Source organism: Oncorhynchus mykiss, chromosome 16 (assembly GCF_013265735.2).
Source record: "Oncorhynchus mykiss isolate Arlee chromosome 16, USDA_OmykA_1.1, whole genome shotgun sequence".
Taxonomy (NCBI): Eukaryota; Metazoa; Chordata; class Actinopteri; order Salmoniformes; family Salmonidae; genus Oncorhynchus; species Oncorhynchus mykiss.
In genome coordinates, this window is record NC_048580.1 from 13,268,022 (window position 1) to 13,412,200 (window position 144,179).

The following is a 144,179-nucleotide window of genomic DNA, read 5'->3' on the forward strand; positions in this document are numbered from 1 at the left end:
CCAGGGACTTGACCTGACTGCAGTTTGGCGTTGTAACCGACTTCAGTGGGCAAATGCTCACCTTCGATGGCCACTGGCACTCTGGAGAAGTGTGCTCTTCAGGGATGAATCCCGGTTTCAACTGTACCGGGCAGATGGAGGACAGCATGTATGGCGTGGTGTGGGCGAGCGGTTAGCTGATGTCAATGATGTGAACAGAGTGCCCCATGGTGGAGGTGGGGTTATGGTATGGGCAGGGATAAGCTACAGACAACGAACATAATTGCATTTTATCGATATCGATTTGAATGCACAGAGATTAACGTGACGAGATCCTGAGACCTATTGACGTGCCATTCATCCACCGCCATCGCTTCATGTTTCAGCATGATAATGCACAGCCCCATGTCACAAGGATCTGTACACAATTCCTGAGGCTGAAAATGTCCCAGTTCTTCCATAGCCTGCATACTCACCTGACATGTCACCTATTGAGCATGTTTGGGATGCTCTGGATCGACATGTACAACAGCGTGTTCGAGTTCCCGCCAATATCCAGCAACTTCGCACAGCCATTGGAGAGGAGTGGGACAACATTCCACAGGCCACAATCAACAGCCTGATCAACTCTATGTGAAGGATATGTTTCGTACTGCATGAGGCAAATGGCGGTCACACCAGAGACTGACTGGTTTTCTGATCCACGTCCCAACTTTTTTTTAAAGTATCTGTGACAAACCGATGCATATCTGTATTCCCAGTCATGTGAAATCCATAGATTCGGGCATAATTAACCCACTGATTTCCTTATTTGAACTGTAACTCAGTAAAATTATTGCATGTTGCGTTTATATTTTTGTTCAGTGTATGTAGTATCCATTATTTGTTTTCATTTGATTGTGTGGATCTATTTAGTTGTAGAGGAGGGCCCTAATTGCATGTTGTAGAGTCAGCAAATTGTCAGAGATAGTTTTGATTGGTTCTTATGTACTTTATCATTATTTTGACAGCCATTACTTTTTTTATACTCATTGTCTATTTTATGACACAGCTGCTGGTTCATAGTGACGGACTAGTGGTCTCCTTTGACCCAATAGTGTAGAAGTTGAAGTTTCCCCATTTAAGTTTATTAAATTAGCCCTAAAAGTCCCATTTAGATTTCCTCATACATCATCTATAGAAATATAGTTTTTAAATGTCAGGGATTTCTAGTTTCAAGGATGGCTTTTACTTTCTACCTAAATGTGCTGCAAGTACCTTTTGATGTTGTTGCACGGTTGTACATTGTTAGACTAAAAACACTGGCGTGGTTCAGTCACTTTTGATAGTGAGGGGTTTCTTTTGTGCTATTTGTGTCTCAGTATTTACAAATGCAAACACAGAATTTGTTTCCCTCTCTTTTCCGATGTTATAGTGTGCGGAAAATGAAATCCATCCACAAGCTGCTGTGAAACCGAACTGCCTATTTTAAGATGCCTATTTTAAGATGTTAAGGGTTTGTCGTCTACGGAAAAGTGTTTGAGTCACGGTATATTTATTGTTGAAAATGTATTGTTTTACGTTGGAGTAATATGTCTGGAGTGTTAGCTATGGACAATCATCTTGACAAAGATCTGTTTCATTTTATTTAGCTTATTTCTCTTATTGCCTTACACCCAACCCAGGCCTGCGAACATGGACATAGGAAGTGTTAACACCCTTCTCAGCGTACAAAACAACACTCTGATAAGCATAAATGCCTAAGCAGTGACAGTATTAAAGTGTGTATAGCACTTCCAACTTATTTTTTTATACCAGAAATCCGACAATATTTGTATAGTTATATTGTTTTTGGATATTTCAAATTCCTTGTGCCTCAATAATTGATCTAAGAAAAAAATCACAAAGGAGAGAAATAAATACACATCTGAAATGTAAGGAGAAATGGGAACCCTTTTGTGAAACAACGTGTCGTACACCTTGGTAATTCTAATGTTTCATAATCTGTAATTGCCTGTGATAAATGAACCAATTGCATTTTGAGACTAGCTTTCTTCACTTTATTCCTTCTACATGAAACTAAGAAGTGTGCCACAATATTTAAAACATTTCATTCTATTCAAAATAAGCACTGTACATAATTACACACACACACACACAAAACGTGAATCAACTGATCATAAACAAATTATCTTCATTTCCATGGGAGATGAGCTATGGAAGGGCACTGAAGCTGCCCTACATTCAAAACATATTTCCGCCGTCATCCTGTTGAGCACAGCCTCCATTCAGCGTAATGGCTTGTTGCCCGTCAACCCAAAGGCCGGTTGCGTATAGAAGCACTGGTCTCATTTAGTGCTTCAATTCTGTACATACATTGAACTGCATTGAAATAGAAAACATAAATACATCATCAAATGTGGGTCACTAGAAGTGTACACTATAATGTGCCCTATTTGGTCTTACTCAGTGACCAGCGGTTACTAGTAATAGGTTCTTTTGGAGACTCCGAAGAGCTCTGACACACCCCCATTCACTGGAATCACAGGATCTGTGATCCCCTTCCTCTGTTTGTAGTGTCCAAACTGTCTGATCCGGTAGGAGAAAGTCTGGGCTGACAGGAGGATGTGCCACTCAATGGTAACATTACTCTCTGCTCCATTCTTTACCCAGTTAAACCTATTGTGAGAGGAGACGAGAGAAGAGAGAGAAGAGGAAAGAAAAGACAAGAAATAGAGACAAGAACACTAAAGACATGAGGGCTCAGTGTCACCTTCCATTCACACACACACCCCCGCCTCTACCTCTGATGTTGTCAGGCTGATGTTGACTGAGCTGATCAAAGAGTCTGTGACCTCGTTACTGTCACACAGAGAGACATCAGGCTGTTGGCACAGAAGAGTTCTGATCTTTAGAACACACTCACCATGACCACACCATGGAGGTTAACAGTAGACCAAAACTGACCTCATTGGACAGGGCTAAATCTAACCCTAATTGGGCAAAACAAGCTCTAAAGACCACCCCTTAGCAACCATCTGGCCCAACCTGCCACTGCTTTTCTCAAAAATACTTCTTATGCTTGCAATTAATTAAGACACCCCCCCCCCCCCCCCTCACTTAGATCTCTCACAGACAGTCCTAGCAAAATTCTTGCTTGAGAAATTGCTCTTTGCTTAGAAGCTATTTTTATTTCTTTTTTTTTACCATTTTAATTGAAAACAATCACAGTAAAGTCTGTCATTAATTGTTACCCAGAAATGATTTGATATTGAGATAGAAACAGCTGCATTGGACCTTGAAGCTGTGTGGTGATAATCAGCTATAAAACTGACAATAAGATCAATAAGATGTCCTTGAGAAATAAGGCCTGATGTGAATGACGCCAAATAAGCCAAGTAATCAAACCAAGCAGATAGTTCCAGGCGCTGCTAGCTATTTATTTATTCATTTACAGCAGCCATTAAAAGGATATCACTTCCTACTAAAATGGATCGTGTCTGATATACAGCGCACATGAAATGAGGATGTTGAATAAACAGGAAGTACCCTACCTTGTCTCCCAAGATGCATCTGTGCAAACATTGTCCCAGTTTCCTGTGCAGTATGTGGTCCTCACCTCTGCAATGGCCTCAACACTTCTGGATATATGCAGAGATAGTGGATGCTCCTTTGCAATGCTGGATCTTCGAGAAATAACTGTAATAAGTGATGGTCAGCTATTTTGCGATCAGATCTGGAGCAGCGATCTGATACCACTCAAAATCTCACTTCTTCTCTCGCACCTGGTACTCCTCATAGGTGGTAATGTATTGAGTAAATGCTACACAGGCCAGCGACAACCACCTCTGCATTACTGAACGTTCGCTGAGCCTCCAAGTTCCTTATCAACAAACAAAGGTCATCTGTATAACACATTCAAATGTAATACCAAAAAATGCAAACAGAATATTTGCCTTAATGAGTGGGTGTGTATGTATGTGTGTGTGTGTGTGTGTGTGTGATATTTGATTCTCACGTGCTTGACGGCCTCCCCTGACATGGTGCTGCAAAACACGAGTAAAGTAAACAGAATTCAACCAACAAGTCCTTCAACGCGTCAGCTAAACAAACACTACGGCCTGTCTGTTCCCTTCAAAACAACATTGATTTTCATTGTACTTTCATGTGCGCCTTAACGCGTGACCTGCGAGTCACAACCTATTCCATCTCAAGTCCAAGTCCAACACATCTGTTCCCTAATCACATTTTCCATGACAGCATTGAAAGGAAAATCAAACGAGGGTTTGTTAAGTTCAACCACTCACACACGTTCACACTGTAGTGGAAACTCACGTCATTTCTCCAGGGACAGCCACAATGGCCACAGGTCCTGTGGTGATCATCTGGACGCCCACAATGTTTGGGTGACACGGGAGGGGCCAGGTCAGCTAGGCCAGAGAGAACAGCACGGCCACATCTCCATGGTGACATCATGTTACAGTACACTGACACACAGTCCTAGCTTTGGAAACACAATTCCCCTAGGGTAACACCACAGTTTAAGCCATTGGAAAGTGTTAGGCTGCACTGGGGCTACAATGGAAAAAGGCTGAAAAGAAACCGTGCTCACACCTCTCCAGTGCTGAAGAGAACAGGTTTGGGGGGGTGGCAGACCTGTGTCTCATTGGAGGGAGCTCCAAACAGTGTATCTCTAATGCCTTGCCAAAATGGGTCACCCTCAAAAAGCCCCCGTTTCAGAACAATTCAATACATTGAAGAGGGGTTATCTACATGACAATGATCTAAATATATTACAATGAAAAGCGGAGAAGGGTTGCTAACCTTGAAATTGAGATCTCTTCCGCTTATAGTTTCTGCGGTGAAGCTGTGGCCCCGAGCTGGTTAACAGGTCCTGCTGGGTCAGAATCACAAAATCACAGAATCCCACACCTCCTGACTAGCCTTACCATGCAGTTCCTGTAGGGGGCAGACACAGCAATACAGCAGTCATGAGACAATGGTAGATGTGGATGATGTCTTGATGGAGAAGAGAACAAACATCTGCAAAGGCTGCCACTGGAACAAGACACAGTATCACACATACGGCCCCTGGAACAAGACACAGTGTCACACATACGGCCCCTGGAACAAGACACAGTGTCACACATACGGCCCCTGGAACAAGACACAGTATCACACATACGGCCCCTGGAACAAGACACAGTGTCACACATACAGCCCCTGGAACAAGACACAGTGTCACACATACGGCCCCTGGAACAAGACGCAGTGTCACACATACGACCCCTGGAACAAGACGCAGTGTCACACATACGGCCCCTGGAACAAGACACAGTGTCACACATACGGCCCCTGGAACAAGACACAGTGTCACACATACGGCCCCTGGAACAAGACACAGTATCACACATACAGCCCCTGGAACAAGACACAGTGTCACACATACGGCCCCTGGAACAAGACACAGTATCACACATACGGCCCCTGGAACAAGACACAGTGTCACACATACGGCCCCTGGAACAAGACACAGTATCACACATACGGCCCCTGGAACAAGACACAGTATCACACATACGGCCCCTGGAACAAGACACAGTATCACACATACGGCCCCTGGAACAAGACGCAGTGTCACACGTACGGCCCCTGGAACAAGACACAGTGTCACACATACGGCCCCTGGAACAAGACACAGTGTCACACATACGGCCCCTGGAACAAGACACAGTATCACACATACAGCCCCTGGAACAAGACACAGTGTCACACATACGGCCCCTGGAACAAGACACAGTATCACACATACGGCCCCTGGAACAAGACACAGTGTCACACATACGGCCCCTGGAACAAGACACAGTATCACACATACGGCCCCTGGAACAAGACACAGTATCACACATACGGCCCCTGGAACAAGACACAGTATCACACATACGGCCCCTGGAACAAGACGCAGTGTCACACATACGGCCCCTGGAACAAGACACAGTATCACACATACGGCCACTGGAACAAGACACAGTATCACACATACAGCCCCTGGAACAAGACACAGTATCACACATACGGCCCCTGGAACAAGACACAGTATCACACATACGGCCCCTGGAACAAGACGCAGTGTCACACATACGGCCCCTGGAACAAGACACAGTATCACACATACGGCCACTGGAACAAGACACAGTATCACACATACGGCCCCTGGAACAAGACACAGTGTCACACATACAGCCCCTGGAACAAGACACAGTGTCACACATACGGCCCCTGGAACAAGACACAGTGTCACACATACGGCCCCTGGAACAAGACACAGTGTCACACATACGGCCCCTGGAACAAGACACAGTGTCACACATACGGCCCCTGGAACAAGACACAGTCTCACACATACGGCCCCTGGAACAAGACACAGTATCACACATACGGCCCCTGGAACAAGACGCAGTGTCACACATACGGCCCCTGGAACAAGACACAGTATCACACATACGGCCCCTGGAACAAGACACAGTGTCACACATACGGCCACTGGAACAAGACACAGTGTCACACATACGGCCCCTGGAACAAGACACAGTATCACACATACGGCCCCTGGAACAAGACACAGTGTCACACATACAGCCCCTGGAACAAGACACAGTATCACACATACGGCCACTGGAACAAGACACAGTGTCACACATACAGCCCCTGGAACAAGACACAGTGTCACACATACGGCCACTGGAACAAGACACAGTGTCACACATACAGCCCCTGGAACAAGACACAGTATCACACATACGGCCACTGGAACAAGACACAGTGTCACACATACGGCCCCTGGAACAAGACACAGTGTCACACATACGGCCCCTGGAACAAGACACAGTATCACACATACGGCCCCTGGAACAAGACACAGTGTCACACATACGGCCCCTGGAACAAGACACAGTATCACACATACGGCCCCTGGAACAAGACACAGTATCACACATACGGCCCCTGGAACAAGACACAGTGTCACACATACGGCCCCTGGAACAAGACACAGTGTCACACATACGGCCCCTGGAACAAGACACAGTATCACACATACGGCCCCTGGAACAAGACACAGTGTCACACATACGGCCCCTGGAACAAGACACAGTGTCACACATACGGCCCCTGGAACAAGACACAGTGTCACACATACGGCCCCTGGAACAAGACACAGTGTCACACATACGGCCCCTGGAACAAGACGCAGTGTCACACATACGGCCCCTGGAACAAGACACAGTGTCACACATACGGCCACTGGAACAAGACACAGTGTCACACATACGGCCCCTGGAACAAGACACAGTGTCACACATACGGCCCCTGGAACAAGACACAGTGTCACACATACAGCCCCTGGAACAAGACACAGTATCACACATACGGCCCCTGGAACAAGACGCAGTGTCACACATACGGCCCCTGGAACAAGACACAGTGTCACACATACGGCCCCTGGAACAAGACACAGTGTCACACATACGGCCCCTGGAACAAGACACAGTGTCACACATACGGCCCCTGGAACAAGACACAGTGTCACACATACGGCCCCTGGAACAAGACGCAGTGTCACACATACGGCCCCTGGAACAAGACACAGTGTCACACATACGGCCCCTGGAACAAGACACAGTGTCACACATACGGCCACTGGAACAAGACACAGTGTCAAACATACAGCCCCTGGAACAAGACACAGTATCACACATACGGCCCCTGGAACAAGACGCAGTGTCACACATACGGCCCCTGGAACAAGACACAGTGTCACACATACGGCCCCTGGAACAAGACACAGTGTCACACATACGGCCCCTGGAACAAGACGCAGTGTCACACATACGGCCCCTGGAACAAGACACAGTGTCACACATACGGCCCCTGGAACAAGACACAGTGTCACACATACGGCCCCTGGAACAAGAAGCAGTGTCTGAAAAAGACGTGGACTTTGATAGAGGTGGTTCTTTACATATGGATGCAACTGTCCCGGCGTCCCGGTTAGAGAACGTAAATGACCAGCGTCGTCCGGATTTGGGTTTGGCCGGGGTAGGCCGTCATTGTAAATAAGAATTTGTTCTTAATTTACTTGCCTAGTTAAATAAAGGTTAGATCAAATAAATTACAAATACAATCCACACTTTATTACCACACACCGAACAGACACACACACACACACACACACACCAAACAGACACACACCAAACAGACACACACGCCAAACAGACTCACACACCAAACAGACACACACGCACCAAACAGACACACACGCACAGCAAACAGGAATAGAGAAGGGAACTAGTGGTTGTGGTTTGTAGGTCAGTGATGCACGAACACTAGTGTGAGTTGGGAAGAGTCCAGGGAGGGCTGCAGGGGAAATGGTCTTTTGGAGTGCTGACGGACGATTGCCACTCACCAGGGGGACATCTCCAGGAGGTCTGGTACAGTCTGCTCTGCTCACCCAACATAATATCATAGGAAAACATCATCCTGGTAAGTTTCTCGCAAAAAAGGTCAAATATCACATCATCTGACGTTTTTCTTGATACATTGCAGTCAATGGGAAACAATGAGTGTCACAGGGCTGACGTTTTTGTCGTTTATCTCATGTCTGTCTCTTCTCACACTAACCTCCTCTTTACCCCTCCTCATTCTCTTCTCTCCCCGTTCTTTCACCCTCTCCATCCCGCTATCACTCTACACCTTCTCTCCCTCCTCCTCCCTCTATTCTCTCTCGCTCCTTCTTTCCCTCCCTTGACCTCCTCTCATCTCTCTCCTCTATCTCTCCCTCCTTTACCCTCTCCCTCTCTCTTGTCCCTTCTCTCTTCCCTTCTCATCCCCTCCCTCACTCTCCCCTTCTCTCTCTCCCATTCTCTCTCTCTCTCACTTCTTGCTCAGTCACATCAACCCTGTGACACTCATCTTTTCCCATTGATTGCAATGTATTGAGAAAACATCAGCTACTGTGACACTTGCCCTTTTTTCCAAAACGTGCCAGGATGAAGTTTTCAAACTGATAATGGGCTGTTTACTGTGGTCCTGCTGTGGGACTGACCGTAGGCACTGGTTCCTCTGAAGTCAAAAGAAATATTACACATCAGTTGTTAACACTATCAAAAAAATAAACCAGTTTTTATGAATTAGACTATTATAAATAAACTGAATGAAGATTTTATTCTTGGCCATCATGTGTGAAGGAACGTTACTCATATTCATAAATGAACCCCATGACAAACCCCTGCTATCTCGCACTAAAAAAAACGACAAAGTTACCCACGAGCAAAATGAGACAAACATAGATAAACTCTTACGTGATCTGTCTTCCCAGTGAATAGCCATGACTGAGATGAACCTTGACTGAGATTAACTCCGAGCCATGGCACAACGCTACGCGTAACCATCATGGTGTTAATACTGTTAATAAAAACACTTCCTGGGCATGTGAGAAGTGCTTCATGAATGCAAGTCATTCAGCTTAAACCTTGACTGATGCACACCTGACTGATGCACACAAGCATTTCGCTACACCCACAATAACATCTGCTAAATATGTGTATTTCGTTTGATTTGAAATGATAAGCTGTATTAGTCAATTACAGCAAATAGAAGAAAGAGCTGGTTCTTGAAACACATACACGCTTATTTAAAAAATATATATATATTTAACCTTTCTTTAAGCAGGGAGTCACCATTGAGACCAGGGTCTTTTTGACAAGGGAGCCCCGCTTGAGGTAATTCAAGGAAATAACGATACATTATGCTTTGCATGGACGCAATCAAATGGTAAAGGATCAGTATCAGATGAGTGAATACTTCACCTAGCTCACACTCTGTCTAATATTCAATGACATTTCAAGATAGCAACAGTCAAAAGCAGAATCAATTATATTATAACCTGGATGGTTCGAGCCCTGAATGCTGATTGGCTGACAGCCGTGGTATATCAGACCATATGCCACGGGTCTGACAAAACGTTTATTTGTACTGCTCTAATTACATTGGTAACCAGTTTATAATAGCAATAAGGTACGAGGCTGTGTGGTATATGACCAATATACCACGGCATTGCGTAGTGCCTAAGAACAGTCCTTAGCCGTGGTATATTGGCCCTATACCAGCCCCATTATTTAAACTACTCAACGTATTCCACATATTGTTGTGTTACAGGCTGAAATCAAGAGGTATTGAATATCTCTTTTTTCTCACCCATCTACACACAATGACACATAATGACAGTGAAAACATGTTTAGACATATTAGCAAATGTATTGCATATGGAATACAGGAATATCAAATGTACATAAGTATTTAAACACGTGAGTCAATACTTTGTAGAAGCACCTTTGGCGGCGATTACAGCTTTGAATTGTCTTGGGTATGTCTATCAGCATTGCACATCTGAATTTGGGAATTTCTCCCATTCAGATTTATTTTGTCAAAGCTCTGTTAAGTTATATGGGGAGCAGTGGTGAACAGCAATCTTCAAGTCTTTCCACAGATTTTCAATGGGATTCAAGTCTGGGCTTTGGCTGGGCCACTCAAGGACTTTCACATTCTTGCTCTGAAGCCATTCCAGCGTTGCTTTGGCTGTATGCTTGGGGTCATTGTCCTGTTAGAACTGATATCTTCACCTCAGTCTAAGGTCGTTGGCACTCTGAAGCAGGTTCTCATTAAGGATTTGCCTGTATTTGGCTCCATTCATTGTTTCCTCTATCCTTACCAGTCTCCCAGTCCATTCTGCTGAAAAGCATCCCCATAACATGATGCAGCCACTACCATGCTTCATGGTAGAGATGGTTAGACGGGTGATGAGCTGTGACGGGTTCTCTCCAGACATAGCGTTTTGCATTCAGGCAAAAAAGTTTCATTTTTGTCTCATCAGACCATAGAATATTTTGCCTTATGCTCTGAGTCTTTCACATGCCTTTTTTCAAACTACAGGCGTGCTGTCATGTGCCTTTTTCTCAGGAGTGGCTTCCATCTGGCCATTCTCCCATAAAGCCCAGATTGGTGAAGTGCTTCAAAGACTGTTGTCCTTCAGGCAGTTTCTCCCATCTCAGCCAAGGAACTCTGTAGTTCTGTCTGAGTGGTCATTGGGTTCTTGGTCACCTCCCTGATCAGGGTCATTTTTGCCCGGTTGCTCAGTTTGGTCGGATGGTCAGCTCTAGGCAGAGTCTGGGTAGTTCCATATTTTTTAAATTTCCCAATGATGGAGTCCACTATGCTTTTGGAAACTTTCAACACACAAGAAATTGTTTTATACTCTTCCCCAACTATATGCCTCATCACAATTATATCTCGGAGATCTACAGACAGTTCCTTGTACTTCATGCTATAGTTTCTGCCCTGACATGCAGTGTCAACTGTGGGACCTTATATAGGCAGGTATGATTCTTTCTAAATCATGTCCAAACAATTGAATTGGCCACAGGTGGACACCAATCAAGTTGTATTGACATCAAGGATGTTCAAAGGAAATTGTATGCACCAAATCTCAATTTGGGGTGTGAATACTTACACTACCGGTCAAAAGTTTCAGAACACCAACTCATTCAAGGGTTTTTCTTTATTTTGACTAATTTCTACATTGTTGAAGACTTGTGAGGACGTCAAAACTATGAAATAACCCACATAGAATTATGTAGTAACCAAAGTGTTAAACAAATCAAAATATATTATATTTCAAATAGCCACCCTTTGCCTTGATGACAGCTTTGCACACTCTTGATATTCTCTCAACCAGCTTCACCTGGAATGCTTTTCCAACAGTCTTGAATGAAAATGGCGCCGGAGGAGATGGCCGCCGTTTTACGGTCTCCTAACCAATTGTGTTATTGTGTGGGTTTTTTTTGCGTCATTTGTAAATTATTTTGTACATAATGTTTCTGCAACCGTATCTTACGGAAGAAAAGAGCTTCTGGATATCAGTACAGCGATCACTCACCTCGGATTAGACGAAGATTTCTTCTTCAACAACAACAAGCAAGACTCACAAGATATTCTCCAAACACCCCACAGGGCAGACATCCCAATTATTCGCAAAAGGAAGCGACGCAGAGGACGAAGAGCCAGATGCCTCGTCCGGACACACAGAAGGCAACTAGGAAAGCTCCCGTTACCGTCAATATTACTCGCCAACGTGCAATCATTGGACAATAAACTAGACGAGGTACGATCACGAATATCCTACCAACAGGACATCAAAAACTGTAATATCCTATGCTTCACGGAATCGTGGCTGAATGACGACATGGATATTCAGCTAGAGGGATACACGCTGCACCGGCAGGATGGAACAGGGGGGGGGGGGGTCTGTGCATATTTGTAAACAACAGCTGGTGCACGAAATCCAAGGAAGTCTCTAGATTTTGCTCACCTGAAGTAGAGTATATTGTCATAAACTGCAGGCCACACTACTTGCCTAGAGAGTTCTCAGCTGTACTTTTCGTGGCTGTTTATTTACCACCACAGACAGATGCTGGCCCTTAGACCACACTCAGTCAGCTGTATAAGGAAATAAGCAAACAGGAAACCACTCACCCAGAGGTGGCGCTCCTAGTGGCCAGAGAATTTAATGCAGGGAAAATTAAATCAGTTCTACCACATCTCTATCAACATGTTAAATGTGCAACCAGAGGGAAGAAATTCTAGATCACCTGTACTCCACACACAGAGACGAGTACAAAGCTCTCCCTCGCCCTCCATTTGGTAAATCCGACCACAACTCTATCCTCCTGATTCCTGCTTACAAGCAAAAATTAAAGCAGGAAGCAACAGTGACTCGGTCTATAAAAAAATGGTCAGATGAAGCAGATGCTAAACTACAGGACTGTTTTGCTATCACAGACTGGAACATGTTCCGGGATTCTTCTGATGACATTGAGGAATACATCACATCAGTCACTGGCTTTATCAATAAGTGCATTGAGGACGTCGTCCCCACAGTGACTGTACGTACATACCCCAACCAGAAGCCATGGATTACAGGCACATTCGCACTGAGCTAAAGGGTAGAGCTGCTGCTTTCAAGGTGCATATAAGAAATCCCACTATGCCCTGCAACGAACCATCAAACAGGCAAAGCGTCAATACAGGGCTAAGATTGAATCATACTACACCGGCTCTGACGCTCGACGGATGTGGCAGGGCTTGCAAACTATTACAGACTACAAAGGGAAGCACAGCCGCGAGCTGCCCAGTGACACAAGCCTACCAGACGAGCTAAATCACTTCTATGCTCGCTTCGAGGCAAGCAACACTGAGGCATGCATGAGAGCATCAGCTGTTCCAGACGACTGTGTGATCACACTCTCCGTAGCCGACGTGAGTAAGACCTTTAAACAGGTCAACATACACAAGGCTGCGGGGCCAGACGGATTACCAGGACGTGTGCTGACCAACTGGCAAGTGTCTTCACTGACATTTTCAACATGTCCCTGATTGAGTCTGTAATACCAACATGCTTCAAGCAGACCACCATAGTCTCTGTGCCCAAGAACATGAAGGCAACCTGCCTAAATGACTACAGACCCGTAGCACTCACGTCCGTAGCCATGAAGTGCTTTGAAAGGCTGGTAATGGCTCACATCAACAACATTATCCCAGAAACCCTAGACCCACTCCAATTTGCATACCACCCAAACAGATCCACAGATGATGCAATCTCTATTGCACTCCACACTGCCCTTTCCCACCTGGACAAAAGGAACACCTATGTGAGAATGCTGTTCATTGACTACAGCTCAGCGTTCAACACCATAGTACCCTCAAAGCTCATCACCAAGCTAAGGATTCTGGGATTAAACACCTCCCTTAACGAAACCTACATGTACATACCACCTAAATGGCCCGACCAATCAGTGCTCCCACACATTGGCTGACCGGGCTATCTGCATTGTGTCCCACCACCCGCCAACCCCTCTTTTAACGCTTCTGCTACTCTCTGTTCATCATATATGCATAGTCACTTTAACGAAACCTACATGTACATACTACCTCAATAAGCCTGACTAACAGGTGTCTGTATATAGCCTTGCTACTCTTTTTTCAAATGTCTTTTTACTGTTGTTTTATTTCTTTACTTACCTACACACACACACACACACACACACACCTTTTTTTTCCTCGCACCATTGGTTAGAGCCTGTAAGTAAGCATTTCACTGTTAAATACCTGTTGTATTCGGCGCATGTGACAAATAAACTTTGATTTGATTTGAAGGAGTTCCCACATATGCTGAGCACTTGTTGGCTGCTTTTCCTTCACTCTATAGTCTGACTCATCCCAAACCATCTCAAATTGGTTGAGGTCAGGGGATTGTGGAGGCCAGGTCATCTGATGCAGCACTCCATCACTCTCCTTCTTGGTAAAATAGCCCTTACACAGCCTGGAGCTGTGTTGGGTCATGGTACTGTTGAAAAAACAAATGATAGTCCCACTAAACCAAACCAGATGGGAAGGAGTATAGCTGCAGAATGATGTGGTAGCCATGCTGGTTAAGTGTGCCTTGAATTATAAATTCATCACAGACAGTGTCACCAGCAAAGCACCCGTACACCATCACACCTCCTCCTCCATGCTTTACGGTGGGAAATACACATGTGGAGATAATCCGTTCACCCACACCGCGTCTCACAAAGACATGGCAGTTGGAACCAAAAATAGCAGATTTGGACTCCAGACCAAAGGACAGATTTCCACCGGTCTAATGTCCATTGCTCGTGTTCTTGTCCCAAGCAAGTCTCTTCTTATTGGTGTCCTTTAGTAGTGGTTTCTTTGCAGCAATTCCACCATGAAGGCCTGATTCACAGTCTCCTCTGAACAGTTGATGCTGAGATTTGTCAGTTACTTGAACTGTGAAGCATTTATTTGGGCTGCAATTTCTGAAGCTGGTGACTAACTTATCCTCTGCAGCAGAGGTAACTCTGGGTCTTCCATTCCTGTGGTGGTCCTCATGAGAGCCAGTTAAATCATAGCGCCTGATGGTTTTTGCAACTGCACTTGAAGAAACTTTCGAAGTTCTTAAAAAGTTCCGTATTGACTGCCCTTCATGTCTTAAAGTAATGATGGACTGTCATTTCGCTTTGCTTATTTGAGCTGTTCTTGGTCTTTTTCCAAATAGTCATATCTTCTGTATACCCCCCCCCCCCCCCCTACCTTGTCACAACATAACCGATTGGCTCAAGTGCAGTAAGAAGGAAAGAAATTCCACAAATGAACTTAAGGCCCACCTGTTAATTGAAATTACAACCTCATGAAGCTGGTTGAGAGAACGCCAAGAGTGTGCCAATCTGTCATCAAGGTAAAGGGTGGCTATTTGAAGAATCTGTTTTAAGTTTTTTTGTTCCTACATGATTCCATGTGTTATTTCATCGTTTTGTTGTCTTCACTATTATTCTACATTGTAGAAAAAAGTCTAAATAAAAAACACTTGAATGAGTAGGTGTTCTAAAATGTTTGACCGGTAGTGCATGTAAATTAGATATTTTTGTATTTCATCTTCAAAAAATTTGCAAACATTTCTAAAAACATGTTTTCACTTTGTCATTATGGCGGTATTGTGTGTGTAGGTGGGTGAGAGTTTAATTTAATTAATTTTGAATTCAGGCTGAAACAACAAAATGGGGAATAAGTCAAGGGGTGTGAATACTTTCTGAAGACACGAACTGCAGAGCATAATGGTTGGTGGACATGGAGTTGGAAATGCCATTACCCATACAGGTGAAGGATCTTACATTTCATCACCATGTTGCAGGAGAACTTCCAATGCAGGAAATGAAAAACTTGTAGCGTATGAGGTTTAAAAAAGCTTCAGAAGTTTGGCATTTCCACTGAAATTTCAGACTTGATTTTCCCCTCACGAAAAATGTACTGTATCAACCTCAACAAAAATGTCTAATTATAATCCACATTTCATGTTGCTGCAGGATTATTTTAGACTGACTAGGTTATAGTGTACAGTCCTGGAACAAAGGCAACATGACTTGATCAGATATTGTTTTACAGCCTGTATTAAAAACAAACCAGCAGTACCATAAAATAAACCTCAGTCTTGTCCAAGGGTAGCTGTTAAGTTGCACACCTTTCAGATATCCCTTGGAAGTAATTTTCACTCCAAAGGTCATAGATATACAGTACCAGTCAAAAGTTTGGACACACCTACTCATTGAAGGGTTTTCCTTTATTTTTACATTGTAGAATAAAACAGTGAAGACATCAAAACTATGAAATGAAACATATGGAATCATGTAGTAACCAAAAATTGTTTAAAAAAAAATATATATATATATATATATATATATATTATATATTTTATAGTTTAGATTCTTCAAAGTAGCCACCCTTTGCCTTGAAGACAGCTTTGCACACTTTTGGCATTTTCTCAACCAGCTTTACCTGGAATGTTTTTGCAACAGTCTTGAAGGAGTTCCCACATATGCTGAGCACTTGATGGCTGCTTTTCCTTTGCTCTGCGATCCAACTCATCCCAAACCATCTCAATTGGGTTGAGGTCAGGTGATTGTGGAGGCAGGTCATCTGATGCAGCACTCCATCACTCTCCTTAGTCAAATAGCCCTTACACTGCCTGGAAGTGTGTTGGTCATTGTCCTTTTGAAAAACTACTGATAGTGGGATTAAGTGCAACCCGATGGAATGGCGTAACGCTGCAGAATGCTGTGGTAGGCATGCTGGTTAAGTGTGCATGCTGGTTAAGTGTGCCTGGAATTCTAAATAAATCACTGACAGTATCACCAGCAAAGCAGCAAAGCACCCCCACACCTCCTCCATGCTTCATGGTGGGAACCACACATGCAGAGATCCTTCGTTCACCTACTCTGCGTCTCACAAAGACAGCAGTTGGAACCCCCCAAAAAATCTCAAATTTCGACTCATCAGATCAAAAGGACAGATTTATGTCGGTCTAATGTCCATTGCTCGTGTTTCTAGGTCCAAGCCAGTCTCTTCTTCTCACTGGTGTCCTTAAGTGGTTTCTTTGCAGCAATTAAACCATGAAAGCCTGATTCACACAGTCTCCTCTGAACAGATGATGTTGAGATATGTTGGTTACTTGAACTCTGAAGCATTTATTTTGGCAGCAATCTGAGGTGAAGTGAACTCTGCTGCAGAGCTTATCCTCTGCAGCAGAGGGAACTCTGGGTCTTCCTTTCCTGTGGTGGTCCTCATGAGAGCCAGTTCATCATAGCGCTTGATGGATTTTGCGACTGCACTTGAAACTTTAAAAGTTCTTGAAGTGTTCTGCATCGACTGACCTTCATGTCTTAAAGTAATGGACTTTCGTTTCTCTTTGCTTATTTGAGCTTTTCTTGCCATAATATGAACTTAGCCCTATTTGGTAAAATACCATCTTCTGTATTCCAACCCTACCATGTCACAACACAACTGATTATCTCAAATGCATTAATAAGGGAAGAAATTCCACAATTTAACTTTTAACAAGGCACACCTGTTACTTGAAATGACTACCTCACAAAGCTGGTTGAGAGAACGCCAAGACTGTGCAAAGCTGTCATGACCAAATTGTGTAGAGAAAGATCACTTCTCCAGTACATAAATAAAACAAAAGAATCACAGATTAAGGTGTGCTAAATATTATTTATTTCCTTTTGGATTAATTTCTTCCATGGTTACACCATAATCAGCTCTTCTCATTGGTTGGTTAACACGACACTTCTGAGGTACACATATAAAATTGAGGAGAGGGGCATTTGGGTCAGTCATCATCAGTAAGCTGAGAAAGAAATTGTCAGGACCACTCAATAAAACCTTGCTTTTAACCTCCCTCTCCATCACACTGACCTAACCTTTGGGTCAAAGGACAGCCCAAACAATGCAGCTATTTGGCATAATAGGCAAGAAATGACATGGGAATCCAATATCCCAAGCAAAAACACAAGAAATGATCGATGTAATAAATAAATCAATGGAAAATATGAAATGTTCTTTTTTTTAAGCAAACATGACCGACTTGGAAAGACACTGACATGGTTAAAAGAATGTCATGATTTTTTACATTCAGAAACAGGGAGAAAATGTCATGGAGTCGTAATTGCTCAACTGTCTATGCTGTAAATTGGTGATCAGCATCAGGTTCATTTAAACACCCTCCTATCTGTTCAAGTGTAAATACTGATGTAGCACTTTAAAAACGGTCATTCAAGTCAACATTAATGAGGACACTGATACACTTACTGTACAATCACAACAAGAAAGGCACTGAGGAATATTGTTACTAATTTATTTTCTCCTTTTTGCTATAGTCTCCTAACTGTAAAAATCTAAAGCATTAATTTGAATAATAAACCTGTTATATGCTTAGAAAATAGTTTACACCTTGGCCAAGCTTATTTTAGACAACTACAAAAATGTAAGTCACTACAAAAAAAACGCCTCCTGCTTCACGACAGGTCAGTTCTCAAAGCTATTTTGAACCAAAACTTAGTAAAACATCTGAGCATGATAACACCAAACTTTCGGAACAGCCCAATCGCTGTGACAAACATGTTTATTTAATAACATTTCAGTAACCGGTTACAGAGGGAGATATTAGCCTTTAACTATAGATTTCCTGTTGCGAGTTGAAATAGATCTGGACCCACTTTTGAAATGCTTGCGATCCACCCACTGGAAACCATTACTTTCAGAGTAGCCTCGAGAGGATAGAATGATTGTTTTCCAATGTGAAATGTTTTGGCTGAAACGATGGTTGTCACAGTACTAGTCAGTTGGACTGGAGTGTATGTTACAGGAGAACGTTAAAGGGAGATGGTCGTTAAGAGACCCACCATCATGTCCTCCTGGGGGGGGGGGGGGGGGGGGGTCACTTCCCGCTGTCACGGGCACTGTGTGTCAACACGGCTGTACTTCACTTGACTCCATTGGGCCGGTGGCCATGACAGCGGCATCTGGTAGTTCCGAGGGACGATGCCTGTGACATTCTGTTCCAGGTACTGGAAGATTCGGTACCACCACACCCTTGAGAAAAAGTTGCTCTGCGATGATTCCTTCAGCACCTGTGAAACAAATTAAATGTTCATGAACAACACCATGCCTTAATTGTTGATACACGTTGAACATGTAGGTAATACTAGTCTATTACAGGGTATTTACATTGGTTATTCCACTGGTAAGTGTGACCAAATATAGACTTACTTGCTGGTTGGCCATGGTGTGGTACCACCAGAATAGGCGTGTGGTGATAAAGTAAGCCACCACCACATCTATGGAGTAGTGGTCATGAGCCAAGAGAATGCAGAAGAGGCCTACAGCACATAGCAGCCAGCAGATCAAATGGTACCACCAGAACCGTTTTGGAGAGTCTGCAAGAAACACAGAAAATACCTTTAAGTCAATGTGACCAATCAGATGTATGCCTGTTGTGAGAACATACATCAGCTCCAACAGCTCGTACAGTTTACCACAGACTGTCTCCTCCACTCCAAAAATAAACATATCACAGACATCACAGGTTTCACTAAGAGAGGCTATGCCGTAGTGTTGTGTAGCCTACTTACATTCTTTAATGAAGAGATAGCTGAGTGTCAGCATGACTGTGTGGCCACTGTAAAGGTAGTCCCCACACATGTGGTGCGAGCCAGTGATGGTGAGGCCTCCTCCTGCAATCATCTTCATGACTCGCCGCATTTGGGACTCCCAGTCACCAAACAGCTACAACAGAATAAAAAAATAAAACACCACAAAAGTATGTCAAGTTAGTGTGCTCCAGAAAGGCATAAAAACGTAAAATCAGACTTATTCAACAATTATACAGTAACAACCTGTGTGTCTGCGAAAGGGGATGTGTTAGCCTACTATTAGGAGCTTGAACAGTACTAACCCTGTTCGCCAGTTAGAAGCTGATCATACATGATCAGACTAACTTGGAACAAGGCCTCCAGTCAGAAAACTGGCCCACAGCCAACTGCTTTCAACAGTTGGAAAGCTATCACTAATTTGGTTAATTCAGTTAGATTAAATAGGAAATGTGGAATTGTTAGAAATAGATGAGCCGGCAAATTTGGACTGATAACGAATGGTTTCCTCCAAGGGGATATCCTGGCCTGTGGTGTGCTGAGGGGCTGCAGATCGTGGCCTTGTTCACTAGTTCTCTACTGTATGCCTCCCACTAACTTGAGGGCAGGAACACTCAAGAGGAACTAACGCCACACCCCTGTTTCATGACTGAACAGACCTGCTAAAAGTAGGGAGCATTGAGAAAAGTGGTTGTCACAGTAGGTGAACAAAGTGGTCATACGCAATCAAATAAATGTTCACAGCCATTGAGTCTTAAGACCATATAAAATGTTGGCTACAGATAAATCATCAACTTAATGTGAGGGAATATATCAGCTTTTACTATAGCATGGCTGAGAAACTGCTGATGACATGGGTCTAAATCAAATTGACAAATGCCGTCTACTATCCTTAAAAACATGACCAACAAATAAAAAATAAACCTTCAAAGAGGCAAAAATCATCTGTTGTCGTTTAACGTGAGAACATCTCTAGTTCTTTTCTTTTTACTTCCTTTTAAAACCCTGCCTGCATTGGAAAATTGGGACCATAGGGGGTCAACAGCTGGAAAATAATTTTGGTTCTCATCATCCACATAAAAAAATGCTATTCTCAGAGCCTTCTCACTCAGCACTTTCAACATCGACCTCTGAGGTTCACAGACATGTTAAGACAAACTACTAACTACAGTCATTTCACTTAGTATGCTACAGGTAACTGCCAAAATAATGGAAACACTTGAGTAATTGAGGGATACAAAGTATATTGAAAGCAGGTGCTTCCACACAAGTCTGGTTCCTGAGTTAATAAAGCAATTAACATCCCATGATTAGAGTCATGTATAAACATGCTTGGCAGGTCCTTCTTTTTGATATTATTTTTGCTACCATAGCTATGCCCCCCGTCCACTGGGTACGAGTGGTCACTGAATGGTTTGAAGAGCATGAAAACGATGTAAACCATATGCCATGGCCGTCATCTCAACCCAATTGAACACTTATGGGAGATTCTGGAGAGGGGCTTGAGACAGCATTTTCCACCACCATCAACAAAAAAATAACAAATTATGGAATTTAGTGGACCAATGGTGTTGCACCCATCCAATAGAGTTCCAGACACTAGCAGAATATATGCCAAGGCGCACTGAAGCTGTTCTGGCTCGTGGAGGCCCAACGCCCCATTAAGAAACTATGTTGGCATTTTCTTTATTTTGGCAGTTACCTGTATGTTTTTGCATAATTAAATAATGCAACAAAAAGTCTATATTTCTCAGCCCAGGGAGAAGTGGCAAGTACCTTAGGAGAGCACTTGAAATGCATTCCTGGCACAGGGAGTGTGGTTATGTACATGGTGATACACCTGTATAGGTACAGTGTGCCAACGATGAAGAAGAAACGTCGACCAACGATGGACCTGAGGACGAGAAAGTAGTACATACAGAATCAAGACTTGCTGGAGCGCTTAATCAGCACATGGCAAAACATACTTTAACATGGAGTGGATCCTTCAATACGTTCCGGATGTTAGAATTCAAGTTACAATCATTTGATAACGACTTATCTTGTTCATTTACCTATATTTTAACAGTGTCAACTGTAGAAGCCACAGGCCGACCAGTATCATGCCGTTGATTTCGCATATGGAAAAAGCCCAGTCTACTCGGTCAAAAAAGTCAAAGAACTTGTCTGGCAGGGGCGGAGTAGCCTCTTTGGGAGGCACGCGTTCGTGGACCACAGAGATAATGATGGTGGTGCAGACGAAGCAGACCATGGCGTAGATGCAAGCCACGCCAGTCTTCCCCCACTCTTCAGGGAACGGAGAGCGGTTGATCTCAGGCATGTGGATCTGAACCCGTTCCTTGTGAAACCCATTGATCAGACCGTTACTCTTGGGCTTGTTCCCATTTACCTCATTGATGACGGTCAAGATGGAGTGTCCGTTGGCATGCCCATTTTTATGTGCTTCAATGTGGTGCTCTATTCTGAGAGTCTCCAACTTGTCCAAAAGCTGTCTGCCTCTGTCCGAGGTGACAAGAACCAGAGGGGCCGTCTGGAAGTCCGCCTTGGAGAGCTGCAGGAGGCCCTGGCCATCCAGGTGGAGGAAGGCCTCAGAGTATTCCTGCATTCCCTCATTTGTCAGCCACTGGCGCACGTCCTCCGTTGACCACTGGGCCACTTTCTTCATGTCAGTCCCCGTGCCGTACGAGTGGCAAACGGGGGGAGAAACTTGGGTGGAAGAGTCCAGAAGTGTTAGCGGTTCGGTCTAACAAACCCAGAGTCCTCCTCAGGTCACACTCATCATGTAGAAAGGACATTGGGTGCTGCCGACACCTGGAGTGTCCAGTCAGGCAAATCTAGAGGTTAATCCATCCTACCAAGGTTTGTGATTGAACTTGCTGTGACAATTTTGTCCTAAAATGGGAGAGAAAAAAAATCTTAAAACAATTCAACACACATTTACAAGCATTCACACATTACTTTGACAAACTTTGTGTTACAAAGCCTATTATATAAATGTATGTAATCTATTGAATCGTGTGATGACAAAGCAGATGTATTAATTGTAGAATAAAAAACATGATCTATAAATGGTAAAAAAGTCTAATATTCATAATGTAGAGTGCATTAAAAATCACCCAGTCAACAGATTCTCAGACACACGTTCAAAAGTTTGGGGTTAGAAATGTCCTTGTTTTTGAAAGAAAAGCACATTTTGTCCATTAAAATATCAAATTGATCAGAAATACAGTGCAGACATTGTTAATGTTGTAAATTACTATTGTAGCTGGAAACGGCTGATTTTTTATGGAATATCTACATAGGCGTACAGAGGCCCATTATCAGCAACCATCACTCCTGTGTTCCAATGGCACGTTGTGTTAGCTAATCCAAATGTATCATTTTACAAAGGCTAATTGATCATTAGAAAAACCTTTTGCAATTATGTAATCACAGCTGAAAACTGTTCTGATTAAAGAAGCAATAAAACTGGCATTCTTTAGACTAGTTGAGTATCTGGAGCAGTAGTCCCACTGTTGACATAGGGACTACTGTTTTGCGGGTACTATTTAATGAAGCTGCCAGTTGAGGACTAGTGAGGCATCTGTTTCTCAAACTAGACACTCTAATGTACTTGTCCTCTTGCTCAGTTGTGCACCGGGGCCTCCTACTCTTTCTATTCTCATTAGATCCAGTTTGCGCTGTTCTGTGAAAGGACTAGCACACAGCGTTGTATGAGATTTTCAGTTTCATGGCAATTTCTCACATGGAATAGCCTTCATTTCTCGGAACAAGAACAGACTGACGAGTTTCAGAAGAAAGTTTTGTTTCTGGCCAATTTGAGCCTGTAATCGAACCCACAAATGCTGATTCTCCTAATACTCAACTAGTCTTAAGGACAGTTTTATTGCTTCTTTAAATCAGAACAACAGTTTTCAGATAACATAATTGCAAAGGGGTTTTCCAATGATCAATTATCCTTTTAAAATTATAATCTTGGATTAGCTAACACGCCATTGGAACACAAGAGTGATGATTGCTGATAAATGGGCCTCTGTGTGCCAATGTTGATAATCCTTATCATTATTATTATTTTTTTTTTTTAAATCAGCAACAATGTCTGCACTTTATTTCTGATCAATTGATGTTATTTTAATGAACAAAAAAATGCTTTTCTTTAAGAAACAAGGACATTTCTAAGTGACCCCAAACATTTTAATGGTAGTGTACAAGCGCAAACACGTAAAGTACTCAAGTCAAACTTCTTTAGAGTCATACTTAAGTAGTTTTGGGGGGCATCTGTACTTTACTATTTATATTTTTTATATATTTTACTTCACTACATTCCTGAAGAAAATTATGTACTTTTTATTCCATACATTATTCCCGACATCAAAAAGTACTCATTACATTTGGAATGCTTAGCAGGAGAGGAAAATGGTCCAACTCCTACACATCAAGGGAACATACCAGGTCATTCCCACAGCCTTTGATCTGGCAGACACACTAAACACACGAGTCATTTGTAAATTATGTCTTGAGTGTCGGAGCGTGCCCCTGGCTATCCGTAAAAAAAAAAAAAAAACAGTTCCGTCTAGTTCGCTTAATTTAAGGAATTTCAAACTTTTACTTTTGATACTTAAGTACCCTTAAAACCAAATAATTTGAGACTTTTCCTCAAGTAGTATTTTACTGGGTGACTCAATGGAACATGACTCCAGTAAAAGTAAAGTAGCTTTCCTTTTACTCAAATATGACAATAGGGTACTTTTTCCCCAACACTGTATACATACACACACACACACACATTATATTGCACACACACACACAATATTGCACACACACACACACACACACAATATTGCACACACACACACACACAATATTGCGCACACACAGGACCGCAGAATTTCGACGCAAGCAAGCGCGCTCTCGTTCAGGATACGAGACTGCTAATTTTAGGAAACAAAGCCTCAACTATCCGTTCAAATGCCAGCGAAAAGTGCTTTCAGGTGAGGAATTAGCCCACAGCTCAGTAAAACTGTTATTTCATAAAACACACCGCGTCTACGACTTTGTAAGCATTTTGTTATTGCCGTATCAATACAGTATAATGGAGAAAGCAAATTCCGTGTTGAGAGTCGTATTCGTTTAAAATGTGTAGACTACATTATTGCAGGCTCTGGAATAATTGACAACAAAACGTGTTACCTTGTTGCTGCTGTGTCGCGGAATGAACAAATCCGGTTTGACAATAAGCTACTCCTCATAAGAAATTCACCAACAGGCAAGTTGAGGCAACGTATGTGAAGCGCGGGTATGGGGAAACATCGAACATTCCAACAGTTTGCTCACAGGGTGGGGCACTGTTTACAAATCGGTCTTTGAGGGAGGGGGATGGTTGTTTATATTGGCAAAAAAAGCCATAATTGTGCCACTTCTCCAGAAAATTACATCAGAAAAGTAAAGCCTCGCTTATTTTATGTGGATGGGATGACACCCTGTGATTTTTGGATTTTTGGAGAAAGACTTAACTAGTTAAATACTAGTTAAGAACAAATTCTTATTTTCAATGACGGCCTAGTTAACTGCATGTTCAGGGGCAGATCGATAGATTTGTACCTTATCAGCTCGGGGATTTGAACGTGCAACCTTTCGGTTACAAGTCTAACACTCTAACCACTAGGCTACCCTGCTGCCCCATACATACACACAATAGCTCTGATAAAAACTGACAGTAACAGAAAGTGAGCGCTAAGGTGCCGCCCATAATCAATTAACCCCTCGATCACAACGATAGACCCGATTGTGTTCTGAGCCAAATGTAACAGCATCATCTGGATATGTGTGGAACAAAAGTTCAACATTCACCTTCTGCTACCATTTCTGTCAAGCCTGTACACATACAGTTTGACGTAGACGTTCGATAAGTCAAACATATGCACCACACACTGCTTCAATGCAGCAAGTCAAACGCAGCGTTCCATTGTAAATTAATACAATTCTGGTGTAGAAAACTGTATAAACACTGTCGGTGGTGTGATCGAGGCATGCGTTCTATGGAAAATAGCGCGTCGTGGAACACACCTTCCACAGAGTTGCATTATTTTCGAGAGAACGCATAGAGTTGATTATGGCTATAATTTAACTAATTTGCCCGATATAAAAATGTGTTCATTTGCCGGTGTTGTGCCGAAAAATCAAATACCCCCCTGCCAGAATCACCCCCGCGTTTTTCTTTGCTGCGACTTGCTTGCTAGTTGAAATTTCTGCTCTTCACGCCGTTATCAGTTTAGCCTTCATTTCACTGATCCCAGTTCCGTACAAATGTGCCCAACCGCAGACATTCAAATGAGGCTACAAAGAAAACTAAATGGGACTGTAGCTACTGTGTTGACTTCAAAATCAGGGGTGTGAACTATGTTTCTATTCAAGCGTTGATCGACATGGTAATGGCTCTATAGTATTGGAGAAAAGTTTTAAAAAAACGGACCCTTCGTTACAGCTAGACGTGGCATGTCGTAACGTACAGTACAGCACGCATAAAGCAACTACTTCTGTCTTACAATCTCTCTCCACCAGGTGTAGCACTTCTCTCATCCTTTAAAAACAAGAAATTGACAGTGACGGGGGATACCTAGTCATTTTTTGCGTCATCATTGTATGCGATCATCATTCTCAAAGACACTGTTTACTTTTAAGATCACTTTATTTACCACCCTAAAAACCCGATTCAAATAGGTATGTAATGACACATATAAACTCTGTATAGTGTTTTATTTACATTTTAGAGGCGATAAGGTGATAAGTTGGACAGATTGAGGGAAAAAAAGCAATTTTCCCACACAACATCTCTCCTTCTCACTATCACGCATTAGTTTCGCGTCGCCACCCGCCATTTTTAAAAAGACCAGAAGGGGCTCATTGCCTGCTTGAATTATGCAGAAACTGGCAGTGTTTAGGTCATGTAATTGATTCTGTTGGGAAGGGGAGAAATTGTGCTTTACAATGGTATTGACATTACAGTTGATCTGGAAGTATTACGTTTTTGGGGCGCTAAAAATAAGGGCAATTGTACAGACCAAGGCGATGTACGAGTTTACGTTTACGTTAGCTAGCTAACGTTAACTTAGCTAGGTGAGACGTAGATAACATTAGCTTGGGTTAGGTTGTCACTTGGTTCTCTGTCTATGTGCACCTGTTTTGTGTACCTTATTAGAAATCATAATTATATAGATTTTTTTACATCACAAAAAAAAAAACCTGGGTAAAAAAGTCACATTAAACCATCTGGCTAGCTAGCCTGATTGATATGGAGGACAGTGTTGAAATAGGCTAATGTTATGTGGTGCAGTGAGTTTTTTTCTTGTGAAAATTGTAGGGAAATGAATTACTCAGAGATAAGACATTAGCTCCTAGCTAACCTGTTGATAGGTACACATTCTAATGAACAACAATCACAGGTAGATTATGTAACGTTATAGGCACCACAGATGTTTGCAAACGGAATAATACATAAGACACTAAATACAAATGCATTCATTATGGCCCGGGCGAGAAGGCTCCACAAGGAGCCAACTAGTGACTCGCTATGACTTGGCCTCTAATTTTTGTATGTGTAGTTGGTATCTATGGACTGCTTACAGGCAGGGTATAGAGTTCCTGAGGGAGTTGATAGTGTAGGACTTGGAATATGGTCTTGTAAGTCAAGTATAGGGTTTTACAGGTCATGGATAGGGTCTTGCAAGTCATGATCCAGGCTGCGAATGAGTGCCTCTGAACTCTTACTAGGACTCATTCTAGCATAGTCATGGTTCCCCTTTTTACAAAGCAACATGCAATTTTTTTTTTTTTAAAGAACAGTCTGCAAACTGTGTTTGCATTATGACTGAATCTACAGTGATGTAGATCTCTTTTACTGGATGTTTACACAGCAAACTGTCTTTGGGGTTGGGCTCGTGGAAGCAAGCGGAATTGCCAGATAAAAAAAAAAATGGTACAAATAAATGAATCTGTTTAATTACATAGATATGCTGAGGATAACTCAACAAAAACCCCTTTGTAGTGAATGTGTAATTCCATACCTCAAAATCTGTAGGGAATGAGTCTTCCCTAAGTGTCACATGTGAATGTCTGATTTTTTACATTTTATTTTGAAATGCCTGCTGCATAAGTAGTGACACTGCCATTTCTCATTCCTGGGAATCTAAAACATACTTTTGGTCATGTAGTGTAAGTGGATACCTGCTCATCGAACATCTCATTCCAAAGTCATGGCCATTAATATGGAGTTGGTCCCCCCTTTGTTGCTACAACAGCATCCACCCTTCTGGGAAGGCTTTCCACTAGGATTCCCTTCAGCCACAAGAGCATTAGTGAGGTTGGGCATGGATGTTGGGCAATTAGGCCTGGCTCGCGGTCTGCGTTCCAATTCATCCCAAAGGTGTTCGATGGGGATGAGGACAGGGCACTGTGCATGCCAGTCAAGTTTTTCCACACTGATTGACAAATCATTTCTGTACGGACCTCACTTTGTGCACAGTGACATTGTCATGCTTAAACAGGAAAGGACCTGGCCCAAACTGTTGCCAAACAGTTGGAAGCACAGAAACGTCTAGACTATCATTATATGCTGTAGCGTTAAGATTCCCCGTCACTGGAACTAAGGGGCCTAGCCTGAACCCTGAAAACCAGCCCCAGACCATTATTCCTCCTCCACCAAACTTTACAGTTGGCACTATGCATCCGGGCAGGTAGCGTTATCCTGGCATCCGCCAAACACAGATTTGGCCATCGGACTGCCAGATGATGAAGCGTGATTCATCACTCCAGAGAGTGCGTTTCCCCTGCTCCAGAGTCAAATGGCGGCGAGATTTACACCACTCCAGCCGACGCTTGGCATTGCGCATGGTGATCTTAGGCTTGTGTGCAGCTGCTCGGCCATGGAAATCCATTTCATGAAGCTCCCGACGAACAGTTATTTTGCTGACGTTTCTTCCAGAAGCTGTTTGAAACACAGTAGTGAGTGTTGCACCGAGGACAGACGATTTTCACATCCTACGCACTTCAGCGGTCACGTTCTGTGAGCTTGTGTGGCCTACCATTTCGTGGCTCATAGACGTTTCAACTTCACAATAAAAGCACTTACAGTTGACCGGGGCAGCTCTAGCAGGGCAGAAATTTGACGAACAGACTTGTTGGAAAAGTGGCAGTCTATGACAGTGCCATATTGAAAGTCACTGAACTCTTCAGTAAGGCCATTCTACTGTCAATGTTTGTCTATGGAGATTGCATGGCTGGGTGCTTGATTTTATACACCTGTCAGCAACAGGTTTGGCTGAAAAAGCCAAATCCTCTCATTTGAAGTGGTGTCCACATACTTTTGGTGATGTAGCGTGTATGTTTCATAATAAACATTTAATTTAATTTTAATGTGCCTTCAGTTTTGATTAGGAATGTATGTGTTAAATGAATACAATCTCATTCTAGTTCTGTGATGTTACAACTAATGAACACTAATTCAAAGTTGTATACCTATGGAAGATAAATTCTAATAATTACCTCCACTCCTCCGGTTACTTTGTGGCAGTCAGTAAAGGCACATGCACAGGGAATTTATTCACCCTTTTTATTGCTATCCTCATGAAAAAAAAAAGTATTAATTCATTGCATGCATCTGTCATTACAGTGCAGAAAGTATGCTATAATCAATGCCATTCTTTACCATTAGAGGGCACTCTAATACAACAAGTTCAAACTTGATTTATTAGATTTTTTTTTTTTTTTTTTTAACTCTACGTGACACAGGCGAACTCTAAAATCATAAAATGACAGGCTGTCCGAAAGTATCTACTTGGCTAGGTCGTTGGCTACAGAACAGATAGTGCAGATGACTGAAAAACATTTCCTTTAGAAAGTTATCACGGTGAGTAAAGATTTACAGATTGCATGATTTATTTAACCATGCTGGCTATCTTACCTGCTCAGCTAGCTATGTTTTTAGCATTGAGCTTGCTAAAATCAATGACCCGATCAGCTAGCCATCTAGTCTGCAAACTCTTTTCAAAGTCATCAGCCCATTTTAGTAAAACTTTTATTATACTTTATCAAGCCATTTCCAATTCATGTCGTCCAAGACTCAGACGCCTGGAGGAAGCCTGGTAACCGTGGCAATCTTGCGTCACAATACCAGGTCCGCCATTGCACGTATCCATGAGAATACCAGTTAGACTGACAGGTTTAGAGGTTCCAAGCCCATTCTAGTATTTCTTATTAGAGCCAGATATTTCACAGGATGTATAAATGTGAAGCATCCAGTTGGCGTTTCCACTCACTACCAAACTTGCTTTCAAAAGCAGCTCAAACATAGAACATGTAAGAATGAACTATAGCCATTTAATTCTACCGTGCTGATATACCATGCGTTATTTAAGCAATAAGGCCCGAGTGGGTGTGATATATGGCCAATATACCACAGCTAAGGGCTGTTCTTATGCCCAATGCAATGCCAGGCAATGTTACCACCATAACAGGAAATAAATTGTTTTAAGTGTGAGTAACTCGGGGTAAAGCTTAGTCTAAATACACAGTGAGCTAGAGAGGCTGGTGTTTGCAAGACGAGTTAAAGCTTGCCAAGAGCATGAATCAACAACTGCGAGCTGTTGGTCTCAAATGTTTGTTTTTTTTAAACAAAATTTAGATAGTCATTAAATGCAGAATATAAATTGTGTGCATATTGTCACCTTGACATGCGGTCTGTTAAATTGTACGTGCCACAAACATGACGATTACAGTGCCCTCAAATCAGTGTGAATGACAAGCCACAGAGAGGAGCCGTGGGAAAGAAACCCGAATGCCAAAAAAGGGTCTGACTTGGCTGTGTCCACCACCATTGAGATCAGTAATAACATATAGGCCTACAGCAGGGACAGTAGTTATTGTTCTAAACATAAGGGGTGGCCCAAATGGACTGATTTTAAGCCTTCAACCCTGTAGGCCTCATAGGCCAGTACACGACCATACAACACAGGAGGATATAAAATAATGAAGTTATACCCCTTGTTGAATAGTTATGTGAGGCAAGCTTGATTTAGGATATCTAAGAATGTAATAACTAAATTGCTAGAATTATCAGTCTGAGTTACTGTCCCTATTGAAAATCAAAAAAAAAAACACAAAAAAAAAGTTAACATGATCAAGCAGTTTCACAACATAATTCATGATAATTCAGAATGATCCCACTGGGTGAATCCATGTCATTTCAAACAAAAACATAAATGTGAGGACTTTGAATCAACGTGAAAAAATACTTTTTGCAAATTCAATCAGTTTAACTCAAATCCAATGACATGGTGACATTTTTTGTTGATTTCAATTTAGTTGACATCTCAACCAAATGTAAATCAAAACTAGACATTGAACTGACGTCAGCGCCCAGTGGGATATTTTGAGCACCGATTGCTTCATAGGATGAATCACTTGTTACTGGAAGCCAACGCCTAAAAGTACAAACTAGCCTTAGTACAAAGTTGAAGTAGTAGCCTCTGCAAATTTCAGTTTATTTCCTACTCAGGTCTCTTCAAACCATGTTCAGTGGTTTTATTTTCCTTACATGTGCATTGCCCACACCAGAGGAGGCTGGTGGGGAAGGATTATAGGAGGACGAGCTCATTGTAATGGCTGGAATGAAATGAATGGCACAGAGTCAGACATATGGGCTCCATATGTTTGTGTTTGATACTGTTCCATTCCAGCCATTACAAAGATCCTTCCTCCTATAGCTCCTCCCACCAGCCTCCTCTGGCACACACATTATTCCCAGTGATCTCACATGGAGACAACTAGTTGATGACAGAATCTCAGTTGGGAACCTATCCTTATTAATAAAAACTGTGTGTGTGTGATAAATTTAAACAATTTTAAAAAACACACAGCCTTGCAAAAGTATTCATCCCCCTTGGCGTTTTTCCTATTTTGTTGCATTACAACCTGTAATTTGAATGGATTTTTATTTGGATTTCATGTAATGGACATACAAAATAGTCAAAATTGGTGAAGTGGAAAAAATAGTTTCAATAAATTCAAAAAAAAAGAAGAAAAATAACAGGAAAGGTGGTGCGGGCATATGTATTCACCTCCTTTGCTATGAAGCCCCTAAATTAGATCTGGTGCAACCAATTACCTTCAGAAGTTGCATAATTAGTTAAATAAAGCCCACCTGTGTGCAATATAAGTGTCACATGATCTCAGTACACACACACACACACAGTTCTGAAAGGCCTCAGTCTGCAACAGTACTAAGCAAGGGGCACCACCAAGACCAAGGAGCGCTCCAAGCAGGTCAGGGACAAAGTTGTGGAGAAGTACAGATCAGGGTTGGGTTATAAAAAAAAAAAATCTGAAACTTTGAACATCCCATGGAGCACCATTAAATCCATTATTAAAACATGGAAAGAATATGGCACCACAACAAACCTGCCAAGTGAGGGCTAACCACCTAAACAAAGAGACCAAAGATAACCCTGAAGGAGCTGCAAAGCTCCACAGTGGAGATTGGAGTATCTGTGCATAGGACCACTAAGCCGTACACTACACAGAGCTGGGCTTTACGGAAGAGTGGCCAGAAAAAAAGCAATTTCTTAAACAAAATAAGCAAACACGTTTGGTGTTCGCCGAAAGGCATGTGGGAGACTCCCCAAACCTATGGAAGAAGGTACTCTGGTCAGATGAGACTAAAATTGAGCTTTTTGGCCATCAAGGAAAATGCTATGTCTGGCACAAACCCAACACCTCTCATCACCCCAAGAACACAATCCCCACAGTGAAGCATGATGGTGGCAGCATCGTGCTGTGGGGGTGTTTTTCCATCGGCAGGGACTGGGAAACTGGTCAGAATTGAAGGAATGATGGATGGCGCTAAATACAGGCGCTAAATACATAAATGGCGCTAAATACATAAATTCTTGAAGGCAACCTGTTTCAGTCTTTCAGAGATTTGAGACAGGGACGGAGGTTCACCTTCCAGGAGGACAATTTCTTAGATTTTTTTTCACCTTTATCTAACCAATGATGCTAAGCATACTGCTAAAGCAACACTCGAGTGGTTTAAGGGGAAACATTTAAATGTCTTGGAATGGCCTAGTCAAAGCCTAGACCTCAATCCAATTGAGAATCTGTGGTATGACTTAAAGATTGCTGTACACCAGCGGAACCCATCCAGCTTAAAGGAGCTGGAGCAGTTTTGTCTTGAAGAATGGACAAAAATCCCAGTGGCTAGATGTGCCAAGCTTATAGAGACCACCCCAAGAGACTTGCAGCTGTAATTGCTGCAAAAAAGGTAGCTCTACAATGGATTGACTTTAGGGGGGTGAATAGTTAGGCACACTCAAGTTTTGTTTTTTTGTCTTATTTCTTGCTTGTTTCACAAAAAATATTTTGCATCTTCGAAGTGGTAGGCATGTGTAAATCAAATGATATAAACCCCTAAAAAAAAAAAAAAATTATAAGGCAACAAAATAGGAAAAAATGCCAGGGGGGTGAATCCTTTTGCAAGCCACTGTACCTGTGATATTTAGAGTTTGTGCTGCCTGCCGTGGTCTTCCTTTTCCCAGTCAGAGGCGCTACAATACAACAACAAAAAAGCTCTGAGAAAAAGCTGCCCCAACCAGACAGAAAATGTTAATCACTCAACTCCTCAGAATTTCCCCCTGGCTGCGTTGGGCAGTGACACTAAGCTCAGACCTTCAGTGAGTCCCACCCATCCGTTGCTGAACAGTCATTCGGAAACACTCAGTTGGTGTAAGAATCCCCGGCTGGCCAGCTCACAGCCCAGGCAGCGTATTTCTACTTTCATAAGAATCGTGAAGGCATGTAGGGGAAGCTGTTAAGCTCTGTTAGCGAGTTGCCTGGTTACGCCTTGCATAAATCAGTAACCACATAGAAAGGGATCTTTTAATATGAACTATGCCCCAAAGTCAGGATGTGCTTTCCCAGGGTTAAGTGTAGCGCAAATTCTGTTTGCTCTGCAGTAACTCTATACTGCTTTGTTGAGCTCACTGTTTAATCTGGATGATAAACTCTGTTACCCAGAAGTAAAATTCTTGCGAAAGTTGTTACGTCCCATTTAACGTTAACCTGCAAATCTGTCCGTGAGTTTCTGGATGATAACACAGTGGATATTTTGTGACAATCAAGTGTAAATGAATCAATTAGGAATGATGGCTGATATGGAATTCTAAAAGAATAGGGGACAGGGCGATTTAACCCATTGATACTCTGAACAAAGTCAAACATTTTCTCAAGCCAAAATGAGTTTGTAGTGGTGGTACCTTTAGTTCAATTAGATAAAGGATTCCTACAGCAGTCAAAAGGTATGCCTAGCCATGTGCTTGGCCACAGGAAAGTCACACCCACTTTCAATCAGTCTTCAGATTTCTTATTCCCTGTGGAATTGTTTACAAAAGGGGTTCTCGGTTACAGAAATGAGACGAAGCTAACAAAAAGTATCTTGCATTGAGCACAAGTATACATACTACTCTCATCTGTATTGAATTTCATGTCTACGTACTCACCTATGCTTACAAAGCAGTTGCTTATTGCACATTGTAAGGATGAAATAGGCCTACAATCAGAAGACCCAGAAACAAAGCAGCAATGACACGTAGGCTTTAGGTGTTCAACCCTTCTCTCACGTTCAATGGAAATAGACCTAGCTTACCAGTATGTACATTCAAAGCATTCGCCTCCAGCCACCTAACAGGTGACATTTACTCACTTGGCTCTTCGGCAGTGGTACCAGGGCACCAAAACACTAGCTTTAAAGAATTTGAATATAAGAAACATCCCTTTAAGTGTATGACACAGAAGTAGACGTTCTAAACCAATTAACACTTCAGGACAGATATGCTAATACCTAGAAGAACATTCTTGACAATGTTCTTCTTAAAATAAGACATTGAAGAGGAAAAATTCAGCAGCCATAAAAATCATTTGGTCACTTCCCGAGGTCTACAATGTTATCTGCACCGTCTCTCTGATAAAAGTACAGTACTAACGTTGAGATTGAAGTATGCTGAGAGATAAAAAAGTGGGGAACTTTGTCAGCTTATTCGCCTGTCTCTGCAGTGACCTTTCCAGTTGAACGGCGGAGGACTATTGCATACTTTTCAGACAGTATGGATAACTGCCCATGCACTTCACACAGGCATTTATGTGGGAGCGAGCAACTGAACGTTTGACTTCGGTCCACACTTTTCCCAGTTATGACCCCCGGGGTTTCAGGCCATAAATGAGTCATGACATTACTGCAACCCAAATGGCTGAATTCAAATTTCTCTACATTCCTTCAACAAACCGTGGTGCTGAAGGCACTACTGTGGCACAGACAGAAAGTAAACAACTGCTCCAAGGTAAACGGATTTCCATCCACTTTACAAATACATTTGTTTTGCGGGCCAACAGGACAGCTCCTGGTAGTGCGATTCATAGGGTAAACTGCCAACAGACACAGGGTTTGTGTTTAAGGAATTTGCTCAGTCAATTCCCCCATATTATTTGAACTAACCAGTGCTGCTTTACCAACAAAAGCAGCTAGCCAAGATCAAAACTCAAAGATTGGAGACATTGTGAGAGCCTGAAAAGTGCAGTGCGTGACCTTTGGATTATCTAAAACCGGCAAGCAAGTTTATCAGCGCTCATGTTGTCACAACAATCTTGACACCACAGCAGTGTGTCCTTTGGCCTTTGACTGACCATGAAATTACATTTGCTGAATGCATGAATCTCCATCTCAAACCACTTCCATCTGGTGGTTAGGAAAGTTGAAGTTAAACATAAAATCGAGCTTGTTTGGTTAAATTATACAGTACGCTAACACGTGAAAAGGCCAGGCCAGTTTCAGACAATGGAACGAAGGAATTCAGGAATTTTGTTACTGATGCCATTGCAAGCCATGCACAGCTACAAACAAATCAAAACCTCACCGTCTACAGCCTTACATTCAAAGCATAGTAGACTAACTACCAAACAAAGGCATTGTCCTTCAGCCAGTCTCCTAGTAGCGTAGGCATTATCCAATGAGAAAAACAAATCACAGAACAGCCACAAGTAATGATAAACTCCTTGACCCATGAGTGTAGTTTACTCACCACAACACAGGGATCAATTACCATCATTCATTACCTTACTTTGTCTCAGTGGCCCCGAGGTCCTTCCTAACAAGGTTCGAGGACAGTGAATAATGCCGGAACACAATGGGCACTTACACCAGAGACCGAGACAGACACCACCTCTATTTACAGAGCATCTGTACCAAACCAGGGACATCAAGCTCAACCCTCACTGTCATGCAAGTCTTGTGTTTATCCATCTGTCAAGCCTAAAATAACCAATGGTGGTTCTAAGTGTTGACACAGAAATACATTAGGCCCTAGTTCTACTCTACTTTACAGACACAGTAGATATAATTCACCCATTCAAAGTAGGATTAACCATCCCCAAAAATATATAAATTATGGTTAGGCCTGAGCCTAACAAGCACAGGACAACAGCCTACCTGGCCTAATTCTGTTTCCGTTTTAACAACCTCCAAGGTAAAACACCATGTTGCAAAGCATTTTTCTGTGAATAATCTGATCCATTGTAGCACAACAAAGGTTCATTATTAATCCAAGAGATGGGTTCTATGACAATCTCTGGCATTCTAGTAAATGCTCAGAAGTTCTGTCTCACCATAACCTTCTAGTGATTATCAACAGCAGACTTTGGGCAGGCAACAATTTGAGAATAATGATCCCTTCTCATTGACCTGGGTCCTAGACATTTTTAGTTTCCGGTTATAATGATTCTCTGGATCATTGTGAGAGTTTAGGGCTGACCCCAATCAGTCGACTGGTCGATTGTTTGGTCGTTAGGCTGTTGGTTGACAGACATTGTGTTACTGCTCGACTAAAACACAACTCATCCCAAACCATCTCAATTGGGTTGAAGTCGGGTGATTGTGGAGGCCAGGTAATCTTATGCAGCACTCCATCACTCTCCTTCTTGGTCAAATAGCCCTTACACAGCCTGGAGGTGTGTTGGGTCATTGTCCTGTTGAAAAACAAATGATAGTCCTACTATGCGCAAATCAGATTGGGTGGCGTATCGCTGCGGAATGCTGTGGTAACCATGCATACTCAGTGCAGACGTGTTTTGTTCGTCCTCTCGTGTACTTTTGTATTTTTCGTCTTTTGTATACATTTCAATTTTTATTTTTCAATCTCTTCTCCATTTTAGTTCAATTGTACCTTCCGGTAACCTGCCTCACCCAATGTGATACGGAACCGCTATTATTTTTTTAGACCTTATAGCAAGAACCACCTAGCCATTAGAAGCTAACCAGTTAATTAGCTACAAGCTGTTTAGTCATTGTTAGCCACTGCTAGCGGCCTTTACCTTCTGCACAGATACCAGCCTTTTTTAAATATTATTTTTTTTTAACTTTTTTTGGCCTGGATAATACTCGCCAGCCTACCAGTAACGGACTCTCTCCACTACAACGCCGGATCCCTGCCATAATCCCTGGACCTGATCTTCACAACTAGCTAGCACCCACCGAGTTACCCAGTACCGAAGCTATCCCTGAGGCCCACCTCCCGGCCTACTCAGTTGTTCACCAGGACTCCACCCAAACACGGCTAGAACACACTACTCCACCGGATCCTTGCCGTAAGGTCTGGACCTTGGCACCAGATCACCGCTGCTACCGAGTTGCTAATGCCTCTGCCCTGAAGCTAGCACCAGTTAGCCGTGGCCAGGTGCATCTCCCGGCTAGAAAACTAAATAACTACAATACCTCTTTCAGCATCTGGCTTGGATCCTTAGTCGACACGGCACCCCGCCGCACCACCACGACTGGTCTGCCGACGAATACTCCATCCGCTGTGCCTTCAACCGGCCTCCGTCAGAGCGGGCGCTTCTACTAGCCCCGGGCTACTAACTTTTAAACGCTGTGTCGCCTGCGTGCTAGCGACTACTCCGCAGCTTCCCTGTTCCATTTATTGCTGCCCCCTGGACCCTATGATCACTTGGCTATATAGCTGATGCCTGCTGGATTGTCCATTAATCACAGTAATACATTCTGTTTATTTTTTTTATCTGTCAGCCCCAGCCGCAAACTCAGGCCCTGTGTGTAGTTAACCGACCCTCTCTGCCCATTCATCGCCATTTTACCTGTTGTTTTAGCTGACTAGCTGTTGTCTCACCCGTTGTCGTCTTAGCTAGCTCTCCAAATCAACACCTGTGATTACTTTATGCCTTGCTGTATGTCTCTCTCATGTCAATATGCCTTGTATACTGTTGTTTAGGTTAGTTACCATTGTTTTAGTTTACAATGGAGCCCCTAGTTCCACTCATTATACCTCTGATACCTCCTTTGTCCCACCTCCCACACATACGGTGACCTCACCCATTATAACCAGCTTATCCAGAGATACCTCTCTTATCATCACTCAGTGCCTGGGCTTACCTCCACTGTACCCACACCCCATCATACCCGTCTGCACATTATGCCCTGAATCTATTCTACCACGCCCAGAAATCTGCTCCTTTTATTCTTTGTCCCCAACGCTCTAGGCGACCAGTTTTGATAGCCTTTAGCCGTACCCTCATTCTACTCCTCTGTTCCTCGGGTGATGTGGGGGTAAACCCAGGCCCCGCGTGTACCCAGGCACCCTCATTTGTTGACTTCTGTGATCGAAAAAGCCTTGGTTTCATGCATGTCAACATCAGAAGCCTCCTCCCTAAGTTTGTTTTACTCACTGCTTTAGCACACTCCGCCAACCCTGATGTCCTTGGCGTGTCTGAATCCTGGCTTAGGAAGGCCACCAACAATTCTGAGGTTTCCATACCCAACTACAAAATTTTCCGTCAAGATAGAACTGCCAAAGGGGGAGGAGTTGCAATCTACTGCAGAGATAGACCTGGAAAACCTGCAAAGTTCTATACCCAAACAGTTTGAACTTCTAATTACAAAAATTTACCTCTCCAGAAATAAGTCTCTCACTGATGCCGCCTGCTATCGACCCCCCCTCCACTCCCAGCTGTGCCCTGGACACCATTTGTGTATTGATCACCCTCAATCTAGCTTCAGAGTTTGTTCTGTTAGGTGACCTAAACTGGGATATGCTTAACACCCCGGCAGTCCTACAATCTAAGCTAGATGCCCTCAATCTCACACAAATCATCAAGGAACCCACCAGGCACAACCCTAAATCCATAAACATTGGCACCCTCATAGATATTATCCTGACCAACTTGCCCTCCAAATACACCTCCTCTGTTTTCAATCAGGATCTCAGCCTCATTGACTGACCATTTTGAATCCCACCGTACCTTCTCCGCTGTGCAATCCGGTTTCCGAGCCGGTCACGAGTGCACCTCAGCCACGCTCAAGGTACTAAACGATATTATAACCACCATCGATAAAAGACAGTACTGTGCAGCCGTCTTCATCGACCTGGCCAAGGCCTAGTAAAACTGACTATCCTACTGATCCTCGACGATGTCATCTACAAAATAGCTTCCAATACTCTACTCAGCAGACTGGATGCAGTTTATCACAGTGCCATCAGTTTTGTTACCAAATCACCTTATACCACCCACCACTGGGACCTGTAAGCTCTAGTCGGCTGGCCCTCGCTACATATTCGTCGCCAGACCCAATAGCTCCAGGTCATCTATAAGTCTATGCTAGGTAAAACTCTGCCTTCTCAGTTCACAATAACTCACCCATAGCACACGTTCCAGCAGGTATATCGCACTGATCATCCCCAAAGCCAACACCCCATTTGGTCACCTTACCTTCCAGTTCTCTGCTGCAAGTGACTGGAACGAATTACAAAAATCACTGAAGTTGGAGACTTATTTCCCTTCACCAACTATCTGAGCAGCTAACTGATCGCTGCAGCTGTACATAGTCCATCTGTAAATAGCCCACCTAAATCTACCTACCTCATCCCCATACGGTTTTTATTTCATTTACTTTGCTGCTCTTTTGCACACCAGTATCTCTACTTGCACATCATCATCTGCTCATTTATCACTCCAGTGTTAAGCTGCTAAATTGTAATCATTCGCTCCTATGGCCTATTTATTGCCTACCTCCTCATGCCTTTTGCACACATTGTATATAGACTTTCTTTTTTCTACTGTGTCATTGACCTGTTTGTGTTATCGGCTTGTTTATTGTTTACTCCATGTGTAACTCTGTTGTGGTCTGTGTCACACTGCTTTGCTTTATATTTGCCATGTTGCAGTTAAAAATGAGAACTTGTTCTCAACTAGCCTACCTGGTTAAATAAAGTTGGGGGGGGGGGGGGGGGGGGGAGTGTCACCAGCAAAGCACCCCCCCCACACCAACATCTCCTCCTCCATGCTTCACAGGGTGAACCACACATGCAGAGATCATCTGTTCACCGACTGCGTCTCAAAGACAATGGTTGGAACCAAATAGCTCAAATTTCAGACGAATAGGACAGATTTCCACCAGTCTAATATTCATTGCTCGTGTTTCTTGGCCCAAGCAAGTCTCTTCTTCTTATTGGTGTCCTTTAGTAGTGGTTTCTTTGCAGCAATTTGACCATGAAGATCTGATTCACACAGTCTCCTCTGAACAGTTGATGCAGAGATGTCTGTTACTTGAAATCTGAAGCATTTATTTGAGCTGCAATCTGAGGTGCAGTTAACTCTAATGAACTTATCCTGGGTCTTCCTTTCCTGTGGCGGTCCTCATGAAACTCAGTTTCATCCTAGCATTTGGTTTTTGGGACTGTACTTGAAGAAACGTCTTGTTCTTGAAATGTTCCATATTGATTGACCTTCATGTCTTAATGTAATGGACTGTCTTTTCTCTTTGCTTATTTGAGCTGTTCTTGCCACAATATGGACTTGGTCTTTTACCAAATAGGGCCATCTTCTTTATACCCATCCTACCTACCTTTATGCCAGCAGCATACCACTGCTGGCTTGCTTCTGAAGCGAAGCAGGGTTGGTCCTGGTCAGTCCCTGGATGGGAGACCAGATGTTGCTGGAAGTGGTGTTGGAGGGCCAGTAAGAGGCACTCTTTCCTCTGGTCTAAAAAATATCCCAATGCCCTGTGTAGGGTGCAGTCTTTCGGATGGGACATTAAACAGGTGTCCTGACTCTGGTCATTAAAGATCCCATGGCACTTATCATAAGAGTAGAAGTGTTAACCCCGGTGTCCTGGCTAAATTCCTAATCTGTCCCTCAAACCATCACGGTCACCTAATAATCCCCAGTTTACAATTGGCTCATTCATCCCCCTCCTTTCCCCTGTAACTATTCCCCAGGTCGTTGCTGTAAATGAGAACGTGTTCAGTCAACTTACCTGGTAAAATAACAGATAAATAACTTATCACAACAAAACTGATTGGCTCAAATGCATCAAGGAAGGAAATTTCACAAATTAAACTTTAAAGGCACACCTGTTAATTGAAATGCATTCCAGGTGACTACCTCATGAAGCTGGTTGAGAGAATGCCAAGAGTGTGCAAAGCTGTCAAGGCAAAGGGTGGCTTGTTGAAGAATCTCAAATATATCTTGATTTGTTTAACACTTTTTTGGTTACAACATTATTCCATGTGTTATTTCATAGTTTTGATGTCTTCACTATTATTCTACAATGTAGAAAATATAGTAAAAATAAAATAAAAACCCTTAACTTTTAACTGGTACTGTATACACACACACACACACACACACACACGAACTAATCCATTGTGGAGGCCTAGAACTAAAAGCCAATCTATGCTTGATCTGAAAATGAGGTCGGAGGCGCCATTTGGAGGGTTTGACGCAATTGCGGAGCCTCTAGTGGCATGCTGAGGCAAAATTGAGCTCCGTACCGTATCGCCATGAGCCTCCCAAATGTTGTAACAATGCAGAGAGCTATGTATAGGTCTGCATTGACATGATTGGTTGACGGTAGGTGGGAGCAGTACATCCTGTATAAACACAAACTCACTTCCTTGACAACACTGTACTGCTCCACAAGAAGTATGAATGCCTCGACTTCCGCTGAGACCAAATCACCATAAGTCAGATTGACCATGCACAATTCACTTCTCTCTCCAGAATGTGCTCTCTCTCACCAATTTTTGCACATTCATTGTTTCATAGCTTCATTGTGTGAGTTGTTTGATTGTTAGTGTATATCAATTCCCCATTACATACAGTGCCGTCTGAAAGTATTCAAACCCCTTGACATTTTTCCACTTTGATACATTACAGCCTTATTCTAAAATGAATAAAATAAACAAAAAACCCAAATTTACACACACAATACCCAATAATAACAAAGCGAAAACTGATTTTAGTAATTGTTGCAAATGTATTAAAAATAAAGACAGAAATACCTTATGTAAGTATTCTGGCACTTTGCTATGAGACTGGAAATTGAGATCAGGTGCATCCTGTTTCCGTTGATCATCCTTGAGATTTTTCTACAACTGGATTAGAGTCCACCTGTGGTAAATTAAATTGACTGGACATGATTTGGAAAGGCACACACCTGTCTATATAAAAGGTCCCATAGTTGACAGTGTATGTCAGAGCAAAAACCAAGCCACGAGGTTGAAGGAATTGTCCATAGAGCTCCGAGATAGGATTGCGTCGTGGGGAAGGGTACCAAAAAAAAATTCTGCCGCATTGAAGGTCCAACAACACAGCGGGCTCCATCATTCTTAAATGGAAGAAGTTTGAAACCACCAAGACTCTTCCTAGAGCCGGCTGCCAAGCCAAAATGAGCAATCGGGGGAGAAGGACCTTGGTCAGGGAGGTGACCACAAATCCTAATGTCACTGACAGAGCGCTAGAGTTCCTCTGTGAAGATGTGAGAACCTTCCAGAAGGACAACCATCTCTGCAGCACTCCACCAATCAGGCCTTTATGGTAGAGAGACCAGACGGAAGCCACTCCGTAAAAGGCACATGACAGAGGTTGACAAAGGCACCGAAAGACTCAAGACCATGAGACAAGATTCTCTAGTCCAAGATTAAACTCTTTGACCTGAATGCCAAGCGTCACGTCTGGAGGACACCTGGCACCATCCCTACGGTGAAGCATGGTGGTGGCCGCATCATGCTGTGGGGATGTTTTTCAGCGGCAGGGACTGGGAGACTAGTCAGGGTCGAGGCAAAGATGAACGGAGCAAAGAGGGCTCCCAAGTGGCGCAGCGGTCTAAGGCACTGCATCTCAGTGCTAGAGGTGTCACTTCAGACCCAGGTTCGATCCTGGGTTGCATCACAACCAGCCGTGATCGGAAGTCCCATAGGGTGACGCACAACTGGCCCAGCATCGTCCGGGTTAGGGGAGTGTTTGGCCGGGTTAGGCTGTCATTGTAAAATAAGAATTTGTTCTTAACCGACTTGACTAGTTAATAAAAAAAGAGATCCTTGATGAAAACCTGCTCCAGAGTGCTCAGGACCTCAAACTGGGGCGAAGGTTCACCGTCCAACAGGACAATGACCCTAAGCACACAGCCAAGACACAGGTGTGGCTTCTGGACAAGTCCCTGAATGTCCTTGAGTGGCCCAGCCAGAGCCTGGACTTGAGCCCGATCAAACATATCTGGAGAGATTTAAAAGTAACTGTGCAGCAATGCTCCCCATCCAACCAGACAGAGCTTGAGGATCTGCATAGAAGAATGAGAAACTCCAAATACAGGTGTGCCAAGCATTTAGCATCATACCCAAGAAGACTTGAGGCTGCCAAAGGTGCTTCAAAGTATGGAATACATTTTTACTTATGTAAATGTGATATCATTTTTAACAAATGTTTCAAAAAACCAATTTTTGCTTTGTGTGTAGATTGAAGAGGGGGAAAAATGTACGTTTTAGAATTACATACACTTAGGTTGGAGTCATTAAAACTTGTTTTTCAACTTCTTCACACGTCTTGTTAACAAACTGTAGTTTTGAAAAGTCAGTTAGGACATCTATTTTGTGCATGACAAGTAATTTTTCCAATAATTGTTTACAGACAGATTATTTCACTGTATCACAATTCCAGTGGGTCAGAAGTTTACATACACTAAGTTGACGGTCTTTAAACAGCTTGGAAAATTCCAGAAAATGGTGTCATGCTTTAGAAGCTTCTGATAGGCTAATTGACATCATTTGAGTCAATTGGAGGTGTACCTGTGGATGTATTTCAAGGCCTACCTTCAAACTCAGTGCCTCTTTGCTTGACATCATGGGAAAATCAAAAGTAATTAAATTGTAGACTTCAAGTCTGTTTCATCCTTGCCTGAAGGTACCACGTTCATCTGTACAAACAATAGTATGCAAGTATAAACACCATGGGACCACGCAGCCGTCATACCGCTCAGGAAGGAGACGCATTCGGGCAAAGGACCTTGTGAAGATGCTGGAGGAAACAGGTACAAAAGTATCTATATCCACAGTAAAACAAGTTCTATGTCCACATAACCTGAAAAGCCACTCAGAAAGGAAGAAGCCACTGGCCCAAACCCCCATAAAAAAAGTCAGACTACTGTTTGCAACTGCTCATGGGGACAAAGATCGTACTTTTTGGAGAAACATCCTCTAGTCTGATGAAACAAAAATAGAACTGTTTTGCCATAATGACCATTTATGTTTAGAAGAAAAGGGGGAGGCTTGCAACCCGAAGAACACCATCCCAACCGTGAAGCACGGGGATTGGCAGCATCATGTTTTGGGGGTGCTTTGCTTCAGGTTGGACTGGTGCGCTTCACAAAATAGATGGCATCATTCGGAATGAAAATTATGTGGATATATTGAAGCAACATCAAGACATCAGTCAGAAAGTTAAAGATTGTCCATCTGGAAGACCCATTTGCGACCAATGACCCCAAGCATACTTCTAAAGTTGTGGAAAAATGGCTTAAGGACAAAGTCAAGGTATTGGAGTGTGATGAAAGAAATAAAAGCTGAAATAAATCATCCTCTACTATTATTCTGACATTTCAAATTCTTAAAATAAAGTGGTGATCCTAACTGACCTAAGACAGAATTTTTACTCTGATTAAATGTCAGGAAGTGCGAAACACTAAGTTGAAATGTACTTGGCTAAGATGTATGTAAACTTCTGACTTCAACTTTATATCACCAGTAGTGTATTTACTGTTAATTCTTATAATTTCTAATGTACAATGTTTTAATTTGGTTGTGGTAATTTATTTTCATGCATTCAATATTATTATTCCAGTCTTCCTATTCTCATTGTTTGTAGAGTGCACAACCTACACAACACTTCTGAGAAACAAGTATTGGTTTATTTAATTCAATTTCGAAATTTCGAGTTGTCAATTCTGTCATTGTCTTTTGTTTGGAGTGCTCCTGTCAATGTTAAGGACACACAAATAGAAATAGGCTTATGGGGGGCGCTGGTGAGCAGCAACATGTGAACATGCGTTTGAGACGCTCCGATGCAGGGCGAACAATTTACTATTAATACTTGAACAACCCCCACTGTGTTAATTTTGTAACATTTAATTTGGAATCAAAACCAATTTACTAATCTGTCTTTTTTGCAGAAATGTTTGGCCTTTTATTCATAAAATGTTGAGACAACAGCTGCGGGCCACAAAGGAGCAGGTCTCTGCTGAAGTCTCGGCTCACCTGACACGGACTCTGATCCCCCCCGACTTAGCCATGGTAATGGCGGCTATCATTAAATCTGAACAGACTGTGCTGGCTAAGGTGGAGTCACTATCCACTGACCTAATCGGCACTAATAGCTATTCTCGCCACCGAGGTCAACATAAAGATCAACTCCGTTAGACTTGGCCGAGACATGACACTCGTCTGAATAGCCTGGCAGTTGGCGCAAATATTTACTCCGACAAAGTGGTCACACTGGAAGAGCAAGTCACCCAGCTATCATCCGATGTCGTCAAATTCACTTCCAAGGTTGAGGACTTCGAGAACAGACAGCGCCGGGGGAACGGTCACATTTTTCGTTGTGAGAGGGACTCGAGACCATAGGCGGAATGCAGCCTACCCTGTCCATAGCTAAACTGCTACAGGAAAATCTAGGCCTATCATTGGCGACATAATACCAGCTAGCCATTGTGGGCTCATTCTATGACCCTGCACTAGCCGTGCTAATGCGACCAAGGACCAACTAGTGAATTCATATCTTGATTAGAAACGTGCCTCCACCCTGCTCCTAAAAAAAGACAATTATTCAACATATACCACCTACCTATACCTCATTGTTTTACTATCCTTCAAATATGCATATTGCATGAGATACCTTACATAACTGGAGGTGGTTCCCGCCAGAATTCCTTCCCTAGGTGTAAACTTGATTATGTTGGCCCTGGATAGAGCTCTACTGAGGTTCAGTTTAATGTGGTAGCATTTTGCTCTTGTCTAGGAGAGGTAGATGCAGTCATCCAACTGGGGGAAGGCCAGCATAGGGGTCCAAGGTTTTCTGGGTATTTTGTCATTTCTCTTTTTTTTAATATTTTATTACTCAGACCCTTCAGCACACTGGCCATGTGATCGTACTAACACATTTCTGATTACTATGACTAATTCACATACTCTAGGCTCCACATGCTATCAGCTGGGACGTGAAAGGAATTAACCAGGTGGTCAAGTGTAGCCGAGTGTATGCTCATCTTAAGTCTGGACATTGTTTTTCTCCAAGAGACCCATCTCCGGTCCAGCAACCATGATAAACTTAACAGAGGATGGGTAGACCAACTATTTCACTCCTACTTTGGTGCTAAGGCCAAAGGAACAGCCATCCTCTGGCCTTAGCAGAGGATGGCACACTGTTTGTCTCCTCCCAAAGTCATTTCAGATACTAATGGAAGAACTATTAGTGATGGGGAAATGGTTTAGCAGACAGGTTATTCTGGCTAACCTCTATGGTCCTAATTGGGATGAAGCTTAATTTCTCTGACATCACAACACTTCCTGACCTTAACTCTGATCATTTGATATTGGGCGGAGATTTCAATTGTGTATTGCATCCAAGTCTAGACAGATCCAGACCGAAGCCCAACAATGTCATTTAAAAATCAGGCACAGTAATCAACTCATTTCTAGAATCCTACAATTTCTCTGATCCATGGAGGAGCAGCAATCCCAATGCTAAAAAGTAATCATTTTTTTCCCCCTCCAGTCCACCCCTCATATTCTTTTCTGCCAAAGTCAATGTTCAAACATCTGGACAGCTACATTTCCAACTTCATTTGGAATAAGTCAAATCCACAAATGAGAAAGGTATATCTAGAGAGACCTAAGCCTGCAGGCTTAATATATCTAAATGTGTTTATTGGGTTTCTACATTTGAAAACAAGGATGGCCCATCACGGAGTTAGTCAAGCCTTCCAACTTCTCCGGTCTCGCTCCTGTGCTCCCCAATGCCCATGAACCTTGGCACCCATGTTTTGAACCCCATTGTTAAGAACTCCCTATTCCGAAGTCACTTTAGCCTTTAACAAGCAAGCGGCTTCTCTCCATTAACATCCAATCATCTCTTCTCAGCGTCACAGATTGACACGGCCTTCTAGTTCTGGCATAGGAACGGTCTGGTGTTTTTTTGTGACCTATTCGTTGATAACTCATTTGATACGGAGGTTTGACCATAATATTTCCAATACACACTTTTTTTTAAGATACCTGCAAACTCACAGCTGTTCAAAAATGGTTTCCCTTCCTTTCCACTCGAGCCTACTAAGTGTCCAGTCGAGAGGTGCATAGATCTTAACCCTTATCTGAAGGGCACAATCTCCAGATTATACGACATAATACAGAACATTAAATCCGCCTTCCTTTGCAAATACAAGAAAGACATACCCGATGATATATGGCAAGAAATGTAATGAGCGTATCCACACTAAAGGTCGACCGATTAAATCGGAATGGCTCTCCTGTTCTCCACTCATTACCTGTATTAACTGCACCTGTATAAAAAGACACCTGTCCACACACTCAAACAGACTCCAACCTCTCCACAATGGCCAAGACCAGAGTGCTGTGTAAGGACATCAGGGATAAAATTGTAGACCTGCACAGGGCTGGGATGGGCTACAGGACAATAGGCAAGCAGCTTGGTGAGAAGGCAACAACTGTTGGTGCAATTATTAGAAAATGGAAGAAGCTCAAGGTGATGGTCCATCACCCTCGGTCTGGGGCTCCATGCAAGATCTCACCTCGTGGGGCATCAATGATCATAAGGAAGGTGAGGGATCAGCCCAGAACACGGCAGGGACCACAGTCTCAAAGAAAACCATTTAACACACTACGCCATCATGGATTAAAATCCTGCAGCGCACGCAAGGTCCCCCTGCTGAAGCCAGCGCATGTCCAGGCCCGTCTGAAGTTTGCCAATGACCATCTGGATGATCCAGAGGAGGAATGGGAGAAGGTCATGTGGTCTGATGAGACAAAAATATAGTTTTTTGGTCTAAACTCCACTCGCCGTGTTTGGAGGAAGAAGAAGGATGAGTACAACCCCAAGAATGGCCCAAGGGCCATGTATCGTGAGATCTTGGCCAACAACCTCCTTCCCTCAGTAAGAGCATTGAAGATGGGTCATGGCTGGGTCTTCCAGCATGACAACGACCCGAAACACACAGCCAGGGCAACTAAGGAGTGGCTCCGTAAGAAGCATCTCAAGGTTTTGGAGTGGCCTAGCCAGTCGCCAGACCTGAACCCAATAGAAAATCTTTGGAGGGAGCTGAAAGTCCGTATTGCCCAGCGACAGCCCCGAAACCTGAAGGATCTGGAGAAGGTCTGTATGGAGGAGTGGGCCAAAATCCCTGCTGCAGTGTGTGCAAACCTGGTCAAGAACTACAGGAAACGTATGATCTCTGTAATTGCAAACAAAGGTTTCTGTACCAAATATTACGTTCTGCTTTTCTGATGTATCAAATACTTGTCATGCAATAAAATGCTAATTAATTACTTAAAATCATACAATGTGATTTTCTCAAAAAAAAAATAGATTCCGTCTCTCACAGTTGAAGTGTACCTATGATTTAAAAAAATTTGACCACTACATGCCTTTGTAAGTAGGAAAACCTGCTAAATCGGCAGTGTATCAAATAGTTGTTCTCCCCACTGTACATAAATATTATTTGATGTACAGTGCCTTGCGAAAGTATTCGGCCCCCTTGAACTTTGCGACCTTTTGCCACATTTCAGGCTTCAAACATGAAGATATAACTGTATTTTTTTTGTGAAGAATCAACAACAAGTGGGACACAATCATGAAGTGGAACGACATTTATTGGATATTTCAAACTTTTTTAACATATCAAAAACGGAAAAATTGGGCGTGCAAAATTATTCAGCCCCTTTACTTTCAGTGCAGCAAACTCTCTCCAGAAGTTCAGTGAGGATCTCTGAATGATCCAATGTTGACCTAAATGACTAATGATAAATACAATCCACCTGTGTGTAATCAAGTCTCCGTATAAATGCACCTGCACTGTGATAGTCTCAGAGGTCCGTTAAAAGCGCAGAGAGCATCATGAAGAACAAGGAACACACCAGGCAGGTCCGAGATACTGTTGTGAAGAAGTTTAAAGCCGGATTTGGATACAAAAAGATTTCCCAAGCTTTAAACATCCCAAGGAGCACTGTGCAAGCGATAATATTGAAATGGAAGGAGTATCAGACCACTGCAAATCTACCAAGACCTGGCCGTCCCTCTAAACTTTCAGCTCATACAAGGAGAAGACTGATCAGAGATGCAGCCAAGAGGCCCATGATCACTCTGGATGAACTGCAGAGATCTACAGCTGAGGTGGGAGACTCTGTCCATAGGACAACAATCAGTTGTATATTGCACAAATCTGGCCTTTATGGAAGAGTGGCAAGAAGACAGCCATTTCTTAAAGATATCCATAAAAAGTGTCGTTTAAAGTGTGCCACAAGCCACCTGGGAGACACACCAAACATGTGGAAGAAGGTGCTCTGGTCAGATGAAACCAAAATTGAACTTTTTGGCAACAATGCAAAACGTCATGTTTGGCGTAAAAGCAACACAGCTGAACACACCATCCCCACTGTCAAACATGGTGGTGGCAGCATCATGGTTTGGGCCTGCTTTTCTTCAGCAGGGACAGGGAAGATGGTTAAAATTGATGGGAAGATAGATGGAGCCAAATACAGGACCATTCTGGAAGAAAACCTGATGGAGGCTGCAAAAGACCTGAGACTGGGACGGAGATTTGTCTTCCAACAAGACAATGATCCAAAACATAAAGCAAAATCTACAATGGAATGGTTCAAAAATAAACATATCCAGGTGTTAGAATGGCCAAGTCAAAGTCCAGACCTGAATCCAATCGAGAATCTGTGGAAAGAACTGAAAACTGCTGTTCACAAATGCTCTCCATCCAACCTCACTGAGCTCGAGCTGTTTTTCAAGGAGGAATGGGAAAAAATGTCAGTCTCTCGATGTGCAAAACTGATAGAGACATACCCCAAGCGTCTTACAGCTGTAATCGCAGCAAAAGGTGGCACTACAAAGTATTAACTTAAGGGGGCTGAATAATTTTGCATGCCCAATTTTTCAGTTTTTGATTTGTTAAAGTTTGAAATATCCAATAAATGTCGTTCCACTTCATGATTGTGTCCCACTTGTTCTTGATTCTTCACAAAAAAAATTCAGTTATATCTTTATGTTTGAAGCCTGAAATGTGGCAAAAGGTCGCAAAGTTCAAGGGGGCCGAATACTTTCGCAAGGCACTGTATGCATGTATGTATATGTATATATATATATGTATGTGTATGAGAGAGAGAAAAACACTCAAAAGAACAGATGATTTTCGGTCGACCTCGATTTTCTTTAGGTCGGGACAGCCCTATGTGAGACCAATCATATTGGCATCGTGTCATTGTTCTGCCACATGGATGTCCCACATGGATGTCAACTCAATTTGAAACTGGCCAGAGGGAAAAAGAGGACACTGACATTTTCTCAATTTGCCTATTCTATTACCATTTCCTAAGAACACAATGAAATGCTGCAATCTAGTATCAGGGGTAGACGTAACATAGTAAATGAAAATATGGGACACTCAAATTAGTATGATTTAGTATGTATCAAATTTGTGGATGTCCATCATCCATTTCTTATGATAGGTTACAGATTACTATTTGAATGATATCGTACAAATTGCAAATCCTACAATATGTTAAATTTGCAATACATATAGGTTACAAATTCCAATTTGTTGTGGCTAACATTAGCTAGGTGGCTAACATTAGCTAGGTGGCTAACATTAGCTAGGTGGCTAACATTAGCTAGGTGGCTAACATTAGCTAGGTGGCTAACATTAGCTAGGCATTAGGGGTTAATGTTAGGGTTAGCTAACATGCAAAGTACCTAAAATGTAGTATAAAAGTTTCTAACTAGCCAAAATGCTAAAGTTGTCTGTAATGAGATTCGAACAAACAACCTTTGGGTTGCTAGACATTCACGTTTTTGCCTTAATTAACCTTTTGTCTTATGTAACCATACCAAATGTAACACATTAGTGTCCCAGATTTTTTAGTTTACTGTGATACGTCTAGTCTATGAGACCAGCCTGGAAATTGACACCAAATTTCGTAATACATGGCATGGTATTATTCCATCCAGATGAAATACAAGAGCAGGCCAACAGCCCTATTGTCCAAAATAGCACCTGACCGTGTAGAATAGAATACATGTTCTCTGTTCTGCATGTTTATATGGTAATAGCTAATTAGACATCATTGTAGATCCAATCGCAACCTTTCCCCTGCTGGATCCTTAATTAAGATGGTGCAGAAGCAGCAGCCCAAGAAGACCGGCAGGAACTTCAGAAAGAGTTTGCTCAAGGCCGACAACATGAAGCCGCAGAATGAACTGCTATACTAGTTAAGCCTATACTATTTCAAACTTTGAAGGTGCAAGTCAATCTGCATCCAAGAGCCCAGGGGCACCGGAGCCTGTCCAAGTTTAATTAATCCTAACGGGAGAGAGAGAAAATAATCAGGGATGTGAAGACAGAAGACGGCAGGGCTGAATCTCTAATTTAATTAAAGCTTAAGAGGCAAGTTATTGTTGCAGCTTCTGTCCTGAGTGCTCATTCATATCCTCAGCAACCATGTGATGGTGGAAACTCATGCACGCTGGAAATCTAGGCCCAACTAGCTACATGATCAAAGTTTTGATTGAGAAGAAATTAAATGCTCACACTATATATGCTAATCATTATCTGTTTGGCAACAGTGGTTGGTCTTACTGGAAAAACCAACACCATCTGTCGTCATTGTTTTACCCTACAGCCTTTTGAAATACAATGTTAACATGATCTAGATTATAGGCTATAGGCAGACACTCACTGTTTACATTACAAGTAGGCCTAAATCCTGGGCATGCATAAACATTCCACCCCCTGAATGTCACCGTGTGTTTTTACAAGATTCACATGACAGGATATAGAATTGACACATCATTTACAGTAACAAGAAAAAGTATGTGAACCCTTTGAGTTACCTGGATTTCTGCATGAATTGGTCATTACAATCTTCATCCAAGTCACAACAATAGACAAAAACAGTCTGCTTAAACTAATAACAAACTATACGTGCTCATGTCTTTATTGAACACAGTGTAAAAATTCACAGTGCAAAAAGTATGTGAACCCTTGGCTTTAATAACTAGTTGACCATCTTTTGGCAGCAATAACATCAAGCAAACATTTTCTGTAGTTGGGGGATCAGACCAGCTCAACGGTCAGGAGGAATTTTGGACCATTCCGCTTTACAAAACTGTTCCAGTTCAGCAATATTCTTGGGATGTCTGGTGTGAACCACTCGAGATCATGCCACAGCATCTCAAGTCAGGTTGAGGTCAGGACTCTGACTTGGCCACTCCAGAAGGCGCATTTTCTTCTGTTGAAGCCATTCCGTTGTTGATTTACTTCTGTGTTTTGGGTCGTTGTCCTGTTGTGTCACCCAACTTCTGTTGACCTTCAAACTCGTAGAGAGCCTTACATCTCCTGCAAAATGTCTTGATTGACAGAAAAATGAATTCCCCAGTCTATGATAGCAAGCTGTTCAGGCCCTAGGGCAGCCCCAAACCATGATGCTCCCTCCACCATACTTTACAGTTGGGATGAGGTTGATGTTGGTGTACTGGGCCTTTTTTCCCCTCCACAGTGTTGCGTGTTCCTTCCAAACAACTCAACTTTAATCTGTCCACAGAATACATCCAGGTGCTCTTTTACGAACTTCAGACATGCAGCAATGTTTTTGGGTTTTTTTGGACAGCAGTGGCTTCTTCCATGGTGTTCTCCCTTGAGCACCATTCTTGTTTAGTGTTTTACGTGTTGTAGACTCATCAACAGAGATGTTAACATCTTCCAGAGATTTCTGTAAGTCTTTAGCTGACACTAGGATTCTTTTAACCTCAATGAGCACTCTGCGGGGTGCTCTTGCAGTCATCTTTGCAGGACGGCCACTGCTAGGGAGAGTAGCAACAGTGCTGAAACTACTCCATTTATACACAATTTGTCTTACCATGGACTGACTTTTAGAGATACGTTTAACCCTTTCCAGCTTTATGCATGTCAACAATTCTTAATCTTAGGTCTTCTGAGATCTATCAGGCAATGCTTCTTGTGAATGGCAAACTCAAATTTGGAGTGTTTTTTAATGGGGCAAGGCAGCTCTAACCAACATCTCATGTCATTGATTGGACTCCAGGTTAGCTGACTCCTGACGCCAATTAGCTTTTGGAGAAGTCATTAGCCTAGGGGCTCACATACTTTTTCCCAACCTACTCTGAATGTTTAAACTTTGTACTCTATAGACAAAGAGATACAATAATTTGTGTGTTATTAGCTTAAGCACACTGCGTTTGCCTATTGTTGTGACTTAGATGAAGATTAGATCAAATGTTATGACCAATTCATGCAGAAATCCAGGTAATTCCAAAATGGTTCATACTTTTTCTTGCCACTAAGGTACGTGCTATATGGATCCCTGGGACGTCCCTACCCTGCTGAATGTTTTATTTTTTTAAATGTAAGGGTTAGGTAATGGTTGTAATTAAAGTTAGTATAGGGATGTCTCAAGGGTCCCAAATAGCAGTGGCCCATTATATATGAAATGGTTTTCTGCTGATCTGTCCTTGAACTGTGATGGTATAGGAGGCTACCTTGATTTTGGATAGTAATTCAAATGTTAGCCTTCTTCAAGAGGGTCATTATCATTTTAAACCTCATGCTTCCTGTGTATGTGCTCTGCAAGCAGGTAAGCAATGTGTAGAATCATTGAAAGCAGTGTTTCCTGGCATGGCTAATGTTCGAAGTGTTCAGTTGCTTGTCATGGGCGGCAGGTAGCCAAGTGGTTAAGAGCGTTGAGCCAGTAACCGAAAAGTAGCTGGTTCAAATCCCCAACCGACTAGGTGAAAAATCTGTAGATGTACCCTTGAGCAAGGTACTTAACCTTAATTGCTCCTGTAAGTTGCTCTGGATAAGAGCGTCTGCTGAATGACTCAATTGTAAATGCTTACCACGTGTAGACAAAACATGCTCTAAGTCACCTCTCCTCTGTGCCCTGGTTGAGTTATAAAATTTGAAAAACATTGGCACAGCTGCAGACCCATACAAATCATACAATGGATCTATTCCTCCAAGGACAGTTTATTCCTGACAGGCCTTGAGTGTCTCACTTTTTCCACACACAAAAGCCAAAGCGCTCAACGACCATGTTTAAACAAACTGCAAGGAGACCACACAAGGGGCTATGGCATCTCATTCTGGATGGCTAAAGGAGGCAAAAGTTGCCTTGGAAATTAATACCTCTCCCTGTTTTAAAGCCCAAGTATGCTGCTAAACATCCACTTAGGCTACAATTTAGAATAGTTGATTGCCTGCCTGAGGAACATTTGTGAGATATCTTTCATGTTTGAACAAAAACATTTTAAAAATACAATGCAAGTAATTTATATCTATACACTTATGATGAACTAGATTCAGCAACAGGACATTTTTTTCTTGAGCAGAATAACTTGTAGACTGCAAATTGACCACAGGAAGCCAAACTGATGTAATATTGGACCAAAATATAACTTCAAGCCTTGCTTACATTTGTATACAATCACGTGTCTCTTATGCGTGGGAATACTTGGGAACAGATTGCCAAAATTACAATAAAACTTGGAGCTGAATTCCTGGTGTTTTTAGTCTTATGTCCAACAACAACAAAAAACTTGTTTTGAATTTGTTGTGGATGAAAACGTGGGGGCCAAATAATACCGCCCACCAGTTGGGGAACCGTGCTATACACCTTTATCGTGTAAAGAAAATCTATATCATGTGATATGTTTAACATTTCAGGATTCATTCTTTATAAACAATAAAAGATGTGCAAGATTCCTTCCATAATCCTATATTTCACTGCACTAGTGTCACTTCTCTCTGGAGATGGCTCCGGCTGCACCCCTTTCTGTTGCCTGGGATACGAAGGTAAGGAGTGGTTGATGAAAGGTGTCCTCCACTAAATACACCTTGGTGATTTCTAATGAGCCATGGATAGCCACAGACTCCTGGCATAATGCTAACGGAAAATGCCTCTTCGCTATCAGCCAATAGACCAAACAACTGTATTTACAGTCACGTTGATTGCACTGACTGAATATTAATGTCATTAGCAGAATTAGCTATGTAGTTGGCAAAAATATCGAAAAATCACTGCCACGGGCGCGCCTAGTGAAGACCGATTAATCGAGTCAAATCCCCTACCTTTATGCACTCGCAGCGCCTACTCTCGTTAAACTAGCGATCCAGCAAAAGTTTATGCATGAAAGCTGTTTGGCATCTCATTTCATCCTCACCTTGACCTGAAATGCATCAGGTGTGCAGTCAGAAGCTCCCCGAGACACGAAACCTGTCAAATAGACCCAGAAAAAAATTGTGTGGCGTACGATAGAAGAGTCCTTGCCTCCGATAAATGGAGAAAATGTAAAGGCACCCTATATTCCTACAGCAGTTTCACTAATGCACAGCCCAGTTCTCGTTTTTACTGCGCTACTAATCACGAACAGCGACGTAACTGTAAAATCCTGGAAATGTGCAAATCTCGGTGCATGAGTGAAAATATGTGCCCCATGCTCAGTGCTCTTTATATATTGTATGGCCCTCTGGTGGAGAGAAGCGGTATTTTCCTGATAGAAACCATATGGCGGGGAGCAAAAAAATAATACAAATACATTTGAAATAATGTTCGTTGTTGGACATAAACGACTGTAAAAATCACCAGGTAATCAGTTCAAAGTGATATTAAGTTAGGAAATATATTCTCAAGTATTCCCACGCATAAATAGAGAGACATATGTGAGCGTATCCCATTGTAATCAAGGTTTGAAATGATTCTGTTTTTGCCAAACTATATCCGTTTGGTATTCTTGCGGTTAATTTGCAGTGTACGAATGATGTATAACAATTATGTTCCGAACCCCGAACATTCACCCAAGGAAAAATCTGCCCACTGCTGAATTTAAATTGGGGGCCATAGCGGATAATCTTGCCTGTGGAACAGATGGTGAATTTTTAAATACACCGTTTGGAACATGACAGTGTTTTGATTCTGGAAATGGTCCTTTACAAGCCAGGATGTTGAATACAATTATATTTTAACTTACTCTGCCGATTATCTGTAGTGTTGGTCCTTCAGCTGGTCGAAAGTTGAGAGAAAATATCCACAGGAAAGTATTGTTTACCCGACCTTTAAGAGCGCCAGTACTGAAGTTGAAATTTCTATCACCTGGCACATGCGCAAAATCATGTAAAAACCTTCAAGACATCGTATACTATGAATGGCTCATGTGCAAGAGCAAAACACATATTGATTGCCACACACATAGGCTGTGTTTAGACAGGCTGCACAATTCTGATCTTTTTTCTACAAATTGGTATTTTGACCAATAACATTTTTTAACATCTTTTCTGGGGCTGATCTGATTGGTCAAAAGGCCAATTAATGAAAAACAAAGAGATCAGAATTGGGCTGGCTGTCTAAAAGCAGCCTGTGTGTAGACCTGTGTTTTGAAGTTGGTTTAATAATAATTTCCTGTGTATATTTTCTCTCAAATTTCAACCAGCTGAGGGACCAGCTGAGTAAGAGTAAATATATTTGTATTCTACGTTCCTGACAGACCAGGGACATTTAGGGTTTTTCTAGGTAAATGTATATTACTTTGTCTACATCATTTGAAGACTGGGGGTAATCACCTCAATGACATTCAATCCACTAAGGTATAGAAACCTTTCTGTGTTTACAAACATTTCCTAACCAGGGCGGCGATGCACGCAAGTTGGTGGCAGAACAAGTGGGAGTTCTTATAGAAAGCCAGCAAAAAAAGCCTATAATTACATGTTGTTTGTGATTGTATTTCACAATACTTTTGGATTATAATTGTATTTTAAGGCTCGTATGAATGTCTTACTCAATATGATGTTCGTCATCGCAAATCAACTGCATACCTCAACCAGTAAAATGGCTCTTTGGCTAGCTTTTGCTACAGCCTATATCAACGAGCGTTAGCATTCTAGCTAACAACCGCTGCATCCAAAATAGTTATTTTGCAAAGATCACAACCAAATATAATCTTAGCGACTGTCCAAACAAGAATCCAAACATACGTGTAAGTATATGAGAACCATAAAAAAAAACAGTGATTTTGTTTAGAAGTACTAAAAACAGACTATATTTATGTTGAATGGACGCAGATTGCGATCTTACTGCGGCCAAGAGTCGTGTGCATAGGCAGTGTGTCATGTACTGGAAAAGGGTCTATGTGGTTGAGTTGTACGCCATAAACTCTTAAAGAATGATGTTGAAACCACAGGGCTGTTTTTTGAATATTGTTTTTATTTCCTACATCCCTGAACAACTTTTGTTTAATAATCTTGATTTCTGTCCAATTTCTAAAAAGGTAATTGATCCAGGGTTTTAGCAAATATATTTTTTTATAGCTCAACAGAGACCTGTTGTTTCCAATGGGACAAGATGAATCATCGTGGGCAGAACAAGCAAGGAGGTAGGCAGAGCCAAGCACGAGTCTTCTCCCAATGCCGGCCACTCCAGCTTCCTCTCATCGCCATATTTGGTGGTGGGTACAAACGCCAAGCGGATGCATCAGATGTATACATCTGGTTCAACATTGTGGTTTTAGTGTGGGCCTCGTCGCACACGAAAACGCAGCGATATATTACGGTTGGCCGGCTGGTGGAGCTCCTTTTTTTGTGTTCAAAGTTTGCAGCGAAACAACAACAACAACAAAGCAGGAAGCTATGCAATAGCTTAGCTAACTTAGTTTAGTAGTTAAATAATCAATTGTTCCTACCTCAACTAATTTGACGAAATGACAACTGCGTTATCTAAACAAAGTTTGTTGTTCATTACATTTAGTCTTGCTTTGACCAGGTTTTCATACTGCTCAGTTGCAAATGCTAACGTCAATTCAAACATACCTGCGATTGCAAATCATTTTGGAACGAAAGGCAGATATGAGGAGGTTAACCGTTATCTCATTAATGACATTCTCTCGGTAAACAAAAACAAATCCATTTTAAAACCAGGATGTACCAATAGCACCGCAATTCATGTGACCGCCATTATTCGGCATGGTACACGATATCCGTCGACCAAAAATATAAAAATGATGCAACGGCTTTACGACCTTGTTCTAAACGAGGCAATGAATACTGATAAATGGCTGAAGGATATCAAAACCAAGTGGGAAATGTGGTACACCGACGACATGGATGGCAAGCTTGTGGAGAAGGGGCGAGATGACCATAGGCATCTGGCTGTCAGGTTGGCAACATTGTTTCCATCTCTGATATCCGAGGAAAACCTCAGAGCCCACCGTATCCGTTTCATCACTAGCTCTAAACACAGATGCGTGGACAGCATTGTAGCATTTCAAGAGGGCCTGCTCAACCTTTGGAACGTGACAGGGGAGTTTGTTTGTACAGCAAACCTAGCTAGTTTTGTCGTTTTGCTATTCCTTGAATGATATGCCTGAACCGATCACTCACTCTCACACTGATTACTAGTGTTACAGCTGAGAGGGATTTGTTGGGGGTGAGATCTGAGACGATGTACTATGTTTGGACTTAATGTATTCTCTTTTTGTCTTGTTGCAGAAGTTGGACCCAGCCACAAAATCAACGATGAGTTGATGAGATTCTTTGACCAGTGTCAGAAATTTGTTGAGGACGTAGAGAACAACCAAACTGCCCTGGAAGAGGTCCACCTCTTCAAGGCCTCAGCAGAGATGAAAAGAGTGCAGATGAAAATGGCTGACCAGCTGCAAGTGCCATACGATCGCATCACACCAGGTTGTTTGGTTCCAAATCTTTGCCACTTTGTGTAGTGAAGGGAGTTAATCATGTTACGGCTGAAACTTACTATCCTATTGTGCCAGTTACATATGTTCACTAATCCTCCCTTTTCTTGTCACCAGATCTGGTGGAGGCTGCATTCTTCCTGTGCTCATATGAGTTTGCCATCAAATCTTTGAACTCCGCCTGGTGCAACCTGTTTGATGAACCCGACGCCCAAGTATGTACACAACATCATGGGAGAGCTATTGCCTCTGCCACAAACAATGAAGAACCCAGTTCCGTCATAAAGATCAAATGTTCATTAATGCAATCACCTGTAACTTTTCAGGTGCTGGAGTACAAAAATGACCTAAAACAGTACTGGAAGAGGGGCTATGGTCATGATATCAACCGCAAGTCCAGTTGCAATCTCTTTCATGACCTGTTCAATCGTCTTGATCAGGCTGCTCGTGAGATCAGGTGAGTTGGTTGTAAAGTTAAACCACAGTCCACATTAATTTTATTGTCCACCATAATCACATAACCTGGACACAAGTTCTTATAGTGCCTTAAGAATGTATTGACACCCCTTGACTTTTTCCACATTTTGTTGTTACAAAGTGCGATTCAAATGGATTTCATTGTCAATGGTCTACACAAAGTACTGTCAAAGAGGAAGAAAAATTCTAACGTTTGTAAAAAAAATAAAAATACATGTATATATCTATATCATGGTTACATAACTATTCAACCCCCTGAGTCAATAGATGTTAGTCACCTTTGCCAGTGATTACAGTGGTGTGTATTTCTGGATAAGTCTAAGAACTTTGCTCATCTGGATTGTACAAAATGTGCACATTATAACTTTATAAAATTCTTCAAGCTCTCAAGTTGGTTGTTGATCATTGCAAGACAGTCTTGCCATAGATTTTTAAAGACAATTTTAAGTTAAAACTGTAACTTGGCCACACAGGAACATTCAATGTTGTCTTGGTAAGCAACTCCAGTGTACAGTCGTGGCCAAAAGTTTTGAGAATGACACAAACATTAATTTTCACAAAGTTTGCTGCTTCAGTGTCTTTAGATATTTTTGTCAGATGTTACTATGGAATACTTCAGTATAATTACAAGCATTTCATAAGTGTCAAAGGCTTTTATTGACAATTACATGAAGTTGATGCAGAGTCAATATTTGCAGTGTTGACCCTTCTTTTTCAAGACCATGCAATCTGCCCTGGCATGCTGTCAATTAACTTCTGGGCCACATCCTGACTGATGGAAGTTCATTCTTGCATAATCAATGCTTGGAGTTTGTCAGAATGTGGGTTGTTGTTTGTCCACCCACCTCTTGGGGATTGACCACAAGTTCTCAATGGGATTAAGGTCTGGGGAGTTTCCTGGCCATGGACCCAAAATGTTGATGTTTTGTTCCCTGAGCAACTTATTTATCACTTTTGCTTTATGGCAAGGTGCTCCATCATGCTGGAAAAGACATTGTTCGTCACCAAACTGTTCCTGGATGGTTGGGAGAAGTTGCTCTCGGAGGATGTGTTGGTACCATTCTTTATTCATGGCTGTGTTCTTATGCAAAATTGTGAATGAGCCCACTCCCTTGGCTGAGAAGCAACCCTACACATGAATGGTCCCAGGATGCTTTAAGGTTGGCATGACACAGGACTGATGGTAGCGCTCACCATGTCTTCTCCGGACAAGCTTTTTTCCGGATGCCCCAAACAATCGGAAAGGGGATTCATCAGAGAACATGACTTTACCCCAGTCCTCAGCAGTCCAATCCCTGTACCTTTTGCAGAATATCAGTCTGTCCCTGATGTTTTTCCTGGAGAGAAGTGGCTTATTTGCTGCCCTTCTTGACACCAGGCATCCTCCCAAAAGTCTTCGCCTCACTGCTGCCATTCCTGAGCAAGCTCTGTATTCGTGGTGCCCCGATCCCGCAGCTGAATCAACTTTAGGAGACGATCCTGGAACTTGCTGGACTTTCTTGAGCGCCGTGAAGCCTTCTTCACAACTATTGATCCGCTCTCCTTGAAGTTATTGATGATCCGATAAATAGTTGTTTTAGGTGCAATCTTACTGGCAGCAATATCCTTGCCTGTGAAGCCCTTTTTGTGCAAAGCAATGATGACGGCACATGTTTCCTTGCAGGTAACCATGGTTGACAGAGGAATAACAATGATTCCAAGCACCACCCTCCTTTTGAAGCTTCCAGTGTGTTATTTGAACTCAATCAGCATGACAGAGTGATCTCCAGCCTTGTCCTCGTCAACACTCGCACCTGTGTTAACGAGAGAATCACTGACATGTCAGCTGGTCCTTTTGTGGCAGGGCTGAAATGCAGTGTAAATGTTTTTTAGGGATTCAGTTCATTTGCATGGCAAAGAGAGACTTTGCACTTAATTGCAATTCATCTGATCACTCTTCATAACATTCTGGAGTATATGCAAATTGCCATCATACAAACTGAGGCAGCAGACTTTGAAAATTCATATTTGTGTCATTCTCTCAACTTTTGGCCACGACTGTATATTTGGCCTTGTTTTAGGTTATTGTTCTGCTGAAAGTTGAATTTGTTTTCCTGTTTCTGTTGGAAAGCAGACTGAACCAGGATTACTCTAGGATTTTGCCTGTGCTTAGCTCTATTCCATTTCTTTTTATAAAAAAAAAACTCCTTAGTCCTTGTCGATGACAAGAATACCCATTACATGATGTAGCCACCACCATGCTTTAAAATATGAAGTGGTACTCTGACATTGTGTTGGAATTCCACTTTTACATTATGGGGTATTGTGTGTAGGTCAGTGACACAATCTCAATTTAATCCATTTTAAATTCAGTCCAACACAACGTGGAAAAACTAGAGGTGTGAATACTTTCTGAAGACAGTCCCCTTGCTTGTTATTGAAAAACTATTGGGACCCTTCCTCTCCCATGGATTGTGTTACACCTGTTTTCAATGGGGAATGTCATTGAATAGATTGTTTCTCCCTCTGATGCATTTCACATCACTTCCCTTAGTAATTTTTTATTTAACTAGGCAAGTCAGTTAAGAACAAATTCTTATTTACAATGACGGCCAAACCCAGACAACGCTGGGCCAATTGTGGGCCAATCGAGGCCGGATGTGATTCAGCCTGGATTCAAACCAGGGACTGTAGTGTCACCTCTTGCACTGAGACGCAGTGCCTTAGACCCCTGCGCTACTCGGGAGCCCGTGTGGCTGGTTATCGCCATGATTTTTGAACTGTGGATTGTCAATTGTTTCGTTCAGGTTTGGGCATGTATCTGAGGCTGTGACCATCCAGGTGGGTCATGCCGAGACCCTCCTGCCCCTGTTGGCCCTCATGGGCTTCTTCAGAGACGAGACGGCCCTGACTGCTGACAACTTTGACGTGCAAAATGGCCGCACCTTCCGTACCAGCCGCATTGTGCCTTATGCAGCCAACCTGCTCTTTGTGCTATATGACTGCAGCGAAGGACTCCGGCTACAGTTCCTCCTCAACGAGACACCTCAGAACTTCCCCGACATAATGCACCAGGCTCCACTCTACGATACGGTCAGAGAGACCTACAGAGAGCTGCTGCACGGCTGCAATTTTGAAAAAGAGTGCGAGCTGCCCCGACCCAACTCCTGAGTTGTGAGCTTGGGGCATGTGAACGTAAAGGGCTCTCTCTACAGGGGTTGGAGGATTTCAAATGTCTGTGTCATGCAAGAGAGGGGTTTTGGCCAAAGCAGTTCCTTTAATGGTCTAGCTTTTTTGAAGTAATTCAAGTCAGAGGTTTCACAGATAGCGTTTACAGGTACACACTTTTTTTTAGGTGTTACTTTTTTTCCCCTTTACCTTTTATTTAACTAGGCAAGTCAGTTAAGAACAAATTCTTATTTTCAATGACTGTCTAGGAACTGCCTTGTTCAGGGGCAGAACGACAGATTTTTACCTTGTCAGCTCGGGGATTTGATCTTCCAACCTTTCAGTTACTAGTCCAACGCTCTAACCACTAGGCTACCTGACTTTAGCATATGAGTTATGATTGCTTTCTTTTCTAGGGTCAGAATCCAGGGTCTTCATTGAGCATTGAGCATCCAGGGTCTTCATTGAGCATTCATCTTTTTAGAGGCGTGGGAGCTTTATTTATGTAATTTCACGATTTTGTATTGATTTATATTATATATAATTTTTTGGGGGCAGTATGCATTTTCCAAAAGCAGAAAGAAACACCTTATAAAATGGTATGTCTGCAACTGGATACAGTGAGCTATTCAAGTATTAGGACATTTACATTTTTGTTGTTTTGTCTCTGTTCTCCAGCACTTTGGATTTTAACTCATACAATGATTGAGGTTAAAGTACAGACTGTTAGCTTTAATTTGACATTATTTTCATCCATATCAGGTGAAGTGTTTAGAAATTACAGCACTTTTTTTGGGGGGGGGGGGGGGGGGCTCTGTACACCATTTTGGATTTGAAGTGATTCAATGACTGAGGTTTGTGTGGACTGTCAGATTTTAATTAGGGTATTTTCATCCATATCAGGTGAACCATTTTAGAAATTGTTCATAAACACTTCTACAAATGATAACCTCCCCTGTTTATTGTAATGGTGAGGTTAGCATGTCTTGGGTATGATATTTGTGCTTCTGTCTCACTCATTGTTTTTCAAGATTCATTCAGGACTATCCATTGTCATGGTAGCATCCACATTCATGTGGAAGTGTTTACAAACATATTCTATTCTTATTTACAATAAGTGTCTCCAAAATGTACCCTTCATTTCTATTGGGCACAAAATAATCTGAAACACAACCAAACAGAAAATGCATTCAACAGGTTTATAGAGTCACAAGCTTGATGTAATCATTGCACAAGCAATTTGCTACACTTGCAATAACATCTGCTAACCATGTGTATGTGACCAATACAATTTGATTTGATCATTGCATGCTTGGAATATGAGACCAAATACTAAACCTTTGACTACTTTAATACGCATAAGTGAATTTGTGCTAATACTTTTGGTCTCCTAAAATGGGGGGGACTAAGTTAAAAAAAAATTAAATAAAAATGTAAGTTCTGTAATTTCTAAATGGTTCACCAGATATGGATGAAAAAATACCCTGAAAATTAAAAATGACAGGCTCCACTTTAACCTCAGTCATTGTATCAAAACGTGTCACTAACCAGGTTTCCATCCAACCTTTTTATGCAAGTAAAGTACATGTCGGATAAAACATGTAATGACAGGCCTGATGGAAACAGCATGTTTAGGTAAACTTAACAAATGTCGACCAAACAAAATACCCTAGACAAGGTGGGATATTTTTGTGCCGGTAAAAATTATTTATACGAGAAAAGTCGGTGGAAACCCTTTTATGCGCAAATATTGATATAATAACCATATCGAAGTTAACTTGGGAGTCACGCGACGACGTTGTGTGGTCCTCCCACTAAGACTACGGTAAAGCATGCAGTTAATTAGGCTACAGATGAATACATTATGGACTTCACTGGGTGACGAAAATGCAAGGCGATGAGCTTGATGCGCCTTTCCAATAAATATCGAGGGTCTTATTCTGGTGACATAATCTATTCTCTACTGTTGTTTGACAAATACAACATGTTCTATTTTGTTAATAATAGTACTCTCAACATGTGTGCTATAGTGCGTTCTAGCCAACACCGTGAAGCACGTGCCAATACTGGGTACACTCGCATTGTTTTGGTAAGAACCACCTGTAGAGTTGAAAATGCGACGGTAACCCATTTAACGTATGTTTTTTTTTTTTTTGGTACGTGGCAATTTAACGCAAAAATGTATTTTATGTGCACTACGTCATCACGCACAGCCATTTATCTGTAACAAGTCAATTTGATAAACACATCTGGAGGGAAAAGGCGCTTATTTGTTTTTATGTGGATTTTAGAATATTCTCATAAAAATCTGTCGTCAATTGGATGGAAACCTTGCTACTGTCCCAATACTGTTGAAGCTCACTGTATATGCATTGGGTTGGGTTTCCTTGCTGAAAATGACCCTTCGCTATGTTGTTGTTGTTTTTTTGCTCTATAATATGAGTATTTGTTTGGGCTGATTTTATATTTATACTCATTTTTTGAAACATTTATTCCAAAATTGGCCTTTTTTTGTTTCAAACATTATTGGGACTGCTTTGTGAACAATACGTTTTTAAATTAGGGGTTACTTTACCGGAGTTATTTTACTTGATTATTTTCAACATTGTCATTATGATTTGCGTTGAAATATTTAAGATTAAAGTAAATGCCTTGAGTTTTTCTTTTGTTTTCTTTTGACATATTTTATTCTGCATCAAATACAAATTTAGCAACCAATTTCAAAATCAGTAAATGGTCTAATAACGTTAAAATGTTCCATGACAAACAGTGATTATTTGTATATTAAAATAAATCTTCAAATGCCATTAATGCTTTCTCCGATTTCATGGTTTTGCAGTTCTTTAGCTCAACCCAGTGTAATGTCGTGGCTCTGACGTTCTGTGAAATTGAGTGGGTACGAAAAAGGCAGGGCTATGAATATGCTACGTGTCGGATTAGAAATCTTCATTGGACGTCTCCCGTCAGATTTTATTTCCGATAAATCACACAAACTCGTTTTTTAGAAGGGAATATAGCTTAATCATTACCAACATATAAATTATTAGGTCACCAAACTAAAACGTTTCAGGAGAAGCGGCGATGTCTGGGATTAAAAAACAAAGAACGGTAGGCTATGTCATTATGTTTGACTTTTGATATGTTACGTTACTTATTTCATTCGGATCTGTGCTTGTTGGGTGGGGGGCAGACAGTGTATCAAATTGGATAACTTTTTTCTATCTAAACATGTAGGCTTCGTATGTTGAGCACCGAAAGAGATACATTGGAGCAGAGTCGAAAGTTATTCTATAGCTAGCATTATTTCTAAACTGAAAGTTCTGTTGGAATGTTCTATGTTAAACACAATTACCTTCCTTCCCCCTTTTCACCAGCTGTGTATAGAAAAATATAGCATAGAATCATTCTTACCTGTTTTTAGTTAGTGGTCTACACAAGAAAGTGACCCAGTCAGTTTCAGCCACAAATCAGCGTTGGGGGTTCAGTAGACCTGTGGATTGACTGACCACTTCTCGGGAAATCACTGCAATGCAAAACTGATTCTTGGCTAATAAATTCCTTTTCGAGTTATAACAATAGGTAGATTATACGGCCACATTATATAATATTCCACCGATGTTATATACAGTATTTGCATTTTATTGCCTACAGATATTGTATAATAACATGTAGTTTATTGTATAGAATGTAAAGTCGTACTATATGATAGTGTATGATGTGCTTCCCTATTTCAAATAGCTGAGATGTTATTACGGCTTGTGACATATTTAGTGATGGTATCTAGGCTATACATTTGGATCTGTCTTATGGCCTCTCTAAACAGTGAAACAAGTTGTTCCAGATGGACTGGTTTTAATTAAGTTTATCCATGTCCCTAACAACAAGGGCTCATTGAGGAGTTATGTCTGCTGGAGCGAGGCTACAGTAACAGTGAGCCACTATGAGAGTCACTAATGAATGAAGCTCAGATCTCACGTGTCTGGGCAGGCCTGGGAGAGGCACAGTCTGGCCTTTGAGGGGTTCCAGCTAGCTAGCATTGGGCCTGACTGCCACACTGCAGGACTGTATGAATGAATAGGCCTGTTTGTTTCCCCCTGTCCCTCTGCAGCCCCCACCAACCTGGTCCACCTACACACCACACAGTATGGGAAGCCACAAAGATGCAATTAGGCAGGCTGGACAAGGACTTATTAGAAGAGGCTAGAGTGACATGAGTATACCTTGTTGTATCTAGATAATCTGTACAATTAAAGCTTCCCTGGGTTAGGGTTTATATCTTTCTAATGTCTGTATGTGCCTGATCAGTAGTCAAATCCCTTTTACACAGGGCTCTTCAATGTCAGTCCTGGAGGGCTAAAACACTTCTGGTTTTCATCCTCTCCTTCTAATCAGGGATTGGTTCAGAGCCAGGACACCAGGTGAGTGCAATTAACTACCAGGTACAAACCAAAACCAGAAGTGTTTAGACTCTCCAGGAACGGAATTGAACAGCCCTGCGGTTTTACTTCTAACGATGACCCGATGAGCTGTAAACTGAGAGGAATGGCTTTCAGACAGATTGTTCTGCTTGGCATTCAAACAAATGGGAAAGTATACATGTCTTGCAGAGGACTTAAGGCACTCATTATCAAGCTATCACTACAAATTACAGCACAGTTCAGTGTTTCTCAGCTGACTAAAATACTGTGTTCAGTTGCAAACACCTAAGGCAGCATTTCTTTGTCCTGTGCTAATAGCTCAATTAGGAATGTGCAGATGTGCAATGGTGCAGTCTCTCTGTGGTTTCAGGACCTTCAGAGGGCCACTAATGTCGTGTACCAGGCTCACCATGTGAGCCGGTCCAAACGAGGCCAAGTGGTGGGCACCAGAGAGGGCTTCAGAGGTTGCACGGTCTGGCTCACTGGTAAGCAAATGCCCTCTCTCTTTATCTCTCCAATACTAGACCAGAGTTTCACATAAGCCATGTTGGATAATGGATATATTGTAAACTGTCACTGTGTACTAAAGGTTTGTCAGGTGCCGGAAAGACAACCGTCGGCTTTGCCCTGGAGGAGTACTTGGTGTTCCATGGTATTCCCTGCTACTCCCTGGATGGGGATAACATCAGACAGGGGCTGAACAGGAACCTTGGCTTCACCTCTGTGGACAGGGAGGAGAACATCAGGCGCATCGCTGAGGTGGCCAAGCTGTTTGCAGACGCAGGATTGGTCTGCATCACCAGCTTCATTTCTCCATTCACTAAGGTGAGTGAGTGACAGTTAAAAAGACACTGTTCAAATTCTACTTGATATGAAATAATCAATTGGAAAATTGTCAAAGGAGCATCACTGTCATCCATTGTGATTGATCTGAGCTCTTGCCTGTATAGCTGCTATACTGTGTCTGATTGCATTCACTTCTGTTGGTATTGGGTTTTGAGAACCTCTTTTTGTTATGGAAGTAAAATCAAGATGGCAAACATGTTGATTTTTGCTACCCCAGTCTCTTTCTCTTGTGCATAGGACCGGCAAGAAGCCAAAAAGATCCATGTACAATCTGGGCTGCCGTTCTTTGAGGTGTTCGTCGACGCTCCCCTGGAGGTGTGTGAGAGCAGGGATGTCAAAGGCCTCTACAAGAAGGCCCGTGCTGGAGAGATTAAAGGTACTGATCAGGCTGACTCTGCCCTCCAGCGTTCCAGTTCTCTGTTCCAGTACATTACACACAGCTACATTTACAAGTATAGATCACGTGGCTTCAAAGTCTACTACTTAACATGCTGTTGAACAAGCAAAAAGAGTGGGGTTATATAATGTATATAATGTACAGCCAAAGCACTATATTGACTCCGCACTAAAGTAGTGTAAATGATTGACAAAGTCCTTAACAGGTATCCTGACCCCCTCCCCTTAGGCTTTACGGGCATTGATTCACCTTTTGAGAAGCCTGAGTCACCAGATCTTGTGCTGAAGACTGGAGAGATCTCAGCGACTGAGTGCATCCAGCAGGTGGTCGAGCTGCTTAAGGAACAGGTGAGTCTATCTATGGTCCCTGAGACCTCGCTGGGCCTCGCCTGTCTGTGGTGTATTCCTCATTGTATCTCTACCGTGAGGAAAATGTCCTAGTCATTGGAAATTAACTTGTCATTGTGCTATCACATTGATCCTTTTGTTTTGTAGAATATTGTGCCCACTGGTGTGACAGAGGAAGTGACTGAGCTCTTTGTGCCAGAGAACAAGCTGGACTTGGCACTGAGCGACGCCAAGACACTGCCTACCGTCAGCATCACCAAGGTAACAAATCATTCTTACAGTGCCTTGCGAAAGTATTCGGCCCCCTTGAACTTTGCGACCTTTTGCCACATTTCAGGCTTCAAACATAAAGATATAAAACTGTATTTTTTTGTGAAGAATCAACAACAAGTGGGACACAATCATGAAGTGGAACGACATTTATTGGATATTTCAAACTTTTTTAACAAATCAAAAACTGAAAAATTGGGCGTGCAAAATTATTCAGCCCCCTTAAGTTAATACTTTGTAGCGCCACCTTTTGCTGCGATTACAGCTGTAAGTCGCTTGGGGTATGTCTCTATCAGTTTTGCACATCGAGAGACTGAAATGTTTTCCCATTCCTCCTTGCAAAACAGCTCGAGCTCAGTGAGGTTGGATGGAGAGCATTTGTGAACAGCAGTTTTCAGTTCTTTCCACAGATTCTCGATTGGATTCAGGTCTGGACTTTGACTTGGCCATTCTAACACCTGGATATGTTTATTTTTGAACCATTCCATTGTAGATTTTGCTTTATGTTTTGGATCATTGTCTTGTTGGAAGACAAATCTCCGTCCCAGTCTCAGGTCTTTTGCAGCCTCCATCAGGTTTTCTTCCAGAATGGTCCTGTATTTGGCTCCATCCATCTTCCCATAAATTTTAACCATCTTCCCTGTCCCCGCTGAAGAAAAGCAGGCCCAAACCATGATGCTGCCACCACCATGTTTGACAGTGGGGATGGTGTGATGAGCTGTGTTGCTTTAAGCCAAACATAATGTTTTGCATTGTTGCCAAAAAGTTCAATTTTGGTTTCATCTGACCAGAGCACCTTCTTCCACATGTTTGGTGTGTCTCCCAGGTGGATTGTGGCAAACTTTAAACGACACTTTTTATGGATATCTTTAAGAAATGGCTTTCTTCTTGCCACTCTTCCATAAAGGCCAGATTTGTGCAATATACGACTGATTGTTGTCCTATGGACAGAGTCTCCCACCTCAGCTGTAGATCTCTGCAGTTCATCCAGAGTGATCATGGGCCTCTTGGCTGCATCTCTGATCAGTCTTCTCCTTGTATGAGCTGAAAGTTTAGAGGGACGACCAGGTCTTGGTAGATTTGCAGTGGTCTGATACTCCTTCCATTTCAATATTATCGCTTGCACAGTGCTCCTTGGGATGTTTAAAGCTTGGGAAATCTTTTTGTATCCAAATCCGGCTTTAAACTTCTTCACAACAGTATCTCGGACCTGCCTGGTGTGTTCCTTGTTCTTCATGATGCTCTCTGCGCTTTTAACGGACCTCTGAGACTATCACAGTGCAGGTGCATTTATACAGAGACTTGATTACACACAGGTGGATTGTATTTATCATCATTAGTCATTTAGGTCAACATTGGATCATTCAGAGATCCTCACTGAACTTCTGGAGAGAGTTTGCTGCACTGAAAGTAAAGGGACTGAATAATTTTGCACGCCCAATTTTTCAGTTTTTGATTTGTTAAAAAAGTTTGAAATATCCAATAAATGTCGTTCCACTTCATGATTGTGTCCCACTTGTTGTTGATTCTTCACAAAAAAATACAGTTTTATATTTTATGTTTGAAGCCTGAAATGTGGCAAAAGGTCGCAAAGTTCAAGGGGGCCGAATACTTTCGCAAGGCACTGTATATGCACATTTTGGAGTTTGACACACACAATCTGACCCTTTATGTTGAGTGGTAACACCTGATGGGACCACACCCTACTGACGTTTTGTTCTGTATTTCCTGTAGCTGGACCTCCAGTGGGTGCAGGTGCTGGCGGAGGGCTGGGCCAGCCCCCTCAAGGGCTTCATGAGGGAGAGGGAGTTCCTGCAGGTTCTGCACTTCGACACTCTTCTGGATGGTAATACTGGTATTTTATAACTTCATAGACGACACAGTTTAATGTAGCGTATGCTCATATCAATTGAATGGATTGTTCTTAATAGGGCCCATGTTTGTCTGTAATATCATGTGCTATTGACATGTTATGCACATGTAACAACACCTACCTCACATAAAGTCAATAGCTCTCACAATGAGCCAACAGAGGTCTGTTGACTTTTCTGTCAGTGACATAGAATGACATGTGGTTGGCAGGTGGAAACATCAACCTCTCTGTGCCGATCGTCCTGCCCGTTTCCAAAGAGAGCAAAGAGAAGCTGGACGGCTGCGCAGCGTTTGCCCTTGAGTTCAAAGGTTGCAGAGTGGCAATTCTCCGCAACCCTGAGTTTTATGAACATCGGAAGGAAGAGCGTTGTGCCAGGCAGTGGGGAACCACATGTCCTCAGCATCCTTACATCAAGGTTAGAATTGCCTTTTAGAACTGTCCCTGTTAATATCATGAACTTGCTTGTCAACAACAGAACATACTTCAATGAGAAATCGGAAATGTAAAAATATATATATATATATATATATATATATATATATATATATATATATATATATATATATATATATATATATATATATATATATATATATATATAATCTCACAGATGGTTATGGAGGGTGGTGATTGGCTGGTTGGTGGAGATTTGGAGGTGCTAGAGCAAATCAAATGGAACGATGGTCTGGACCAATACCGCTTCACTCCAAGAGAACTGAAGCAAAAGTTCAAGGAAATGAAAGCAGGTGAATAGCTTATTATATTCTGTTTAATTTGCACTTCCTGTCTGCTGGCTCTCTTAGTGCTGCATTGTGTATGCTAATGTCTACTTAAGGCAAACGCTGAAAAAAACACAGTGATGATGAAGAAGACTTAAGGAACCTCCTTTTTTGCGTTCCCCCAGACGCCGTCTTCGCCTTCCAGCTTCGCAACCCGGTCCACAATGGCCACGCCCTCCTGATGCAAGACACAAAGCGGCGGCTGCTGGAGCGAGGCTACAAGAACCCTGTCCTGCTGCTCCACCCGCTGGGAGGCTGGACCAAAGACGATGACGTGCCTCTGGACTGGCGCATAAAACAGCATGCTGCCGTACTGGAGGAGGGGGTACTGGACCCAGCCAGCACCATCGTGGCCATATTCCCCTCTCCCATGATGTATGCTGGACCCACTGAGGTAGGGCTATGGTTTCCCCCTGGTCTCTACATCTTAGATAGATTTCACTTACACTGTTTGAACTAACTGGATACAAGTGGCGGTTTTATAATGTGATCTTTTTTTATTTATTTTTTTGGACTCAATGTTGTGCTTTGCTCACTTGAACAGGAAGGTGGTGCGGCGGTCCTTCAAGTTTTTTCCTGGAACTTTATCATCAATGTCTGGCATTCTCTGGATTTATGGTGCTTTCAAGACAACTGGGAACTCAGAAAAAACAAGGTTGAATAATAACGTCAGTGATCTTCAGGTCGTAGCTCTAGAAAAAGGCCTGAGTTCCCAACTTGAAATTCCGAGTTGGATGATCGTTCAAAACGTATTTTCCCAGTCAGAGCTCATTGTTTTCCCCCCCAGAGTTCCCAGTTGTCTTGAACTCACTGAAGTCTGAGATTTCCCAGTTCCGAGTTCCAGTTGTTTTGAACGCGGCAGAATTCATGCTGGCTTGACAGCATGGCCAATGTATTCAAACTTTTCTGTTTATCCTTTTAAGCTTGGAAAAGAGTCTCTTAAACGCAGATTTGGACCACACACCCTCTCCGCCAGATAGCAGGCAGGGGAAGCAACATAGTGATTGCTTTGCAACGCTTGCAGTTATCCACAGATTCTTTCCAAACCACTCATGGATAAATTTGCAATTTGCAACTTGTTGTGTAATGTTTTTGTACAATGAGCACCTATATGTTTTATTTCTCTTCATATGACAAGGATTGAAAAGGATTTGTCAACGTGATTCATGATGATGACTTGTCTAGTTTGCTAGCTAAGCTATGGTAGATGTCACGTGATTTGACGGAATTTTATCTGTGATCAAGGACCTTGAGCCTTCTTGGATGGGCACTTCTAATGTAAATCTATGGCAGCACCCAAGGGGGCTTGAACTTTCTATCTCTCCCCGAAGATTTTGCGACAACATAGTGTCCCAATGAATAACAGAACACTGAGCCAATCACTACGCACCTAGAGAAGATTACCAACCCCTGAGCTCTGCAAGGTCTCTGACTTCCTCCCTACAGGCTGTCTCATTGTTGTCAGTGATCAGGCTTACTACCTTTGTGTCGTTGGCAAACGTAATTATGGTGTTGGAGTCGTCCTTGACCAAGCAGTCATGGTCAACAATAAGTACAGGAAGGGACTAAGCACGCACCCCTGAGGGGCCCCGTGTTGAGGATCAGCGTGGCAGATGGGTTGTTGCCTACCCTTACCACCTGGGGGCGGCCCATCAGGAAGTCCAGGATCCAGTTGCAGAGGGAGGTGTTTAGTCCCAGGGTCCTTAGCTTAGTGATGAGGTTGAAAATGTCAGTGACGACACTTGCCAGTTAGTCAGCGCATTCTCGTAGTACACGTCCTGGTAATCCGTCTTGCCCTGCAACCTTGTGAATTTTGACCTGTTTAAAGATCATACTCACGTCGGCTACGAAGAGCGTGATCACACAGTCGTCCGGAACAGCTGATGCTCTCATACATGCTTCAGTGTTTCTTGCCTCAAAACGCACGTAGAAGTAATTTAGCTCGTCTGGTGGCTCATGTCACTGGGCAGCTCGCGACTGGCTTCCCTTTGTAGTCCCTAATAGTTTGCAAGCCCCGCCACATCCGACGAGCATCGGAGCCGGTTTAGTAGGAGTCAAGCTTAGTCCTGTATTGACACTTAGTCCTGTTTGATGGTTTGTCAGAGGGCATAGTGGGATTTTTATTTTAATTTAACCCCCTTTTTCTCCCCAATTTCGTGATTTCGATCTTGTCTGAACGCTGCATCCCACCAACGGGAGAGGGAGAGGCAAAGGTCTAGTCATACATCCTCCGAAACATGACACGCCAAGCCGTGCTTCTTAACATCCGCTCAATTAACGCGGAAGCCAGCTGCACCAATGTGACGGAGGAAACACCATTCAACTGACAACCGAATTCGGCCTGCAGGCGCCCGGCCCACTAGAGCGTGATGAGCCAAGTAAACCCCCCTGATGTGGTATACTCCTCAATGCCATCGGATGCGTCCCAGGAACATATTCCAGTAGTGTTAGCAAAACAGTCCTGTAGCTTAGCATCTGACCACTTCCGTATTGAGCGATTCACTGGTACTTCCTGCTTTAGTTTTTGCTTGTAAGCAGGAATCAGGAGGATAGAATTATGGTCAGATTTGCCAAATGGAGGGTGAGGGAGAGCTTTGTACGCGTCTCTGTGTGTGGAGTAAAGGTGGTCTAGACATTTTTTTTCCTCTGGTTGCACATGTAAAATGCTGGTAGAAATTAGGTAAAACAGATTTAAGTTTCCCTGCATTATTCTTCAGCGACTAGGAGCACCGCCTCTGGATGAGCATTTTCTAGTTTGCTTATGGCTGTATACAACTCGTTGAGTGCAATCTTAGTGCCAGCATCGGTTTGTGGTGGTAAATAGATGGCTATGAAAAAATATAGATAACTCTTGGTAAATAGTGTGGTCTACAGCTAATCACGAGATAGTCTAACCCAGGCGAGCAAAACCTTGAGACTTCCTTAATATTAGATTTTGCACACCAGATGTTATTGGCGAATAGACACAGACTGCCACCCCTTGTCTTACCAGAGGCAGCTGTTCTGTCTCGCCGATGTACGAAAAACCAACTGTATATTATCCATGTCATAATTCAGCCACGGCACTGTGTTTGTATGCGGGTTTATAAACTCAATCATATATTTTTTTTACATTGTTTGCAAACTGATATGTGACACGTATTAATGCCAAAATAACATACAAAAAAGGCACAAAAAATATATATATTTACAGTACCCGTCAAAAGTTTGGATACCTATTCATTTAAGGGTTTTTCTTTATTTGTACTATTTTCTACATTGTAGAATAATAGTGAAGACATCACAACTATTAAATAACACACATGGAATCATGTAGTAACCAAAAAAAGTGCTAAACAAATCTAAATATATTTTAGATTCTTCAAAGTAGTCACCCTTTGCCTTTGACAGCTTTGCACACTCTTTGCATTCTCTCAACCAGCTTCACTTGGAATGCTTTTCCAACAGTCTTGAAAGAGTTCCCACATATGCTGAGCGCTTTTCCTTCACTCTGCGGTCCAACTCATCCCAAACCATCTCAATTGGGTTGAGGTCAGGTGATTATGGAGGCCAGGTCATCTTACTCCATCACTCTTCTTCTTGATCAAATAGCCCTTACAAAGACTGGAGGTGTGTTGGGTCATTGTCCTTTTGAAAAACAAATGATAGTCCCACTAAGCGCAAACCAGATGGGATGTCGTATCACTGCAGAATGCTGTGGTAGCCATGCTGGTTAAGTGTGCCTTGAATTCTAAATAAATGTGTAAATGTTACTTGAACACTGTGAAGCATTTATTTGGGCTGCAATTTCTGAGGCTGGTAACTATAATGAGCTTATCCTCTGCAGCAGAGGTAACTCTGGGTCTTCCTTTCCTGTGGCGGTCCTCATGAGAGCCAGTGTCATCATAGGGCATGATGGTTTTTGCGACTGCACTTGAAGAAACTTTCAATGTTTTTTTTATTTTTATGTTCCCCATTGACTGACCTTAATGTCTTAAAGTAATGATGGACTGTCGTTTCTCTTTGCTTATTTGAGCTGTTCTTGCCATAATATGGACTTGGTCTTTTACCAACCTTCTGTATACCACCCATACCTTGTCACAACACAACTGATTTGCGCAAACACATTAATAAGGAAATAAATTCCACAAATTTAACTTTTAACAAGGCACACCTGTTATTTGAAACTCATTCCAGGTGACTCATGAAGCTGGTTGAGAGAATCCCAAGAGTGTGCAAAGCTAGCAAGACAAAGGGTGGCTACTTTGAAGAATCTCAAATAGAAAATATATTTTGATTTGTTAAACACTTTTTTTGGTTACTACACGATTCCTTATGTGTTATTTCATAGTTCTGATGTCTTCACTATTATTCTACAATGTAGAAAATAGTAAAAAATAAAGAACAAATCTTGAATGAGTAGGTGTGTCCAAACTTTTGACTGGTACTGTATATTATTATTATATATTGCCCCAACTGCCCTGAATGACAGGTTGCCACTGCTGGACACTAATCTCTGTATAAAATGTATTTCTAAGCATTGTTTTATTCAGTAGAATCAGGTCATATCTGTAGTCACTAGACAGGTGTTTGTCTTTCCACCCGTTAGGTACAGTGGCACTGCCGGGCACGAATGATAGCTGGTGCCAACTTCTACATCGTTGGTCGTGACCCTGCGGGCATGCCTCACCCCGAGACCAAGCAGAGCCTGTATGAGCCCACCCACGGGGCCAAGGTCCTCACCATGGCCCCTGGTCTCCCCTCTGTAGAGATCATCCCCTTCAGAGTGGCTGCCTACAACAAGACTAAAAGATCTATGGACTTCTACGATAAGGAGAGGTACATTGACAGCTAATATTTTGGCCCATACGTTTTTCCGGGCTATGTGGCCTGACCAGGAAAATCTCTGGGCTCTAGTTGTAAGCAATAACTAGGGCTCAGGAAAACCTTTCCTACAATGTCAAAAAGTAACTGAGAGATTGAATCAAGCTGCAACACTCACTTTGTCTTACCTTCCTTTCCAGACACCAGGAATTTGAGTTCATATCTGGGACCAAGATGAGGAGGATGGCACGCAGCGGAGAGAACCCTCCAGATGGTTTCATGGCCAATAAAGCCTGGAAGGTCCTCACAGAGTACTACAGCTCCCTGCAGAAGGATGAATGAACACGCACACCTTGTTTCAAACAGACAGATCACTTTTAAGCTTCTCTATTTTATATTTTCATTTTAAATCAAGTACTGTAGACATCTAGGCATCTAGGCATTAATGAAATACATGCCTGAGCTTTTTTTTTACTAAATTGAATATCATATAAACTGGAAATTATCTAGTTTGATGTGAGGGTCAAAATAAATCTAAGCAGTGTAAAAAAAAAAGATGGAAGTCAGAGTTGTGAAGAAATCAATATGAATGTTTTAACAGATCACTTTTGTTACCTGTCTTTACTGCATCTGTACTTCCAAGCTAGTAACTTAAAATGTATGTTTTAGAAGCTGTGAGAAGACTGTAATTCTGTAGTTGAGTGACCAAGAGTGTGATATGAGTGGAAGGGGTTTTAACTATCCCTGTGTAATGAATGAAACTATATTTATCAAGTGATGCCATGGTACCTAATTTCTAAATGTTCTTATACTGCATCTAGCCTTTTTATATCAGTACTTTTCAGGAAGTTTCAAGCAAATAAATGATTACATGACAAACAATATTGGTGTAATTTATTTTAGCAGACACCAGAATTCAGGGTAAGACAAATTCTAAAAATGAATTAGTCAATATAAAAAGCAAAGCAAGCATTTTACCAAAACCAAAGATCAATAATTAAAACTACAATTTCCACCAATCACACCCCCCCCCCCCCCAAAACAAAATGTCCATAGAAAGTTTGTCATGTAGAAATAATCAACCTGGTCATCACAAGGGATAAACAGAAACTATAAGACAAGACGATCACCACAAGCAGTTATTAGATTCTACTGTAAATTAACCCTGGGCTGAAGACCAGGGCATACAAGCACAAAGCAGGTTTCCTGATGTTTGAAGAAGGCCATGTCTCTGCATCTGGTACCATGCTCTCTTCACAACATCCAGTGATAATTCACTTTCAAATAGGAGTTGAATTGTTCTGATAAATATTTTAGCATGCATGATAACTTCTGATCTAATTCGTAATTCTGAGAACCACTCAATTGTACAACTAGCTAATAGTTGAACGATGACAGTGCCAACTATAAGTGGCAAATTTTATTACCGATGTTACACTAGTTCGATAAACTGCTTTCCTAGAGAAAGAAAAAAAACAGTACCAAAAGAAACATGTGATGTTCAGATAAAAGCCCAAGGCTAAGTCTATTGCTGTGTGTCATAAGTAATAGGGAGGCAATTATGTACTATCAAACCTGAAAGGATCCATGGCTGTGCCAAAACTTTGCAGTCTCAGAGCCAGTTTCATTGAGACCTTGGTTGGCCAGATACATAAGACACTAATGCCAACATAAGTATCACGGAACGCCTAACTTCCACATAACAAATAGAATTGACAGAAATATTTCATGTCAATGCATTGAACTAACTGTTCTTAAAATAACAAATGAGCTAAGACATTACAAAGTGATGTTATGATAGACATTACACTTATGTATATCTCTTCAAGTTCTCTCCACCAGTAAGTACTCTACATACATAGAAAATAATAAGGAAAGCATATCCAGGCGCTTAATAGTTCTCCTTTGCATGTCAAGACTCAATCCAGAGTAGAATGAATCAGAACCGTCTGTCCGTCTGCCGACTTCGACTTCCTCATCTTCTGCCTGGCAGTCTGCATGTCGTCCTGATTGATGGACCGGATTTGATCCTGGATCCTGGAGACAAAGACAAGGTCAGTATCTTGCTGGTAACTACAGAAGGCACTCTAATAGTGTGAAAATCACTAATCACTACTAATGCTCATATGAAAAGCCAATGTAAAGACATTGGTATTGGGAGATCAAGTTAGGTCTCAAGAAGTACGTGTTTATACGGGCAGAATTGGGCTGCCTGTGTAAACGCAGCCAGTAGGGTGTGGTACCTTTCATCGGCATGGGTGTTATGGACAAAATCCCGCACGCATAACAGAGCAGCATCCCGACACATCTCTCGGAGATCACTTCCTGAGAATCCGTCAGTCTCCTTCGCCATGTCAACAAAGTCAACAGCGGGATCCACCTGGGAAATGCATGGGGAAGTTTAGTGGAAACACAGACAAATGTGTAATTGCGTAATTTAATTACCATGTAAAACTTACATTTTCATTTTTCAATATGAGTTTCAAGATTTCTTCCCTCTGCATGCGATTCTGCAAGACAATAATAGTTTTTAGCAGGAATGTAATCCATTTCATATAGTACTGCATAAATAACAAATAACAATAGTTAGGGCTGGCTCAATTACCAAATAACCGTGCTACTGACAGTTATGGATGAAGAAAAAAAAAGTAAACAACCGTCATAATATCTATATATTTTTGGGGAGACCAGGGCAAACAGCTGACTGAAGACAGGACGGCTGGCATTCGTACGGTTGAGTCCGTTTCTGCGATAACATGGACTCTAAACATGATGAAACTGTGTTGCCCCTTGCTGAAACAAGCAAGGTGTTGTAGCAAACAATGAATAGAATGGGCTTGGCACCTCTAACCATGGCAATCGAACTGGTAAACTCACAGGTAGGGCTGTTGTGGTGACTATTACCACCACATATATTATTTAGTTTATGTAAAAACAAGATTAAATCAAGAATACTCTGACGGGTGACAATATTAGCCTATCACTTGTGAATGATATATTATCACTATTCCCAGCAATAGAAACAATGCCTTTTTTGTGACCATTTCAAATCATAGTCACACACCTCATGTAGCCTAGCCCATAGGCCTATACGTTTTAACAGGTTTGTATCACAACTAAAGGAGCCAAATAACTTTTAAAATTAAGCACATTACTCCGCTTAACAAGGGGTGTAGAGCCAAACTGGCATACATCTTTGTAACACTGCAAAAATCTGAAACATTTTGTCCAAAAATTATGCAGAAAAACTAATCCATGCTTTTGTCACTACCGCAATGCTCTACTTTCTAGCTACCCGGATAAAGCACTAAATACACTTCAGTTAGTGCTAAACACGGCTGCTAGAATCTTGAACCAAAAGATGTGATCATATTACTCCAGTGCTTGCCTCTAGCTTCCTGTTGAGGCTAGGGCTGATTTCAAGGTTTTACTCCTACCCATCACTCCGATTTGGTCATGTCCCTAAAATGTCTAAGCAAACAGCTGGAGGCAGGGCTTTCTTCTATAGAGCTCCATTTTTATGGAATGGTCTGCCTATCCATGTGAGAGACGCAGACACGGTCTCAACCTTTAAGTCTTTATTGAAGACTCATCTCTTCAGTAGGTTCTATGATTGAGTGTAGTCTGGACCAGGGGTGCGAATGTGAACGGCAAGGCACTGGAGTGACAAACCGCCCTTGCCGTTCACATTCGCACCCCTGGTCCAGACTACACTCAATCATAGAACCTACTGAAGAGATGAGTCTTCAATAAAGACAAAGGTTGAGACCGAGTCTGCGTCTCTCCCTGGCCGGTCCCCTTCTCTCCACTGGGATTCTCTGCCTCTGACCCTTTTACAGGGGCTGAGTCACTGTCTTACTGGTGCTCTTCCATGCCGTCCCTAAGAGCGGTGCATCACTTGAGTAGTTGAGTCACTGACGTGATCTTCCAGTCCGGGTTGGCACACCCATAGGTTCGTGCCATGGGAGAGATCTTCGTGAGCTATACTCAGCCTTGTCTCAGGGTAGTAAGTTGGTAGTTTATAGATATCCCTCTAGTGGTGTGGGGCTGTTTGCCCTGTATCGTCGGACGGGGCCACAGTGTCTTCCGACTCCTCGTCTCAGCCTCCAGTATCTATGCTGCAATAGTTTGTGTGTCGGGGGGGCTAGGGTCAGTCTGTTAAATCTGGTGTAATTATCCTGTCTTATCCGGAATCCTGTGTGAATTTAAGAATTTAAGTAAATCTGTCTCCCCCTCCTGGAGGACCTGAGCCCATGCCTCAGGACTACCTGGCCTCCTTGCTGTCCCCAGTCCACCTGGTCGTGCTGCTGCTCCAGTTTAAACTATTCTGCCTGCGGCTATGGAATCCTGACCTGTTCACCGGACGTAAAAATACCATAAAAATCACCTTAAAAATGCACCTTTATTATAGAACCATTACATGCATAATCACATTTGCGGTCACTTTTGATAATGGTGTTTTCCACTAATGGAACATTCGCGCTTCTAGCCTACTGCAGTGTGCACATTACTGCGCTTATGTGAAGAAATTGTTTATCAACATTAAGCTAAACTTTCTGATCTGTTGAATCAGCCACATTGCGTAAAAACGTTGTTGTTTTGTATCCTAGTGGTTGTATTAATTTGGGATCTATTGCATCCCACAACTGTCCCAGGCTATGTTTGGTTATTTCTCGTACAGAATAGGTCGACTTCTGTACTATGGGGGATAGTTGATTGACATAGGCTAGTGCTTTTGCTGTTCGTTAGGCCTACATGTTGTTGGTTGCGTCCCCGATGTGTCGGTCTTCACTTGTAGCCTGTGAGAAAGACCCAATCACGTGATGGAGCGCGCAGCACTCAGGGAGAAGGGCACAACGGCCACTGGCCTCAAAAGGCATGAATTTCTTTAGAGTACATTACGGCCACACAAACGGGATGCCGCCGTGAAATTCTAAGCATTTTCAAGTGCTTGTCAAATTGTGAATGATGTAGTGTTCACAGCCTGCACAAAAAAACAAAGCAGAGCTCATGCCTTTCAAGCAACTTTTTACAAATCATTAGTCATTAGAACCTTACAATGTATTCAAAATCAAAACATATTGTCCAACGTTTGTAGAACAACTAAAGTTACATTAATAACTGTAAATTAAGCATATAGGAATACCCATTTCTTTGATAATTGCTCAACACAGAATAGCCGCATGTGCGCACTCCCTCAAAACGTTTGGAGAAAATATCCTTAACATTTTATTTAGCTTGTTCAATTGTATTCTTCATACTATAAAATAATGCCACAGAATTGTCTAAAATAAATAATGGATTTATTTTGAAGGTGTAGGCTATATTACATGGATTTATTAGACTTTTTAAAAAGGGAACTGTTCCAAAAGGTCTGCATCAGTGGCTTGTAGGCTGTGTGTGGAAGCCAGGAGATGCTAAATGTGTTTGTTAATTAACGGTCAATCACCGTGAGACAGTTAATTTCTTGACCATCACCAACTGACGAAATTTCGTGACCGCCACAGCCCTACTCATGGGTACACTCGCAATGGCTGCCTAGTATTGTGACGCAATAATTCACATGGTAATATAGAATGTTCATTTCAATGATGTTAACTGATGTGGCTCATGCAATGTAGTGTATTTTTTGTCATGCCAATTGAATTGAATCAACAAATTACAGCACATATTGATGGGTACACTTCCTGCTTTGCTCCTATGAGTACACTCGCAATGGCTGCCCGTCCACCTACTACGCCATTATTGACTTGAATGGCGACATCTGTTCTATTCATTCTATTTCTATGGTAGCACATGCAGCCAAGACCAGATTTTGCTATTTGAACGGTTATTACGGAGACAGTGGTCGTTTGTCTGGCCAATTACAATCATCCAAAATTCCAGGACCGTCACAGCCCTGTTCATAGTACTGTGTATATACTGATAAACGTGTACAGTTTGTGAATAGACTCACAGGCTGATTTATGTGAAATCTTGTGGGCATTCTCCTCAGAATGGCGGAGTCGAGATCCTGTGGACGGTTAGTGGCCCCCATAATGATGACCTACATGAGGAAAAGGTGAGAGGCAGTTGAGAGAGACTCAACCAGACACGAGTCACATGATGATCAATGTATTTACCAACACAACAAAGGCTGCAAAACCGAAACGTCTGTGTACGCTATCCCTGATGCAGTGAAAATAATAAAAACAAATACAAAATGAAGCAAGCTTTACGCGACATCTTTCGGAGTGCGGACCTGTCGCACCTTTTGCTTATCCTTCATAATGGACCCACCTGGCAGTTGTAGTCCGTCTCAAGCCCATCCCACAAGCTCATGAACTGAGCCTTCATCATGGCTGTGGCCTCGTGGTCAGAGCTGGAACGGCTTCTCAGGAAAGAGTCTGGAACAGAACATTACAGGATCGACAGGAGTCGGGGGTGATGACAACATAACTGGCTTAGCTGAAGTACCCAAACAAGATTTAAAGTACTGTATAGCATCTGTGAAAGATAATGGTAAAATAAGCATTTACCAATCTCATCTATGAAGATGATTGAAGGCTGGAGCTTAATGGCTAGAGAGAAGACGGCAGAAGCCAGTTTCTGGGACTCTCCATACCACTTGTCTGTGAGGGTGGAAGGCTGCAGGTTGATGAAGCGGAAACCAGCATCTTTGGCAGTTGCTTTGGCGATCAGCGTCTTCCCACAGCCAGGTGGTCCATACAGCAGCACACCTGTTATCATAATGAAAGGGGTAAGAGGAGTGGCTAAAGACTGAAGGCGGTCCTGTTGAACCTTTATATGCATTGTGTCTATCTAGGCTTGTGCACCGGTCTCAATAAGCAAATCTTGTATGAAAACAAGAGACTCACCTTTTGGTGGCTGAAGCAGTCTGGATCCCTTGAACAGGTGTCTCTTCTGGATGGGAAGTATGACAGTGTCTTTCAGCTCAGTGATGACTTCATCTAGGCCAGCAATATCACTCCATGTGATCTGTAGAGAGAGCATCACATCAGTTAGTTATGGGGAACAGACATACAGGTGACTGCCAAAATAAAAGGAAACACATGAGTAAATGAGGGATGAAGTATATTGAAAGCAGGTGCTTCCACATACAGTGCATTTGGAAAGTATTCAGACCCTTTCACCTATTCCACATTTTGTTACGTTACAGCCTTATTCTAAAATGGATTACATTTTTTTAATCAATCTACACACAAATGAAAGCGAATTTATAAAAAAATTGTATTCAAACCCTTTGCTATGAGACTTGAAATTGAGCTCAGGTGGCATCCTGTTTCCATTGATCATCCTTGAGATGTTCTTACAACTTGATTGGAGTCCATCTGTGGTAAATTTAACTGATTGAACATGATTTGGAAAGGCACACACCTGTCGATATCAGGTCCCACAGTTCATGTCAGAGCAAAAACCAAGCCATGAGGTCAAAGAGTTGTCCGTAGAGCTCCGAGACAGGATTGCGTTGAGGCACAGATCTGGGGAAGGGTACCAAAACATTTCTGCAGCATTGAAGGTCCCCAAGGCCTCCATCATTCTTAAACGGAAGTTTGGAACCACTAAGACTCTTCCTAGAGCTGGATGCCCGGCCGAACTGAGCAATCGGAGAAGGGCCTTGGTGACCAAGAACCCAATGGGCACTCTGACAAAGCTCCAGAGTTCCTCTGTGGAGATGCGAGAACCTTCCAGAAGGACAACCATCTGTACAGCACTACACCAATCAGGCCTTTATGGTAGAGTGACCAGACGGAAGCCACTCCTCTGTAAAAGGCACATGACAGCCCGCTTGGAGTTTGCCAAAAGGAACCTAAAGACTCTCAGACCATGAGAAACAAGATTCTCTGGTCTGATGAAACCAAGATTAAACTCTTTGGCCTGAATGCCAAGCGTCATGTCTGGAGGAAACCTGGCACCATCCCCACAGTGGTGGCAGCATCATGCTGTGGGGATGTTTTTCCAGCGTTAGGGACTGGGAGACTAGTCAGGATCGAGGGAAAGATGAGTGGAGCAAAGTACAGAGAGATCCTTGATGAAAACCTGCTCCAGAGCGCTCAGGACCTCAGACTGGGGCGAAGGTTCCCCTTCCAACAGGACAACAAACCTAAGCACACAGCCAAGACAATGCAGGAGTGGCTTCGGGACAAGTCTCAATGTCCTTGAGTGGCCCAGCCAGAGCCCAGACTTGAACATCTCTGGAGATACCTGAAAATAGCTGTGCAGCGACGCTCCCCATCCAACATGACAGAGCTTGAGAGCATCTGCAGAGAAGAATTGGAGAAACTCCCCAAATAAAGGTGTGCCAAGCTTGTAGCGTCATACCCAAGAAGACTCAAGGATGTAATCGCTGCTTCAATACATTTGCTGAAATTTCTAAAAACCCAGTTTTGCTTTGTCATTATGGGGTAGTGTGTAGATTTTTTTTGGGGGGGGTGGCATTTTTTAATACAGCTGTAATATAACAATGTGGGAAAGGGGTCTGAATACTTTCCAAATGCACTGTAGATGTGGATCCTGAGTTAATAGGGTCAAGTATAAAAATGCCCAGTTGCCCATTATTCTGGCTACCATGGCTAGAAGAGATCTCAGTGACTTTGAAAGAGGGGTCTCAAAAGGCACACAGGGGTTTAAAGGGTGTGTGTGCGTCAGTCACAGACCTCAAACCAATTAAAACACTTAAGTGAGATTATGGAGCAGCGCCTCAGACAGTGTTTTCCACCACCATTAACAAAACACCAACAAAAAAGTAATTTATTGTGGAAGAATGATGTCATATCCCTCCAATAGCATTCCAGACACTTGTAGAATCTATTCCAAGGCACATTGAAGCTGTTCCAACAACCTTAAGACACTTTATGTAGTGCTTCCTTCATTATTTGTTTCTGTTGGAATGTTGGTACCCAGCAAGACACCTAAAATTGTAACTCAAACAGAAGGGGGAACTAACAAAGAGTTACTGACAACCAAAACGAAACAGGTGGGGTTCTAGGAATGGTTCTGAAAGACACTCGACATGTTGTCCACTGAAAGTTGACTAACAACAACAACTGGGACCTAAAAGACACCAACCATGAGAGGCCACTAAATTTGCCCAAGAGGCAAACAAAATTAAAAACCCACCCCAAACTTAGACAGGAATCAAACCTAAAGGTGGAGCAAAACTACCAGGGAAGAACAGATAGAGGATAGTTTATTAGAAATCATAGCGGGAGCGCCAACTAAAGGTGTTAACCCACATCTCTCAAGGTAACTGGAGCACCCGCTCTCAAATATCCCCTGTACCACCACAGATGAAACGCCTTCTGACTAACAAGAAGCCAAGCCAGCACAGGTTCAACACATACTGACTAACGAGGTGACACCAATCGGTGCACCCAATGTGCTAATGTCCAACCTCAAAATATAAATGGAAAAACCAACTCTTGTAACAGTTGGGTTCAAGCAATGGTGTATTGAAGCAGCTCTCTTACCTGCATGGTCAACGGGTCCACCAGATGTGCTGCAATGCTCATCTCATACTCTGAGAGCTTGACATTCTGCACACCGATCTGCTTCATGAGTTTCTCTGCCTGAAAAAAAACACCTGTCAATAGCCATCTACCTAGCTTTGTACATTCCAATACAGTCCCAACAAACATGATAGATATCCACAGAAAACGCTCAGAAGCAAACAGGTCAAACTTGAGTTGAGTTTGAGTTTATTTTCTATTTTTACAGGGACAGTGCACATTAATCAACGTTTCAGTAAAAGTGCCGGTTTTAGCCAGCCGGCTAATTTTCAACCGCAGTCCCTGGGCAGGTTATTAAAAACAATTACAATATAGACAATAGCAGCATAGAACAAGCAAGACATAGCAACATAGGACAAGCAAGACATAGCATACAGACAGAGCAACATAGGACAAGCAAGACGCAGCATACAGACAGAGCAACATAAAACAAAAAGCAGCAAGACAAAATTCATAAAAGCAACAAAGTGTTTCCACACCTCACAAGCTACAGACAACAGACAACATGGAAAGCGGCAACACACAGCTAGGGACCATGTTCACAAATCTGATTGACCTTTAGCCATGTCTTCAAGCATTTTGTGAAAGTGTGATATGTGGTGCAGTTATGTGTGTCTGATGGCAGTGTATTCCAGACATGGGAAGCTCTCACAGAGAATGCAGATTTACTAAAGGTGCTTTTCCTTAGGGGAACTATACAGTCACCTCTCATGGCAGACCTTGTGGATCTGCTGCCATATGTCTGGGTTTTCTGTTTAACAAAAATATTGAGTGGAGGGGGAGCCAGGCCATTAAGGATCTTGAATACAAGACATGCGTCGGTGTATTGCACAAGATTTTCCCAACTCAAGAGCTCATGCTTTCTAAGGATGTGACAATGATGATGGCTATTGGGCTTCCTATCAAGCACTTTGAGAGCCTGTTTGTAGACAGACTGAATAGGTTTTAATGTTGTACAGCAAGCTTGGGCCCAACTAGTCAAGCAGTATGTTAAGTGGGGGAGTATCATAGATTTGAAGTACAGTTTTGCTACCTCTGTAGTCAAACAATTTCATATAAATCAGAAATTAGCTAGGTTGAATTTGGTTATTTGAATTACCTTTTTCACATGCTTTTTAAAAGAGAGGTTGGAATCAGGTATGACGCCAAGGTACTTAAAATCGGATACCACCTGGAGCTTCTCCCCTGACACATAGACATCTGGCTACTGTATATTGTAAACTTCACCTGTTTCTGTGCTTCCATTTTCTGTTTCCTTGTGGGATCAATGGCATCAACCATCCACTTTATGGTGAAGTAAGTGACTGCACCAAATATGGTCAGTCGGAAGAGTAAACCAAAGACTTCATTCCGGCCCAAGGGCTGGGAAATACTTTCAGTTGGAATCTCCTTCAACACCATCTTCTTAGATGACTGGGGGATGGAAAACAAAATGACAGTCTCCAAACTTCATCACAGTTGAAAGTGAACAACATAGCTTAGCTGCTATACAAGTGCTGTACTCTTTATCCAACAAGAACAATGTGTGAATTCCACTTAAATTCAGAAAACCCTAATTGAAAATAGGCTTAGACATTAGCTGAGAAATTACATCAATTCTTAAAAATGTACACTCAATCCTGTTTAGCTAGCTAAGATCACATGTTCATGTCCATCCTATAAATATTGTTAGCAGTTAGCTAACATGATGACATATGGCTGTCACAACACTGGAAAGCTAACAATGCCGGCTAAAAATCTCTGTACTGTTGCGTCCTGCTTGACACAACAGCATTTGACAGTTGTTAGCTAGCTAGTAATATGATATGACCTACATACCTGATGATGGAATTGGTGTTATTTTAAGTCTATATCTAAAAATGTTTGACAATAATCGAAACTGTGAAAAGACTAGCTATATAGTAGTTTCACTTTGCGTGTTACAAAACCGAAACCTTAATTTTGATAGCTTTGACCTCCAGTTAGCATGCAGCCTCGTGCCTGAATTACAGTCGTTACTTTGTAGAAAAAATAATCCCACTAGCAGGACACCTTGTGAAATGTGTTGTATTGACCCATGTATTTGTAATTAGAACTTTTCAATGATTTCCAAAAACAAATTAACCATCACAGTTTGCTGGACTGGTCGTGACACTCACCTAGCGCTTCCACTCTTGCTCTTGTCCCTTTCAGCGTGAAGCTCGGCGCTATTTCCTTGACAGATGCCCCCTACCGTTTTGGAATAGAAAAAGTCAAATAATTTCCTCAATATTTCTGTGGTATGGGACAGCATTGAACGAAGATTCTTCAAGGTAAAGAACAACACATGTAAAACTATGGATTTAATGATGTGGCTACAACCAATATGGTACAAAATAAACTAATCCCCTATCATAAAACGTAACTCTTTTTGTTACTCAATGTGTAGGTCAGGATTCTGTGCTTCATGTTCCAAGCAAATCTGACAGGTGGAGCCCTAACACAACTAACGTTAGTCCAGTGACCACAACTACTGGCTCACAAGCTCCTGTCCGGGTAAAAAGTTAGGAAAAGTCAAGGTACCAAGACAGACACTGCATAATGTGCAACAACTGTGTATATTTGTGTTTCCTAGTCTATTATGCATAGTGAAAACGCTGCGACACACTTCATAATGTGCAACAACTTTGAAGTTGTCAAGTATGGAAATATTGACATGATGATAAGCGCAATGCATAGCGTCAGGTACTGTTTATTTATTTATCATTCTTGTTTTATAGTCTATACGCAAAGTGAAAAGGCAACAATGTATTGATTCCTCATCAAGGCCGTGGCGGCAGGTAGCCTAGTGGTTAGAGCGTTGGACCAGTAACCGAAAGGTTGCAAGATTGAATTCCCGAGCTGACAAGGTAAAAATCTGTCGTTCTGTTCCTGAACAAGGCAGTTAACCCATTGCTCCTATGCTGTAATTGAAAATAAGAATTTGCTCTTAATGAAGGTAATTTTTTAAAAATACACCTGCAATTTGATCCACTGCATCCAGCTTATGCAATGCCATGAGACAATGGAAATGACTTGTTTAAAATGGATACATCAAATGCATCAGGCACACCGCACCGAGTGTATTACACAACGCAAATTCTCTGATTTGATTATATACATGTCAATGTCATGATTCCTAAATTAAATATTGGAAACTTCCCTAATTATAGAAACACGTGACTATAATAGAGAAGCTAGTTCCCTGTTCAGTGCCCATGTCCTTCCGCCACCGACGAAAATAATTTCTTATAAATGCAATTATACAATGAAAGATACATATTTCATGATATAATGTATTGCTTTGTCAATTTATTCTGCACTATTTTACGTGTTGTCCTAATCGCGTTTCGCCGGATAGATGTTTTTGAAGAACTATTTTACACTGCGGCATAACATTACGTCCAATCGTAGCCTTTCTCAATTGGAGCGGAAGCCATCATGGAAGTTTGCGAGAGCAGCGAGAGGAACGAGTCAGTAGGGAAAGGGACGTGTCAGGGAAGAAGTGCGGGCGAGTAATATATTTACACAGATTTGTTAGCTATGTTTAAGGTGGAGGCTGTCAATTTTCCTGTCATATTTTTTTAGTTCCGACGACGTGGATCGTTTTGTCGGATGAGTTCTTTTTTTGTTGTTGAAGAATTGACATGCTAACTAGATACGCTAGCCATATCTAGCTACGTGTGTGCAGAGATCGAGTGTGTGTGTCACAGTCACTATTCTGGGCAAGGAACGTCGGGGAGATTTCTCTCCGCTTTTCTGGCATAATCACGGCGCCTTTGGCCAAATCAGATACTTGGTACGCTCTTAAAATACAACGGTTCGAGGGCTGGATAATTAATCACCTATTCATCTGGAGGATTTTGTGTCAAATTGTGGGATCTGGGAAGCCGGGCCTGTGGTGGAACGGAGAGAGGCCCTCCTTTATGACCCAGCAGCAGCAGAAGCTATTCTAGCTAGCACGGCTAGCTTAGCTAACTCACGTTAGCTGTCAACGTTTGACACCAACGGGATTGCGAGGGAGAAATATTGGCAGCATTTCATACAAAGGCAACAACAATACTTTCTCTTAATATAAAAACGTTAAAGACTCCTGTGACAGATATGGCTGCAATCATAAAGGAAATTGTCAGCCGAAACAAAAGGAGATACCAGGAGGATGGGTTTGACTTGGACTTGACTTGTATCCTTTTTGTTGAATGGCCGTAATATTAGCTGGCTAGTTTTTATGTCTGACTATGTTCATCTGTCTCTATTAACGTTACCTTGCTAACTAGCTATAATACTTAGATTGATAACTTAACCTTTCTACAAAAGATGATTAGCTAGTTAACGTGAACTAATGTTAGTCAGACAGAAGTCAGTGAGCATTAATAAAAATAAATAAAAAATATATATATATATATATATATTAGTTAGCAAGCTGTGAAAAGCTAATGACAGAACGTCTGGTTGGTTGGTTCGCTCCCTCGTCACTGGTTGGTCAACTAGCTGACTACCTAGCTAGGTCAATTAGCAACCAGGTTATATGCTAACCTACTCTGCTAAATTGCTACAGTATTTGAGAACGGTGTGTGTGACCTGTGAAACTAAACGCTGAGTCTTGATAACTAGATAAATCTCATAGCTTGCATAACGTTAGCCTCGCTAGCTAGTCGTTTGCACGTCCATCATCATCATGATAACTGAACGAGAGATTCAACATCATGGATAACGTAGCTGGCTAATGTAGTGGTAGTAAACGTTATATCTAGCAAATTGATCTTGATAAGTTGTCTTAATTATTTGGTTGATGTCAACTGAAAATGTCACCGGTTAGTTGGCTAATATATAGTTATCTTCCCCTGGATGGGGAACAAAGAGATCAACCTTTTTGCGACGCATTATTAAGGTCCTCTGGCCTACATAATAATGTAACAAGCTATAATGGATTAGATTCACATTATATTCTCAATCAGTCCTCCTTCTAGCCAGACAAAGACCTAAAAGCATTGAGTCATTATCAGAGTGAGAGGAAATGGTAGCTTATTAATACGATTTATAATAGCGCTATCTAGTTAGTGGAATGTGCCAATTTCAATGTGCTTGAATGAACATAATTATTGGTTTGGTCGTCTTGAGATATTGTAACTTTTTTCGTCTAGCTTAATGAGCTCAGCATGTTTGTATTGATTTGAGGTATTGTTGGAGATTGTGTTTAGTGACAAATGACAGGAAAAGACAATTATCAAAATTACTGTTCAGAAGTTAGCTATGTCTGAAATGCGTCACCTAACCTTGCAAGGTATGCAATCAAATGGTGAAAGTGTAGGTGCATGTAGAATGCATAGATTAAAAGCCAGTTAAAGGTTATGAGCATAATTGGAGGGAGGAAGTGTGGCTTAGTACTGTTGTACAATATTTGCGTGTTTAGTTGTAATGTCTTGCACTTCAATTGGTAAACTTCTCTTTGCTGTGGCTATGACCCTTTGATTGAGGTTCAGTGATCTCAGGAAGCGCTGTGCATTTTATTTTATACAAATAAAAAACAAAACTGGGTTTGCCTAACATAAGTATTTTTTGAGTTAGATCATGTATGAGCGAAACATGGGATTATAGCTAAATCACCTTGTTCCATCAAACATATTTAGATGTGAGAGAACTATTGTGCCAGTCATTGTGTCGGTCATTGTGGCAGTGTTCGGGAAGGCAGTGTAGCCATGGTTGTTCCTGTTATGTAATGATTCCTCTCCAGTTCTAGGGTTTGGTTTTAAAATAGTGATGAGATTTCACATCGGCAACAATGCCTCTCCACCAGATCTTAACTGTGCTATTACGAATATGAAAATGATTCTCCTAAATGGTGTTGCTGGAAATGGCAGGCTTATTTTATTTAACCTTTTACCTAGGTTTGTCTCATTGAGATAACATCTCATTTTCAAGAGAGACCTGGTCCAACCAAGAGATAACTATGTTCTGTGAAAATTGAATTGATCCCATTCAGTCCATTGATTTATTTATTTGATTGGAACAGTGAGGCTCTGCTCATGCTGACCAGTGCATTTGTCATTGCAGTAGTCTCGGGTACTTTTGGAGCATGACGTCATTGTGATTTTATGCCAGTTCAAATGTAAAATACACTATCAGGATACGTAAGTGTGTGACAAGACGGCCTGGGTTTCAGTAAATGAACAGTAAACATGGAAGAATAATTTAGAGATCGTGTTTTGTATGCATTTCATATAGTAGTAGCCAATTCTGATGAATTATTTGACCAAATAGGGAATCTTTGTATGCTTAAATACATTTTTTTTTAATATATTTCCCAAATACATTTTTTTAAAATATATTTCCCAAGTGAAAAGGCATGCGCAAATTAGAGCAACTTGAGCTTTGTTTATACCTGTAGTGATGATGTGAGTGATGTAATGCTTTTTCTTTCGAAGAGGTGATGATGATGGGTGGGGGGGTCTGGTCTATATTACCCAGGCTCTGTCCTGTTGTCCATACTTCTCTGCTGTGATTGATCTGTCACGATAAGCAATGCATGTCTGATGTAAGCTATGATATAAGCCATCTGTGTTTGGGCATATCAAAGAGCTGTTTGTTTGCATTGTACACCAATTGTATGTGGGTTGTTGTATTGGCCTAGGTGTGTGTAATTCCTTTCTTTAGTCTCTGACCTTTAAGCAGCCAACCTCCTGGTTTCCTTGACTCCTGCGCTCAGATATTTATCCGAACATAATTGCTATGGGCTTTCCTGCTGAAAGACTTGAGGGTGTCTACAGAAACAACATTGATGATGTAGTACGGTAAGTACTTCTCCAAAATGTGTATGTCGACGTCCCTGTCAAAAATAAACCAGGGGTTTCTTAGAACGTAAAGGAATGGGGAAAAGGTAAACAATGAAAACAGCAGGTAGTTAACCTGTCCTAACTACCTTAACCAAACCCAGTGGGAGCATTTTAGAGGGCCCTGTTATGTAAGCCATTTTCCAACAAATCTCAGAATTTCTCCAGGGAGCTGAGTTATATTTTAGCATTTTAAAAGCGAATTTCCAGGCATTCTACATATTCTGCCATGGCATGTTTGTTCTCAAAGACTTTATTTAAAGTTATAGTTCAATTCATTTTTTCTAAATACTTTTATCTGGTTTTAGTTGTTTAAGTTTACACTGAAAATATCCTTATTATTGTTATTATTATTATTATTATTATAATAAATGTTTTACAGTTTGGAATCCCTGATCCTTTCTCACTGTTTATCATTCATTATATGGGCGACAGAGGTCGGACTGAATATAATGTTTGAAATGCATGCTGTTGTGCCAGCTTCAGAGGCTTGCCTGATGTGTCAACTGAAACCAAAAGAGTGACCTGCAAGCCACCTGTGAACTTAACCTGACCCTACTTATTTTATTGCGCACCAATTTCCTTCAATTTACGCAGGCCCTAAAAATTGTCAGACTCCAGCCACCCATGTCATAGACTGTTCTTTCAGCTATCGTATAGCAAGCGGTACCGGAGCATCAAGTTTAGGTCCGAAAGGCTCCTTAACAGCGTCTTGCTGTTTATTATCTATGCATAGTCACTTTACCCCTACCTACATGTACATATTACCTCCATTACCTCGGACTAACCTGTATCCCCGCACATTGACTCGGTATTGTAACTTTTTTCACTTCTAGTTTATTTAGTAAATATTTTCTTTACTCTTATTTTCTTAACTGCGTTGTTGGGTAAGGTCTATCTATACCTGTTGTATTCGGCGCATGTGACAAATAAAAAAAATAATTTGAGGATGTAGACTCATACAGTGCCTTGCGAACGTATTCGGCCCCCTTGAACTTTGCGACCTTTTGCCACATTTCAGGCTTCAAACCTAAAGATATAAAACTGTATTTTTTTGTGAAGAATCAACAAGTGGGACACAATCATGAAGTGCAACGACATTTATTGGATATTTCAAACTTTTTTTAACAAATCAAAAACGGAAAAATTGGGCGTGCAAAATTATTCAGCCCCCTTAAGTTAATACTTTGTAGCGCCACCTTTTGCTGCGATTACAGCTGTAAGTCGCTTGGGGTATGTCTATCAGTTTTGCACATCGAGAGACTGAAATTTGAAATTTTTCCCATTCCTCCTTGCAAAACAGCTCGAGCTCAGTGAGGTTGGTTGGAGAGCATTTGTGAACAGCAGTTTTCAGTTCTTTCCACAGATTCTCGATTGGATTCAGGTCTGGACTTTGACTTGGCCATTCTAACACCTGGATATGTTTATTTTTGAACCATTCCATTGTAGATTTTGCTTTGTTTTGGATCATTGTCTTGTTGGAAGACAAATCTCCGTCCCAGTCTCAGGTCTTTTGCAGACTCCATCAGGTTTTCTTCCAGAATGGTCCTGTATTTGGCTCCATCCATCTTCCCATCAATTTTAACCATCTTCCCTGTCCCTGCTGAAGAAAAGCAGGCCCAAACCATGATGCTGCCACCACCATGTTTGACAGTGGGGATGGTGTGTTCAGGGTGATGAGCTGTGTTGCTTTTACGCCAAACATAACGTTTTGCATTGTTGCCAAAAAGTTCAATTTTGGTTTCATCTGACCAGAGCACCTTCTTCCACATGTTTGGTGTTTCTCCAAGGTGGCTTGTGGCAAACTTTAAACTACATTTTTTATGGATATCTTTAAGAAATGGCTTTCTTCTTGCCACTCTTCCATAAAGGCCAGATTTGTGCAATATACGACTGATTGTTGTCCTATGGACAGAGTCTCCCACCTCAGCTGTAGATCTCTGCAGTTCATCCAGAGTGATCATGGGCCTCTTGGCTGCATCTCTGATCAGTCTTCTCCTTGTATGAGCTGAAAGTTTAGAGGGACGGCCAGGTCTTGGTAGATTTGCAGTGGTCTGATACTCCTTCCATTTCAATATTATCGCTTGCACAGTGCTCCTTGGGATGTTTAAAGCTTGGGAAATCTTTTTGTATCCAAATCCGGCTTTAAACTTCTTCACAACAGTATCTCGGACCTGCCTGGTGTGTTCCTTGTTCTTCATGATGCTCTCTGCGCTTTTAACGGACCTCTGAGACTATCACAGTGCAGGTGCATTTATACGGAGACTTGATTACACACAGGTGGATTGTATTTATCATCATTAGTCATTTAGGTCAACATTGGATCATTCAGAGATCCTCACTGAACTTCTGGAGAGAGTTTGCTGCACTGAAAGTAAAGGGGCTGAATAATTTTGCACGCCCAATTTTTCAGTTTTTGATTTGTTAAAAAAGTTTGAAATATCCAATAAAGGCCGAATACTTTCGCAAGGCACTGTAGGTGTGGGCTTTTGGAAAAGTTGAAGGGGAAAAAGTATTTTTAATTTCCCAGAAGCTGTTGTTTTTTGGTATGTGAGCCAACCTGAACGACCAACACCCTGCTGATAGTCAATGTTGTAACACCATATTATTTAGCTTGTCTGAGAGGCCGTCAGTCTGCCCCCCTGTCTGTGCCATACTGGCATTATGCTCTGTTTTAAGAAGGTGATTTAGAGGGCCGTTTAGTATTGGAAGGTAAGTTGGATCAGAATTAGCTAAAAATGTGTTCTGGATGGAAAAGTAATTATCTTCTCTCTCTCAGGTTTCTGGACTCTAAGCACAAAAATCATTACAAGATCTATAATCTGTGAGTACCCTGGTATCTGTCTATTTTGCCTGTGCATATGCAGTATGGTCAGCAGCGGTTGCTGTGCTGCAAAGTTGTCTGATGTAATGCAGAAAATGTCTGTGGAATATAGCCCTGGAGGAGGAAAATCCTTTCTGTTTTAGAATGTAAACCACAGTAGCTCTTATTTGCCTTAAGACATCAGGGCCCAGTTGTCTATCCGGATTTCGCCTATCGTAAAGGATTAAATGCATAGAAATTGAGTGAATAGAATGGGAGTCCCCATTTCAAGCAATGATTTGTCTATTCTATTTCTATGCGTCTAATCCTATCGGATAGGTGAAATCCAGATAATTATTTGAATACAGGGCCCAGTGGTTCTTGGTGGATAGGCCCAGGCATTGTGATGACGTTTCAGAACAATCATATCATGGTTACCGTTTGGTATAGTTTTGCCCTGGAAAAGGAATTTACAACCATGTTTTCCTCACTCAGTTTGAAGTCGTTACCTAGTAAACTGGCACTGACTGACTTAACTGTGAGCTACAAAGATACTAAGGATCACATGTTTCTCATTGATAACAATCATCTTAACTAGTGAGAGAAGTAGAGAGAGCTCAGTAAACACAATGGTTATATTATTCAACAGTTGGCTGAATCTGTGTGGAATTCATGAGGTTGCAGTCGTTGAAATAATCTGTATGCTGACAGATCGATTGTACAAATGAAAGAATGCTCCTGTTTGTAGTCCACTACTACAGCAACATTTTTGTTTGTCCCTTTATAGGTGCGCTGAGCGACATTATGACGCATCCAAATTCAATTGCAGAGGTGAGACATTACAGTGAAAACATCACTTTCATTCAGGCTGTCATTGAATGAATCAATCTTTTAACTAAAAACCCACGTGTGACATTATCTAACTGAGCTCAGTCTCTCTCCGTCTGTCTCCAGTTGCACAATATCCGTTTGAGGATCACAATCCCCCCCAGCTGGAGCTGATTAAACCGTTCTGCGAAGATCTTGACCAGTGGTTAAGTGAGGATGACAATCACGTGGCGGCGATTCACTGTAAAGCTGGAAAGGGACGTACGGGTGTCATGATCTGTGCATACCTGTTACACCGGGGCAAGTTCCTCAAAGCACAAGAAGCTCTGGACTTCTATGGAGAAGTCAGGACCAGAGATAAGAAGGTACATTTTATTGTTCCAGTCTGGCCCTCTAAGGCTGTGTTTACACAGGCAGCCCAATTATGATATTTGTCCTCTAAATGGTCTTTTGACTAATCAGATCAACTCTGTAAAAGATCTGATGTGAAAAGATCTGACGTGATTGGTCAATAGACCAATTGTTCAGTGGAAAAAAATATCAGAATTGGGCTGCATGTGTAAACGCAGCCATACTGTCTTGGAAACGGATCATCCCCATTATCCATTTAGATCATTCAACCCTCTAACTCTTCCCCAGGCCATTTTCAACGTACCTCGCTGGTAACATAAGGGTTAAATGGAGGATTATGATGGTAGTCGTCAACTCCACACCATAGGCCTGGTCATCGTGGTTGATTCTAGTATATCCCCTAATCATTATCTTAATTGAAGGATACATTATGAATAGTTGCTTGAGTTAACGCTGATCTTCCTGACTTGAACATTTGTGAGGCTCCTATAAAGGATTGTCATCATGATTTGATATTTCAAATTGTAAATGCCCTCTTTACAGAGGGAGAAAAAAAACTTCAGTTTCTCTAAGTGTTTCTCTTTTCCCATTCAGGGAGTGACAATCCCCAGCCAGAGGCGCTATGTCTATTACTATAGCCACCTTCTCAAGAACCAGCTGGATTACAAACCAGTGGCTCTGCTCTTCCACAAGATGGTGTTCGAGACGGTGCCCATGTTCAGTGGCGGAACGTGTCGTAAGTGATTTCCTCGTCATTGGTCTTAATCCTCTTTCTTTCCTGTATCCTCCTGACCTTGGGCTTGTGTGCTACTGACTTTCACAATGTGAGCTTCAGTTCATTGTCCTGCCTCCGTCCTCTGCTTTGCACAGCTTTGCTTCTTGATGTTGCATGATCTTTTGCCCTTTTCTCCATGCAAAGCTGACATTAACCACAGTGGAACGTACCGTTTTGTAATGATGGTTATGCTCGTCAGAATTGTGTGGTTTCCCTGCTATTATTTTGCTTGGCTCACTGGTCATTTGACTTGGCTGTATAATCAGAGAATAAGGGTTTTTATTCGTGCTTTCAAGACAGCTGGGAAGTTGGGGGGGGGGCGGACAAGGTCAAATCATGACGTCCGTGATCTTCAGGTCAGAAAGTCGGAGCGCTAGAAAGTTTCCGAAGACTGCTAAAAAAGGTTTTTCCCAGTCTGAGCTCTTTTTTTAAATGTATTATTATTATTATTATTATTATTATTATTATTTTTTACCCGAGTTCCCAGTTGTCATTTACACACAGACATTTCAGAGTTCCCAGTTGTTTGAAGGCAGCCTACACAGTTGAAGTCGGAAGTTTACATACACTTAGATTAGAGTCATTAAAACTCATTTTTCAACCACTCCACAAATTTCTTGTTAACAAATTGTAGTTTTGACAAGTCAGTTAGGACATCTACTTTGTGCATGATGCGGTATTTTTCCAACAATTGTTTACATACACTAAGTTGACACTGCCTTTAAACAGCTTGGACATTTCCAGAAAATTATGTCATGGCTTTAGAAGCTTCTGATAGGCTAGTTGACATCATTTGAGTAAATTGGAGGTGTTACTGTGGATGTATTTCAAGGCCTACCTTCAAACTCAGTGCCTCTTTGCTTGACATCATGGGAAAATCAAAAGAAATCAGCCAAGACCTCAGAAAAAAAAAAATTGACCTCCAAGTCTGGTTCATCCTTGGGAGCAATTTCCAAATGCCTGAAGGTACCACGTTCATCTGTACAAACAAAAGTACGCAAGTATAACCACCATGGGACCACGCAGCCGTCATACCGCTCAAGAAGGAGACACGTTCTGTCTCTTAGAGATGAATGTACTTTGGTGCGAAAAGTGCAAATCAATCCCAGAATAACAGCAAAGGACCTTGGGAAGATGCTGAAGGAAACTGGCACAAAAGTATCTACATAACCTGAAAGGCCGCTCAGCAAGGAAGAAGCCACTGCTCCAAAACCGCCATAAAAAAAGCCAGACTATGGTTTGCAACGGCACATGGGGACAAAGATCGTACTTTTTGGAGAAATTTCCTCTGGTCTGATGAAACAAAAATAGCTGTTTGGCCATAATGACCATTGTTATGCTTGGAGGAAAAAGGGGGAGGCTTGCAATCCGAAGAACACCATCCCAACTGTGAAGCACAGTTGTGGGGGTGCTTTGCTGCAGGAGGGACTGGTGCACTTCACAAAATAAATGGCAGCATGAGGAAGGAAAATTCTGTGGATATATTGAAGCAACATCTCAAGACATCAGTTAAAGTTAAAGCTTGGTCGCAAATGGGTCTTCCAAATGGACAATGACCCCAAGCATACTTGCAAAGTTGTGGCACAATGGCTTAAGGACAACAAAGTCAAGGTATTGGAGTGGCCATCACAAAGCCCTGGCCTCAAACCTCTAGAATTTTTTGGGGCAGAACTGAAAAAGAGTGTGGGCAAGGAGGCCTACAAACCTGACTCCATTACACCAGCTCTGTCAGGAGGAATAGGCCAAAATTCACCCAACTTAATGTGGGAAGCTTGTGGAAGGCTAACCCAAACCTTTGACCCAAGTTAACAATTTAAGTCCAATGCTACCAAATACTAATTGAGTGCATGTAAACTTCTGACCCACTGGGAATATGATGAAAGAAATATAAGCTAAAATAAATGATTCTCTCTACTATTATTCTAACATTTCACATTCTTAAAATAAAGTGGTGATCCTAATGGATCTAAGACAGGGAATTTTTACGAGGATTAAATGTCAGGAATTGTGAAAAACTGAGTTTAAATGTATTTGGCTAAGGTGTATGTAAACTTCCGACTTTAAATCCAACATGTAAAGTGCTGGTCCCATGTTTCATGGGATCTTAAAATATTCCAGAAATGTTCGATACACACAAAAAGCTTATTTCTCTCAAATGTTGTGCACAAATTAGTTTACCTTCCTGTTAGTGAGCATTTCACCTTTGCCAAGATAATATGTTAACCTGACAGGTGTGGCATATCAAGAAGCTGATTAAACAGCATGCTCATTACACAGGTGCACCTTGTGCTGTGGACAAAAGGCCACTCTAAAATGTGCAGTTTTCTTTCACAACACAATGCTGCAGATGTCTCAAGTGTTGAGGGAGTGTGCAATTGGCATGCTGACTGCAGGAATGTCTACCACAGCTGTTGCCAGATAATTGAATTTTAATTCCTCTACCATAAGCCAATGTCGTTTTAGAGAATTTGGCAGTACGTCCAACCGGCCTCACAATCGCAAACCGCGATTATACATGTTTTGTTAGCTATCGCTAGTTCGCTGTACCTGCGGCAACAAGTGTTTCCCATAGAATTGCTTCCAGCAACGGTGGCAAAGTTAGCGTGGGGCGTGGTAGTGGGCATGGCCAATGGCGCTGTCTCCGACCCAATATTTTAGAGGTCCTCAACTTGGCCACAGATTCTATACATTTTGCTATGTTATGCTAACTGAGTCGTGTGTGTATATACACTTTTTTTTTTTTTTTTATCAATGGGGGCCATGACATTTTTTGAATTTGAGATTTTCCCTGACTGTAGATTTTTATTTTGGTGATTCTTAAAGATAATCTGATTTTAAAATCTTATACTACATTATCTTTTCTAGATACTTTATATTTGGCTTTTAGTCGTCTTTTAAATTTATGTTGAACGTTTTACCATATTGTTTTGGAGTGAAGGCAACGACTTAGCATCAGCAGCCCTCCGCTGCTAAATAAATCTGGGGAAACACTGGCGAAAAGTGTTTTTTTATTTTATTTTATCCTATAGCTTGTTCTCCATCTTTTTAAATAGTGAGCCAACATGTTTTCAGCACTTTTATTACCACTGATCAAAACAAATGTTCTCATGGTCTCATCTCTCTGCAGCAGAGATATAGTGAGCAATATGTTTGGAACATCAAATCGCAGTATCGAATCGCAATGCATATAGAACTGTGGTATTATCGTATTTCGAGGTCCCTGGCAGTTTCAAGCCCTGCTATGCTATAACAACCCCCACTCTGTGTGATTGTCATCAGTGGCTGCTCTTTTTGTGTTTCTAGTTATTATGGATCTCCATTAGCTGCTGCCAAGGCAGAAGCTACTTTTCCTGGGGTCCAGAAACATAAGAACGTCACATACAGTTTAAAATAATACATTACATTTCATAACACCTTACCAAACACATTCAGCGTGTTCCCCTCAGGCCACCACTCCACCGCAATACAATATTTACAATACAATAGCCATGTGCACGTGGGTGTCTTGTCAGCTGTGTCTGGAATTGAACCTCTTCACTTCATTAATCCATTTTTCTGTCGGTTGACCTATTGCCTGGGGCAAGTGAACTGCGCAGCCTTCTGAGGTTGGCCTATTGGGCAGGTGATTTAAAAAATAAATTTAGAAAACATCCAACCTGAAAAGAATGCCAGTAGTATGGCTCATCTTTCTGTTTCCACCCCATTGTTTAAGTGAAAGATGGACAATTTATGGCAGTCTGGCAAGTAGAGCCTGCACTGAGATTTAAAAAAACTGATAACCAGCAAAATTCAAAGAATTCCAGTACTGGTCTTTTCTGATTCTTCCCTTATGTGTAGGTGTTAGGCAGGCAATATATGGTACTCCTGCTTGTAAATGGCTAATTTACATTTTCGGGGAAACCAAAAAATACTCTGGACTTGCCGATTGGCAAGTGTCTTTTTGGCTTTAATGTCAATCCCTGTTATTTTCTCCCTATTCTGAACACACAAACCACTATGTGGTGTGTTCCCATTGCACAACACAAAGTATTGAAGTGGTTTTCATTTCAACGCCAAAGCCCCTCGAATGATGATTAGTAGATGACAAATTTTGTTTTCTGTCGGTTTTCTTTTTTTGAAGGAAAATGTTGTTAGGCCTGTATGTTAGGAAATGCATTACTATAAATATTATGATTGCATAAAGGGACGTTCCATAATTGTTATACTGGTTAAGGTCCTAATAACTTCACAATGGGAAGTTGCTGTCCGCATGTTGAAATGGTAAGTTAGAATCTGTTTATGAATGGTTGTAAACATGTATATGCTACAATATTTGTACATAGCCTTGATAACCCAGCTCTACCCAAGCCCAGGCAGGGCTGCTGCAGGACTCTGTGTTAATCTCCTTTTCTCTTTCTAAGGGGACACTTCCGTTAAAAACAAGAGCGAGCAGATTCCACATGGTTTCAGGAAAGGGAATTGGCACTGGGGTAATAATAATGATCAGCTTTTCATCCAATGTTTCCCTGTTGACTAGGAGGTTGTTGTAGATGAAGGTGGTGTTGTTGAACTAGGTTGTAGATTGTTGGTGGTGTTAAACTTCGTAAACTATAAATTCCCCCTCCATCTCAGTGGATTGATCCTAGACCAGAAGTACTCCCTCAAATGAGCTTGGTTTTGGTCAACTCTTCTTTTCTCTTCTTAGGGCCCTTTATAGCATGTTACTGTAACCGTCTTTTCTATAATTAATATTCCTGGCAGTGGTACTATGTAATTCTGGCCCTTTTCTGTCCTCCATTCCTAATTCACCGAAATGTAAATAATATGTACTTGGTTGTTGTCACTGTGTCTCTCCACCCACCAGGAGAGTGACTGGTGTTCACTTGTGCTCCCCCACAGATCCTCAGTTTGTGGTGTACCAGCTCAAGGTAAAGATCCACACGTCCAACCCGGTGAACACGCGGAAGGAGGAGAAGTATGTGTTCTTCGAGTTCCCCCAGCCGCTGCCCGTGTGCGGAGACATCAAGGTGGAGTTCTTCCACAAACAGAATAAAATGATGAAGAAGGTAATGGGCCTTGTGGTTCTTGATTTTTATATGCAAGATTTAACTTAAACACTAGTTCTGATTGGAGTATAGCCTGTGTCGCTGTTGAGATGATGTAACTGCTTTTGTAACTGAGATGCTGTAACTTTGTAACTGAGTTATTATTAAGTTAGCCTTTTATTCATGTATTTTTCCATCAGGACAAGATGTTTCACTTTTGGGTGAATACCTTCTTTGTCCCTGGACCAGAGGAGAACTTTGAGAAGGTTGAGAACGGGACGTTACCAACGGAGACGTTACCAACGGCGACGTTACCAAAGGAGCAGGCAGGAAACCAAACGGGAGGAACGGGGGACAACGACAAGGATTACCTGATCCTCTCACTGACAAAGAACGACCTGGACAAGGCCAACAAGGATAAAGCAAACCGATACTTTTCCCCCAACTTCAAGGTCAGTCAGGTGAATGAGACTTTCTTTGATTGGGGGTTGGGGAAAAATACCTTTTTTATGAATGTTTGGTGAAATATTTGACTGTTTTGTGCCAAGATGAATGCGCGGTACCACTTTATTTGAGTAGTCCATCTATAGATGCTCTACAGTCTATCTACTAACCCTAACATTTATTCTAAACCTAACTAACATCAGCAAGCAGTTGCTTATCAACAGATGGTCATACTATCTGTAGAGCATCTACAGATGGATTATCCAAATAGTGTGACCAAATGCTCTCGCCGCTTCGCTCAGATGAAATGTTTCTCCGTTGCATAGATCCATTGCCGTGTTTCAGTTTGTGGATAATAACGTTTTCTCTGGAACTCCAGGTGAAGCTGTACTTTACCAAGACCGTGGAGGACATCTTCAACTCTGAGGCCAGCACTTCCACCTCGCTAACGCCAGACGTTAGTGACAACGAGGCGGACCATTACCGATACTCTGACACCACAGACTCTGACCCGGAGAACGAACCGTTTGACGAAGATCAACACACGCAAATAACGAAAGTGTGAGATTTTTATGGGAAATAAAAAATAAAAAATACCTTTCAGAGGGGAAAAGAGGAACTTGAATATAAACTGAAAAGCAAGTACCTTTTTCCCCACCAACCTACAGCAGCAGGACATTTGCGTCACGGAATATGCCACCAATTTTAGGAACAATGCTGACCAAGTTTTCTTTGTTCTTTTGAAATGTTTTGCCCCTCCCCCGCTCGTTCATCCGGAAAGTATTGACACCGTTGTTGAGTGGGAAAAGGTTCAGTAGCTGTAGTGTTATACCTTTTTGTGTCAAAGACCTATAGAAGAAGATTTCCGCTCTCAGGAGATGTGAGATCCGGTATTGGAAAGGCTTGTTGGAAATCATAAATTTCACTGCTCCATCTCCTGTGGAAACCAAGGCCAGTGCTTCTGTCACTTTCTCCCACTTCATTCGTTGCCCTCCACCATGCCCCTACCACCCCACTTACCACCCCTTCCATCCTGTCTACTGTGAATGCTTCTTGTGCTTTTTGCAGGTGGTCTCACATGAGTTTGTGCAGTGTAAACTGCATGTTAGAATTTCTCCAGTCGACTTATGATTATTATTGTGATTATTATTATAATTATTAAGCTACATGACATCTAACCAATGTCCATACCTTCTATCATGTCTGTTCAAGGTATGCAGAAACCCAGTGTCCCATGTATTGTTGATGTTTTTATGTTAAGGTAAATGGAACACAAAACGGCAGGGAAGCCAGTGTTGCAATAACGTGAACACTATAGTTAAACGACAAACGGTGTGCATGTTATTGGAATCGTTGTTTAATAAATTGTATACCATGTTTTTCAACAACAACAACAAAATAGATTTCTAAAGCTGATTTTATTTATAGCCAGGAGGTCAAAAATGGCATCCTTTATTTTCATGGTATCTGCAGGTATAACTTCAGTCTTTTGGCAAGCCATTTAGAATGGCCTTGTGTTTTATGATACAGTACATGGTGTCGCCCCCCCCCCCCCTTTTAACAGTAATCGGATACAGTTTTGGCCATCATCACAGAGGACAATGTTATCATGTTTTGCATTCATTTTCAGTGTGTAATGTGCTTATAGAGGGGTAATCTGTTCCAAATGTGTACATTATGACATGCCGTACTACAGCATGTCTCCAAACCTGCATTAGTGCGTCTGGGTCGGTGTCCCCTCAGTCTCTAGAAAGTTTTTCGACACACTGCACTTTTTGTCATCTTAGTCTGTGCATGGACGCACCAGAAGTGGTGATGCTGACCTAGTCTTGACACATGTTCAGTAAGGCCAATAGAGGTGACGCTTGGTAAGAGACCGAGGCGACAGAGTGGGATTGAATGTACAGCTTTGTCTGTGAACCGATCCAGGGGTGTTTAATGCAGGTTTTGATCAACCCAGGAGTGGATAATATGTGAACTTAGGTGCTCTTTAGGTTGTTTTTTTTTCCCTCTTGAGACATCAGATCTTTTACTCCTTGAATGACTTGTTTTGCAGCCTTATCGTATTTGGCCCAATGAGATCCGGATCACTTGTACATCCAACAAAAGGTGCTTAAACTGCCAAGCTGCATGCTTACGATCCAACAACAACGGAGCCAAGAATCTGTACCTATCCTATGGTGCAAGTAGCTTCAGTGGCATACACTACTTCTGTGTGAGAACTGTTTAATGTGCACCCCCACGTGCATTTTTCTGCAGTTGCTGTCCCTAACTGGTTGGGGTTATTTCCCTTTTCGTTGCGTTTTTCCTTCTCCTTTTCAAAAACCGGTTTCATTCCGTTGGGGAATGAAATTAGCGCAGCTACAGATTTTACAAAGTCTTGTGCTTGCTTATGAAATATAAAGAGCCCTATATATGCGAATATTTAAATATGTATCATTTATTTTCAGCATGCCAAATTTTTTGTAACACCTGGCCTGTGGCATGCCACGGGCCAGACCCAGGAATCTGCACTGAGGGTAGTGATGTAAGCTGCCTTTTCCTGTACTCTTGACATGAAGGCTTCCCTCTTTTCAACAATCCATCGCACATGCTGTTTCATCTCGCCTTGTTTTTAGACTACTTTCCTTAGGTGTCTCTGTTTCTTTTGTCTGTTTCTCTTCATCGTAAAGTGTACCCTAGCCAACCCAGGAACACTTCATCTAGAATACTTTTTTTTTGTTTACATTTTATGACATCACTGAAAACCTGCCAAAAGTAAGCTTGATAATTATTTCTTTTTGTTTGTTTTTTTTCTTTGCTCTTTAAGGTGGGGCCTATGGGAGATGTTCTTTGCCTTACTTGAAGTTGACACAGCTTTCTCTGCTATTGCTTTGAAATGTACCATTCTGCCCAAGCACTGACTTGATAGTTAAAGTACTTATTTAAAGCTACTATTAATAGAGCAATAGACTTTTGCACTGTTACAGGGTTTTGCAGGGTCTCAGTCAGTGAATCACAGTCTCCTCACCCGTTGTTCCCCTTAGTAAAACAAAGCTTTGCGATCAGTGAAGGACGGTGGATTAAAATGGCTAGGTGTACCTTAATCTTGTATTCATGCATCCCCCATAGAAACAACAATTTGTTACTTTGACTGAAAATGTCCTGACCCTTTTTTATTTTTTTTAAAGAAAATAAATAAAAATTTGGAGAAAAAAAATGGAATTAACTATTTGAGGATATTCTTGTTTTCTGGTAAAGACTGCAGGTAAACTATCGGGCAAAAAAATGTACTATCTGGATCCATTTGCTTCTGGATGTTCAGCAGCTGAAATGTCAATCTATTCAATGGCCTCAATATTAAGGAGCGTATGTTTAAGAGACATTTCTGAATGTTTCATATTCATCTCCAGCACCACCCCAACATCAACACATGTGAATCGCTTCTATGTTTAGTAGTAAAAATCTTTTAAAAATGTTTTTCTAATGACAACATCGGTGTGCATCGTGTTTTTTTAGTTTTTTTTTTACCAATTATAGGTAGGGTTGTCTAATTGGTTGATGTCATTGGAAAGCTTAGAGGAAGATGAGTTTCCAATGACATGAACCAATTAGCAGACAATGCCTACTCATAATTGGTTAGTCACACGATGCACACTGATGTCATTGGAAACACTTGTCGTTTTTTTTTTGCTGCAAAACATAAACATGCAATTTTCACATGATGTTGGTGCTGGTTTTAAGGCCACAGGCCATCCCCTAGACATCTCTAGCCCCAATTCTCAAAACATGTTACCACAGTACCTTAAAGTACAAATTCCTAGGGGAACCTTTTGGCATGGGCTAAAACTTGGAGTTCACAGGCAGCATACACAAGGTTCAGCTTAAAAACAAAGTAAAATCATTTTAACGGTGCCAGTGTGTAGGTTGTTTTGTCACTAGTTTTTAGCTGATTTGTGCAATATGTTATAATGATGCCTGTGGTTGCCACACATTGCCTCTCATTTACAGTTGAGGGGGGGGGGGGGTGAACTTGTTAAATACTGTTCGAGAACATGTCATGCATTCAGATGGAAGGGGTGCAATAAATCAAGAGGTGTTACCTGCAGAAGTGGGCGGGGCTACCTCCCTCCCACCACTCCATTGTTTAGTTTGGGTTTTTTCTCCCTGGGATTAATTTTGTGCAGAGGTATGTTGGCTATAACTCATTCTATTTTCAATCTTTTAAAAAAACACAAAAAAAACAGCCTTATTCCATTTCAGCCTGTTCGGATACTATTGTGCTGTTCAACAGTTGCTCTGTGTGTAATGCTATGCACTGAGAATACACAACCCACGATGTAAAATAGAAATACATGTACAGGTTATAATTATGCTCATACAAATTAGATGTCTGTTTGTTATTGTATGTGTAAACTGCCCTTTATCTTAGTGTTATAAACTTCACATAAATCCAATCAAGTCTCATTCTTGTCTCTGTGTGAGATACCTGATTTGTGATCGACCTTCATATTTTACGATGAAGATGACCAGTATAACAAGAATTCTTCTTAATGTTTTTGATGTATATAAATGCTTTCTGATTTCAAGTTGAAATGGATCATGAACAGTGCCAGCTATGGAAAAGAGGGTTGAGTCGGGATGACCCTGTAAGTGTGAGCTGGTGTGCAAAGCCTCTAGGTCATTATGGTTTTCTCCACGTCGGGGAATGTTTACTGCTGTGTGTAAATAAGCTTGCTTTTTAAGATGCCCGAAGTTTGAGAGAACCATGTCAACGGTCTCGCTTAGGCGACCTATGAGTGGGATAATGAAGTGGTTGTATACACTAACTACAAGCCCTGTACATTTGACTGACCTCTGTTTTGGAAACATTAAGCCGTGTTCTCCAAAAATAATGGTGCCATTTGCCGTTCAGTGTGTGAGTATGATCAGATAATACTTTCAAGGGCCGTGCTGTGCTATGGAGCGTATTCATTACTTGGGGATCTGTGCATCAAATGTCCTTCACTGATTCTTTAACACAGGAAACTAAGGCGTTCTCTTCATTGTCTGCTAATACTATCCAGTGTTCCTGTTGCCAGTGTTGAAGGGATCACCATTGTCTATCTCTACTGCCTTCGTTGTTCTAGGAGGCGGCAGGCAACAACTGGAATGTGTTTTGCCCACAAAAAAAAAAAACGCAATTTACGTGGCCTGGTCTTTTGAAATGATAGGAAAGACCTATTTAATGGAATTGTTGTTTGTGACATTTCCATAGAAACAGGAATTGTGAATACCAAGTATATGAAGAAGGGTGTGTGCTGCCTGCTATCGTGTACATAAACTCCCAAATGATGATAAAATGACATTGACACAGAGGACAGTTAGTCCTAGATGAACGTTCTGTATAACCGACTGCTCTACATTGTTTGTCGTTACAAAACACCACCACAGCCCCGGTGGAATCTGATATTTTCAGCGGATGAAAAAGGAGAAGCGAGAATTGAACATTGAGGCGTGCCTCTTCAGTCTCGTGCTCGTTAATATCTCTCTAGCCTGTTGTCTCTAGCCTGTTGATAATCAAATTCCCCATGCGGCGCCCTTCAACTCAACTGCACCATTTCAGCTCGTTGGTTCCCGTTTCCTTGTTGCCGTCTCTCCTAAGCATTTTAGCAATGGTATCAAGGGGGATAGCAACCAATGATTAATCTTCGTGTGAGTTATGGGTTTTTGCTTCTGTGGTTATATTCAAAGGGACTCCTCTGTGATTTGACAACTGCTAGCATCAGATATGTATTTACAATCCGTATGAACAGAATCTAAATGAAGTATTGGCAGTAGATAGTCTGTTAGTTTGAGTACACACAGGATCTGATCATGTTTCATCCCTGGTGTTTAATGCAGACAGAATCCATAAAGTTGTGTAATAGGTCTGGTGAGCTCAACATGTCTTACATGGATGACCTGAGAGACTGAAAACTCACTATCTCTTTGACAAATGGTCAAACATCCTTCAAGTCAGTCCTTTCATACAGGTTTTAATAACGAGACAAATGGACCTCCTCAACTTGAATTGGTTCCAGTGAATGGTGCATACAACCACAATATACGACTGGAGCTCGTAAAAAGGATCCAGGCCTGATGTTTTGTCCCCACAACGCTTCTAAGGTCACAGCAGAAGTCACAGACCAGTGTCTTTCTGTCTTGTGTCTGGGTTTCAGGCTCCGTCACCCTCATGTTGCCCTTTTAACCATTATTTGTCTGAGGAGGATAAAAGGATTCTCATTGGCTGAGGGAAAGACAAATGGAAGCCACTAGTACCACAGGAGGTTGGTGGACCCTTAATTAGGGAGGACGGGTTCGTGGTATTGGCTGGAGTGGAATGGTATCAAATACATCACAAGGTTTCCATGTGTTTGATGCCATTCCATTCACTCCGTTCCAGCCATTATTATGAGCCAGCCTCCACTGACTGGTACACAGGGACAACCGCACGTCTACTGCAGTACACACGTCCCCATGACACGGCACATTAGCTTTCAATTAACCTAACCCTCCATGGAATCTGGCTGGTAATGTTGTCTCCCCTATCTATGGTCTCCTACAAAGTTCAAAACAGAGAAGGGTGTCTATATGGGTTTTGTGGGGGGGGGTTCTGCTCTGCAGCCTCAGTCAGATACATCTGATGAATAAAGAGTGGCCTGCTTGCCTACCGGTTCAGTCAGGCATGTTTGTTTTGTGAGGCTGTGACTGACTGAGGCTAAGTCACCCAACTAAGCACAGCAGCAGCAGCACCACTAAGGAAACACCCTGAGAGGCCTGTGACATAACTGACATTCATTGTCATGAATCTTGTCCTGGAGGCAGGAGTGAGGGATTTCCTCTATATGAGCCAGCTGCAAATTCAAAATTGCCTATATCGTAAAATGTATGAAAATATAAATAAATTGTCATTTAAGCCCAGCTAACACACTTGGTTCCTTGGAAGTTGTGGGAACATGTGTTTTTGGTTTCAATTTGTGGGAACAAAGCCATATGTTTCCTGACCGGTAAAACAGAATGTTTTTTTTAAACGTTCTGAGAACAGGAGAGAATGTTTTATTCTGGTTCCTTTAAAGTTTTCCTAGGAGAAATTATAGGTTACTTTGAGGTTTTTGAGTAACTTCCTTAAAATGTCCACAGAAAAACACTGCCAGCTTATTTTGGGTAAACTTTCTTGAACTCTAAGCACAGATAGGACACATGGAAATTAATTCTGTTCTGTTTTTTTGGAAAGTTTTAACATTCTCTGATCAATAAGAACATATTTAAATAGAACCATGAGGAAACCTGTAGGAAACGTTATGCTTAAGTAATCCAATACACACAGAAGAATTTTGTTTTTTAATGGTCTCTGAACTTTGTGATCGGTCCCAATGTCAAAATCAAATCAATTTTTATTTGTCACATACACATGGTTAGCAGATGTTAATGTGAGTGTAGCGAAATGCTTGTGCTTCTAGTTCTGACCATGCAGTAATATCTAACAACTACCTTATACACACAAGTGTAAAGAAATGAATAAGAATATGTACATAAAAAACATGGGTGAGTGATGGCCGAACGGCATAGGCAAGACGCAGTAGATGGTATGGAGTACAGTATACACATATGAGATGAGTAATGTAGGTTATGTAAACATTATATAAAGTGGCATTGTTTAAAGTGGCTAGTGATACATTTATTACATCCAATTTTGTATTATTAAAGTGGCTAGAGATTTGAGTCAGTATATTGGCAGCAGCCACTCAGTGTTAGTGATGGCTGTTTAACAGTCTGATGGCCTTGAGATAGAAGCTGTTTTTCAGTCTCTCGGTCCCAGCTTTGATGCACCTGTACTGACCTCTGGATGATAGCTGGGTGAACAGGCAGTGGCTCGGGTGGTTGTTGTCCTTGATTATCTTTTTGGCCTTCCTGTGACATAAGGGTTGTGTAGGTGTCCTGGAGGGCAGGTAGTTTGCATCTGGTGATGCATTGTGCAGACCTCACTACCCTCTGGAGAGCCTTCCGATTGTGGGCGGAGCAGTTGCCGTATCAGGCGGTGATACAGCCCGACAGGGTGCTCTCGATTGTGCATCTGTAAAAGTTTGTGAGTGTTTTTGGTGACAAGACAAATTTCTTCAGCCTCCTGAAGTTGAAGAGGCGCTGCTGCTCCTTCTTCCCCACACTGTCTGTGTGGGTGGACCATTTCAGTTTGTCCGTGATGTGTACGCTGAGGAACTTAAAACTTTCCACCTTCTCCACTACTGTCCCGTCGATGTGGATAGAGGGCTGCTCTGCTGTTTCCTGAAGTCCACGATCATCTCCTTTGTTTTGTTGACATTGAGTGTGAAGTTATTTTCCTGACAGCACACTCCGAGGGCCCTCACCTCATCCCTGTAGGCCGTCTCGTCGTTGTTGGTAATCAAGCCTACCACTGTAGTGTCGTCTGCAAACTTGATGATTAAGTTGGAGGCGTGCATGGCCACGCAGTCGTGGGTGAACAGGGAGTACAGGAGAGGGCTGAGAACACACCCTTGTGGAGCCCCAGTGTTGAGGATCAGTGGGGTGGAGATGTTATTTCTTACCCTCACCACCTGGGGGCGGCCCGTCAGGAAGTCCAGGACCCAGTTGCACAGGGTGGGGTCGAGACCCAGGGTCTCGAGCTTAATGACGAGTTTGGAGGGTACTATGGTGTTAAATGCTGAGCTGTAGTCGATGAACAGCATTCTTACATAGGTATTCCTCTTGTCCAGATGTGTTAGGGCAGTGTGATTGCAATTGCATTGTCAAACCAGATGGAGAATGTTCCTAGAACATTACCAAAATGTAAATTAAATGTAACTATGTTTGAACTTTTAGGAAATGTTGTGTCAAAGTAATGAAATACCAAGAAAAAATATTTAGTCAACTTCCTTAAAAGTACTGAGCATTTTCCAAAGCCAAGCAACTATCCTGCAACATTCACAGAAAGTTGTGGAAAGGTTGTACGCAAAATAACCATAGGAAAATCACGCATTCAACTAGCGCTAAAAAACATGTTTCTCAGAATGTTATGTGCTAACTGGCAGGTTAGGATTAGCAGTGTGGTCAAGGTTATGTTTCAAATCTGATTTCATAACTTTGGTGCTGTTGCAAGCTAGTGACCACTCTGCAGAGCTGCCTCCAGTACATGATTCATCCCAATAAATGCCAACCTGCTGCCGGTGCAGTCAGGCATGTTTGTTTTGTGAGGCTGTGACTGAGTGAGGCTAGGCTGAGTTACCTAACCAAACACAGCAGCGGCAGCACCACCACTAGGGAAACTCCCTGAGAGGCCTGTGACATAACTCACTCCCACACGCCTAGCTCGATCCAGCATCCAGCCTTCCCCTCCACAGGCTTAGAGAGAGAGCGGGAGAGATACAGCAAGATATAAACAGTGCATTCAGGAAAGTATTCAGACCGCTTTACTTTTTACACATTTTATTACGTTACAGCCTTGTTCTAAAATGGATTCAATTGTTTTTTCCCCTCATCTACATACAATACCTCACAATGACAAAGTAAAAAGTATTTTTTGACATTTTTGCAAATTTATAAAAAATAAACTGAAATATCATATTTACATAAATATGCAGACCCTTTACTCAGTACTTTGTTGAAGCACCTTTGGCGGTGCTTACTTGAGTCTTCTTGGGTATGATGCTACAAACATGGCACAGCTGTATTTGGGGAGGTTCTCCCATTCTTCTCTACAGATCCCCTCAAGCTCTGTCAGGTTGGATGGGGAGTGTCGCGACACAGCTATTTTCAGGTCTCTCCAGAGACGTTTGACTGGGTTCAAGTCCAGGCTCTGGCTGAGCCACTCAATGACATTGAGACTTGTCCAGAAGCTACTCCTGCATTGTCTTGGCTGTGTGCTATGTTTGTTGTCCTGTTGGAAGGTGAACCTTCGCGCCACAGTCTGAGGTCCTGAGTGCTCTGGGGCTGGTTTTCATCAAGGATCTCTCTGTACTTGGCCCCATTCATCTTTCCCTCGATCCTGACTAGTCTCCAGTCCCTGCAGATGAAAAATATCCCTACAACATGATGCTGCCACCACCGTGCTTCACGATAGGGATTTTACCAGGTTTCCTCCAGACGCGACACGTGGCATTCAGGCCAAAGAGTTTAATCTTTGCTTCATCAGACCAGAGAATCTTGTTTCTCATAGTCTGAGAGTCCTTTAGGTGCCTTTTGGCAAACTCCAAGCAGCCTGTCGTGCCTTTTACTGAGGAGTGTATTCCGTCTGGCCACTCTACCTTAAAGGCCTGATTGTTGGAGTGCTGCAGAGATGGTTATCCTTCTGGAAGGTTATCCCGTCTCCACAGAGGAACTCTGGAGCTCTGTCAGAGTGACCATTGGGTTCTTGGTCACCTCTCAGACCAAGGCCCTTCTCCCCTGATTGCTCAGTTTGGCCGGGAAGCCAGCTCTAGGAAGAGTCTTGGTGGTTCCATTAAAGAATGATGGAGGACCTTCAATGCTGCAGAAGTGTTTTGGTACCCTCCCCCAGATCTGTGCCTCGACACAACCCTGTCTCGGAACTCTACGGACAATTCCTTCGACCTCATGGCTTGGTTTTTGCTCTGACATGCACTGTCAACTGTGGGACCTGATATAGACAGGTGTGTGCCTTTCCAAATCATGTCCAACCAATTGAATTTACCACAGGTGGATTCCAATCAAGTTCTAGAAGCAGCTCAAGGATGATCAATGGAAACAGGATGCAGTCTGAGCTCATTTTTATGTATTTATTTATTCATTTGCTAAAATGTAAAAAAAACTGTTTGTCCTTTGTCATTATGGGGTATTGTGTGTAGATTGATGAGGAAAAAATGTATTTTATAAATTTTAGAATAAGGCTGTAATGTAACAAAATGTGGAGAAAGGGAAGGGGTCTGAATACTTTCTGAATGCACTGTATACAGAGAGAAAAAGAGGGGATAGTTAAAGGTGAGAATAGAGGGGGGAGAGAGGGAGAACATGTAGAAGCCTAGATCCAGAGAGCCCGCTAAAGCCATCTGCTGCGTGTGGACCTGATTCTCCCAGCATCTGCTGAGATCCATTGTAGCAACTGTCAACGAAACGTGTAGCCTACAGTACAGTATGTACGGCATGGGCTCCATTTGAGAATGAAGATTCAGTTATGGGCAGGGTTGTCCTTCTTAGTCTTATTGAGTTTGATGCTCCTCCCATGTTATTAGGAGGATATATAGGATACTAATGAAGAGGCAAACAAATGCTGGGGAAAAAATTTGATTAAACGTCTTTGTGTGTGCATGCACGACTACACGTCTCTGACTGTGTGTGTGTGTTTGCGCACGTCTGTGACTGGGAGTGTTTTTTAATCTCTCACCTATGTATTTACAGTAAACCATTTTACCTGCACCTTGTCAACACTCCTGCATCCCCTAGCCTGGCTGGCCAGGTTTAGTGTGTTATGGATGAACCTGGCAGAGGGGCGGGTCAGGTGGCCGCCCGGCCACACACAGGTAGGTCACTGTTCCCCTATCCCGCTGTCGGAGGAACATTGCCGAGTCAGCGTGCCCGACTGCCAGCATGGCAGAAGTCTGGGAGGGAGCCCGGCGTCTGTGCCACTCTATACACACTGCTAACCGCTTGCAGGGGCCTTGGCAACACACACACAGAAACAGACACACACACACACAGCTGTTCTACACACAACTCTTTCAGGGATTCTGGTACTACACTTAAGAGACTGTCTCCTGTCTCATTATCAGTGGAGGCTGGTGAGGGGAGGATGGCTCATAATAATGTCTGGAATAGAGCGAATGGAATGGATGATTTGATACATTCCCTCAATTCTGCTCCGGCCATTACCACAAGCCCCTCCTCCCCAATTAAGGTGCCACCAACCTCCTGTGGTCTTTATGTACTGGCTCTCGTATGTTTTCTTAAGTCATCTCACTCTGTAGTATTTACAAAACAACATTTCTATACAGAGTTGAAAGGCTTTAGATGAGCTGTATATGCTGACTGGAGAGCATGAGTTTAGGTTTCAGCTTAAAGGTTCAACGCAGCTGTTTCTGCCTCAATATCAAATCCTTTCCGGGTAGCAATTAAGTACCTTACCGTAAGTGTTTTTGATTAAAATGGTCAAAAAGAAACAAAAATAGCTTCTTAGCAAAGAGCAATTTCTCAATAAAGAATTTTGCTAGGACTGTCTGGGAGGGGTCTGAGTGGGGAGGGGAAGACTGAAAACTAGCTGTTATTGGCAGAGATGTTCGGAACTCTTTTTCTTATTGGTCTATAAACTAATGTCCCCCCCACACACACACACACATACACACACACACTGACCAGTGTGTTTGCGGCACACTGGAATGCTGGCTCACGTTGACTTAAATGCTTCCCACTGTTGGCTGGATGTCCTTTGGATGGTGGACCACTCTTGATACACACAGGAAACTGTTGAGCGTGAAAAACCCAGCAGCGTTGCAGTTTTTCACACAAACCGGTGAGCCTGGCACCTACTACCATACCCCAATGGCATTTACCCCAATTTGGGAGTACCTGATCTAGACTGATTGAAGTGGATTTAACAAGTGACATTAATAAGGGATCATAGCTTTCACCTGGATTCACCTAGTCAGTCTATGTCATGGAAAGAGCAGGTGTTCTTAATGTTTTGTATACTCAGTGTATATAATGACAGGCAAATCTCATTTTTTACTGCACTGGGCCTTTAAGATCACTTTATACGCCACATACACATCCTAGTGAGATCAATTCTGTCTGGCAGCTTTGTTGAGGAGAAGCCTGCCATGATCGGGTATGGATTGTGGGAGGCGTATGCCCCTGGGCGCTATTGACTGTCCTGACTGGCCCAATCGTTGCGCCTCATGAGCAGAGGGGAGCTCGATGCACTAAATTGACAGACGAGGAACGTCAAAGTCAATTCCTGATCATGACTCTGCCTCAATGAATCTAATTTACTTCACAATAAGAGCGCAGACAGGCAAGCACCGATGTGACTCACTGCTGAAGTTCACCATGTCTGTTTATCCACAATTCTTCATCAGGCACAATGGCCATTTGATTATTGCACATTGATTGTTACATTCTGCAGCTCTCCTGATCCGCTTTCCACGGGTGATTGTACAGTCAGACTTTGTAAATATACACAAAGGAATTCGTTAGCTAGTTTTAATGTTCTTTCTGTTCTCCACGTCGCCTTTAGACTCCCTGTTAGATGGTCACAGGATTTAACATGCAACACCTGTTCTATGCATTCTCCCAACAAACGGCTGAAGCCATGGGGTTGCTTTCCACTCTCTGTTTCTGGATGTAGTTGATCATCCTCTAAGCCAGTGGTTCCCAAACTTTTTATAGTCCCGTACCCCTTCAAACATTCAACCTCCAGCTGCGTACCCCCTCTAGCACCAGGGTCAGCGCACTCTCAAATGTTGTTTTTTGCCATCATTGTAAGCCTGCCACACACACACTATACAATACATTTATTAAACATAAGAATGAGTGTGATTTTTTGTCACAACCCGACTCGTGGGAAGTGACAAAGAGCTCTTATAGGACCAGGACACAAATAATAATATAATAATAATTAATACATTTGCTCTTTATTTAGCCATCTTACTCATAAAACCTTATTTGTTCATCAAAAATGGTGAATAACTCACCACAGGTTAATGAGAAGGGTGTGCTTGAAAGGATGCACATAACTCCACAATGTTGGGTTGTATTGGTGAGAGTCTCAGTCTTAAATCATTTTCCACACACAGTCTGTGCCGGGATTTAGTTTTCATGCTAGTAGGGGCCGAGAATCCACTCTCACATAGGTACGTGGTTGCAATGGGCATCAGTGTCTTAACAGCGCGATTTGCCAAGGCAGGATACTCTGAGTGCAGCCCAATCCAGAAATCTGGCTGTGGTTTCTGATTAAATAACATTTTCACAGAACCGCTTGTTGCAATTTCGATGAGGCTCTCTTGTTCAGATCTCGGTGTGGACTGGAGGCAGGGCATGAAAGGGATAACGAATCCAGTTGTTTGTGTCATCCATTTCGGGAAAGTACCTGCATAATTCTGCACCCAACTCACTCAGGTGCTTCGCTTTATCACATTTGACATTGTCCGTAAGCTTGAGTTAATTTGCATAGAAAAAATCGTACAATGATGGAAAGACCTGGGTGTTGTCCTTGTTAATGCAGACAGAGAAGAGCTCCAACTTCTTAATCTTAGCCTCAATTTTGTCCAGCACATTGAATATAGTTGCAGAGAGTCCCTGTAATCCTATATTCAGATCATTAAGTCAAGAAAAAACATCACCCAGATAGGCCAGCTGTATGAGAAATTCATCATCATGCAAGCGGTCGGACAAGTGAAAATGATAGTCAGTAAAGAACTTTAAGCTCGTCTCTCAATTCAAAAAAACATACAGAAGTGCACTTGATAACCAACGCACTTCTGTATGTTGTAAAAGCGTTACATTGTCGCTGCCCATATCATTTCATAATACAAATCAAATCAAATTGATTTATAAAGTCGTTCTTACATCAGCTGATGTCACAAAGTGCTGTACAGAAACCCAGCCTAAAACCCCAAACAGCAAGCAATGCAGATGTAGAAGCACGGTGGCTATAAAAAAAAACTCCCTAGAAAGGCCAGAACCTAGGAAGAAACCTAGAGAGGAACCAGGCTATGCCTCACAAGTCCTCAACTGTTAGCTTCATTAAATAGTACCCGCAAAACACCAGTCTCAACGTCAACAGTGAAGAGACGACTCCGGGATGCTGGCCTTCTAGGCAGATTTCCACTGTCCAGTGTCTGTGTTTTTTTGCCCGTCTTAAGTTTTTATTTTTATTGGCCAGTCTGAGATATGGCTTTTTCTTTGCAACTCTGACTAGAAGGCCAGCATCCCGGAGTCGTCTCTTCACTGTTGATGTTGAGACTGGTGTTTTGCAGGTACTATTTAATGAAGATAACAGTTGAGGACTTTGAGTCGTCTGTTTCTCAAAGGAGACACTCTAAAGTACTTGTCCTCTTGCTCAGATGTGCACCCGCTCCTCCCACTCCTCTTTCTATTCTGGTTAGAGCCAGTTTGCTCTGTTCTGCGAAGGGAGTAGTGCACAGCGTTGTACAAGATCTTCAGTTTCTTGGCAATTTCTCGCAAGGAATAGTCTTAATTTCTCAGAACAAGAAAAGACTGACAAGTTTCAGAAGAAAGGTCTTTGTTTCTGGCCATTTTGAGCCTGTAATCGAACCCACAAATGCTGATGCTCCAGATACTCAACTAGTCTAAAGAAAGACAGTTTTATTGCTTCTTTAGTCAGGACAACAGTTTTCAGCTGTGCTAACATAATTGCAAAAGGGTTTTCTAATGATCAATTAGCCTTTTAAAATGATAAACTTGGATTAGCTAACACAACGTGCATTTTGAACACAGGAGTGATGGTTGCTGATAATAGGCCTCTGTACGCCTATGTAGATATTCCATTAAAAAATCTGCTGTTTCCAGCTACAACAGTCATTTACAACATTAACAAATGTCTACACTGTATTTCTGATCAATTTGATATTATTTTAAGGGACAAAAAATGTGCTTTTCTTTCAAAAACAAGGACATTTTTAAGTGACCCCAAACTTTTGAACGGTAGTGTATATCTCTCTATTATGCATGGGACTACTTTGGAACAGATTTACAAAATTAAAATCACTTAGAGCTAATTTCCTGGTGTTTTTACAGTATTGTATGTCCCCCAAAAATGTACATTAAAAAAATATAACTCTGGGGGCCAAATAAAATGACCAGCAGACCAAATTGGGAATTTGGGGAATCCGGTTGGAGAATCCTGTTGGGGAATCCTGTTAGGGAATCCTGCTCTAGGCTCCCAGTAAAGCTACTTGGCAAATCCTTGTAACTGACCATGAGGACCATACGGACCTGCTTGCCTCTAGTTGCCCAGGAGCTGTGAAGCTGTGAGCTCAGGAGTCCCCATCCAGAACATGAACATCTGCTGTAGGCCAGGCCATGGCCCAGTAGGTTGGATTCCTCTGTAGGCATCTATCAGTGTGATGGAACCCGAGGTCCGGGGAGGCCCCTGAGAGATAGATGTCCTGTCTGGCCAAAGCTCCACCAGGCTCCAGTATTAGCAGCCCGAGTAACCAGCCCTTGAACCCCCTGACCTCACCCAAGGAGGAAGCTGAGGTGAGGAGTGGGTCTGCCACCAGCCGGCCCCCTTGGCTGCAGTCAATGGAGGGCAGGAGGATCCCTCTAGGGAGTCCTACAGCAGTCCTTTTAACTTCTCAGCAAAAGATGATTTATCTTGGATTTTTTTCTGTAAAGGCATGCTATGAAAAGAAAACATGAATAGGGAAAAGGGGGGAAATTGTGAGTTAGTGTTTTTTTTGTTTTCCACTACTCTTTATCGTTATTTGTTGTTGTACATGTGTATGGCCTTGTTAGCGCAGTGGATCAAAAGCTCTGTGAGAGACGGAACAGAGAGCAACAGACAGGGGGCTTGTATTTCAAGTATAAATGTGTTTGTCACTTAACTTTTTAAGGAGTCAATTGTTCTCCGTGCCTTTATGACATGGTCACATTTCAGAACGTTATTTTCTGTATGTCCCTGGTCATATATTTTCACTCCACTGGTTTCTGTGGAATTGGCTGCCAGAACATTGATGTTAGCAAGGAAACATTCACAGCATGGAGAATGTTTTTTTTAAATTATTCCCAACAAATTGGATTGGTTCGTTTCAAGATCCTCTATCCACTCAATTAAACATTTCTTTCAGAATATAGTTAAGTTTATGTGAAATGAGACAGATGATAAGCCCTAAAATATAAATACTGTATTGCTTTTAGATCACAAAATGATTTCACATCAGTGCCCCCTAAATATTTAAGACCCCTGTAGCCTAGACTGTCCTGAGAGTCCAGTGAATCAGTCTTGTGGGCCATTCAGTCAGCCTACATTTGGTGAGTGAGCAGTACAAAACCCTTAGGCCCTTAGCTCTAACCTGGTGAGTGTTTGCGGCACGGCCTGTATCAATAGACTGCTGTGCACGATTCTCTACCACTGGTACTGTGAGTGCTGCTCCTCTCACTACGACTCCCTGGCTGGTTCCCACAATCTGTTAAAGAAGTTGAAAAGTGCTTCTCGGCCCAGCGTCCCCCATGACGGCCTGCCTCCGCCCTCCTCTTCCTACCCCTCCCCGCCCCCTGCCGACTCAATGCACAGCTGTCTTGCATTTGGATTAAGACAAGAACAAAGCAGGAAGTGGAAATTAAACAAGGGTCTGAAAAAAAACTGGTCCTGTAAGTTATCAAAGGTGTAGGAACCTGTCTTCTGACAGCTTGCGGAAAAGTCTATTTCCACGGGGCCAAAACACAGTGCATCCTTTTTTTTAAATACAGAGAAGAGAGAGAGGTTCAATCAAGCAGTCCTACCGTAGCCTCAGCCGCGGTACATTCATTTCCATTATTTATTTATCTGGGGGAGTGTTCCAGGATGATTGTCTAGCCTGGAAAAGCAGCCCCATCATTTGTTTAAAGCCCGGAGAGAGCTATACATCATAAACCGGCAGATTAAAGAACAATTACAGGTTTGCAGCAGCTGTCAGATATTACTGGTCCCTGTTGCTCTAGGCATTACCTTCATCTCAGCACTCTGAAAATGCATCAACAGCATAGGTCTTTGGGCCAAGTCCGGCTCATTGTTCAACCCTGGGTCCCACATTGACACAAAATGGACACATGTCCCGTTTTGTATCTCATCAATCCTCACTGCTGAAAGACTGTTTTGCTTTGTCACTGGCACACTGGGAATTGACTAGGCATTTGCCCCAGCATGGAAGCCCCTCTACTGGAGCTCCTGATCCAAACCAGAAGGATTGTGAGAAAGATGAGAGGAGGGGGGTTGTACTATATGTATCCCACAGCCAAATACAACGACACGTGTATTGACACTGCGTTACTACGCCCTCTCCAAATGTGCACATTACGGCACCCTGTATGACGTTAAATGTTAATAGCCCTTAAGCTACTTCCCGCTCCTGCGTATTCCTGCATTGTGTCCTGCTTATGTAGTTACTACACTACATGGTTAAGCACTTTGACATTAATCCCATAGGTCCAGGGGGAGATTGAAATGATGTCGAGCTGCCAAATGAGTTATTTGGGATTAGAGGCCAGCGCTCTGTGCCTCTGACATATGTGGGAGTGGGGAGGACATGATGATCCAATGGAAGATGTGATGGCAGCCATACAACAGACTTTAACTCCCAATATCTCATTGGACATAATGTGCCTTTTATCAGTACAAGCTCGACGTAGGGATTACACCCCTAAGTGCCAACGTGTTGTCATCGTTACTGTAAAAGACCAGTGATAACTCTCTCCTCACAAGAGAAATATCTAACGTTTGACGTAAAAGTGAATCTTTCCTAACATTAAATTACTCCAGTGAGCATTATGAGACAAATTACTGTGATTTCTGCTATATAGCCTTCATTGTAGGCGGCAGGTAGCCTGGCGGTTAAGAGCGTTGGGCCAGTAACCGAAAGGTCACTGGTTTCGAATCCCCTGAGCCAACTAGGTGAACAATCTGTCCATGTGCCATTGAGCAAGGCACTTAATCCTAATTGCCCTGGATAAGAGCGTCTGCTAACATGTATTTGTAGACTTGTCTGCTGGCCTCTTTTCTGGCTTCCTCTGCTCTCTCGTACATAGCTCTGTGTGGTCTATTGTTCTGATCCTATTCAGAGTATCAGTTAGAGTTGGAAGGAATTGCTCCCTGTTCGTTTCCTTAGTTGCTGTAAGACAAGCAAATATATTCTTCTGTTAGGCAGGTCGGTTGTGGGTCAGCAACATTGCTCGGCTTGTTCTTTGTGTATGACTGTGTTACTCGGGCTTCAGAGGAGACAGACACATGGAGGCCGTTTGGCAACGACTGACCCTCTTCACGGGGGATGATGCAAGTACAACTGTGGTCAGGAAGGGCGCATGTGTGTTTCTGTGTTTTGAACGTGGCGGCTAATCGAAAGCATGCAGTTTTAATAGCATGTGGACCAGTGGAAGCTGGTGGGAGGAGCTATAGGAGACGGGCTCATAATAATGGCTGGAATGGAATAAATGGAACAGAGTTTCCGTATGTTTGCTGTGTTTGATACCGTTCCATTTATTCCATTCCAGACACAAGAGACCCTGCGTAGTTGTTCCCGGTTCTTCAGACAGGGGCTGAGGTCACTCAAGAATCATGGGAGTTTTACTCTTCTTCACCAAGATCATGTCAGTCCAGGCCACAAGGATGTCAATCTTTTTTAGTCTCAGAATAGCTGTCTCTCAGCATGTAATATATATTGTATTTACTGAAATACTAGCTATGACATTTGAGCTTTGTGGGTCACCATTGGTGTTAGGGTGTGTAAGGCAGGGTGTCATTTAGCTAGACATTGATAAAGCATAACCCTCGGGCTGGGTGTCTTTGGCCAGCTGACCCCACTAACACAAGATGCCCTCTCTGCCATGGCTGAACTGAGTGAACTCCAAACCCAGTGAACTTCCAACCCAGCACTCCTCAGGGAATGCCGCCCATCTCCCGCCTCCACAGTTTAGAAAAAGTGTTTGTGTGTGTGTGTGTGTGTGTGTGTGTGTGTGTGTGTGTGTGTGTGTGTGTGTGTGTGTGTGTGTGTGTGTGTGTGTGTGTGTGTGTGTGTGTGTGTGTGTGTGTGTGTGTGTGTGTGTGTGTGTGTGTGTGTGTGTGTGTGTGTGTGTGTGATTGTGTGTGTGTGTGTGTGTGTGTGTGTGTGTGTGTGTGTGTGTGTGTGTGTGTGTGTGTGTGTGTGTGTGTGTGTGTGTGTGTGTTGCAATTCTGTGGATAAGTGTGCAACAGAGACCATTCACCAACAAGATTCCTACCGAAACCTCATTGAGGTTTTCTTAAGACAACCTCATTGTCTTTCCAAACATGAAGACAATAAAAAATGTCCCGCTGAAGATCTAAGATCTGTAGCTGTCCATATTTCATCTTCTTTAGACATTTATGAGTAAACCACCCTAAATTATGAAGTTAAAAAGGACTATCGCATCAAGGGCAAGACTGTCAAGAGGTCAAGCATTTTACATATCTCCCTGTTAAAGTGATGCTCCAAAGCTTTTGTGTAATTTCAGCCCGTGGTTTTGAAAGTCGTGCTCTCTCATCAAAACGGGTCAATGAAAATTGTTCACAATTGTGTACTACGTCATCCAATTTGTATTATATGTTACGAATTCCAATCGTGCAATATGTTAGGAATTTGTAAGTGCTTAAAATCCCGGACTGCAACTTTAATAGTTCAAGTTCTAAGAATGTCAAGGACTCAAGTTTCACTGGAAGTATACTGAACTATTCTACTTAAATAGAAGTGCTGTTACTTTAATTACATTTTACTCAAATAGAAGTGCTGTTACTTTAATTACATTTTACTCAAATAGAAGTGCTGTTACTTTAATTACATTTTACTCAAATAGAAGTGCTGTTACTTTAATTACATTTTACTCAAATAGAAGTGCTGTTACTTTAATTACATTTTACTCAAATAGAAGTGCTGTTACTTTAATTACATTTTACTCAAATAGAAGTGCTGTTACTTTAATTACATTTTACTCAAATAGAAGTGCTGTTACTTTAATTACATTTTACTCAAGTAAAAGTGCTGTTACTTCAATTACATTTTACTCAAATAGAAGTAAAATTACTGGTGTGAAAAAAACTTAAGTAAAAGAAAAAAGTAGCTCATTTTAAAAAGTACTCAGAGTAAAAGTAATTGAGTTACTTTTAAATTAAAACCATTGACCTTGATAATTAGCCAATTTCCCTAAGGTTACCTGAACGTTGTTACACATGATCAGTGGCGACACGTCATTCAGGGCAGAATAAATAATGATACCATTTTTATAAAAGGACATTTTGGGGGGGCTTGCCTGTTTAGCATGTTATTTTGGCATTAATAAGTGTCACATATCAGTTTGCAAACAATGTAAAAAATATATATACAGTGCCTTGCGAAAGTATTCGGCCCCCTTGAACTTTGTGACCTTTTGCCACATTTCAGGCTTCAAACATAAAGATATAAAACTGTATTTTTTTGTGAAGAATCAACAACAAGTGGGACACAATCATGAAGTGGAACGACATTTATTGGATATTTCAAACTTTTTCAACAAATCAAAAACTGAAAAATTGGGCGTGCAAAATTATTCAGCCCCTTTACTTTCAGTGCAGCAAACTCTCTCCAGAAGTTCAGTGAGGATCTCTGAATGATCCAATGTTGACCTAAATGACTAATGATGATAAATACAATCCACCTGAGTGTAATCAAGTCTCCGCATTAATGCACCTGCACTATGATAGTCTCAGAGGTCCGTTAAAAGCGCAGAGAGCATCATGAAGAACAAGGAACACACCAGGCAGGTCCGAGATACTGTTGTGAAGAAGTTTAAAGCCGGATTTGGATACAAAAAGATTTCCCAAGCTTTAAACATCCCAAGGAGCACTGTGCAAGCGATAATATTGAAATGGAAGGAGTATCAGACCACTGCAAATCTACCAAGACCTGGCCGTCCCTCTAAACTTTCAGCTCATACAAGGAGAAGACTGATCAGAGATGCAGCCAAGAGGCCCATGATCACTCTGGATGAACTGCAGAGATCTACAGCTGAGGTGGGAGACTCTGTCCATAGGACAACAATCAGTCGTATATTGCACAAATCTGGCCTTTATGGAAGAGTGGCAAGAAGAAAGCCATTTCTTAAAGATATCCATAAAAAGTGTCGTTTAAAGTTTGCCACAAGCCACCTGGGAGACACACCAAACATGTGGAAGAAGGTGCTCTGGTCAGATGAAACCAAAATTGAACTTTTTGGCAACAATGCAAAACGTTATGTTTTGCGTAAAAGCAACACAGCTCATCACCCTGAACACACCATGCCCACTGTCAAACATGGTGGTGGCAGCATCATGGTTTGGGCCTGCTTTTCTTCAGCAGGGACAGGGAAGATGGTTAAAATTGATGGGAAGATGGATGGAGCCAAATACAGGACCATTCTGGAAGAATGATGGAGTCTGATGGAGTCTGCAAAAGACCTGAGACTGGGACGGAGATTTGTCTTCCAACAAGACAATGATCCAAAACATAAAGCAAAATCTACAATGGAATGGTTCAAAAATAAACATATCCAGGTGTTAGAATGGCCAAGTCAAAGTCCAGACCTGAATCCAATCGAGAATCTGTGGAAAGAACTGAAAACTGCTGTTCACAAATGCTCTCCATCCAACCTCACTGAGCTCGAGCTGTTTTGCAAGGAGGAATGGGAAAAAATGTCAGTCTCTCGATGTGCAAAACTGATAGAGACATACCCCAAGCGACTTACAGCTGTAATCGCAGCAAAAGGTCGTGCTACAAAGTATTAACTTAAGGGGGCTGAATAATTTTGCACGCCCAATTTTTCAGTTTTTGATTTGTTAAAAAAGTTTGAAATATCCAATAAATGTCGTTCCACTTCATGATTGTGTCCCACTTGTTGTTGATTCTTCACAAAAAAATACAGTTTTATATCTTCATGTTTGAAGCCTGAAATGTGTAAAAAGGTCGCAAAGTTCAAGGGGGCCGAATACTTTCGCAAGGCACTGTATCATTGAGTTAATAAAGCCGTGTACAAACATGGTCTCTTTTATTTTCTTGAGTAAGGCAGCTCCAAAATGCAGGTGTTTCAGCCTAGCTCAGAGCTTTCTGTGGTGGTGGGGCAAGCCAGCAGAAAATACGGAGTGTTGCGCTGTGATTGGCTCAGTGTTCTGTCACGTCACCGCCAAGTCTAAGGGTAGACCTCAACAATTCTAGCCCTTTGGGTGCTGCCATAGAGTTACATTAGAAGGGCCCATCCAAGAAGGCTCAAGGTCATTGGCCACAGACAAAAGGTCGTCAAATCACGTTATGTCTACAGCAGCTTTGATTGGACTGATCATGTCAACATCATACTTACAAAATCTTATCTAGCAGTCATCATCATGAATCAAGTCGACAATCTACTGGCAAATCTTTTTTAATCCTTGTCATATGAAGAGAAATAATGAAGAGAAATTATAGATAAAATGTATCGGTGCTCATCGGCCATTGGACGTAAACTAGGGATGCACGATATATTGGTAAACATATCGGAATCGGGAAATATTAGCTAAAAATGCCAACATCGGCATCGGCCCGATGTCTAATTTAACGGTAATGTGCAAAATTGATGTCAAAGCTGACGTGCAAACCTATATAACGTAGGTAGAGGATGAAAAATATAGCATTCCTAACCTAGCTCACAATGTCTGCTGTGTGGATCGAGCAGTCAACAAGTCGAGCAGTCATTTGAAAGAGTAAGAACATTTCAGCGAGACAACTCAAAGGCGGAATCCATTAACGCCAAGATAATGGAATTCATTGCCCTTGAAAATCAACTGTTCTCTGTCATAGATGATGTTGGCTTCGCCGACTGTTCGAGCACCAGTACACACTGCCAAGTAGGCGCTATTTTTCAGATGTTGCCTGACCAGAGTTACACAGCATCCATGAGCTACTTGCTATGGGCGTCACTGCTATTAGCTCCACGACTGACATTTGGACCAGCGATGTCAGCCCTATGAGCATTATGAGTCTGACTGCACAGTGGGTCGACAAAGATTTCGTATTGAAAAAAGCCGTGTTGCATGCTCAAGAACGTGCTGGTTCTCATACTGCTAACGGCCATTTCAATGGCATTTGAGAACATGCTTGAAACTTGGAAACATGAACACTCCGAGCTCCATTCGAAAAACTGATTCGAGAAATAAGCTCAACTGCATCTGCAGCAGACATGATATCCTCTGTCATGGCATTGAAATGCCTCCTCAACAAAAATGCCAACACAGACGGTCGGGTTCACTTGGAAAAGTACTCTACTAGAGGCTGTGAACGAGTGATTTGGTGGCATTCTCTCTGAGCCTCTACTATGTCACCACCATGCTTGATGTGAGGTACAAGGACCGCTACTTCGATGCAGACAAGAAACGGTTTACGTGAAATGTTACAGACACAGCTGGGCAAGATGGAAATGGACACAGTGACAGTGCGCACAGAGGAAGAGAGGCCACAGATAGACTGAGCTGAAACTTCACTGCTTGACATGTATGATGAAATCCTGGTTGAGACTAGAGGTCGACCAATTAATCGGAATGGACGATTAATTATGGCTGATTTCAAGTTTTCATAACAATCTGAAATCGGTATTTTTGGACACCGATTTTGCCACATTTTTTTAAATATATTTTTTTTACACTTTTATTTAATCTTTGTTTAACTAGGCAAGTCAGTTAAGGACACATTCTTATTTTCAATGACGGCCTAGGAACGGTGGGTTAACTGCCTCGTTCAGGGGCAGAATGACAGATTTTCACCTTGTCGGCTCGGGGGTCCAACCTGTCCCCAAATTAATAGAATTAGTTCAGAGTTTGTTTCAATATTTCAACCTGCATGTCGTGATTGCGTTTGGTGTAGGGGGACAAAATCAATTGGGCATGGTGTTAGACTGCTTTGCCAATCGGGAGCCCACAATACCATATGTTGTCTCAGAAGAAGATGGGCCCTTTATACAATGAACATATGTCTGTGTGTGAGGCCAAGCAAGAATCATCGCTATCTGCCTAGTGTCTAGGACAAAGTAAAGACTCCCTTCTCACCGATTCACCCCTCCTCTCCCCCCTATTCCTTAAGTCCCCCATTCCATCAATACTGGCTGTCTGGCTGGCTGACCTCCCCTCATTATTCTGGAGCCATTATCTCGTCACAAGGTCACAGCCATGCTACAGGGTCTGCTATATTTCGGCCCCGATTCTCTTTTGACAGACCCATATATGTTACAGCGGGGCCAGCGCTTTCATTCTGCCACCGAATCCCCTTTCACTCTGTCCTGATTGGCTGTCTGACATACCACAACTGAATGCATGGTATTACATATCTGGCCTGATCACTCTCAACCCTGGCCATGACCACACTCTCCGGGGGTGTCTCAGGGTTAGTGCAAAAAACACATTTCCATTTCACATATTCATTTAATACACACTTGTGCATGTGTGAAATAGGACAAATATAAGCACCCACCAAATCATTATTATTATTATTATTATTATATAAATATGTACAGTATGTCCTGGGTTATATTAATTCCAGTAATATGTAAAGAAGATAACATAAATACTGTAAACATTCAAAAAATGTATCTTGTGTACATGTGCGATACAAACACATGCAAACACACACACACACACACACACACACACACACACACACACACACACACACACACACACACACGCACACACACACACACACACACACACACACACACACACACACACACACACACACACACACACACACACACACACACACACGCACACACACACACACACACACACACGCACGCACACACACACACTAATAAATAAAAAAATCACACGGATGCTGGAAGTCCAGCCCTTATGGGAAAAATCCACTCAACCTATCTTTTGGTATGTTTTTCAGTAGTCCACTGTTGATACAGTCCCAAAATGTCTTGCATGTCAGTAGTCAAGTTTTCAAGATATTGGACTTCCAAGAAGCAAAGTGTCACTTGCCACATCATCATAAAAAAATATACCACAAGATAGTTTGTGGGTGGATTATTCCTTTAAATCACATTAGAAAGTCTGGATGGTAAATGAGAGAGCTGGTCGGGCCTCAGTGAGAACAAAAAGAGTTAAAAGGCTTTCATCAGACAAGCCAAAACCCGGCTTAACTGCCTTTAGTACAATAAACCGGATTGACATCAGATAACCCACATTAACAGCGGCGGAGATAGAGAGTTTTAGTCCAACAACAGAGTAATAAGTATCTTTACAACCAGCCTATCATTAAATACCATCTGGTCTTCCTGCGTGAGTTGACCACGGACGCCTGCCCTGGCTGAAGGGACCATGTCGTTTCAGACTGGCCTGTTTTTCCTATGTGTTCCAGTTCCACACTGGTCAGCTGTTACATAAAACAACGACGCACAGCGCTCTGGGCATGTGTTCAGAGGATATGTTAAATTATACCACTGATAATGGAGTCACTGGGGGAAAAGGATGTCTTTATATGGTCACAAAGAGGAGTCCCAGTCACTAGTCCATTACTACAGGTCTGAGAACAGACGGCTCTCTCAGGCCGGGGACAAGAGGGGAACAATGTATGCATTTAGCCCTCTGCCCCCTCATGTGTCCTCTCTCTCCTCTCTGCTGTTGAGTGGATAGAGGAGGCTACACACTGCTAGTAGTACCAGTGATGTTTGGGGACAACACAGACACTAACCCTCCCTCTACAGGAGAAAGGGTAAGGGAAGGAGGGAGCATGGGGGCTGGGATGCGTGGAGTCACGTGACCTGTGCTCCAAATCCAGGAGTCCTGAGGGAAGGACTCCTCCCTACTGTTCAGGGACAGAGAGTCTTAAAAAAGAGTCACAATCGCCTCTTTCTACTGTCATCTCGTACAAACACCAAGTAAGTGGAGCTGATTATTATCATTTTTAAAAATCATTGTAATTGTCTAAATGACAACAAAAAAATCATTGTATAAGGGTTTCAGAGTAAGCAAAGAAATGTTGGTGTGTGTGTGTCCCTGTGTGGCATGCACATGTGTGTATGTGTGTATGTATCTGTGTGTATGCGCGCCCATGTGTGTGTGTGTGTGTGTGTGTGTACTTATGCGTAGGGGGATGGAGTCTCCTCGTGCTGCCTGGCTGGCTGCAGCTGGGGGTTAACCCACTTTTCCAGGCACCCCATGGCTACCTCTTCTCTCTCTACACCCCCCCCCCCCCCTTCCCCGATCACACTCCACCCCCCGCACTGGCAGTTTAGCATCCATAATCCCTGTCTGCATCACTCCAACTGCAGCCTCCGACCCCCTCCTACACCCGTCCCCAAAAAACAACTCTCTCCTTCAGGTAGCTCTCACTCCTCCATTAGATGTTGTGGATACTATGAGGATGCTGTGTTATGCACTATAGCCCGTTACCATATATATGATTGAATATTATCAACTCTAACAATATCGGAGAGGAAACTTGGACAAACTGCCGGGGGTGGAGGGGAGGGATAGCATTTGGTTGCAGTGAGGATGAATATCTGTGGAACATCTGTGGAACAGCTAAAGGAGATGCTTTGCTCGTTTTCTCATGAGCCCTGGGCAGAACAAGGCTAAGCACAGTTCCTCTCCCCATCTCAGCTCTCTCTCCTCAATGGCTGGTGTTTGTCTAAATTCTTAAGGGTCTTCGGACCAGCCCTGACACACAGGACAAGAGCAGGAAGTCAGCCCGGAGGTTTCATGTGTGATCAAAGCAAGCCCTGATAAGCCTCATATTTGTACCAAACCCCAGCTATTTTCAAATGGCTTTCATTCCAGCTAGGTAAATAATGTCTCAGTGTTCCGCCAGAACTCCCAACCCGTCCATCCCCCCTCACACTTTCCCCTATTACATCAATAGAGGGAAAGGGAAAGTTGAGAATCTAGATTTCTCCACAGGATAATTAATTTGCTGGGTATTAATGCTGATTTCAAAGGAGTGTGTGTTATAATATTAATGCTCTCAGGGGGCCTTACATCAAAACCTCAAATACTTCATTCATGATGACAAGAAAGTCAGCCACATGGAGGGAGTGAGGGAGCTTCGCTCTTTGATTCTCCCTCTTTCCATGTTACAGTCCAGTAACAACATTGTTATTCTGGACTTGTCTCATTGTAAATGAGATTTCCAGTCTACTAAAAGCCATGTTCTTCTTGTCATGTCTTATGAAACCCAACACCTTTTCCCTTTTCCATAAGAAGGCTGTGAGATTAAGTGGCCAAGAGTCCCTCTTTATCCCGAGTGGCGCAGCAGCCAAAAGCACTGCATCTCAGTGCAAGAGGCGTCACTACAGTCCCTGGTTCGAATCCAGGCTGCATCACCTCTGGCCGAGATTGGCAGTCCCATAGGGCGTCGCACAATTGGCCCAGCATTGCCGGGGTAGGCCGTCATTGTAAATACACATTTGTTCTTAACTGACTTGACTAGTTAAATACAGGTTAAATAAAATAAAGAAAAATCCCATTATTACGACATGCCCACACTATGAGAAGGAAACAGTACAGGCTTTTCTCATATAAAATATACTGAACAAAAATATAAGCGCAAAATGTAAAGTGTCTATCCCATGTTTCATGAGCTGAAATAAAAGATACCAGAAACTTTCCATACGCACAAAAAGCTAATTTCTGTCAAATATTGTGCACAAATGTGTTTACATCCCTGTTAGTTGAATTTCTCCTTTGCTAAGATAATCCATCCACCTGACAGGTTTGGCAAATCAAGAAGCTGATTAAACAGCATGACCATTGCACAGGTGTGGCACTCTGAAATGTACAGTTTTGTCTCACAACACAATGCCACAGATGTCTCAAGTTTTGAGGGAGCGTGCAATTGGCATACTGACTGCAGGAATGTCCACGAGAGCGGTTACCAGATCATTTTATGTTAATTTGTCTACCATAAGTCACCTACAAAGTCATTTTAGAGAATTTAGCAGTAAATCCAACCGGTCTCACAACCGCAGGCCACGTGTAACCACGCCAGTCCAGGACCTCCAGATCAGGCTATTTTACCTGCAGGATTGTCTGAAACAAGCCACCCGGAATGCTGATGAAACGGAGGAGTATTTATTTCTGTAATAAAGCCCTTTTGTGGGGGCAGACTCATTCTGATTGGCTGGGCCTGGCTCCCCAATGGGTGTCCTCTGGTCTGATTAAACAAAAATAGAACTCTTTGGCCATAATGACCATTGTTATGTTTGGAGGAAAAAGGGGGAGGCTTGCAAGCCGAAGAACACCATCCCAACTGTGACGCATGGCAGCATGGCAGCATCATGTTGTGGGGGTGATTTGCTGCAGAAGGAACTGGTGCACTTCCCAAAATAGATAGCATCGTGAGGAAGGAAAATTATGTGGATATATTGAAGCAACATCTCAAGATATCAAGTCAGGAAGTTAAAGCTTGGTCGCAAATGGGTCTTCCAAATGGACAATGACCCCAAGCATACTTCCAAAGTTGTGACAAAATGGCTTAAGGAAAACAAAGTCAAGGTATTGGAGTTGCCATCAAAAAGTCCTGACCTCAATCCTATAGAACATTTGTGGAGAGAACTGAAAAAGCGTGTGAGAGCAAGGAGGCCTACAAACCTGACTCAGTTACACCAGCTCTGTCAGGAGGAATGGGCCAAAATTCACCCAACTTATTGTGGGAAGCTTGTGGAAGGCTACCTGAAACATTTGACCCAAGTTAACAATTTAAAGGCAATGCTACCAAATACTAATTGAGTGTATGTAAACTTCTGACCCACTGGGAATATGATGAAAGAAATATAAGCTGAAATAAATCCTTCGCTCTACTATTATTCTAACATTTCACATTCTTAAAATAAAGTGTTGATCCTAACTGATCTATGACAGTGGATATTTACCCCGGATTAAATGTCAGGAATTGTGAAAAACTGAGTTTAAGTGTACTTGGCTAAGGTATATGTAAACTTCTGACTTCAACTGTAAGTCTACACACATCCAGCTCTCCTCCAGTTCTGACAGAAATGTTTGGGAGATAATGGAGATTGCATATTCTCCCCGGACCGCCGAGGACCTACACAGTGGGAGGACGATAACAGTAAACAAGGCGAGGCTGAAAAAATAATATGCTGAAATCTGTTAGAGAAAAACTGGTCGGTCTGACGCAATTCGGTGACCTCTGTGCCTTTCCCACAGCCGTAAAACCCCCAGAGTCTAAAGGCCGGAGAAGGCCACTGTGGTGGGCAGACAGAATGCTCTCGCGCTCTCTCTCTCCATCACTAGTTTATACTTTCACTCTCTGTCTCTGTCTATATCTTTGTCTCTCGCTCTTTCTCTCTCTCTCTCTATCTCTGTGTCACTTCCTCAATCTCTTTCCCTCTGTATCTCTGTCTTGCTCTCTCCATCAATTGATTGTTCTGTTTTGTTCTCTCTTTCTATCACTCTTTCTTCCTTTAGCTAGTTCCACAACTGCAAAACCAAAACTGACACTTCACGGCAAGGAATATGACCCAACAAACCCTGAAGCATAACTGATGCCTTTACGCATGGTGACCAATCAATCTCATTCAGGCTTCGATGGTAATGTACCAAAGTGTCTGATTGGTCTAGTGAGTAATAATGATTAATAATAATAATAATAATGTATTACATTTGTAAAGCATTACCATCATACAGAATAATCTCAAAGTGCCTAAAATAAAAAACAAGGGACAAGGACACCAAGAATCCCAGCTATCAACAGAAAGTCTTCCTAAAGAGAAAGATCTTTAGGCCTATTTTAAAAGAGCTCAGAGGCTGTAGTGCCTTCAGAGGGTCCGGGAGGGTATTCTAGAGGCTGTTGGCAGACAAGCTGAAAGCTGAAAGTTTAGTCCTGGGTGCGTAGAGGAGCAGGCTATCGCTTGACTTGAGGGTGCGGGTGGGTGGGTGTCGAGATGAGATGTGTCTCTCACCAGGTGCTGGGAGCACCAGGGGGGGGGGGGGGGGGTAATTCATATAGTTTGCATGCTAGACTGAGCGTTTCAGATGGTTACAGACAGTTTCAGACATCATATCGAGCTAGACCAGCCCACGCCGTACTGCACCTTACCACAAAACACTCGTGATCAGCAAGGGATAGGCGTACTACAGAGAGCAAAAAGAGAAGATCTTGTTCTGACATTTGTAGCGAAGAGAAATGGAAAGAAACAGACAAGAGGCAGAAGGGAGGCAGGAACTAAGGGAGAGAAGAGAGAGAGAGTTTATTGTATCAACAGCAGTGTATCAAACTATTTGCATTAGCAAAGCTCTTGAAATGTTATTTTCCGTTTGTGACTCGCTAGCTTGTCTACGCAAACATTCTACCTATAAAGTAGTTTTACACCCTGAGTGCATGTATACTTTATGTCCCAGATATGGACCAAAAATATAGCAATTAATGTGTATATATGAAATGTGTATATATATATATATATATATATATATTGTTATAGATGAGAATTCTTCAGTGATCTTTACGATATCCCAAGCTGTTTCACATGCTTCCTTTAAGGGTTAACCTCGTCACAGGTTTGACCTTTCACTTTCTCACCTCAGAATAGAGATTGTGGCCGAACATGAACACATGCCAGATGACACAGAAAGAGTTTCCTGTCTTTGTGGGAAGATGACAAGTGAGTGTGTGTGTATGTGCATGTGTGCATGCACGTCTTAATGTGGGTGTGTGCAAGAGAGAAGGAGAGGGGAAAACTGTGAAGTCAGTGGACTAAATCATTCTTCATAGCTGTGAAACATGCTTATTCTCATGGACTCACAAACATGCTTGTTAGAGTTGCTGTAAAATCAGTTTGAAACAGTCTGGCACTCAAACCACATTTGAACGATCACATATCCCAATTTTTCATTGGAGTCACAAACCATGTGATAAAATGGAAGGTTGAGAATTTCCTGTCAGCTTTATAGGAAGTATAGCTTGCATTGTCTGTGTTGAGATAAACTAGTGAACAAAATGTTCCCGTACACATTCAGTTTGTGTATCAACAACTATAATTATTTGCAAAGATTAGATTCAGAGTCCTTGACCCATCGTTGTCACTTTTCCACCACAAAGGCCAGATTGTAAATTGATGTGCTGATGCCAACTTGAGCAACCAGAGCTGCCAAAAGTGCATAATAACAAACTCAAAGAAACACGCTGAATTTACAAGTCTGTAAACTTCCTCTGATGGTGTTCTTCTCAATAGAATAGTAGCAAAGTACCTACAGTTGAAGTTGGAAGTTTACATACACTTAGGTTGGAGTCAATAAAATTTGTTTTCAACCACCACACAAATTTCTTGCTAACAAACTGTAGTTTTGGCAAGTCGGGTAGGACATCTACTTTGTGCATGACACAAGTCATTTTTCCAACAATTGTTAACAGACAGATTATTTCACTTAGAATTCACTTGATCACAATTCCAGTGGGTCAGAAGTTTACATACACGAAGTTGACTGTGCCTTTAAACAGCTTGGAAAATTCCAGAAAATGATGTCATGGCTTTAGAAGCTTCTGCTAGGCTAATTGACATCATTTGAGTCAATTGGAGGTGTACCTGTGGATGTATTTCAAGGCCTACCTTCAAACTCAGTGCCTCTTTGCTTGACATCATGGGAAAATCAAAAGAAATCAGCCAAGACCTCAGAAATTTTTTTGTAGACCTCCACAAGTCTGGTTCATCCTTGGGAGCAATTTCCAAATGCCTGAAGGTATCACGTTCATCTGTACAAACAATAGTACGCAAGTATAAACACCATGGGACCACGCAGCCGTCATACCGCTCAGGAAGTCTCCTAGAGATGAACGTACTTTGGTGCAAAAGCGCAACTCAATCCCAGAACAACAGCAAAGGACCTTGTGAAGATGTTGGAGGAAACAGGTACAAAAGTATCTATATCCACAGTAAAACCAGTCCTATATCGACATAACCTGAAAGGCCGCTCAGCTAGGAAGAACCCACTGCTCCAAAACCACCATAAAAAAGCCAGACTATGGTTTACAACTGCACATGGGGACAAAGATCGTACTTTTTGGAGAAATGTCCTCTGGTCTGATGAAACAAAAATAGAACTGTTTGGCCATAATGACCATCGTTATGTTTGGAGGAAAAAGGGGGAGGCTTGCAAGCCGAAGAACACCATCCCAACCGTGAAGCACTGGGGTGGTAGCATCATGTTGTGGGGATCTTACTGGTGCGCCCAACATATGGAGTCTTAATGAGTTAAGATTAGATGAAACAGGGATAAATTATTAAGGTATTAAATATATTATTAATGAAGTAGGATAATTAATGCTGCAATTAAAAAGTCACAATAATTCCAAAAAGTGTCCCAGTCAGAAGTAATGAGTGACTAGACTGGACTGAGTAGCTAGCAGCTCTATGCACTCTCCCCTCCCCCACTCCTCTGTAATCAAATGTCAATGCAGGGCAGTTTTCACAGATTTTGTCCTCTTTCTCCCAAAGTCTAAAGTTCAAAGCTGTTACAGATGCATAACCGGGGAAGGCTGTTGTGGGTGTAGTATTCGCCGTGCAAGTTTAATCTGTGCTGAAAGGCTTAGCATCACAACAGACTACCCTGGCCTGCGAGCCCTGTCAGCGGCTGGGCCAGGCCAGTGTGTATGTGTGTGTGACTGTGTGTGTGTATAGGGCGCTGTCAGGTCAGGGGCCGCTTTTATCAAGCCCCCTGATTAATTATCTGACCCACTCTATTGGCACAGCTGAGGGAGATCCAATAACAATGTAGGGCTAAGAGCATTTCATCTACAAGCAGCTAGGATGAGAGGGAATACTGATACAGTGCACTTTAATACTACAGTACACAATAATACTACAGTACATTATAATGCTAGAGTACACTATACTATTATACTACAGTACGCTATAATTTCTAGAATGCACTAATACTACCAGAGTACACTAAAATACTATTCTACAGTACAATATAATACTATGCCACAGTTAACTATAATACTACAGTACACTATAATACTACAGTACACTATGCTAGTATACTATGGTACACTATAATACCAGAGTACACTATACTACCAAAGTACACTATAATACTATACCACAGTATCCTATAATATTACAGCACACTATAATACTACAGTAAACTATAATACTATACTACAGTACACAATAATACTAGAGTACACTACTACTACAGTATACTATAATACTATACTACAGTACACTATACTACAGTACACTATAATACTGCGGTACACTATAATGCTAGAGCACACTGTACCACTATAGTACACTATACTACTATACTACAGTACACTATACTACTACAGTACACTTGAATACACAGTACACTAAATAATATACATTAATATTATAGTACACTACAATACTACAGTACAATAGAATACTATCCTACAGAACACTATACCACTATAGCACACACACTATACTGCTAGAGTACACTATACAACTACAGTACACTATAATACTAGAGTACACTGTACTACGATACTACAGTACACTATAATACTACAGCACAATATACTACAATATTACAGTACATTACAATACTACAGTACACTATAATAGCACAGTTTACTATAACACTACAGCACACTTTAAATCTACAGGCCATTATAATAATACAGTGCACTATAATACCAGAGTATTCTACACTACTACAGTACACTATAATAGTAGAGTATACTATAATACTACATTACACTATAATACCACAGTCCAATATAATACTACAGTGTCCTATAATACTACAATATACATGCACTATAATACTATGGTCCACAATAAAACTACTGTATACTACAACACTACAGTAAATCATATTACTGCAGTACACAATACTATTGTACTATGGTACGCTATACGCTATAATACTGGAGTATGCTATACTACCAAAGTACACTATAATACCACAGTACACTGCAATGCCACAGTACAATTTAATACTTCAGTACACCAGTAATACTATTCTACAGTACACTACACTACTAGAGTACACTATAAAACTACAGTGCACTATACTATAGTACACTACACTACAGTACACTAGAATACTATGCTACAGTACACTATACTACTATAGCACACTATACTACTAGAGAACACTATAAAACTACAGTACACTATATTATAATACACTATTCTACAGTACACTACAATAATACACTACACTGTACTACTACACTACAGTACACTATAATACTACTGTACACTATAATACAATATTACAGTACACTACAATACTATAGTACACTATAATAGCACAGCATACTATAATACTGCAGTACACTTTAAAACTACAGTCCATTATAATACTACAGTCCACTGTAATACCAGAGTATTCTATACTACTACAGTACACTATAATACTAGAGTATACTATAATACTACATTACACTATAATACCACAGTCCAATATAACACTACAGTGTGCTATAATACTACAGTATACTATAATACTACAGTCCGGTGTAATACTAGAGTATACTGAAATACTACATTACACTATAAGACAGTACATTATACTACTACAGGGCACTATATGCAACAGTCCACTATAATACTACTGTATACTACAATACCACAGTACACTATAATACTACAGTACACTATACTAGTATACTATGGTACACTCCAATACTACAGTACTTTAATACTTCAGTACACTAGTAATACTATACTGCAGTACACTACTACTACAGTACACCATAATACTATACTACAGTACACTATACTACAGTACACTATAATACTATAGTACACTATGATGCTAGAGTACACTGTACTAATATACTACAGTACACTATACTACCACAGTACACTTGAATTCTACAATACACTAAATAGTATACTACAGTACACTAATATTACAGTACACTATAATACTACAGTACACTATACTACTATAGCACACTATACTACTAGAGTACACTATAAAACTACAGTACACTATACTATAGTACACTATGCTACAGTACACTATAATACTACACTACACTATGATAATATAGTACACTATAGTACTACAGCACACTATAATACAATATTGCAGTACACTACAATACTACAGTACACTATAATAGCACGGTATACTTTAATACTACAGTACACTACAGCCCATTGTACTACTACAGTCCACTATAATACCAGAATATTCTATACTACTACAGTACACTATAATACTAGAGTATACTATAACACCACATTACACTATAATACCACAGTCCAATATAATACTACAGTCCACTGTAATACTACAGGCCACTATAATACTACAGTACACTTTAATACTACAGTACACTATATTTCTACAGTTCACTATAATACCACAGTATATTATAATACTACAGTACACTATAATACTAAAGTATACTGTGTGTATCTGAGACTGGGCAAAAAGAAAACCGGCATTCACAGAGATGTGCCACAAAAAGACAAAATTACATAAAAGAGTGAAATACATCAGCCTCAACTATATTTTTTTAAATGATTTTTATTTTACCTTTATTTAACTAGCCAAGTCAGTTAAGAACAAATTCTTATTTTCAATGACGGCCTAGGAACAGTGGGTTATTAACTGCCAGAACAACAGATTTGTACTTTGTCAGCTCGGGGGTTTGAACTCACAACCTTGCGGTTACTAGTCCAACGCTCTAACCACTAGGCTATAACTAATACAGTATAACTTTGTAATATCAACAGTGCAGTTCAAGAAGAGTTAAGAAAATAAACTAAAGTAAACAATAATACATTAAAATAACAATAAAGAGGCTATATACAGGGGGTACCGGTACCGAGTCAGTGTGCGGGGGTACATGTAGGTAGGGGTGAAGTGACTATGCATAGATAATAAACAGCGAGTAGAAGCAGTGCACAAAACAACTGGGGGGGTATCAATGTAAATAGTCCGGTGGCCATTTGATTAATTGTTCAGCAGTCTTATGGCTTGGAGGTAGAAGCTGTTAGCGGAGCCTTTTGGTCCTAGTCTTGGTGCTCTGGTACCGCTTGCGTGCGGTAGCAGAGAAAACAGTCTATGATTTAGGTGACTGAAGTCGCTGAACATTTTTGGGGCTTTCCTCTGACACCGCCTAGATGGCAGGAAGCTTGGCCCCAGTGATATACTGGGCCGTATGCACTACCCTCTGTAGCGCCTTACGGTCAGATGCCGAGCAGTTGCCATACCAGGTGGTGATGCAACTGGTCAGGATGCTCTCGAAGGTGCAACTGTAGAACTTTTTGAGAATTCGGGAACCCATTACAAATCTTTTCAGTCTCCGGTGGGGGAAACGGTGTCGTCATGCTGTCTTCACGACTGTCTTGGTGTGTTTGCACCATGATAGTTTGAAACTTGAAACTCTTGACCCGCTCCACTACAGCCCCGTCAATGTTAATGGGGGCCTGTTCGGCCCAACGTTTCCTGTAGTCCACGATCAGCTCCTTTGTCTTGCTCACATTGAGGGAGAGGTTGTTGTCCTGGCACCACACTGCCAGTTCTCTGACCTCATCCCTATACGCTGTCTCATCGTTGTCGGTGATCAGGCCTACCACTGTTGTGTTGTCAGCAACTTAATGATGGTGTTGGAGTCGTGTTTGGCAACGCTGTCGTGGATGAACAGGGAGTACAGGAGGGAACTAGCACACACCCCTGAGGGGCCCCAGTGTTGAGGATCAGAGTGGCAGACTTGTTGTCGCCTACCCTTACCACCTGGGGTCGGCCCGTCAGGAAGAGGGAGGTGTTTAGTCCCAGGGACCTTAGCTTAGTGATGAGCTTCGTGGGCACTATGGTGTTGAACGCTGAGCTGTAGTCAATGAACAGCATTCCCACATAGGTGTTTATTTTGTCCAGGTGGGAAAGGGCAGTGTGGAGTGCGACTGAGATTGCATCATCTGTGGATCTGTTGGGGCATTATGCGAATTAGAGTGGGTCTAAGGTATCCGGGAGGATGCAAAGTATAACTTTGTAATAATTAAGGACTATTGGTTTGTTTGTGTGTGTGTTGTGTTAATGGAGGTCTGTAAGTACAATATGGCTATAAATGGGAGTAGGTAGAGGTGGTCCCTAACCACTGATCTAGGATCAAATAGGTTTCACCCCTTTAATGGATAACCACGATCTGTCTCTAGTTAACTTCTAAAAGGAAAGTGTTACAACAGTACATTCAACATTTCCTTCTGGTTTGGGAACCTCTTACTCAAGAGCAGATATGTTTTGGTGATATTCTACTCTCGTGTGTTTCGTGTCTTGTGTTTTGTGTTTTTATAAACAATAATGAACAACTTAGGTTGTAGTGAACACAAGGACAATCCGATAGATATAATGCATTTAATTTTCAATAACAAGCACATGTAAAGAAATAAATGCAACAGCATGCAATGGAAGGTAGCTGAAATCAGTAGTTCTGTAGTTGAGTTGATGCTGATCAGGCCCTCTGTCTCTTCTGATCGGTTCCCTCAGGCTCTGAACTTCGTGGGCAAAGGGATGATTCCCGTGTCGTCTTCCGGGTGACCCTGGTCACACTCGAGGCAAGGACACAGTCACTGTCCTTGTCGGACCAAATCTTTTATTTTATTTTCTTTTATTCATTACCTTTATTTAAAAATATAAATAATGCACTTAATTTCAAGCACTTTATTCAAGTCACCCAAGTACACTTGTACATAGGAGAGAGTACACAAAAGCAAGAAAATGACAACTTAAAAATAGAGCAAAACAGAATATATACAGAATAGTTTCTTCCAGAATGTGCTTGAAGGTGGCACTGCCTCGTTCTCTTCCAGGGGACCTATGGTGGCACCATAGGGATGAGAAAACTGATTCTGTGGTTCTCTGCTGAGAGAACCTTGGAACAATAGAGGTTCTCTGGTGAGTCTTCTGGCTGGGGACTGCCTGGTCAGGATACTGCTGTGGCTGACTCCCTGTTCATTGGCACCACCACAGGGACAATAAGGACACAGTCAGGCCCTCTGGTCAGACACAAAGCCACATTTGTAGTCAGACTCGTAAATCAGACTAATTTTCAAAGTGATAGTAGCCACCTCTCGGGACTCTTTTGGCTGGTCTTCTGACTCAGAGGTGGACACGTAGCCATAGTCGCCCAAATCAGTCAGAGTTAGAGTCAGACTCAACCTTATCAGACAGAGTCGGACACGTAGCCAAAGTTATAGTGACGATCCAAATTTGTTCAAGGTGTCTCAAAACAATGTGTCTTCTCAGAAGGTGTGGTTATTTTTGAGGAGAATATTGAATCTCTGGAATGTTGGGACGTAGAATCCTATTGATGGTTTCCATGGCAAACCAAGTTGATTTATTTGTGATCAACTAGATACATGCAGGTGATGGCATAATTAGTGGTTACGTTACGTTCAAATTCAAACAACTATGGTATTTGTTCCCGTGAGGGAACTTCATAAAGAAGTACAGGGAACAGAGGACATTTTTTAAAAAGCAGTCAGTGTGTGTGTGTGTGTGTATGTGTGTGTGTACGTTTACAGTATATGCTGCTCTTTCTCTTTCTCCTGAGAGCTTGACTGTGCACACTTCCCTTAGAGTGGCTGTGATACGGCCGTAATAACCTATGGTCAGTTAGGGAGTATTAAATATCCTCTTCATAAAATCCCATTCTTTCAGGTTGGATTTCTTTAACGGTCATGTCTTTGGCATCGCTACTAAACCGATCAGTCTGCCCCTCCCTCCCTCCCCTTGTTCTGGCCCCAGATTTAATCTCCCCCTGTCCTGGCCCCGGATTTAATCTCCCCCTGTCCTGGCCCCGGATTTATTCTCCCCCTGTCCTGGCCCCGGATTTAATCTCCCCCTGTCCTGGCCCCGGATTTAATCTCCCCCTGTCCTGGCCCCGGATTTAATCTCCCCCTGTCCTGGCCCCGGATTTAATCTCCCCCTGTCCTGGCCCCGGATTTAATCTCCCCCTGTCCTGGCCCCGGATTTAATCTCCCCCTGTCCTGGCCCCGGATTTAATCTCCCCCTGTCCTGGCCCCGGATTTAATCTCCCCCTGTCCTGGCCCCGGATTTAACAGCAATGATTGTAGGAGGCCCCTCCTCTCCTCTTGTCTGAAGCTGAACCACTCTCTTATCAGTTCCTGAGGGCCCCGGGGCCTCTAATCACAATCCTCACATCACTGACCACTTGCACACAGCTCAATGACAACCCTTCTCCCCCCCTCACATTGCAGCGGAGTTTGGGTGTCTACACACACACGTAACCAATTCAACTGAATGATGAGAACTGATCTACGATGTTGCAATCAAAAGCTGCATGTTATGCAAAAAAACACATTCTTCAGTATTATTCATGTGCAGCACGACACGTTTTAGGAGGATTGTTGTCTTTCGGCCAATTGGGGGAGAGAGAGAGAGAGCAGTAAGAAGACAGGAAGTGCTGTGTGACTCGGTGTCGGGCCTGACAGGAAGCAGTGTGTAGTTTGTGGCGTGGCGTCAGTTCACCATTCCCGCTGCGGATGGCATGGCCCAGAGCCTGATAACGTCACACACGGCAGGAGACAGACAGGGCTGTCCTTCACTGTCTGTCTACTCTCAAAAAACAATTCCTGCAAAGCGGGAGGCCCACACTGGTCAGACGAGTTAGGCTTGACTCACCTTGGCAGCCCTGCAGATTCCAGGTATTGAGTAGCTTGCTCGGCTGGCTGTGGCGCAGCACAGTAATGACAGCCAGCAGTAGCTCTACAATCACTGGAACTGGCTGAGGAATCGACACACCATTAGGCGCATGTCATTTTCTTGCTGCTGTAGACAGTACACCACCTCCTGGGCTTTACTGCAGTGTTAATACCTCTGGGCTTTACTGTAGTGTTAATACCTCTGGGCTTTACTGCAGTGTTAATACATCTGGGCTTTACTGTAGTGTTAATACCTCTGGGCTTTACTGTAGTGTTAATACCTCTGGGCTTTACTGCAGTGTTAATACATCTGGGCTTTACTGTAGTGTTAATACCTCTGGGCTTTACTGCAGTGTTAATACCTCTGGGCTTTACTGTAGTGTTAATACCTCTGGGCTTTACTGTAGTGTTAATACATCTGGGCTTTACTGTAGTGTTAATACCTCTGGGCTTTACTGTAGTGTTAATACATCTGGGCTTTACTGTAGTGTTAATACATCTGGGCTTTACTGTAGTGTTAATACCTCTGGGCTTTACTGCAGTGTTAATACCTCTGGGCTTTACTGTAGTGTTAATACATCTGGGCTTTACTGTAGTGTTAATACCTCTGGGCTTTACTGTAGTGTTAATACCTCTGGGCTTTACTGTAGTGTTAATACCTCTGGGATTTAGTGTTAATACCTCTGGGATGTAGTTTTAATACCTCTGGGCTTTACTGTAGTGTTAATACCTCTGGGATGTAGTGTTAATACCTCTGGGATGTAGTGTTAATACCTCTGGGATTTAGTGTTAATACCTCTGGGATGTAGTGTTAATACCTCTGGGATTTAGTGTTAATACCTCTGGGATTTAGTGTTAATACCTCTGGGATGTAGTGTTAATACCTCTGGGATGTAGTGTTAATACCTCTGGGATTTAGTGTTAATACCTATGGGCTTTACTGTAGTGTTAATACCTCTGGGATGTAGTTGTAATACCTCTGGGCTTTACTGCAGTGTTAATACCTCTGGGATGTAGTTTTAATACCTCTGGGCTTTACTGTAGTGTTAATA

The 144,179-nt window shown here is 42.1% G+C and overlaps 5 protein-coding genes across 21 annotated transcripts; 3 read left to right on the top strand and 2 right to left on the bottom strand.

The window, feature by feature from the left end:
* Positions 1-17,599: 17,599 nt before the first annotated feature.
* Positions 17,600-66,351, bottom strand: LOC110491374 (phosphatidylcholine:ceramide cholinephosphotransferase 1). 4 transcript variants are annotated; one of them, XM_021564774.2, is made up of 6 exons: positions 65,964-66,351; positions 21,611-22,448; positions 21,333-21,450; positions 19,539-19,692; positions 19,177-19,343; positions 17,600-19,037 (listed from the first exon to the last, which is right to left on the bottom strand). In XM_021564774.2, exons 2-6 carry the CDS (start codon positions 22,219-22,221, stop codon positions 18,858-18,860), a joined length of 1,230 nt encoding a protein of 409 aa, XP_021420449.1. In that variant the 5' UTR covers positions 22,222-22,448; positions 65,964-66,351; the 3' UTR covers positions 17,600-18,857. The 4 variants fall into 4 exon arrangements, with proteins under 4 accessions (XP_021420449.1, XP_021420448.1, XP_021420447.1 ...); XM_021564773.2 differs by lacking the exon at positions 65,964-66,351 and adding an exon at positions 56,217-56,345; XM_021564772.2 differs by lacking the exon at positions 65,964-66,351 and adding an exon at positions 55,410-55,675.
* LOC110491372 (multiple inositol polyphosphate phosphatase 1) lies at positions 56,601-65,208 on the top strand. Of its 10 annotated transcripts, none has more exons than XM_036946215.1 (6): positions 56,605-56,755; positions 57,550-57,614; positions 58,726-58,920; positions 59,046-59,143; positions 59,255-59,385; positions 62,192-65,208. In XM_036946215.1, exons 2-6 carry the CDS (start codon positions 57,584-57,586, stop codon positions 62,553-62,555), a joined length of 819 nt encoding a protein of 272 aa, XP_036802110.1. In that variant the 5' UTR covers positions 56,605-56,755; positions 57,550-57,583; the 3' UTR covers positions 62,556-65,208. The 10 variants fall into 10 exon arrangements, with proteins under 10 accessions (XP_021420444.2, XP_036802110.1, XP_036802109.1 ...); XM_036946214.1 differs by having other exon boundaries at positions 56,607-56,829; XM_036946211.1 differs by lacking the exon at positions 56,605-56,755 and adding an exon at positions 56,815-56,829 and having other exon boundaries at positions 57,550-57,686.
* papss2b (3'-phosphoadenosine 5'-phosphosulfate synthase 2b) lies at positions 65,433-77,320 on the top strand. The gene is made up of 12 exons (XM_021564763.2): positions 65,433-65,660; positions 67,341-67,455; positions 67,560-67,795; positions 68,054-68,192; positions 68,442-68,560; positions 68,708-68,821; positions 70,565-70,676; positions 70,913-71,118; positions 71,314-71,449; positions 71,608-71,876; positions 76,071-76,300; positions 76,486-77,320. The coding sequence occupies exons 1-12, from the start codon at positions 65,634-65,636 to the stop codon at positions 76,625-76,627; spliced, it is 1,845 nt and encodes a 614-aa protein (XP_021420438.1). The 5' UTR covers positions 65,433-65,633; the 3' UTR covers positions 76,628-77,320.
* LOC110491375 (ATPase family AAA domain-containing protein 1-B) lies at positions 77,165-88,008 on the bottom strand. Of its 2 annotated transcripts, none has more exons than XM_036946219.1 (10): positions 87,933-88,008; positions 87,022-87,207; positions 85,756-85,854; positions 83,143-83,263; positions 82,804-83,004; positions 82,565-82,671; positions 82,242-82,331; positions 78,745-78,795; positions 78,529-78,665; positions 77,165-78,322 (listed from the first exon to the last, which is right to left on the bottom strand). In XM_036946219.1, exons 2-10 carry the CDS (start codon positions 87,193-87,195, stop codon positions 78,205-78,207), a joined length of 1,098 nt encoding a protein of 365 aa, XP_036802114.1. In that variant the 5' UTR covers positions 87,196-87,207; positions 87,933-88,008; the 3' UTR covers positions 77,165-78,204. The 2 variants fall into 2 exon arrangements, with proteins under 2 accessions (XP_036802114.1, XP_036802115.1); XM_036946220.1 differs by lacking the exon at positions 87,933-88,008 and adding an exon at positions 87,613-87,926.
* A 1,143-nt stretch (positions 88,009-89,151) lies between these two features.
* LOC110491376 (phosphatidylinositol 3,4,5-trisphosphate 3-phosphatase and dual-specificity protein phosphatase PTEN) lies at positions 89,152-107,292 on the top strand. 4 transcript variants are annotated; one of them, XM_036946218.1, is made up of 10 exons: positions 89,185-89,974; positions 92,498-92,582; positions 95,401-95,445; positions 96,212-96,255; positions 96,379-96,617; positions 97,198-97,339; positions 101,779-101,847; positions 102,257-102,423; positions 102,603-102,863; positions 103,226-107,292. In XM_036946218.1, exons 1-10 carry the CDS (start codon positions 89,896-89,898, stop codon positions 103,409-103,411), a joined length of 1,317 nt encoding a protein of 438 aa, XP_036802113.1. In that variant the 5' UTR covers positions 89,185-89,895; the 3' UTR covers positions 103,412-107,292. The 4 variants fall into 4 exon arrangements, with proteins under 4 accessions (XP_021420452.1, XP_036802113.1, XP_021420453.1 ...); XM_021564776.2 differs by having other exon boundaries at positions 89,195-89,974; positions 102,603-102,854; XM_021564777.2 differs by lacking the exon at positions 101,779-101,847 and having other exon boundaries at positions 89,152-89,974.
* Positions 107,293-144,179: the final 36,887 nt, after the last annotated feature.

Bases quoted from the DNA above. Each gene is read 5' to 3' on its own strand.
- LOC110491374 (XM_021564774.2), bottom strand. From the start codon at position 22,221: ATGAAGAAAGTGGCCCAGTGGTCAACGGAGGACGTGCGCCAGTGGCTG. The intron at 19,693-21,332 runs GTACTTGCCACT...ATTCTGTTGTAG, and splicing joins ATTTCAAGTGCTCTCCTAAG to CTGTTTGGTGACTGGGAGTC. The intron at 19,344-19,538 runs GTAAGTAGGCTA...TGTTTCTTGCAG, and splicing joins CTATCTCTTCATTAAAGAAT to ACTCTCCAAAACGGTTCTGG.
- LOC110491372 (XM_021564764.2), top strand. From the start codon at position 57,939: ATGACAACTGCGTTATCTAAACAAAGTTTGTTGTTCATTACATTTAGT. The intron at 58,921-59,045 runs GTTGTTTGGTTC...TCTTGTCACCAG, and splicing joins ATACGATCGCATCACACCAG to ATCTGGTGGAGGCTGCATTC. The intron at 59,144-59,254 runs GTATGTACACAA...GTAACTTTTCAG, and splicing joins TTGATGAACCCGACGCCCAA to GTGCTGGAGTACAAAAATGA.
- papss2b (XM_021564763.2), top strand. From the start codon at position 65,634: ATGTCTGGGATTAAAAAACAAAGAACG. The intron at 67,456-67,559 runs GTAAGCAAATGC...TGTGTACTAAAG, and splicing joins TTGCACGGTCTGGCTCACTG to GTTTGTCAGGTGCCGGAAAG. The intron at 68,822-70,564 runs GTAACAAATCAT...TATTTCCTGTAG, and splicing joins CTACCGTCAGCATCACCAAG to CTGGACCTCCAGTGGGTGCA.
- LOC110491375 (XM_036946219.1), bottom strand. From the start codon at position 87,195: ATGGTGTTGAAGGAGATTCCAACTGAAAGTATTTCCCAGCCCTTGGGC. The intron at 85,855-87,021 runs GTGAAGTTTACA...GTTTTTTTTCAG, and splicing joins AAATGGAAGCACAGAAACAG to GCAGAGAAACTCATGAAGCA. The intron at 78,796-82,241 runs GTGAGTCTATTC...ATTGTCTTGCAG, and splicing joins GATTTCACATAAATCAGCCT to AATCGCATGCAGAGGGAAGA.
- LOC110491376 (XM_036946218.1), top strand. From the start codon at position 89,896: ATGGCTGCAATCATAAAGGAAATTGTCAGCCGAAACAAAAGGAGATAC. The intron at 95,446-96,211 runs GTGAGTACCCTG...GTCCCTTTATAG, and splicing joins CATTACAAGATCTATAATCT to GTGCGCTGAGCGACATTATG. The intron at 97,340-101,778 runs GTAAGTGATTTC...TCTCTTTCTAAG, and splicing joins GTTCAGTGGCGGAACGTGTC to GGGACACTTCCGTTAAAAAC.